The sequence below is a fragment of the Rhineura floridana genome, chromosome 11 (genome assembly GCF_030035675.1).
Source record: "Rhineura floridana isolate rRhiFlo1 chromosome 11, rRhiFlo1.hap2, whole genome shotgun sequence".
Classification (NCBI taxonomy): Eukaryota; Metazoa; Chordata; class Lepidosauria; order Squamata; family Rhineuridae; genus Rhineura; species Rhineura floridana.
The window spans coordinates 27461654-27570912 of NC_084490.1; the positions used below are offsets into that span (position 1 = coordinate 27461654).

A 109259-nucleotide genomic window follows, 5' to 3' on the forward strand; every position below is an offset into this window, starting at 1 on the left:
ATGGAAGATGGAACTAATAGGGATAATGGAATAATGGCTATTGAAATTATTGGACCTAACAGATTCTGATGAGATGGATTAATCGAAATGTTTATTTGGACTATGATTATGACAATAAGATTATTATAATTATTAACGAGATGGATTAATTGACATGTTTATTTGGAGAAAAATTGATAGATATATTTCTTAAAGAATTGAAACCTCTCTTTGACTTTTTGTGGAAAGAATAAAGTAATGTTTATGAGATTTGATGATTAATTAAGATAACTACTGGAGGAAAGTGATTTTATAATATGATTTAAGAGACAGGATTGTTATATATTGTAGACCTATAACTGATTTGATATGTGACAAATGGGAAGTCAACATTTTATTTTTTTTTTGTTTAATCATTTTTGTTTTGTTTTGTTTTTTGTCTTTGAATGTTTTATGATTTTGTTTTCTATGTTTTATGAAAATTTGAATAAAAATTATTGTAAAAAAAAAAAAAAAGAAGTTCCTTCTAATGTCCAATCTGAATCTACGCTCCTGCAACTTAAAACCATTAGACCTAGTCCTACCCTCTGGGGCAGCAGAGAACAAATCTGTACCCTCCTCTAGCGACAGCCCTTCAGGTACTTAAAGAGGGCAGTCATGTCACCCCTCAGCCTTCTCTTCACCAGACTGAACATACCAAGTTCCTTCAACCTTTCCTCATAAGATTTGTTCTCCATACCGGCTATCATCCTCGTCGCCCTCTTCTGGACCCGCTCTAACTTGTCTATATCTTTCTTAAAATGAGGAGCCCAGAACTGAATGCAGTATTCCAGATGAGGCCTGACCAATGCAGAATATAGTGGGACTATTACTTCCGTTGACCTGGAAACTATAGCTCTGTTTATGCAGCCCAAAACCGCATTTGCCTTTTTTGCCGCAGCATCACACTGCTGGGTCATGTTCAACTTGCGATCCACTACAATTCCAAGGTCCTTCTCACACGCACTACTGCTAAGCTGGGTATTTCCCATCCTGTACCCGTGCATTTTGTTTTTGTGGCCTAAATGCAGAATCCTGCATTTGTCTTTATTGAATGTCATTTTATTAATTTCAGCCCAATTTTCTAGTCTATCCAGGTCCCTTTGGATTTTATTCTTGTCTTCCATTGTGTTAGCTATCCCTCCCAGTTTCGTATCATCCGCAAACTTCATAAGGCTTCTCTCCACCCCATCGTCTAAGTCATTGATAAAAATGTTGAAGAGTATCGGCCCCAGGACAGAACCTTGTGGCACTCCACTCGAGACCTCCTTCCAGTCCGAAGCAGAGCCACCAACGACCACTCTTTGAGTATGGTTTTCCAACCAGTTGTGAATCTATGATTCTATGATTGTCCAGAATAACCACCCCCACCCCCATTTCCAGACCAAGTTATGCCAAACATGAGTGATCTGTTTATATGACCATGCAGCCTACAACTTTCTGCCTAAGTACCACTGACTGCTTGTTATCCCTAAAAGAAGAATATTATTGTAGAGTTGTGGGGTAGTAATTTTTAAATTTGTGATGCAACTTCAAGGAACATCATCACACTGGGGAAATTATAATCACATCTATTACTGTCAAAATTACTGGCGTTCAGCCTTTTGCACAGAATGGACATAAAGATGTCATTAGCAAGATCAACAATTAGAATCTGAGAAAAAAGATATAAAAGCTTTGTGTTGTTGAGCACTGGACTCAGACATACGCAGGGCTCTGTCAACCTCTTGTATGATTATTTTCCATATATGTTAAGGTATACTTTTAACAGCTGATCCTGGCATGCTTTTTAGACCCTTAAAGTATAGTGTGAGTATCCCTGTCCTCATTCCTTCTCTTTGCCCAGTTACTTTTCCACTTCCCAGATATTTACTGGATAAAAATGGGCCTCCTTGGCTAGGTATAAATTAACACATACATACATACACACCTGCTACACCATAATGCTGCCTCACTCTAATGATACTCATGTTCTTTTGGACAAAGTCATGGAGCCCTTTTAGAGTTACACTTTTGCTTTCTTTGCACACCAAGGAAAAATAATGGGTACTTGTAGCTGAAGAAGTATATATGAAGATTTTAATTAACTCACCCACAGCGGAAAAAGTGAGGAGATAAATAGAATATGCTGTTCAGCAACACTGTTGAACACAGAGCTATTACTGGATATACGACCAGAAGATAATGCTCAGATTTCCTAATATGCTAAGCTGTAAATCAGTGTAACAGCAGTACAATCTGCCACTGTTCAAAGGACCTTGTAGGAAAACAGATAATTGCCGTATATAGCGCTCTTGATGGAAATATGGGAATCAACATTCGGAGGCAAAGCTTTTTCAACAGAATCATGCTTGTGGTGTTGTTGTTGCTTCTATTGCTATGTCATACTGTGTGCATGACACCTTCCATTAACTGCAGCATACATGATGATCCCCTCCCTATTCCTTACGAATTTTACCAGCCAGGCGACTTCATCATTGGGGAGATTGTTTCTCAGGTCTTCTTAAACTACGATAGCCTCTCTTTCACGGAACAGCCTGCACAGATGTTGATTGATCTGCCTATGTAAGACATTAATTTTGTTATCTCATTCTGTAAAATGCCCATTCAAATTGACAATATGTCATAATGCAACCCTGTACATCAACAAGAATTTCTGCTATCTTTTCGATGCCTTTTGAAAAGACTTTCCTCTTTCAACAAGCCTTTTAAGTTGAGAACTATCCCAGTCTGTGTCTGTGTTAGAATTGCTTTTAATATGTTTTATTTAATAATATGTTTTAACCCCCCCTTTTTTAAAGCTTTTAAAAATGTTTTTAACATTGTTTTGTTTTAATGCATATTGGGGTAATAAATAAATAAATACATGTGAATTTGTGTACTATCTGGTATGGAAAAAAGTGGGATTTAATCAACCTTCCAGTTTGTTAGTTATTTTTGGCCTACCTTCTATATTTTATTGTTGGTCACAAGCCACTAATAAGTTTCCCTCCTCAAGGTCCATTGAATGAATGGATCCTGTGCATTTCTGCTAAATAATCGTTCCCTCTATTTCTGACCTCTCTCACGACTGCTTCAGACTTCTTATCTTTTTAACCATTCTTTCCATGTTGTTATATTTGAGAAATGCCAGCATGCCTCATTCTTCCTGTTGTCTTCACCCCTGCACTTTGCCTAGCCAAATTCTGGTTTATTGGTGAAACTTAAAATACACTAGAGAAGGGTTTTGTCCCAACTGGTCTTCATACTTTTAAACTTAAAAGTGCGCAAATAAAACTTTATAGGGATATGTGGATTTTAGAAAGTAGCTTGTGAATTGGCCTTCAGGCAACATGTATCTGGGTGATTGCTTTTAAATGTATGTGAGTTTCTGAAAGCTTGTAAGGCTCCCCTTGATACTTTCCATCTACAATAAGATCTTTCATTTTCTCTCTTTATTCTAATTGCCTTCAGTTGCATTAATGCATCTCAGATGGCAGATATTGTGAATGATATTTTCAATGCATGAACTGACTTCACGTTGTTCAGTATTTCTTCATTCATCAAAACAATTGGTCCTGGTAAATAAAATAGTTTCTCAGTGTATTGAATTAAATAATATCAATGGTACTTGGAACTATTAAAATGTTTCACATGTATGTTAGAGTAACTAACAGAATAAAGCTATGAAAGTTTCATAACAAAATGTTTCCATTTCTGTCTTTTTTAGCTGCTCTGATGTGAATCAAAGGGTACAGTAGCCAAGGTGAGAGTTAAAATTCACTAATAGGCAAAAATCCTTGCAGTTCAACAACATACCTATAGCCAACCAATATTTCTATCAAACTTCAAAAAGCAGGGAAATTGGGCAGCTGCAGTGAATGCACCAGTGGAGCAGGAAACTGAACCTTCTCTCTCAGATATTGTACTGCCCAACAAATCTGTAAAAATGCAAACACCATTTGGGTTGGTCTTTCACAGTCCAATCCACTTCCTGTGTAGCTTGGAAGCATTGGGTAACATACAATTCTGAGCATATGGTGAGTGGTAGCAACACCTGCCATCTCCAAAGATGGAGAATTACATTTTTGAATGTTTGTTGGTGTCCTTCTTACTTTGCGTCTTTCCTGTGTTACTACTGCTCCTACAGAGAATCTAACCTAGAAAATTATATTTCTCTTGCTATTCATCCTAGAAATCTGTCAAATTTATTTTTATTAATTTTATTAATTTATTGATATTATGTATTAATTTATTAATTTTTATTAATTTCAAAGCCTTTTTATTGATCAATGTCATATGATGGTGGAGATAACCTTTTGTGTTTCAAATGGGAGGTTATGTTCTGTTTCTATTTTGGGTGCATTAACAGTTGAATCTGAAACTGCAGTTTAATGTAAAATCAGACTGATTACAATATTGTTGTGAGTTTGGGGAGTTGAGATGGATAATTTCTATGAGTCCCATTCCAGCCTCTGATTTGGAATCCCGCACCTGGGGGTGAGAAATGCTCTGCTGGTCAGATGAGTTTCTTTTGTTAGTCTAATAGAGTGGCCAGGGGTTAATGGATCTCTCAGGTGCACATCAACTGGTAAATGGGCCAGAGAGATCTTCTGTCACTGAAACTCTTCAAGAGAGCCACTGCCCCCCTCCTGGGGCCGAGGACAGACTTGTGTTTTTAGTGTGTCAGAGAAAAGCTGTGAACTGGAGGCAGGCAGAGATGCCTCCTGTAACCCTGATGGAAAAGCTGGATTTATTTATACATTTATTTTAAAAAATTCTATCCCGCTCTCTTTCCAAAGTATTCAGAGCAGCATTTACAAAATAGTCATAAAACAATTGATATTAAACAACAAAGTAAAACAGTATCTCACAATTTAAAAGCAGAACAAAATAAAAAGGTTTTCAGCTGCCGACAAAAAATTAAAAGAGAGGAAGAAAGGCGTATTTCTTGAGGTAAATTATTCCATAAAGTAGGGGCAATCACAGAAAACGTCTTATTTCTGACATTGGACAGATGAATTTGGGAAAAAGGAGGAATGGTGAGGGTCGAGTCTAGGGCCGATCTCAAGAGCCGAGGGGGTTCATAAGAAGAGATCCGGTTAGCTAAATAAGAGGGGCCCAAACCATGTAGCGCTTTAAAAGTTAAAGTTAATATTTTAAATTGTATCCAGTAAGAAACAGGCAGCCAATGAAGTTGTTGAAGGAGTGGTGTAGTGTGGGCTTGCCAGTTAGTTCCTGTTATCATTAAAACTGATGCTCTTTGCACCATTCTAAGTTGTTGCAGTATTCTTTCGGGGAGCCCAATATAAAGAGAATTGCAATAATCTAGACGAGAAGTGATCAACACATGGGTCACTTTAGCTAGATCAGCAGTCTCCAGAAATGGGCGAAGTTGACGAACTAATTTTAATTGGGTAAAGGCACTTCTAGAGACTGCAGAGACCTGTGCCTCCAAAGTCAAGGCTGAGTCCAGGAGGACTGCTGATGCCCCTCCATCCTAAACTCAGGTTGGAATGTGTGTAAATAAACAAACCATATTTCATAAAAACACTACAGTCTCTGCTGACCACTGTTCGCATTTTGTAGGGCAGTACAATATATCAGAGAGGAGGTCAGGTCTCTTGCTCCCCTGGTGCATTCACTATAGCTGCAAAATTTCCCTACTTTTTAAAATTCGATAGAAATATCTGTTGGCTATAGGTACGTTCTCAAACTGCAAGGGGTTTTTTGTTTTTGTTTTTTGGGGGCCTATTAGTGGATTTCTCTGCTTTTTAATCCGGGAGGTAAGATATAGGATCCTGTGCAAGTTTGCTGAGAATGAATCGATCATGTGCATGCTTATTGAGTTCAATGGGATTTACTACCCTGCAATGCTTAGGATAGGTGAATATGACCATGGGGGATGGGGAGGGGAGGAGGAGGAAGGGGAAGAGGGCAAAGAGGAGGAGAGGGATGGGAGCAGGTAGGATGGGGAGCTGAGGAATTGGGCAGGTTTGATTTACATGCTGAGTGAGTTCAGTGGGATTTATTGCCATGCAACCATGCATAGGATAGGTAAAACTGGGGGAGAAGGGGAAGAGGAGGGGAGGGAGGGAGGGCTGGAGTGGCCAGGGCAGGAGGAAGAAGGAAGAGGGGAGGGGGGAGGAAGGGAGGAGGAAGGGAGAGGAGAGGGGAATGAGGGGAAAGGCAGGTCTGATCATTTGCATGGTTATTGGGTTCAATAGGTTTTACTCCCATGCAATCATGGTTAGGAGAGGTAAAACTGACCATGGGGGGGAGGAGGAGGGAGAGGGGAAAGGAGAGGGAAGGAGGAAGTGAGTTGAGAGGGGAGGGGGAGGGGAGGGGAAGGAGGGAATTGGAAGGGGAGGGGAAGGCCAAAGGAAGGTGGGAAAGAAAGTGGGAGGGAAGGACAAGAGGAAGGGGATAGGATGGAAGAGGAGGAGGGGAGGGCAGGTTTGATCATTTGCATGCTTTCTGAGTTCAGTGAGATTTACTCCTGTGCAATCATGCTTAGAACAGGTGAAACTGACCAGGTGAAGGGCAAGGAGGAGAGGAGAAAGGCAGGAGGGGGGGAAGGGAGGAGATTGGGTGGGTGGGTACTGAGCAGAGGAAAAGCCCCTTTCCTTTCCAAAAGGAAAACACTGTAAACAGTATCATTCTTTTTCAGCTTTCCCCCCACCTTTTTATTCTACAGCAGGCACATGTAGTCTCCCATCCAAATTTAAACTAAAACTGTCCCTGGCCACATCCACACCAGACGTTTATTGCACTTTAGACAGTCATGGGTACAACACCCTTTCATTCTAACCAGAACAGCTAAGAAAGATGGAGGCCAAAATACTTTGCTTTAAAACATTAGTATTTCTATTTTTTCAGTAATACATGAATTTAATGATTAACTGCATCCTTCTGGGATCAATAACAAATGGTGATATATCTATACCTATGTTTCTTTTAATGACAATTGAATGAAATTTGCAGTGAAAGTAGCTCCTTTTTAGTATATGAAACTGGACAACCTCTAGAGCAGCCTTTCCCAACCAGTGCCAATGGCTGAGGCTGATGGGAGTTGTGGTCCAACAACATCTGGAGGCACACTGGTTGGGGAAAGGCTGCGAGAAATAGGGATTTTTGTGCAGGGAGCCTTTACAATTTGCTCTTTAAAAAACATCATTATTTAGGATGAGCAGAATCAGATGGAATTTGAAGACATGGTAGCCCTTTTGAGAGGATTAAACGTACTAAAATTCAGAAGGATAGCTGCAAGGATGTCCTTTACAATTTGGAGTTATTAAAACAAATTTCTCTTAATCTTCCCTATTGTTTCGTGGTTTGTTTGCATGACAGTGGAAAATGTTATAGAGATGCCTCTAGGTAAGAACCTGACAAATTTCTGAAGGACATGTGCAGAGTGTTGGTGTAGTTTTTTGACAGGCACCATTAAAATTAATTTTGAGGATGATGAAAAACAGCTTCTGCTGCTAAAGTTTTTTGGTTAGTTTAGCATCTCTCTTAGAAATGCTCGTAAGTCAGGGTGTCTCCAGACAGTCACTAATTTTTCAGGAGGAACTCATGCACATACTGGTACTTTAGGTTTGTACAATAAAAGTGGATTAAAGGGCTCTTAGTTGTCTTGGTATAACAAATCCACTTTAAAAAAGAATTGAATGTTTTGCAGTTTGGAAAGTGATAGGGAAATTCACTGAAAAGTGTGGGATGAATGAGTGACAAATGAAAAGATATATAAAAACCCTGCAAGCAAATTAGAATGAATACCCAATAAAGACCAGATATAATCTAACCTCTGTGTAAGCTTTGTGCAAGCAAATCAGGATGAATGCTTAATGAAGTGGTTCTCTGGATAAGCCCTAAGCATCTTGCAGGATTTCAAAGCAATGGCTGGAGGAACTGGGAAGTTATGATGAATTAAAAACTATTTTAAATGAGAGAGGATGTGTTTTGTGTATGTGTGTGTGTGTGTGTGTTTTCTCCACCAAAGTTATAAAAAGAAACTATAAGTAGTTCATCCTTTATGGAGTAGATGGATGATGCATTGGGAAAATACATGAAAGTGAACACTATAGAGCTTGTTCACATTGCGTAGTGCAAGGAGATCCTTTAATGTCTGAGGTGCTTTTAAAAAGAGATTCCCTTCCCCCCTTTTATAAGATGTTTTCTGTGATCTTTGTTGCGACTGTGTTACAGACACACACAGGGTAAGATTATTGCTTCATCCAGTGATAAAACTCCCAGTTAGTCCTCACACTCAAATATTCTTGGAAGCCCTGTTGTCTGTACTGCCACCGACACACAATCACAAATTGCAGTGAAAATACAGAATCGACATCTAGCATCTTCTGTATCCTTCCTAAAAGCACTGTGAGTAGAAGTGAAAAGGAGAGCCCTGATAAAGTTATTCTCTGGTTGAATGCTAGGCCCGTGAGTCACAACATTTCCCCTCCACATCTTTTCCTCCCCCTCTCCTAGCACTTGTGTTTTCATTATATGGGATGCTTGGGGTGAAATGTTCCATTTTTTTCAGGAGGCAATGGCTGTCTTTGCTTCCAAATTGATCACAAGGCTTTCAGAGGACCTAGACTTGATTTAGAGCAAGCCTGATTCATCTTAGACATCTCCTGAATCTCTCCAAACAAGCATAATTTGGCCTGGGATACAGGATTAATCTAAATCTGATCCATATCCAGAATTTACAGACACAAACGGTTGTATCCATGGTTATACTCAGAGTAGACTCACTGAAAAGAATAAGACTAAGTTAATCATGTTCATTAATTGCCATGGGTCTTTTCTGTGAGTATGACTAAGATATAACCCTGACACATGTATACAACCATACTTTGGGCGGATTGCTGTTCTTGGTATATAAGGGAATTGACAAATACAGTTTATTAAGCCCGAAAATGATCCCAAGGCATTTAAACCATTTAGTTCTTGATGGGAGGAATATCTATTTCAGATAATTCTTCAGTATATTATCTTCTATGGTTCTAAGGTTCACCTCAGGGTTGACATAAGAACATAAGAACATAAGAAGAGCCTGCTGGATCAGGCCAGTGGCCCATCTAGTCCAGCATCCTGTTCTCACAGTGGCCAACCAGGTGCCTGGGGGAAGCCCGCAAGCAGGACCCGAGTGCAAGAACACTCTCCCCTCCTGAGGCTTCCAGCAACTGGTTTTCAGAAGCATGCTGCCTCTGACTAGGGTGGCACAGCACAGCCATCATGGCTAGTAGCCATTGATAGCCCTGTCCTCCTAAACTTCTTTTAAAGCCATCCAAGCTGGTGGCCATTACTGCATCTTGTGGGAGCAAATGCCATAGTTTAACTATGCGCTGAGTAAAGAAGTACTTCCTTTTGTCTGTCCTGAATCTTCCAACATTCAGCTTCTTTGAATGTCCACGAGTTCTAGTATTATGAGAGAGAGAGAACTTTTCTCTATCCACTTTCTCAATGCCATGCATAATTTTATACACTTCTATCATGTCTCCTCTGACCCGCCTTTTCTCTAAACTAAAAAGCCCCAAATGCTGCAACCTTTCCTCATAAGGGAGTCGCTCCATCCCCTTGATCATTCTGGTTGCCCTCTTCTGAACCTTTTCCAACTCTATAATATCCTTTCTGAAATGAGGTGACCAGAACTGTACACAGTATTCCAAATGCGGACGCACCATAGATTTATACAACGGCATTATGATATCGGCTGTTTTATTTTCAATACCTTTCCTAATTATCGCTAGCATGGAATTTGCCTTTTTCACAGCTGCCGCACACTGGGTCGACATTTTCATCGTGCTGTCCACTACAACTCCGAGGTCTCTCTCCTGGTCGGTCACCACCAGTTCAGACCCCATGAGCGTATATGTGAAATTAAGATTTTTTGCTCCAATATGCATAATTTTACACTTGTTTATATTGAATTGCATTTGCCATTATTCCGCCCATTCACACAGTTTGGAGAGGTCTTTTTGGAGCTCTTCACAATCCCTTTTTGTTTTAACAACCCTGAACAATTTAGTGTCGTCAGCAAACTTTGCCACTTCACTGCTCACTCCTAATTCTAGGTCATTAATGAACAAGTTGAAAAGTACAGGTCCCAATACCGATCCTTGAGGGACTCCACTTTCTACAGCCCTCCATTGGGAGAACTGTCCGTTTATTCCTACTCTCTGCTTTCTGCTTCTTAACCAATTCCTTATCCACAAGAGGACCTCTCCTCTTATTCCATGACTGCTAAGCTTCCTCAGAAGTCTTTGGTGAGGTACCTTGTCAAACGCTTTTTGAAAGTCTAAGTACACTATGTCCACTGGATCACCTCTATCTATATGCTTGTTGACACTCTCCAAGAATTCTAATAGGTTACTGAGACAGGACTTCCCTTGCAGAAGCCATGCTGGCTCTGCTTCAGCAAGGCTTGTTCTTCTATGTGCTTAGTTAATCTAGCTTTAATTATACTTTCTACCAGTTTTCCAGGGACAGAAGTTAAGCTAACTGGCCTGTAATTTCCGGGATCCCCTCTGGATCCCTTTTTGAAGATTGGCGTTACATTTGCCACTTTCCAGTCCTCAGGCACGGAGGAGGACCGAAGGGACAAGTTACATATTTTAGTTAGCAGATCAGCAATTTCACCTTTGAGTTCTTTGAGAACTCTCGGGTGGATGCCATCCGGGCCCGGTGATTTGTCAGTTTTTATATTGTCCATTAAGCCTAGAACTTCCTCTCTCGTTACCACTATTTGTCTCAGTTCCTCAGAATCCCTTCCTGCAAATGTTAGTTCAGGTTCAGGGATCTGCCCTATATCTTCCACTGCGAAGACAGATGCAAAGAATTCATTTAGCTTCTCTGCAATCTCCTTATCGTTCTTTAGTACACCTTTGACTCCCTTATCATCCAAGGGTCCAATTGTCTCCCTAGATGGTCTCCTGCTTTGAATGTATTTATAGAATTTGTTGTTGTTGGTTTTTATGTTCTTAGCAATGTGCTCCTCAAATTCTTTTTTAGCATCCCTTATTGTCTTCTTGCATTTCTTTTGCCAGAGTTTGTGTTCTTTTTTATTTTCTTCATTCGGACAACACTTCCATTTTCTGAAGGAAGACTTTTTGCCTCTAAGTGCTTCCTTGACTTTGCTCGTTAACCATGCTGGCATCTTCTTGGCCCTGGCGGTACCTTTTCTGATCTGCGGTATGCACTCCAGTTGAGCTTCTAATATAGAGTTTTTAAACAACTTCCAAGCATTTTTGAGTGATGTGAGCCTCTGGACTTTGTTTTTCAGCTTTCTTTTTACCAATCCCCTCATTTTTGTGAAGTTTCCTCTTTTGAAGTCAAATGTGACCGTGTTGGATTTTCTTGGCAATTGGCCAGTTACATGTATGTTTAATTTAATAGCACTGTGGTCACTGCTCCCAATCAGTTCAACAACACTTACATCTCGCACCAGGTCCCGGTCCCCATTGAGGATTAAGTCCAGGGTTGCCATCCCTCTGGTCAGTTCCATGACCAACTGGTCTAGGGAATAGTCATTTAGAATATCTAGAAACTTTGCTTCTTTGTCATGACTGGAACACATATGCAGCCAGTCTATGACCGGGTAGTTGAAGTCACCCATTACTACCACATTTCCTAGTTTGGATGCTTCCTCAATTTCATATCTCATCTCAAGGTCTCCCTGAGCATTTTGATCAGGGGGACGATAGATCGTTCCCAGTATTAAATCCCTCCTGGGGCATGGTATCACCACCCACAACGATTCTGTGGAGGAGACTGCCTCTTTTGGGGTTTCGAGCTTGCTGGATTCAATGCCTTCTTTCACGTATAGAGCGACTCCACCACCAATACGTCCTTCCCTGTCCTTCCGATATAGTTTATATCCAGGGATAACCGTATCCCACTGGTTTTCTCCATTCCACCAGGTCTCCGTTATGCTCACTATATCAATGCTCTCCTCTAAGACCAAGCACTCCAGTTCTCCCATCTTGGTTCGGAGGCTCCTAGCATTAGCGTACAGGCACTTGTAAGCAGTGTCTCTCTTCAAGTGTCTTTGGCACTTGTGGTTTGGCCTGTGGTAATTTTGCTCTTCTGAATTTATATCCTGTGCCCCTGCTCTCACAATGCCTACTTCTAGGCCTACCCCTTTTAAAATTTCATCATTTCTTTGGTTTTTATCCCAGGGGGTAGGTTTATTCCGAACCGGACCTTTCTCAGCTCCTGTCGGGAGCATTTGAATTAATGATGATGACATGTACAAATGCATTTCTGTTATTGTGGCTGTTTTATTAAACACCTGTAATCCTTATTACAGTTCAGTGCCTAAGAACTACCAGCATATAATGGCCTTAACATTTGCTGTGAAAGAGATCAATGAGAATCCCACAATCTTGTCAAATATATCTCTGGGATTCCACATCCTCAATAGCTACTTGACTGCAAGAATGGCCTGTAAAGCCACTCTGAGCATCCTTTCATCAAAACAGAGGTTTGTCCCCAACTTCAGGTGTCACAAGCAGAACAATCTGATAGCAATCATTGGAGGATGTTTCTCTGAGATCTCTGTCAATGTGGCTGTCATTTCAGCGATCTACAAGACTCCACAGGTAAGCTTTGTGCATGAGCGTATGGAGCTTTCACAGTTGTGCCATACCACTTGATTTTAGGAAACTATTTGACAAAGTTCCTCATGATGCTTTGATAATCAAATTGATTAAATGCAGGCTTCATGATGATAGCAGATTGTGGACTCACAGCACATTGGAAAATTTTATGCAAGGATTGCCCATCAGTTACTAGGAATATGCCCTCCAATCTGATTTGGGCCCCAATTTGGTGATTCAAATTGGCCCCAACCCACCCTGGGATAGTATAGCCTCATCCTTCATCCTGCTCCTACCAAATACTTCACATCACATGGATGGAGGTTTTGAGTGGGTCGGTAAATGTGCCTATCTTGGGACATTTTCAACTTTTTCTCAGTGACTTACATGAAGGGGTAGAGAATATCTTTATCAAATTTTCAGATATGGTAAAATTAGAAGGGATTGCTAACATCCCAGGAGACAGGAATACTATTTAAGATGACCTTGATTTAAATTTACATAAATAATTTCAACAAAGGCAAATGTTTATTCAAAAATTGCATTCAGTAATACATGTGCAAATGATCTCAGAATCACAATTGATCAAAAGCTAATCTTAAATCAGTAGTGAAATGAAGCATAGTGAGACTCTATAACAGAAAGGAGCTGGAGAAGGCCACAAAGAAACCAAGAAGCTGAACTGGAGAGTTTGGATTCCTAAGTATTAGCTTAGTAAAGTGGAACAGTCCAGAATAAGTCTGCCTATTGGTCTTTTAACTCTCTAAATCAAACTTTTTTTAAAAAAAAATGTGGAGTAGGGGTCCCTAAGATTTTTTCCCCTGAATCTGTTAAATGTTTACCTCTGAGCAAAAGCACACATTATTTTGGAAATAATTGGTCTAAGGCCTTGTTAGTCACTCCATACCAGAAAGCCATAACATTCTAACCCAAAATAGGGATATAATTGGGCCAATTCAAGCCCAAATAGCATAAAAGCTGTTAGTGGAAACAGACCAGGATGGGGGCGGGCAGAAGCTCTTGTTGATAGTTATGAAGTTAAGCAGGGACTGCTTTGGACAGTTTGCTTGCTTCCTTTCCCAGGGCAAGAAAGGTTGTCAGGATTATAGAATAGAGGTTCTATGGAGAAAAGTTGAAGGAACAGGGAGTCTTAATCCTGGAAAAGAGCAAATTAAGAAAGGGACATTATAGCATTTCTCAAATTCCAAAATGCCTGTAACACAGAAGAAGATGAAAGCTTTTTCTATGGAACCCCAAAGGACAGGACTAGATTTTGTGATGTGTAGGCTACCTCTAGAGGTCTTAAACAGAGGTTAGGGAAAAATCTGTTGGGAATGGTCTAATTCTGGATTTCCAGCATCACACAGAGTGTGGGTCTAGATGAGCTACAGAACCCACTGCACCTCTCTACTTCTAAGATATAACATTCCATCCAAAAATATCCAAATACATTTTATTTCGGCTTACCTATGGATCATTTTTGCCACTACAAGGTTCCAAAATGCTATTCCCATTTTTGTACCAAATGGTACCCACTGAAGCCCACCAGCAAGTGGGAGTTGTACGATTACTTCAGTATTTTGGATGGACATGGGTTGGGGTTGGGGCTGTGGATGATGACAAAGGGGACCGGTTCTTACAGACAATGGTCCCTATGCTTTCCCAGAATGGAATCTGTTATGCCTTCATAAAGAGACTGCCAAAGTGGAATTATGTAGATAATATGATAGATGTGCTTTTACAGCACTGGAAAACCTATGAAGTTATCATTCAGATGAAAGCCAGTGTATTCTTTATCGATGGAGAACCTCCGTCCTTTCAGATTGTGAGGATATTTCTGTTTTTAGCATCCCATTTGGATTTGCCTCCTCTCAGTAAAGTGTGGATTATTACATCCCACTGGGAGTTCACATCAGTGTCCTTTCAAAAGACTTAGGATATGCAAATATTCCATGGTTCCATATCCTTCACTGCTCACTCAAATCAGGTTATTACACATTTTATTTCAGCTCACTTATGGTTCATTTTTGCCACTACAAAATTCCAAACTACTATTCCCGTTTTTGTACCAAATGGTTCCCACCGAAGCCCACCAGCAAATGGGACTTGTGCGGTTACTTCAGCATTTCGGATGGAAGTGGGTTGGGGTTGGGGCTGTGGATGATGACAGAGGGGACCGGTTCTTACAGACAATGGTCCCTATGCTTTCCCAGAATGGAATCTGTTATTCCTTCATAGTAAGAATGCCAAAATGGAATTATGTGGATAAGTTAATAGATTTGTTTATACATCACTGGCAAACCTATGAAGTTATCTTTGAGAAAAAAGCCAATGTATTCTTTATATATGGAGAACCTCCATCCTTTCAGATTGTGAGGATATTTCTGTTTTTAGCATCCCATATGGATTTGCCTCCTCTCAGTAAAGTGTGGATTGTTACATCCCACTGGGATTTCACATCAGTGTCCTTTCAAAAGACTTGGGATATGCAAATGTTCCATGGTTCCATATCCTTCACTGCTCACTCAAATCAACCATTAGGATTCCAAAAGTTTATTAAGAGGATAAGACCTTCCTGGTCCAAAAGAGATGGTTTTATCCAGGACTTCTGGAAGCAGGCATTCAGCTGTTCAATAAAAATCTCAAAGGAGCCGGAGGAAGATGAAGAGAAGACTTGCACTGGGGAGGAGAAACTGGAGAGCATTCCTGGTGTTTTGTTTGAAATTAAGATGACTGGCCACAGCTACAGTATCTACAATGCTGTCTATGCTGTGGCACATGCTTTGCAGGCCATATACGAAAACATCTTTAAACACAGAAGGCTGTTTAAAGATTGGAGATTAGTATTTCAGAATTTGCAACCATGGCAGGTAATTGCAATTCAATACATGATCCAGAAGTAAATGGAAACTTTGACCTCTCTAAAAAAGTTCCATCAAAATCGTTTTGTTTTTATTTTTGTTTTGTTGCTGGCATTTATAAATCCAATTGGATAATCAATGGACAATATAAAATAGTGCCTTTGAAATTCAGACAAATGAAGGAAATTGCCAGCTAGAAATATAGAGTCAGCACATGTACTGTACAAAAATAAATTAAAAGAGTATGGCAAGCCATTGTGAAGCTCATTGAAATAGTTTGAAGACGTAGGTATCCCTTTCTTGATATTCTCTTTGAATTTAGGTCCATCCCTTTCTAAGGCACATCATATTCAACAACAGTGCTGGAGACACAGTGAGCTTTGATGACAATGGAGAATTCGTTGCAGGTTTTGATGTTACAAATTGGCTGATGTTTCCCAATGGCTCTGTGGTCAGAGTAAAGGTTGGAAGACTGGAACCTCAGGCTCCTCCAGGCAAAGAGCTAACCATCCATGATGATCATATTGTGTGGCATCAAAGCTTTAATCAGGTGAGGTACTGAACATGATCATACACAGAAACAGTGAACATGAGGACAGCTGTACACGTAATCTATACTGACATTTTTGAAGAGTTAATCCATCTATTTACTTTTACATTCACCACATGTACAATCATTCACACAAACGTCTGTGCATGTGTATAGGCTCCTTGTGCCTGTATACAGAATAACATGTGAACAGCCCTATAGCAACAAAATATTGAGCATAGAAGGGAGAAAATGTCAATTAGGCTAGTTCATCATTCTGTCTGTTCTTCAGATACTGAATTATGCTGGCTAGCATTCTTGAAAAATACCCCCAAAGTCTATAGATTCTGCCTTTCTTTCTAAAGATAGAAAGACTGATGATACCCAATTTGAGGCTTCACATGCATTATCTCATATTCCTGAGATGGTCTAGGTTTATTTCTGGCTTCATTATTTCATCTTTATTTTTTAAAAAGGTCACAGAAGGAAACCATGCCCCCAACAATTGCTCTTTTGTAACCATTTTATGTCAAAAGAGACAGTTTTGGTGGTTTCTTATAACATGGTATTTCAATCCCTCTTTAATCCTGCTAAAAAGTCAGACTCTCTTCATGCTTCCTAAACTAGGTGTCTTCTGCAAAGGTCCTTTATCATCTTGCTACTTATTTCTGTGTTCCAGGCATAAGGGCAATGGTCATCCCCACTGTCCGTCATCGAACCAATTCAACGGATTAATGAAGCTGAATTCTTATTAGGTGTGGAGTGAGCGCTCTGCAGAGGTTTTGACTTTATACATTTCTTTTCTTTTGTAAATCATCTCTGTAGAGAAGAACATTTGCTCAGACAGTATCCCACACCATCACCAATTATGGTTTTCCTTTTGAAGCGAACTTCAGCGGAGAGACAGTACTATCACACTGTGTAATCTGAAACTCACCCCAGTATTTGCTGACCTGCACTCTGGGGGGGGGGGAGAAACCTCTCTTGTTGGTAATCATCTTTCATGTTTCTGTGCAGGTGCTGCCAGTTTCTACGTGCAATGACAACTGCTATCCTGGCTCCAGCAGGAAAAAGAAGGAAGGAGAGAAATTTTGCTGCTATGACTGTGCTCCATGTCCGGAAGGGAGGATCTCACACCAAAAGGGTGGGAGGCATAATGCAAAGAAACATAAAGCAATTTCTATAACAAAATATATTATTTATTTATGTATTTATCTATTCAGAGTATGTTTGGGAATTAGGTGTGTGACCTGTTCTGGGGGGGATTGCACTCCCCCTGAAGGAACAGGTTCATTGTCTGGGCATATTCCTGGATTCCAACTTGTCACCGGAGTCTCAAGTGGCCTCTGTGGCTACAGTATTTATGCACAGCTTAGGCTGATGCATCAGATATGGTTGTGACTGGCCTAGAATAGCCTGGTCTCAGTTGTCCATGTTCTGGTAACCTCCCATCTGGACTACTACAATGTTCTGTATGGGGGGGCTGCCATTGAAGATGATCTAGAAGCTGCAAGATATGGTCTGAAGATGGTCTGGAGGCTGCAGAATTCTGCTAGTGGAGAATGTGGCTGCTAGGCTGATAAGTGGGGCTTCCCATGGGTTCATGTGAATGGTATCCATCGCAGCCTCTTCCCCATTATCAACCATCTTCAACCCTAGAATTGGCAGGTGAGGCCTTGGTGGTGGTGACATCATTGGGCGTAAACCAGTTGGCACTGACCTGTGGCAGGACCTTTTCAGTGGATATGTCTGCCTTGGTGAAGTGTGTGTATCTTCCTCATTAATGATTTCCAGAATGATACTGTTCCTGGCAACCATAAGTGAATGTTCCTAATTGTTTTATATTATTGATATGTTTGCCACCGTGGGCTTCTTCAGAAGAACAGGCAGGATATAAATTGAATAAATAGCAATAACTATCTGTTGCACAAATACAATGGTAGTTTATTTTTTTAAAGTATATACATAAATAAAGATTTTTAATCAATGTTTAAAGAAAGACTCTGGCTAATGTTTGGCTGCCAGGTAAAATAACTGCAAGAGTACAAAAGGATGCATTCTCACTAGTTTTTATAACAGTCTTCCTTAGAGAGATGTTGTTCAACATTAAGAAATACTTAAAATGCTGTTCCTCTTCTGTGTTCTTCTTTTAAAGATATGGACGCCTGCATCAATTGTCCAGAAGAAGAGTATCCAAATGAGGATCAAACTCAGTGCATTCCAAGAGTTCTAATTTACCTTTCATACAAAGAAGATTTAGGGATCATCTTAGTTATCATGGTTATTTTTTTATCATTCCTCACCACTTTAGTCCTTCGAACTTTTGTGAAGCACAAGGACACTCCCATTGTCAAAGCCAACAACCGGACCCTCACCTACATCCTCCTCATTTCCCTCCTCCTTTGCTTCCTCTGCTCATTGTTGTTCATTGGACAGCCTGGAAATATGACCTGTCTTCTGCGACAAACAGCCTTTGGCATTATCTTCTCTTTGGCCCTTTCCTCTGTGTTGGCAAAGACCATCACTGTGATTCTGGCATTCATGGCAACCAAACCACGATCCAGGATGAGGAAATGGGTGGGGAAAGGACTGGCAAATTATATTGTCCTTTCCTGCACCTTTATTCAAGCAGGGATTTGTGTTATTTGGTTGAGTACTTCACCTCCATTCCCAGATAAGGACATGCACTCATTGCATGGTAAAATCATTCTGGAATGTAATGAGAGTTCAGCCACCATGTTTTATTGTGTCTTGGGTTACATGGGCTCCCTGGCCTTAATCAGCTTCCTTGTGGCTTTCCTCGCAAGGAAGTTACCTGACAGTTTCAATGAGGCCAAATTCATCACTTTCAGCATGCTGGTGTTTTGCAGTGTCTGGTTGTCTTTTGTTCCAACCTACCTGAGCACCAAAGGAAAATACATGGTGGCTGTGGAGATCTTCTCTATCTTGGCCTCCAGTGCTGGATTACTGGGCTGCATCTTTTGCCCTAAATGTTACATCATTGTACTGAGGCCAGAGCTGAACAACAGGGAGCAGCTGAGGAGGAGAGAAAAGGAATGAAAGAATATAAGTCTGTCTCTTAATTTTATTCTTATATACATATATATTACATTGGAAATGCTAATTATAGGGATGTCATCAGAATTGCAGCATGGGTGCTTGCTTCAGCAAACATATTGGCTCAAATTCTTGTGAGCAGACTTGAACCAGGCACAACCCACCTCAAGTTGTCTGCCTGCCTTGAATCTTCTGCATTATGTACTCTCCAATTCCAAACGTGGAAAAAAAAAAAACCTTAACTTTTGGGTCTGTGATAGGATTGCATCTATCAGCTCCTTCTAAAATGCTAGAAGTCAACTGTGTTTGCTAATAAATAGGAAGTCACACAGTGGTGCTGTGTGTGTTTTTTCCACCAGAGATCTTGGGGGGGGGGTTCATTATCCTTACAGAAAAGACTCTGCCAATTTCATTGTACTTTACATCTCCTTCACTTTAAAAAACAGTTGCAAGGGAAAGAGAGGCCATGCAAGCCTATTCTATCTTTAAAGGAGCAACTGGTGTAATCTGATACTCCAGTGTGAGGTTTTTCCTTTGGTGTTTAGGATTCCATAGAGATTTGGACCTCTTTGGTATTCAAATGGAGTCCAGATCTTGCTTAAGAGTTAAGACACTGGTGTTTATGTGATGATGAGTGAACATGGCATGGTGGAAGAATTACAAAATTAAGACTTCTTGTGGACACAGAAAACAATTACCTTTCTTTCAACTAGTTTATGCCTGTTTTGCTTCTGTATGAACTGTATATTTTAGGTTAACAGTTCAAGGACAGTTGTTACACCTGAGGCCAGCTTCAGAACAGGTCAACTCCGGAAACTTTTTTCAGTGCTCAGAGTGAACTATGGCAAGGTGAAGAGATAGCCAAGTTCCAGAATGAGGAAATGGATGAGGAAAAGTTTGGAAACTTTACTAACCTTTTCTGCTCTTTTATTGAAACAGGAATTTGCAAGGTTTGGCTCAATAGTTCACCTCCATTCCAAAATATAGACAGGTACTCTTTCAATGAAAACACCATATATTTGTGTGATAGTTGATATTAAAATATAATTCCAAAGCTTAATAAATAAAACTTTTTTCAAGAAATTTTAATTGAATTTTTTTAAATTTTCACTAATAACCATTCAGTGCCATCCTTGGGTTCAGTCAGGTCAAGACAACTCCAGATTGTCCTCAGTTGTGTCAGGCCACCTGGAGGAATCCGGAGATGTCTGAGAGCATCGGGTAGGAATGCTGCAGATCCCACCAAAATGCAACTTTGCAAGTGCTTTCTCCCTAGGTGGTGAGTGGAGGATTCAAACCTGCAGGGGGCATGACACTCCTTCACAAGCCCCTTCCATGCAGGGAACACACTTGTGAACCATCACTCCACCAAAATGAATGCTCTGCACCCCAATTAATTAAAATCAATCAATAAATATTATCCCCAGTCTCTGAACTGATTCAAGTCTCCTTGGGTGTTCTCTGGGTTAACCCAGGCAGCAGCAGAAGCCTTCTTTTTCTATGAGAGCTCAGGCTCACAGGGGAGGCCCAGAAGTGTTCTGTCAAGAGGCCAAGTCCCTGTTGCAGTAGCTTTGTGAGCTGTTAACTCTGCAGGTACCTAGTTCCAACTGAAGGGTTGTAGATATCAGTCTAAAATAAACAGCAAACATAATACTTTCTCATCAGAATGCATGGAGGGGCTCATGAGTCCCAGCAGTATGTCTCTGCCAGTCATTGCTGCCATGCAGTCTACCATGCTGCCACTGCCATGATTCCCTATTGTCTGCATTGCCAATGGACATTAGAAGAAGACATTAGTTTTATACAGCTGAAGGTCCTCCATTCAAGGAATCATCCTTGCATGGAGGTTATATAGACACATACTTATGGAGGCACAAAAAACTCCTCCAATGCTTGTTGAACATGCACAAATCCAGGCAGCAGATGTTGGGGGAGTATGACACTGATGGTGGGTGAGGCTAGCCTGTTGGATGGTGACCATGGTCAGGGTTGGCCCATGTAGCATTCTTGTGCATTCCTCCACTGGCTAAGATCTGAGACTTACAGCTATATCCTAACCCAGGATTGTCTAGCCAGAGAGAAATGTTTAAGAAAATAATCAAGGAGGTAGGTGGACCAGGCGAAAATCAACTTAAGGAGTATACAAGGATTTTGTCATTTTCCATAGAATTACTTTGTTACTTTTTATTTTAAGTAAACCATGATAAAATCAGTGTTTTAACTCTTGACATTGACAGTCAATCCTTTCATCATCATCATCATTATAGACTTATAAATAAACCCTGATACTTGTTTTATCCAAGTGATGTTTATAAAGTTGGAACATCAGAAATATCTGTAAGCAGTATACAATTGTTCAGCTGGACATTCTAAAACTAAAGGCGTTATAACTGCCCATAAAAGAAGTTTAGTTCTCCTAATAAACATGACCTCCTCTAGGATGCACATCTTAACGTGGTGAGGGGGTTTGACAGTGTTGAAGAAGCTAAGACCAATGCAGTCAGGAGTCTAGACCAAGAGGGTAGACTCCTAGCAGGGGCACCCAAGGCGGAATGGTCAAACCTGAGCATCCAGATGCATCCAGATTCAGAGGAAGGTAATGGTAAACCACCTCTGAATACCTCTTACCACAAAAAAACCATGAACATAGTATCAAAAATGCAACATGAGATAGTGCTGGAAGATGAGACCCCCCAGGTCAGAAGGCACTCAGCAAGCTACCAGGGAAGAACAACAGACAAGTACAAGTAGCACTGTGACTAATGCCGCCACTGGGACAAAGCCAAATGGAAGCCCAGAGGTTGATGTGCACAGATGAAAAAAGAGAGTCTGGAAGTGTATGATGTACACAATAGGAACCTAGAATGTGGGAAGCATGAACCAGGGAAAGCTAGAAATTGTCAGGAAAGAAATGGAACATATCAACATTACAATACTTGGCATGAGTGAATTAAAATGGATGAGACTGGGACATTTTCAATCAGGCAACTACAAAATATTTTATGCAGGAAATGAGAAATTAAGAAGAAACGGGGTTGCTTTAATAGTGAGGTGATATAGCAAAAGCAATCAGGAGCTATAATTCAAGGTCTGAGTGAGTGATATTAATGAGATTAAATGGGAAACCTATTAACATAACCATCATCCAAGTCTATGCTCCAATGGCAAACAGAAGAAGAGGAACTGGAGAGATTTTATGCAGAAGTACAGCAAGAAATTGATTGCACGCCAAAAGAAGATTTGCTGGTAATCATAGGGGACTAGAATGCAAAAGTAGGGAACAGAGAAGAACTAGAATCATGGTGAAATGGGGCTTAGGAGATAGAAATGAAGTAGGAGAAAGACTTATTGAATTCTGTGAAGCCAACAATTTTTTTCTTGCAATTTTTTGAGCAACCAAAAAAATGACTGAACACATGGACATCACCAAATGGTCAATATAGGAATCAAATTGATTACATAATTGGTGGCAGAAGATGGAGAAGTTCCATACTTTCTGCAAAAACAAGACCAGGAACAGACTGCAGTTCAGTTCATGAACAGGTAATATCAAAAATCAGAATAAAGCTAAAGAAGAACAATGATCATAATGCCAAAATTCAATTTTAAAAACATCCCAGAAGAATATAAAGATCAAATAAGGAACAGATTTAAGGCTTTAAACTTAGTTGACAGAGAACCAGAAGAACTATGGATTGAAGTCAGAGACATTATCAGGGAAAAATGCAAAAAGACAATACCTCTAATTAAAAAGAGACAAGGACCTTAATGGATGACTGAATAAACTCTTAAAATGGTTAAAGACAGAAGGAAAGCAAATGGAGACAGAAACATGGTCAGAACCCTAAATGGAATAATACAGTGACTAGTACATAGGGACAAAGAGAACTATTACGATAGGTATAGTATAGAAATAGAAGAGGACAACTAAAAAGGTAGAACAAAAACCCTATTCCAAAAGATTAGAGAAATTAAAGGGGAATTTAAATGAAGAGTAGGGATGTTGAATAATCAACAGGGAAGCTCTATAAAAGAGATGCAAGGATTCATTCAAGGAGGAACCATATGATGAACCACCAGAAATTTTAGAATGTGAGGTGAAAGCTGCTCTTAAAATACTTGGAAGAAACAAATCACCAGGAACAGATGCCATGCCAATAGAGCTGCTGCTAGAAGTTACTGAGACTGAATCGGTCGCAATTTGGCAAAAACAAGTCAACAAATATGGAAAACTAAACAATGGCCCACAGACTGGAAGCATTTTGTATACATCCCAATACCAAAGGCCCTCAAGGCGGCTTACAAAGAAAAATAAACACAGGTATAAAAATACAATAAAAATACAATAAAAACAATACAATTTACAAAAATTAAATTAAATAACAACATTATCATAATATTGTTAATTAAAAACACGAGAGAGACCAGGGTTCCAGTCTGAAGTTATTAGTTAAATCGAAAGTACTGGGGAGCCCCAGGTTCAAGCACCCCTCAGCTCCCTAGGTGACCTTGGGACCATCATCTTCCCTCCAGCTGACCGACATGCGAGTATGTGTATGCCACATATATTTGCAGAGTCTTATTCCCAATTGATGTTCAATTTTCTTTTACATTTAAAAGTGTACAAGCAAAATATCATAGGAATATATATATATTTTTTTAAAGAGATTTTTGTATTGGCCTTTAGGCACCCAGGGCCAATGAGAGGGGGGGAAAGCCGGTACAAATTACCGAGGCCCGGCAGTCCGGAAAAGAGCCTGGGCCCCCTGCTATGTTGCATATGTTTTTATCTTTCTTAGCAGTATCATATTTGGGTTTTTTGCACATCAATACAAATCCTGTGTAAAGATTTTTAGCCAGTCTGCCCTTGCTGGGGGGCCTGAAAATTTTTTTTCACTGGGGCCAATCACACTCTCAGCATCCCTGTAGGTACCACCCACAGTGCTAACATATCTGGGTATTGCTATCAAATGTAATGCTCTAGTTGTGCTTTTCACTTCCAAAATCATCTCACCTCTGGATTTTAAGTACCCTTAGTAGCATTCTTGCATCTGGGGTATCAGATAATATAAATGATCCATTATCAGTTGCTTGAACTGAACTTGATGGTATTCTATATTTCTTTCCTTTAAACTGTTGTACTTGGTTTAGAGATTTGCAATGTATTGAGTGAAATAACAAGAATGTCACTGGAGATACAAAAAATGTCTCACAGACAGTGATTAACAAAACAGAGATATGGGTGCTTTATAGAAACTGTTTTTGTTGTTTCTGCCTTCTTCAGCTGCTTTGATTTAAAACAAATGGTTTTAAATTGTGGGAGTTACAGAAGACTGAGAATAAATGGCAGGTGTCAAGTTGACACCTGTCTTGTGTTAAGGTGTCAAGTCCATATATCCAGAAGTTTCTGTTATTTCTGATATTCCTGAATTGAATGACATTTCTGTTGCAACAACTGAAAAATCTGGGAGATTGCAACACCGTTTGATTCACCTCAGAACAGCTGAATAAAGCTGAAGTTGAAATGTTTTGCTTTAAAATGTAGTTTGTGAAGGATGCTGAGAGTTGTTAGGAGACTCCTATTCCCCTGACAGAGCTCCAATGACCAGAGTGGTTTAACAGTCAGTCCCTCTTCTTGGGATTCTAACTCTGTGAGGGGAATAGGGGGTCTTTCCTTGACTCACTTTTTTGTCTCTTCCAAAGACTGTATAGAAGGGATTGCACCGGAACATAAGGTTTTCCCTGACCATCAAAAAGATCTTAGACAGCTTGTCTGGGAAATGATGCTACTTGGAAGTCTAGTAGAACCACTGCCAATCTCTGTAAATAGGCCATAAAGACAACTTTTCAGTTAGCCCAGAACCTCCTGTTGCTCAACCTGCGTCTGCTCCCAGATACAGATACACTCAAAATTTAGACTGTAAACTCCATGGACTGGAGATCTATCTATATTTCTCCCCCCCTTCCTTTTTGCCTAGGTTATGTCATGCACACTGATAGTCATGCATAAATAAATACTTTGAATTATAACATCATCATCACAATATGATGATGATTTTGGGCAAAGAGGAGTTGGATATGATCTGTTAATGTTCTCATGAAGATAAAATTTTCAAGTTTCCCAGCTTTTAAGTCCAAACTTTTAAGTGGTTTGATGACAAATACAGCTTACAGCTTAGACCTTCCTGCCTAAATGCCACTGACTACTTATCCCTCAAAGAAGAAAATAATAGTTGTAAGATTGGGGGTGGGGAGATTCATATCACTCATGATGTGACTTCAGAGGACACCAGCACACAATGATAGGTGTGATTATGAACCACAATTATAGGTGTGGTTCATACTCATACCTATCATTCTCAAAATTATTAGTTTCCCTCCTCTTAACACAACGGACACACAGATGTCATTAGCAAGATCAACAATCAGAATCTGAACAAAGGATATAAAACTCTTGTTTTGTTGAGAATGGGATCTCGGCATAGGTCGGGCTCTGTCATTCTTGTAGGTGATTGTTTACCCTTTATATGTTAGAGTATGTTTCCCACCAACTGATTCTGCCATAATTTTTACCCCAAAAAAGTATCCCATTAGTATCTCTATCCTCATCCTTTCTTCCTGCCCAGTTAATAATCTTCCACTTTATTGGGAAAAACTGAAAATGGAGAAGAATGTTTGGAATGAGTTAACACACACATTCTTATAAGCTGTTGCAACATAAGAATGCCTCACTATAATGAACCTCATATTCTTTTGGAGAAACTGTGGATAAACAGAATACAGTGTTCAGGAATTCTGATGCACAGAGCCATTACCCAATATGAGAGCAGAAGATGGTGCACAATTTTCCTAAGATGCCAAGCTGTAAATCTGTGTAACACCACAATCTACCACCATTCAAGGGAGACTGTACCAAAACAGATAACAGTCAAGTATTATGTTGTAACATGGGAATCAACATTTGGAGTAGTTTCTACAGGGTCATGCTGGTGATGGTGTTGCTGCTTGTAAAGTTGCCTCATACTATATCCAAGACACATTCCATTAACTGCAGCATATTTGAAGATCCCCTCCCTATTCCTCATAACTTTTACCAGCCGGGTGACCTCATCATTGGGGGAATTGTTTCTCAGGTGTTTTTAAACTATGATAACATCTCTTTCATAGAACAGCCTACAAAGAACTTGATTGACGAACCTATGTAAGGTTCTTTCTGTGTTTAAAATTCTCAGACCGTTCTTTCTGTGTTTAAAATTCTCAGACCATTCTTTCTGTGTTTAAAATTCTCAGACCACTAAAACCGAGAGCACATCATATCGCAAAGCTATGCTTCATTAAGCATTTTTAAATATCTGGTATGCTAAAAATGGAATTTGAGCAACCCTCCAACTTGTTACTCAATTTCCCCCTACCTCTGTGAATTTATATTAGGCTTTTGCAGAATAATTGCATGTTAAATTATACTTTTTGATAGGATTTTATTTATTTATGTCACATTGTTGTTGTTATGTGCCTTCAAGTCGATTACGACTTGTGACCCTATGAATCAGTGACCTCCAAGAGCTTCTGTCATGAACCACCCTGTCCAGACTTGTAAGTTCAGGTCTGTGGCTTCCTTTATGGAATCAATCCATCTCTTGTTTGGCCTTCTTTTTCTACTCTCTTCTGTTTCTGTATGTCACATAATTATTATTTATTAATACCAGAAAAATCTTAAGCACTTTACAAAATGATAAGAAATATAATGTGCACAAATACATGTTCTGTTTTTTTCCCTTTAAGGTTATTCTTATTCTTTGCCTCCATCTCTGCCCTCTCTCATGCATTGCTGAAATTTAAGGGACACTAGTGAGGGATTGGCAGCTGAGTCTGATTCTTTAAGTAGAGTTTGTATGCTACATTCATTGGCAAACATAGTCTTGTACCCAGTTACTCATACTCATTTGCTTGAAAATACACAAAAATGAAAATATCATATGGAAATATGTACTTTAGAAAATAATTTGTGAATTTGTCTTCATTCACCATGCATGGCCTTAACATATCTGGGGTACTGTATTGCTTTCCAATGTAGGTGACTTTGTGAAAGATTCCCCTTTGTACCTTCCACGTCCTATATCATCTCTCAAAGTTCAAGGTTCTGGTTTTGGCATACAAAGCCCTACACAGCTTGGTACCAGGATACCTGAAATATCATCTTATCCCTTATATACCCAGTTAATCACAATGCTCCTTTTATTAGGAGATCCTTTCCACACTACATAGGAAGCAGTCCCTTAGTGTAATGGCACCTACCCTTTGGAATTCCCTCTGCTTAAATATTAGACAGGCACCATCTCTGTTATCTTTCTGGTGCCTACTGAAGACCTTCCTCTTTCAACAAGCCTTTTAAGTAGAGATATTATCCCAGTCTGTATCTGTGCTGAAATTGCTTTTTAAGGTGTTTTAAAGGCTTTTTTTTTAAAAAAAGAGGTTTTTAAAGCTGTTTTGTTTAATATGTTTTTTAAAGCTGTCTTGTTTTAATATATTTTAAAGTCTGTTTTTAAGATGTTTTAGAGAGTTTTTAGCATTTTTCTTTGCTGCCCTGGGCTCCTACTGGGAGCAAGGGCAGGATATAAATTTAATAAAAGAATTTCATTTCCCCATTCTAAGTGTCCTTCAATTGCATTAATGTATCTTGGACAGCACATAATAGAAGTGATCCATTATCAGTTTCCTTGAACTCACTTCTTGCCATTGTACAATTCTTTTATTGAAGCTGTTGGACCTGAGATCCTCAGTGTAATGAGTGAAGGAAGAGAATATCACTGGAGAGATGAAAAAAGTGTCCCATACAATACAATACAAGTGTATTATACTGACTAACAAAACAGAGACATGGAAAAGTGATAGCATAATGTTTCAGTTGTTGCCTCCTTCACCTCTGATGTGAATTAAATAATGTGATACTTGCAGAACACTGAGGAAGGAATGCTCTGTATTTGCTGTAACAGAGGGATATCACATTGAAACCATGGGGTGTTAAAATTGCATGTCTATATATCTAGAAATATTTACATTTCCATTATTCTTAGATCAGATGACATTTCTATGGCAACAACTGAAACAAAATCACAGAGGCTGTGACACTCTGTGATACACATCAGGGCAGTTGAAGAAGGTGGAAGCCAAAACATTTTGCATTAAATTTAAATATATGTTTTAAGCGATTATCTACATCTTTCTGGGATCCAGAGCAAGTGCCTGGATGCTTTCAACAGAATCTAATGAAACATGGAAGGCGTGTAACTTTCAGCAAGTTCCAGACAAATAAGTATATTTTTGTGTGTGCTGGGAATCCTTAAAATTCATTTTTTCAAAACAAAAACACAACTGTCTTGTTACTTTTTGGGGGGAGGAGGACAGAATTAAACAAAATTTGCAGGCATAATAGTGCTTCTGAGGGGTGAATACTGCCCAATTTCAGCTTGGTAACAGCAAGGATAGACTTTACAGTTTGGAGGTTATTTTTTAAAAAGCATCCACTTAAATTGCTGTACTATTTTGTGGACAGTGTGTATGAAAATAGCAAACATCATAGCAATGACCCCTCGATAACATACCTGCCAAATTTCAGAAAGGTATGTGTACAATGGGGTGCTAAGTACCATTAAAGTTTGTTTGGGTAGGATTAAAAGGGGTCTTGCTTCTTACACATTGTTTTTGTGGGCAATTTGTGACCACACATCTTAGACACACTACTAAATATGTAATTCACAGGATTTCAGCAAGATGGCTGCAAGGATTAAGGAGATGTAATTAAACATACTCTTATTGGCTCCCTCTCTCTTTGCCTCCAAATTGATCACAAAGCTTTTTTGGGGGGGGATATAGTGATTTGGAGGGAGCCTGATTGATCCTGGATACCTTCTGTATCTCTCCAGATGATTTGGCTTTGGATACAGGATTAATTGAAATTCTATGCATACCCGTAATACACACTCACAGAGAGAGAGAATGAGTTCTATTCAGTAAGTTGTATCTAAGGTAGTTGAATTTAAATTAATAAAGTTAAGCTAGTATATCCATTTATTTCAATGGGTCTACTCTGAGTGTGACTAATGTTGAATAAGTACACATATACACAATGCTTTCATCCGATTGGTAGTGATGCTATTGCAATGAAATGACATGACAAATACATTCGCTGAACATTTTATTATCAAGTTCTAGAATAATGATCCCAAAAGGAATATTTCTTATATCATTTTTTTCTTCAGTTGTCTTCTGTAATTCTAAGGTTCATCTCAAACTTGAAAGTATTCAGATAAATGATGATGAAACATATGCCATAGGCTAACTAATAAAGACTTTGGTGAAACATAAAAAATGCATTTTTCTTCTTGTTGTTGTAATTCTTTTATTAAGGAGCTGTAACTCTTTTTTTACAGTTCAGTACCTAAGAACTACCAGCACATCTTGGCCTTAGCATTTGCTGTCAAAGAGATAAATGAAAATCCAAACATCTTACCAAATATATCTCTGGGGTTTCATATCTTCAATAGCTACTTCACTGCAAGGATGACCTATAAGGCCACTCTGAGCCTCCTTTCCACAAAACATAAGTTTGTCCCCAACTTCAGGTGTCACAAGAAGAACAATCTGATAGTCATCATTGGAGGATGTTTCTCTGCAATTTCTGCCAATATTGCTGTTATTTCAGCCAGAAAGAAGACTCCACAGGTAAGCCATGAGGATATGGATATATTACAGCTGTGATATACTATCTTAGTTTCAGGACAGCATTTGACAAAGTTTGTCCCAATAATTTGGTATGGAAATGCAGGCTTGATGATTATACCAGCAGATGGGCTCACTAATAGATCATAAGATTGAAATTTGCAGGTGAGGTAGTGGATGTGGATAATCATTGCCTTGTTGAAATAATGGCCTGGTTTAAGGCCAATAAACTAAAGCTTAATCCAGACAAGGCTAGGATGCTGCTAGTGGGTGGTTTTTCTGCATACAGCCTATTCTTGAGGGATGTCACACTCCCTCTAAAAGATCAGCTATGTAGTTTGACTGTCCAACTGCTTTCACTGTTGTTAATTGATGCTCAAGTGGCCTCAGTGGCATTGAGCGCCTTCCACCAACTTTGGCTGGTGGCCCAAATACAACCCTATCTGGACATGGATAGCCTGGCTGAAGCAATCTATGCTCTGGTAAACTCAAGCCTGGATTACTGCAATGCACGTTCTGTTGGACTGCCTTTGAAGATTGTTCAGAGACTGCATCTAGTGCAAAATGTTTTTATTAGTTACTAGACAACCTCTGTTCTCACAGAGCTATAGTTCCCAGATTTCTCTGTTAAATCACTCTGAGAATTGTAACTCTCTGAGGGGGGAAATGGAGTCTCCTAACAACTATCAGTGCTCTTCACACACTACACTTCCCAGGATTCTTTGAGGGAAGCCATGACTGTTTAAAGTGGAATAATAGTGGAATTAATGTATGGTGTGAATGTGGCCTGGGTGTTCATTTAGACACTCAACTATTACTTAGAAAATGTATTTGGGGTAAAGGTAATCAGAGTGCAAAACAATAGGTCTAGTGAGAGGCAAGGTCAGGACAGTCCAAGGTAGTGTTCCAGTTGGTCCATGGGCAAATAAGGGCCTAGACAAAAGACAGGTCCAGGGTAGTCCATGGCCAGAATCAGAATTGGCAGGCGATCAGCTGGTACACAAACTACAGTGCTGATACAGATGCATTGTTCCAGAAGCTCTTCCACCCTTGCACTAGGGTTTTTGATATGGAGCTGCTGGAACTAGACCCTAGCTGACTCCCATCATTAGAGGTCTCCTCAAGAGAAGGGCCTTACTCCAGAGAGGGCTTTCATTCCCAAGAAGCCCTTGCCTGCAGCTGGATACTTCTCCAAATGGGCTGGGTTTCTGTGGTTGCCAGGTTCAAGGCCTGAGACTGATCCTGTATCTTTAGGAGAAGAGAAAGTCAGCCAAGTGCATGTGTTCTTGCAACCCTGTAATGGGAAAAACCACAAGGTGAAATTCTCCCTTCTCCCTGCACAACTTTTAAATATACAGAAGATCTCTTGGTTTCCAGACCCAGCCTCCAAGAGGTCTGTTGTATCTTTAAAAGTTGTGCAGGGAGAATTCCACCTTGTGGTTTTTCCCATTACAGGGTTGCAAGAACACCTGCACTTGGCTGACTTTCTCTTCTCCTAAAGATACAGGATCAGTTTCAGGCCTTGAACCTGGCAACCCTATTTCTGTCTGTTATTTGAGGTGCTGTCTCTCCTTCAGGCTAGGGATGTTCAGCCTTAACAGCAGAGACTGAATTTCCAATTGGTGTGGACAGCCCCTCCTTGGCCTCATCTAAGGCTCCTGGTTCCTTGCCCCCAAATTGAGCCTGATCCAGGGTTTAGTGTAATGCCAAGGCCTCTGATGAGGAATCCTCCCAGCTGAGGCATAACAACTTGCAAACGAGAAAGGGTCTTTTCAGTTGTGGGTCTCCACTTGTACAATACTCTCCCCAGTAACATTTCCTGGTGCCATAATTAACTTTCTTATGGTGACAGGCAAAAAGTCTCTTACAAATGTCTCTTCCGTATTTGACGGACGATGTGTTTTGCTGCTGATGTTTTTGCTGTTGTTTTATATATTATTGTATAGCTTTTATTGTAATGCACTGCTCTTTATGCTATGCTTTATGTTTTTAAATTTTGCAAGCTTCTTGAAGGCTCCTTGTGTGTCAAGCAACTCCTACATTAATTGGGGAAAATGCAAAGTTCTGCATATAAACCACAATGTCATCCTATGCCCATTCAAAAACTGAATGCAGTAGTAAACATGACAAACATTTGAAGGAATAGGATATTTTAAACCTTGAAAAGAATAAATTAAAATGGGGACATTTTACTTCTTGTCAAAACAAGAATGGCTGAAACATAGAAGAAGGCAACAGACTTGTTCTTTATTATTATAGAGGAAAGGATTGTATTTCGATTGATCATTCGGAGAATCTTCTTCATAGTAGATGCAATTCAACAACAGAGTCACTTGCAAAAGGGTTTATAGGCACTCCTTTGCTAGAGGACTTCATTTAGAGGTTAGGCAGCCATCTGTTGTGGATGCTGTAATTTTGGGTTTCTTGCATCACACAGACTTCCTTATGAGGAAACGTTGCAGCATTTGGGGCTTTTTAGTTTAGAGAAAAGGCGGGTCAGAGGAGACATGATAGAAGTGTATAAAATTATGCATGGCATTGAGAAAGTGGATAGAGAAAAGTTCTTCTCCCTCTCTCATAATACTAGAACTCGTGGACATTCAAAGAAGCTGAATGTTGGAAGATTCAGGACAGACAAAAGGAAGTACTTCTTTACTCAGCGCATAGTTAAACTATGGAATTTGCTCCCACAAGAGGCAGTAATGGCCACCAGCTTGGATGGCTTTAAAAGAAGATTAGACAAATTCATGGAGGACAGGGCTATCAATGGCTACTAGCCATGATGGCTGTTCTTTGCCACCCTAGTCAGAGGCAGCATGCTTCTGAAAACCAGTTGCCGGAAGCCTCAGGAGGGGAGAGTGTTCTTGCACTCGGGTCCTGCTTGCGGGCTTCCCCCAGGCACCTGGCTGGCCACTGTGAGAACAGGATGCTGGACTAGATGGGCCACTGGCCTGATCCAGCAGGCTCTTCTTATGTTCTTATAGTCAGGAGCCCAACATCTTCAGGTCACCTTTCTCAATATAGAATTAACTGACCATTTTGATGGTCATCTGAGACCTGTCCCCAGATGATGTCATCTGAGGGAGGTTCAAAGGCTGGCAACAAGGGAGAGGGCCTTTTCAGTTGTGGCTTCCCACTTATAGAATGCTCTCCCAGGCAAGATGTCCTCTCACCCAAATTAATATTCTTAATGTGCCAAGTAAATATCTCCTAGCTGTTTCATGGATACTGTGATTTGCAGCTGAAATTTTTGTTGTTTGTTTTAGAGCTTATCACATGACTTTTCTTATAATGCATTCTTTTTTTCTGAGTTTATGCTATACTTTACATTTTCAAATTTTATAAGCTGCTTGGAGATACCTTGTCTGTCAAAGGACTCATAAACTGAATAGGGTTGGGAGAAAGAAAAAATACATGATAGACATTAATTGGGGTTTATATGGACATTGTGCCCATTCAAAAACTGAATGTAGTAATACATGTAAAAACCATTTGAAAGAATAGGGTACTTTAAGGATCGAAAAGTGGAAATTAAGAAGACATTATAGCTCTTGTCAAAGCAACAATGATTGTAACATAGAAGGCAAAAAAATATGTTTTGCTCTACTATCTTAGAAGACAGAGGAACCTTCTTCATGGTAAATGCAGTTAAACAATAAAATCAGTTGCAAAGGGGTTTATAGGCTCTCCTTTGCTAGAGGACTTCAGCAAGAGGTTAGGCAGCCATCTGTTGTGGATGCTATAATTTTGGGTTTCTTGCATCACACAGAGTGTTGGACATGATGGGCTACAGAACCCACTACAATGCTATGAACCAGAGATAAAACATACTCTTCTTCTGAAAAATCCTTTTAATGTTTATTTCAGCTCACTTATGGGACATTTTTGCCATCACAGGATGACAGAATAAATTTCCCTTTTTTGTACCATATGGTGCCGAATGAAGCCCATCAGCACATGGGAGCTGTGCGGTTATTTCAGCATTTTGGATGGACATGGATTGGGCTGTGTACTGTCGATAATGAAAAAGGGGACAGATTTTTACAGGCAATGATGCCAACGCTTTTCCAGAATGGCATTTGTTATGCCTTTATAGTAAGACTGCCACAATGGACTTACGTAGATGAACTGATTCATTTGCTTCTACAGCACTGGGAAACATATGTGATTATCATTCAGAGGAAAGCAAATGTATTATTTATATATGGAGAAAACCCATCATTTCGCATTTTAAGACTATTGCTATTTCTAGCATCCTTTATGGCATTGCCTCCTCTGGGTAAAGTATGGATTATTACATCCCACTGGGATTTCGCATCGATGTCCATTCAAAAGAATTGGGAATTGCAAACTTTCCATGGTTCCTTATCCTTCACTGCTCACTCAAATCAGCCATTGGAATTCCAAAGCTTTATTCAAAAGATAAAACCTTCCTGGGCTAAAGGAGATGGCTTTATCCAGGACTTCTGGCAACAGGCATTTAGCTGTTCATTAAAAAGGTATGGACATGAGGAGGAGGAGGAGAAAACCTGCACTGGGAAGGAAAAGCTGGAGGACATTACTGGGATTTTATTTGAAATGAACATGACTGGCCACAGCTACAGTGTCTATAATGCTGTCTATGCTGTGGCACATGCTTTGGATGCCATAACAAAATACATATCCAAACATAAAAATTTGGCAGGACATGGGAGACTGATGGCCCAGAATGTGCAGCCATGGCAGGTATTTACAACTCCATTTAAAATTACAACTTGATTTTGTTGGGGTTTATAAATCCATTTAAATAAGTAGTGGCAACCTTATAAAAGTTAAAATTATTCTCAATCACAGACCCACGTGGAGAGAAATGAAGGGAAATGACAGCTTAATGGATTAAGTCTCCACATTTACTAACTAAAAACATAAAACTTGTTTTTTTAAAAAAAATAAGAGACTCCTTGGTGAAGCTTATTGAAATAAATTCAAGATGTAGTTGTCTATTCATGTACCCTTTCACCTTAGGTCCATCACTTTCTGAGGCGCATCACATTCAACAATAGTGTTGGAGACATTGTGCGCTTTGACAACAATGGAGAATTAGTTGAAGGTTTTGATGTCACAAACTGGATGATGTTTCCCAATGGCTCCATGGTTAGAGTCAAAGTTGGAAGATTGGAAACTCAGGCTCCTCCAGGAAAAGAGTTAATAATTCATGATCATCAAATTGTGTGGCATCAAAGCTTTAATCAGGTGAGACATAGCTTAGCGACAAATGATTGAGAAAATGTCCTTTAGGCCAGTTCATCTTTTTGTTTGCTCTTCAGGTGCTGAATTATGCTTGGTAGCATTCTTTTTCTTCTTTTTTAAACCCTAACATTCCTTCCCACCTTTCTAAAGCTATAAAAAATTCCTGCCATCATCAGACCCGACGGCTCTGGCGATGGTGGGCCTTTGCAGACATGCCAGGGAAGGGTAGAAGGGTGGGATAGAAATGTTTTAAATAAATAAATATGAAAGGATGTTGTGATTATAAGAGACAGCCCTAAACAGTCCCATGTTGGCAGAGGACCTGTTTACTGCTGCCTTGATCATCTGCCACTCTCTGGGCAGATTCTGTAATCTAAATCTACCTCACCGTTGAGACTGGCTTGAACAAGTTCTGAAATTTCCTTCCAAACTGAACTTGAGAGAAATTTGCTGACATCTCTAATGACTTTGTTCAATGTCAGCAGCCCAGTATTTGCAGATTGATCGTTATCCAAAAACATTCTCTTATTGGTAATCTGTTTTTAATAATACCATGCAGGTGCTGCCCATTTCTGTGTGTAATGACAACTGCTATCCTGGCTACAGCAGAAAAAAGAAGGAGGGAGAGAAATTTTGCTGTTATGATTGTGTTCCATGTCCAGAAGGGATGATCTCTGGCAAGAAGGGTAGGCGGCATAATGTACAGTGATGTTAAACAATTTCCATAACATATTTATTCAGAGGACAGACAGACAGACAGACAGACAGACAGACAGATAGACAGACAGACAGACAGACAGACAGACAGACAGACAGACAGATAGATAGATAGATAGATAGATAGATAGATAGATAGATAGATAGATAGATAGATAGATAGATAGATAGATAGATAGATAGATAGATAGATAGATAGATAGATAGATAAAATGGTTCACATTTCAAGCACATTCAGTATTGGTTTTTGTTTTATTAATGTAATCAGGTTTGTAATATCTGTTAGTAAAAATGTAAACTGTCATAACAAAAATCAATAAATAAAATCTAAAAAAAATAATATACTGTATTTTTGAATAACAGATAGATGCATCGACTAATTAGATACAGTTTGCCTGCCTGGTTAAAAAAACTGTAAAAACACAAAAGGATACATTCTCACTAGCTTTCATAACTAATTCCTTTAGACACATCTTGGCCAACATCTGGAAATACATAGTACTGCTGTTGCTCTCTCTTTTGGTAAAAAAAACCCTTCTTGCTATATTTAATTACCTCTTCAATTTTTCAGACATGGATTCCTGTGTCAAATGTCCAGAAGACCAATATCCAAACAAGGACAAAAATCAGTGCATTCCAAGAGTTTCAAGTTACCTCTCTTACAAAGAAGATTTAGGGATAATATTAACCATCATGGCTGTTTTTTTCTCTTTTGTCACAGCTTCAGTACTTGCAATTTTTATGAAACACAAGGACAGTCCCATAGTCAAAGCCAACAACCAAATCCTCACCTACATCCTCCTCATCTCCCTTCTCCTTTGCTTCCTCTGCTCTTTCCTCTTCATTGGACAACCAGGAAAGGTGACCTGCCTTCTCCAACAAATGGCTTTTGGCATCATCTTCTCTGTAGCCCTTTCCTCTGTGCTGGCAAAGACGATGACTGTTGTTCTGGCTTTCGTGGCAACTAAGCCAGGGGCCAAGATGAGGAAATGGGTGGGGAAAAGGCTGGCATATTGTATCATTCTTTCCTGCTCCTTCATTCAGGCTGGTGTTTGTACTCTTTGGTTATGTACTTCTCCCCCCTTCCCACATGCAGACATGCACTCATTAGATGGGGAAATCATACTGGAATGTGATGAGGGTTCAGCAGCAATGTTTTACTGTGTCTTCGGATATATGGGTTTATTGGCCATAATCAGTTTCATTGTGGCTTTTCTAGCCAGGAAGTTACCTGACAGTTTTAATGAAGCCAAGTTCATCACTTTCAGCATGTTGGTGTTTTGTAGTGTTTGGCTGTCCTTTATTCCAGCCTACTTGAGCACCAAAGGAAAATACATGGTGGCTGTGGAAATCTTCTCCATCTTGTTCTCTAGTGCTGGGTTACTGGGTTGCATCTTTTCCCCTAAATGCTACATCATTGTCCTGAGGCCTGATTTGAACAGTAGGGAGCAACTAATAAGAAAAATTAAATGAAAGAATATAAGTTGATCTCTTCAATGTGCTGCTATATTAATGCCTTTGGAAATGATGATGGTATGGGATCTGATGAGAATTTGAGCATGGTGCTTGCTTACGCAAATGTCTCCCACCACAAGTGAGCTGCCTAAATTGATTTTGCTTACCCATACTTGCGTTATGTGCTACCCCATCCTGAAGATGAAAGATACCTCACCTTCTGGGTCCAGGATAAAGTTGCATCTATCAGGTCCTTCCAAAATGAGAATAGTCCACTGCAAAAGTCCTGTGTCCTTAGTAGCTGTTAGTAAATGTGAAGACACTGCTAGGATACCAGTGCTAGTGCCTTTCCCACCAGGAATTATGGGGTCCTTATGATGCCTGAAAGAAAAGACGCTGCCAGCTTTTCTATATTGTATGCATCTTTCACCAGTAGCAATCCAAATGCTTCACCTGCACTGTGACTTCCCTACTGCCTTGCCCCTTTACCCCTTTCAGTAACCGGAGTGTCACTAGGCATTGGGTTCCCCCATCACCTCTACTGTCCATCATGTTTTGTAGTGTTTGGTTATGCTCTGTTCCAACCTCACCAAAGCATCAAAAGAAAATGCATAGTAGGATTAGAACTTTCGAAGAAAATGAAGTCCATGTTTTACTTGAAGATCGAGATCCATTCATCACGGATATGGTTGCGAAATTCTGTGTTGCGGCCATGGCTCGCAGAAAGAGCTTGGTCCAATCATCTTAAATTTTATTTCAATTATTTTATCACCTGGTATCAGGCTTGGGTAAAATGTATTTTATATGTCTGTATTTATATTTGTGTCAAAACTGCTGGTCTTGGACCGAATTAAATAAATTCAATTCAATTCTTGTAGTTGTGGATTACTTTTTCCCTAAATGCTGCATCATTGTGGTGGTGGGAGAAAAAATGTGCTAAGAATCAGTGCTAAGAAGGGAGTAACTACTAAAAAAACCAAATGAAATAATATGTGCATTTCTTCATAGGTCTTTGTATTTTGAAAAACCTATGCTAGCAAGTTCATGATAATTTGAGCAGCTTTAATATAATTTGCATCCTCTTCATTTGATAAGGAGAGCCAGTGTGGCATAATGGGTAGAGTGTTCGAATTCCCACACAGCCACAAAGCGCACTGAGTGACCTTGGGCCAATCACTACCTCTCAGCCTCAGAGAAAGGCAATGGTAAACCCCTTCTGAATACAGCTCACCATGAAAACCCTATTCATAGGGTTGCCATAAGTCAGAATGGACTTGAAGGCAGCATTTCCATTTCAGGCATCAGATAAATTAGATGGTCAGAAGAATAATCTACTAATGAGAAATGAGGCCCACTGGATTTTGAGTTCAGGCTTGTGACAAAAGGATGCAGTAAGAACCTAGAGGTTTTACCACTTGTAAAAGGAACCACATGAGAGTTCTGCAGCCTTGTTATTGCTAGAATAGATTGACTTACAAAGCTCAGTTGACATTACAACTGATGAAAGGAATGAGAAATGTTATTGCGGGGTGTGTGTGAATAAAGAATATTTATTTATACAGTATTTCAACTTATATCCCATCTTTCTCCATATAGTGTCCAAAGTGTCCAACAGTGATAATAAAAATGCCAACAACAACAAAAACCACACACATGATGACTTTGAGTTTAAAACCCTAAAAGTAAAAAAGGAAGAACAGCCGCACCAGCCTGTGTCCAGCATAGAATTTGTTGAGGCTCCCTGGCCGGGGGCAGGGATCAGCTGGAACTGCTTCTGAGTCCTGCTCATAAGGGCTTACTTTCAGTTCAGCTCAGCTATAAAGAGGGAGAGGTTAGGGGGAAAGATTGACAAGCTGTGCAGACTCTTTGAGGTAGGGAAATAATTCCATGTGATTGCTTTCTGAGTGTGCTGTTCTGTACAGCCTCTTCAAACTTTCACTCTTCTTATTTTTCATTGAGCAAAATTGAGCCCCGATTGCATCTTGGATCCTCTAGTTATGGTAGAGAGCCACTGCATCTGGATCAAAAATCCCTCTTAGCTGCTTCTCTCCCACACACCTTGGCCCCCTCGGAATAAGCAGCAAATTCCCCCCACCTATTTCCCCACTGCAATATGTATTCCATCATCTCTTAACTCTTAGTGATCCTTTTTTTGCCTAATTGTACCTTAGAACTGAGTGTGGTGTAGTGGTTAAGGTGTTGAACTATGACATGGGAGGCTAGGATTCAAATCCCCAAACAGCCATGAAGCTCACTGGGTGACCTTGGGCCAGTCACTGCCTCTCAGTCTCAGAGGAAGGCAATGGTAAACCCACTCTGAATACCGCTTACCATTAAAACCCTATTCATAGGCAGAGCTTGGAAGATTACTTTTAAAAAGTAATAAATTACAGTTACAGTTACATGGCCCAAAAAAGTAGTAATTACCGTTACAATTGCAATTGCTCTGAAAGTAACTGATTACTTTGCTTTTTCTCAAAAGTAATCACTACAGTTACACTTCAGTTACTTTAAAAAAATGCCTAAAAGGTGCTGGCCTTGGCTGCTGCACATCTAAGTAGCCTAAAACAACATTAAAAATAAACACACACATACAGAGGTAGTAGAATAATTCTTTTTATCCATGGTAGCAATGGTGGTCTCTCCGCTGGTAAGGGAGGTGGGGAGGGAGGCAGAGGCCACTTCTCAGATCTTTGCACATCAAACCAAGTGCAATCCCCCCCCCACTCAGCCAGCAAGCATAACCTCTCTCACTTAACCACCTTCCGGACCCTGCCCTGCCACCAACTAAGGGACACTCACCCAAGAAAACATTTTCCCCTGACATGCAAAAAAGTTAAGATACTGCAAATGCAGCACAGTAGCCAGAAAGGGTGGTAGAGGCCACTTTGTGTGCCAAGTGCAAACACAGTATTCACTCACTCACTCACTCACTCACTCACTCACTCACTCACTCACTCACTCACTCACTCACACACACACACACACACACACACACACACACATGTCATCTTTCAACTGCACAGTTTTTTACTTCCATTCTGCTGCTGCCTCCTTCTCCTCCTTTATCTATGTTCTGTAGCGGTCTGGCTCTCCGCTTCCTCCCTCATGCCTCCTAGCACAGCATGAGGGAAGAGTGCCGCTGCACAGAAGTCCAGTGTGAGGCACATGTCTTTCTTGCACCAGTCAGAGGAGCAGAAGTCTACCCCTGCTTCTCCCTCCCAAGTAATATCCTAAAGTAACACCAGAAATGTTTCTGTTGCTGCTAAAAAGTAAGGAAATTACTAGTCATTCTATTACTAGCGAAATGTAATGAAGTTACCCACTCGTTACTTTAAAAAGTAATAAATTACAAGTAACTTGTTATTTCTCACAAGTTACTTCCAAGCTCTGTTCATAGGGTCACCATAAGTCAGAATTGACTCGAAGGCAATCCATTTCCATTTTTTATTTTCATTTGATAAACAGTTGCAGGAGAAGGAAGAGATGCCAAGCAAATGTATTTCATCTTTAAAGGAGCTGATGCTGTAATTTGCCACTTTGATTTTCCCTCCAAGGTGAGGTCTTTCCTTTTGGACTTGGAAACTGCATAAAGATTTGGACTTCTTTGGTTTCCAAATGGAGCTCAGTTCCTGTTCTGATTTAGCAGTGTAATGTTTGTGGGAAGATGAGTGAGCAGTGAGAAGACTCAAGAGACTCTCAGCCATTTAAGCTATAATTCCTAGAACTCCTTGCGGTCAAAGAAAATAACTGCCTTTCCTTGGAACTATTTTAAATGTCTTATAGTGGTTTCCTTTCATGATGAACTATGTACTTTTACATGGCCTGACAATTCAAGGATGGTGGCTATATTTGAGCTCCACTTCACAACCCCTGAGCCTCAGAAACTTCTTTCTGTGCCTCAGGTGAGCTATGGTCAGGTGAAAATATTGCCAAGTTCTAAAATGGTGGAATGGGTAAGGAAAAGAGTGGAAAATTCCACTCCTTGTTTATAACAGGAATTTGCAAAGTTTGGCTCAATAGGTCACCTCCATTCAAAAACATGGATATGCATTTCCTAAATGGGAACATCAAATACTGTGTATGGATAAAAGTTGCTATTAAAGTGGACCACTTCCTGACACCATGTGCTTCACCTTGATGCCTGAGATCTTCTGACGGGGCACTTTTGGTGGTCCACCATTCCCCTGAGATTTGGTCTTCTAGTAGTAGCTTTACAGCCAAAGGAGTTTCAAAAGGAAATTCATATAAACTCCTGTAAACATTGAGGGAACACAGCAATATAGATTGGACGCATCTTCCTATTTCTATCAGATATCAGTTTCATATTCACACAGTCATAGTTCTATTGCAAGCCATTTGTGTGTGTGTGTTTAAGGGAAGAACATACTGAAAATTGCATGCTTTTATCAAAAGACTAACGAAACACGGTATTTACAAGGTAGCAGGTAAATGGGGAAATCCATCTTCTTTTTCTGTAGAATCCCCCAGGATGGGACCGCATGTTATGACACACAGTTGCTTCCTGCATGACCAAACTGAACTTACTATAAAATGCTTCTGAAAAGGAAAAGGGCAGTTCTCTGACTACCACATAACTAAGTACACTAGGCAGATTGGTTCATACATTTTGGACTACTCTGTGTATCGACATTCCAATGCACGCACAGGTCTGGAATAGTCAAATCTGTCAAGTTTGCTCAAAAAGAAAAAGAAAAGAAAATCCTTCCCCATCCTTATGTATGGAGGATGTCATGGGGCCAAGCAACCTATTCCTGCCAATCACTGTAGCCATGCAGTCTACCCACCTGCCACTGCAATGATCTCCCCATTGTCTGCACAGTCAGTGGACATTGGAAGGAGTTCTATGCATATATAGTATTACACAGCCAAAGGTCCTCTACACAAGGGATTCTCTTTGCATGGGGTATCTCTAAATATATACACTTATGGACACATATATCAACTTCTAATGTCTGTTGAACATATGGAAACTAGGGCAGCAGATGTTGCAGGAGTGTGTTATTGAAGGTTGGTGGGGCTAGACTGATTGATGGTTGCCATGGTCAGGATTGGCCTATGCATCCACTTGCGCATGCTTTCACTGTATGGAAGGGTTTATTATACACACACACACACACACACACACACAAACCCTGAGACCAACAGTTACATTGTACAGTTACTGGATTGTCCAGCCAGAAATGGGTTTAAGAAACTAATGGGGGGTGATTGTTGGGGCTTCCAAAGCACCTTGCCTTTGCCCACACCATTTGAAACAGGTCGTATAATGCCATTGTGATGTCATATGATGGGCAGGTGGGCAGCCTCACCCACATTTCAGACTTGGCCCACATGGGATGCAAGAAATATGGAATGGCCCACCAGCTGGATCCAGTTCCCCACCCCCGCACTAAATGCAGAGCAAGTACAGTTTTATAAGGAGTTATTAGATTGATGGACAGAAGGGGACATTACACCTTCAGGAGACTTCATGGTGTATTTATCAAGATAGAGACAACCATAATGCCAAGGAACAACCAAAGTACCAAGCATTTTTAGCAAGTGCTTACATCAGTGGTCCCCATTTTTTTCCCATGGACCACTTGAAAATTGCTGTGAGTCTTAGTGGACCACTTCATTATTTTTCTGCCTATTGTGGCAATTGTAATGTTCTGTACTAGATGCTGTACACCATGGACCACCTGAATGAAGCTCATGAACTACTGGTGGTTCATGGACCACAGTTTGGGTACCCCTGGGTTAGATTGTTATTCATGTTTAGATGTCTGAAGACATTATTACCCACAAGAAAGAAAATATTCTATTCCTACAGACATAAAATATATTCTGGAATAGACCACTTATTTATTTATTATAAAAAATTAACAGGCAAGTAATGAAATGTAATCTTAAAGGAAATAAAAATATGAATAGGAACACAAAAAAGTACTGAAACAGAAGATACAGTGTGCAAAGAATAGAAATGCAAAGAGAAATTGAGGCTGATGTGATGTTTATTCTGTAACATGACATTATGCTCGAGGTAGAAAATGATTGCCAAACCTTTTTAAAAACATGGATGAATAGTGAATATATATTGCAGAAAAAAGCATATGGTGGCAAAGTCTATAACAGAGTTAAATTGCCAAGGCATTTTTGAGTTTTGGGGGGCAGCTCCATACATCTAGAGAATCTTTGGTTAGAGATACACTAAATATGATACAATATTACTTTGCCTAAGCTCATAGAGATACTTCAGCAGTGATAACCCCCAAGGGCGGGTTCTATCACCATTTTCTGTGATGTTTAGATATCCTTGCTCCCTTGATTTTTCTTGACTCAATTTTTCTTGACTTATTGATACATATACACAGTCAAAATTTAGACTGTAAGCTCTTTGAGCTGGAGATCTTCCTTCCTGTCTTATGCAGTCATGCACTGCATATCTAAATACTTTTAGGGGAGAAATGTTTTAATAAGAACAAAATAATAACAGTTAGGAATTGAAAGGAGATGGACTCATCATCATGATAACGCTGAGCCTCAAATTTCCCAGCCTTTAAGCAAGGACTTTCAAGTTCTGCTAAATGTGGGTGTTCAAATGTCTAGCCCAGAACAAAACCAGCCTACAACTTCCTGGCTATGTGCCACTGACTACTTGTTAGCCCCCAAAGAAGAAAATAACAATTCTAGAGTTCAGGCCAAAAAAGCAATCTCCTAGTACTTTTGTTATACATGATGCAATTTCAAGGAACATCAACACACTGGGGAGACTATAATCACACCTATAATTGTCAAAATTACTGGCTTCCATTGCTCTTACGCAATGAATATACAGATGTCATTAGCAAGATCAACAAAATTCTGAAAAAAAGGTATAAAACTCTTGTGTTGTTGAGCACTAGGTTTAGGCATAGACAGGGCTGTGCCATTCGCTTGTATGATTATTTCCCTATATATGTTAGGATTTGGTTTCAGCTGGCCGATTTTAACATGATTTTTAACCCTCAAAAAGCATGAGTATCCCTGTCCTCATTCTTTCTCTTTGCCCACTGAATCTTCCATTTCCCAGACATTTACTGGGTAAAACTGGACTTCATTGACTAGATACAAATTAACACACACATACCCACCCATGCACACCAACAGGTAAAAGTGAGGAGATAGAAGAATACGCTGTTCAGGAACACTGATGAACATAGAGCCATTACTGAATATAAGATTAGGAGATGGAGCAAAGATTCCCTGAGATGCTAAGCTGTAGATTAGTGTAGCATCACAAACTATCACAATTCAAGGGAGCCTGTAGGCAAACAGGTAACCATATATAGTGTTGTAGATGGAAGCATGGGAATCAACATTTGGAGAGGAAGCTTTTTCAACAGGATCATGCTTGTGGTGGTGTTGCTGCTTGTACTGCTGTGTCATACTGTGTGCAAGACACATTCCATTAACTGCAGCACACATGATGATCCCCTCCCTATTCCTCATGAATTTTACCAACCAGGTGACCTTATCATTGGTGAGATTGTTTCTCAAGTTTTCTTAAACTACGATAGCCTCTCTTTCATGGAACAGCCTGCACAGATGTTGATCAATGATCCTATGTAAGGCATTAATTTTGTTATTTCTCTCATATTCTGTAAAATGTTCAGATCATTAAAATTGACAACATCATAATGCAGCCCTTTGCATCAATAAGAATTTATGTACTACCTGGTGTGGAAGTGGGATTTAATCAACCTTCCAGCTTGTTAGTTATTTTTTGCCCTACTGTCTACATTTTATTGTTGGTCGCAAACCACTAGTAAGTTTTCCTCCCCAAGGGCCTTTGAATGAATGAATCCTGTGCATTTCTGTTGGGCTTCTGCTGAATAATTTACATGGTGGGTTATGCTAGTGTTTTATTCGTTTATTGATGTCATATATTTATATATGGATTAATATCAGAATAATCTCTTGAGGGGTACAAAGAGAACAAGTACAGTGAGTTTTGCCACTTATGTTTTTCCTCAGTTTTTTCTCATACTTCGCCTCCATCAATGCCCTCCCTCATGCACTTCCAGACTTCAAGTCATTTTAACCATTCATTACTATTATTATATTTGAGAAATACCAATATGCCCAATTCTTCCTATTAGTTTCACCCCTGGAATTTGACTGACCTACTTCCTGTTTATTGCTGAACCTTAAAGCACACTGGAGAGGGAACTTGCCCCCAATAGGTGTTAAACTTAAAAGTGCAGAAATACAACATCAGAGGGATATATGGCTTTTAGACAGTAGTTTGTGAATTGCCCTTCACCACCATGCACTGCACTAACATATCTGGGCTATTGCTTTTAAATGTATATGAGTTTCTAGAAACTTGTAAGACTCCCTTTTGTACTTTCCACCTGCAAAATCATCTCTCATGTCCTCTTCTTATTCAAACTTCCCTTCAGCTGCATTAATGTACCTCACATGTCAAATAATATAAATTGTCCGTATCCATTCTTGGAACTGACTTCATGTCAGTTCTACATTTCTTCTTCCATTGAAGATGTGGGACATGGTTAATTGATTCTCGATGTACTGAATTAAACAATAACAATGTCACCTGAAGCTATTTTTAAAAGTATCAAAGGTATATTAGAGTGACTAAAAAACAGAGATATGAAAGTTTCATAGTGAAATGTTTCAGCTTCTGCTTCCTTCAGCTGCTCTGATGTGAATCAAAGGGTGCAATAGCCAAGGTGGTACACTAAGGGTAAAATACCCAGAAGTGTTGCATTTGCTGTAACTGAGGGCTGACAAGATGAGGCAATGTGGAGTTAAGGTGCCAAGTCTATATATCCAGAAGTATTCTCTTGTTACCTCTATTGTTGGATCAGGAGGCACTGCTATTGGAAGAACTGAAAAATCCTAGAAACTGCAAAACCCTTTCATTCTGAGTGTATAAAATAGAACAACCTCTAGCAAAATAGGTGTAGATTTGTTTTGTGCTGGGAGCTATTACAATTTGCTTTTTTTAAAAGAGTTTATTTACATATAGTTAACAAAATAAACATAATTTTCCATAACATAAGTACTAAGAAGATAAAATCAATAAAAGGAGGAAAAATTGTGCACATTGTGTGTGATATACAAAGGTTTATTATACATATATTACTTCCCTTTTCATATAGTTTTCCTGTTCCTTTATAGTAATGTATATAAACAATATGGGTAAATATTGTCTTGAATCTTGTTCCAAAACATGATAAAGACCAACATTCTACAAATCTTTACTTGTCCATTTTTTTCATCTTGTAAGCTATGTCAGTTTTAGCATTAATATTGTCTCCCAGCCCTTATTAAACCAGCTCAAAAGTTATGGAACTTCTTTCTTTTTCCATACCTTAGCAAGAGTTACTTTTGTTACTGTCAAGAGATTTGAGATAATTTCTAAATCAGATACCAGAATTATACCATCAAGTAAATTTAACAATAATACTTTAGGGTCATTTGGTAGAGAATATCAAGTTATATCTATGCTACACACATTGGTCCAAAATACATGCAGACAAACTAGTTGATTATTAGCACATCTCCAGCATAGACTCTTTGCTGCAGCATATACCTGTATTTTTTAAGCCTGTACAGTGTCATTGGTACTGTTCTTTATACAAATGTTCTTTTAAATCAGTTGATATTAATCAAGAAGGTATTTTTGACTGAATCCATGACCATTCCATCAGATTTATTTCTTGCTGAATATCTTTTTCCCATTTCTTCATAAATGCTTCTTTCTTATTATTAAGATTCATAATTATGGGGGGAAATCCAACTACACCTTTGTTTTTCCCTGAGTTTAACAGATTTTCAAATTCATGCTCTTCCTTTAGTGGGCTGTATTTCCTGAATAAATATGTTAACACCTCTCTTACCTGGAAATATTGATATTAATGGGGTCTGTGAGGGACCATTGAATGAACAATTTCTATGTATGACTTGATTCAGTGTTCCATGACTATATCTTTTATGCAGTTTAAATTTGTTTGACACCACTTTTTATGTCTCCTAACATTCTGTTAACATAAGTTATAAATTCATTAGAAAATAATGATGTATACGGTGATAATCTTGGGCATATTCTGTCTTTCAATTTATACCAAGTTAACAGTACAACATAAACAGATGAAACCTCCATAAAAACTTGAGTCCAATTATTTTCTTTAAAGCGTAGAATTTCTGTTGATTTTCTTTTTAATATATAATTTCCTGTTTGGGTAACAGAATCTATTTCATACCAATGTTTTCCACATGTGGATAGTTTTCCACGTGTGGAAATCCCATTCCTTCTTATTCAATTTTTTCATCTAATACCTTTGCTGCTACTCGAGGGGGTTTATTTTCCCAGATAATATCCAAGATAAATCTATGTGAAGTCTAAAAGATATATAGTGGGACCTGTAATGGGATATTCATAAATAACAATATTAATCTTAGTAATATATTCATTATTTATTACAAATATTTGTCCCATCCAAGACACTGGCAGTGTTCTCCAGTAGTGGGATTCTAACTTCAGTTCTTGATATATCTTATCATAATTGACTTTAACCATTTGTGTCAAATCCTGAGTGATCCAAATTCCTACATATTTTATAGGTTTATCCAACCAAGGAATGTTCATTATCTTTCTTAACTCTTTTAATTTCCTCATGTATATCAAGTCCTATCCATTCAAATTAACTTTATATCCTGATATATTACTGAATTTCTTTAAAGTCTTTTTCAGATTTTTACAAGAGAGAGCCAGTTGAGTTAAGGTAAATACAATATCATCTTCATAAAGTAATATTTTACATTGTCCTAATCCATACAGTATACCAAAAATATCAGGATGTTCTTTAACTGCTATTGCTAATGGTTCGAGAGCTAAGATGCATAAGGGAGGTGATAAAGGACATCCCTGCTAGTACCTCTAAAAAGAGAAAATTGTTCTGATAAACATCTGTTCACATGTATCTATGCTGTAGGCTATTGGTATAATAAATGAGTCCACTTCTGAAATTGTAAGTCAAAATTAAAACATTTCATCACCTCCACTAAATAAACCCATTCCATTCTGTCATATGACTTTTCAGCACCTTGAAGTAACAGGATTATTTTTCTGTTGTCATCCTCAACCCTTTTCATCATATTAACTACAGTAGGGCCCCGCTTTACAGCATTCCGCTTTAAGGCGTTCCGCTGATGCAGCGGCTTTTATTTTTTAAAGGTTTTTTTCCCTTTTGCACGTTTTGCGCCATTTTTGCGTCATTTTCACGTGACACGGCCCATTAAAGTCAATGGGGTTCCACTTTAAGGCATTTTCCGCTTTACAGCGGGGGTCCGGAACAGAACCCGCCGTATAAGCGGGGCCCTACTGTAGTTTTTTATATATTATTTGTTGCCTTTCTGTTTTTTAAAAACTTGTGTCTTTGATTCCTATATATTTCACAAGGACACAGTTCAATCTTTCCACCAAAACTTTGAAGACCAAATGTTTGTGTCTTGATTTAATAATGACATTGGTCAGTAAGATTCTTTGTTTGTAAGATCCTTATTTGGTTTGGGTATTGCTACTATCTTTGATCTGTTCCAAGAACCTGGAAGAATATTTAATTTTACCATTTCATTAATAATACTTAACAGAGGTACATCTAATTCTTCTATAAATACTTTATAATGTTGTTGTTGTTGTGTGCCTTCAAGTTGATTACAACTTATGGAGACCCTATGAATCAGTGACCTCCAAGAGCATCTGTCATGAACCACCCTGTTCAGATCTTGTAAGTTCAGGTCTGTGACTTCCTTTATGGAATCAATCCATCTCTTGTTTGGCCTTCCTCTTTTTCTACTCCCTTCTGTTTTTCCCAGCATTATTGTCTTTTCTAGGGAATCATGTCTTCTCATGATGTGTCCAAAGTATGATAACCTCAATTTCATTATTTTAGCTTCTAGTGACAGTTCTGGTTTAATTTGTTCTAACACCCAATTATTGGTCTTTTTCAGTCCATGGTATCCGCAAAGCTCTCCTCCAACACCACATACTCTGCTAGTAATTTGTCTGGATCAGGGGCTCTACCATTTTTTAACCTCTTAATTGTTCTTATTTCAGTTAGTGTGAAAGATGTTTGTAACTTCTCCTGGTCTTCTATATATATATTTAGAATTCTTATATTCCTTAAAAAAAATTCTGAATATCTTGAATCTTAGGGTTTTCAGACTTATATAGCTTCCCATAAAACTTCCTGAAAATGCTGGAGATATCCTTTGAGTTTCCAGCTTCTTTATTATCATCCTTTACAACTGATATTGCTTTTTCCCTTTGTTCTTTAAGATATAATCTAGACAATAATTTTAAAGGTTTATTGCCTAGTTCAAATTTCTGTTGCCTTAGAAAAGTCAGTGATTCTTCTACCTTTTGTACATTTTATGCATCTAGTTTTGTTCTCTTACCTAATAATTTCTCATAAGTCTGTCTTGCTTTTGTCAGTTTGTGTTCATTTTCCAATCTCACAATTTCCTTTATTATGGGCATTTCCAGCTGATTTGTCTTCTTTTTGATTTCTGATTTTTAAAAAATGAATATTCCCCTTATAAATGCTTTAATATCCCAAATTATGGGTCCTATTATATCTGCTGTGAGATTGTGAACAAAGAATTCTCTAAATTCCTGTTTAACTATATTTACCAGCTCATTGTTCTTCAGAAATGCACTATTCAGTTTCCATTGTCTGGGCATCCTTCTTTATCTGTTTACCCATGCAAAGGATATTGGTGCATGATGAGCGTATGTGTGAGGTTCAATTTTCACTGAATCATTTTTTGTCAAAAAGGAAGGATCAAAAAGAGATCTATTCTAGAAAATGGATTGTGAACTGTGGGGGGAAAGTATAGTCTTTCACTTGTTGATTTAAACATCTCCATGGATCTGTCAATTGGTATTTATATTTAAGTTCAAAGAAACTCTTAGGCAAATTTCCCATATTTGTATTTCCTGAGGATCTAACTAATTTAGAATTGGTAATTCCATTAAAGTCTCCAGCTATCAGTATTTGATATTTTTTTAAAACTTTGAAATTTTTCTATGCATTCATTGAGTTTTTTGTAGAATTTTCTCTGAGATGTATGTGCTCCATAGACACATATTAGAGTTAATTCTTTCCCTCATATAGTATCATTAACCATACTAAACCTTCCTTCATCATCCTGCAATATGTCATGATTAATAAAAGAAGCATTTCTAGCTATTATTGCTACCCCTTTCTTTTTCAACACACTTTCCCTAACTTAAGATAATTCAGATATTTTTCCTCGCCTTTTTTATGTGTGTCTGCTGCAAAATAAATAAAATCAGCTTTTCTGCATGTGGTTGTCTTGAAATATTTCATTGTTTAAATGGAGAATTCAGACCTTTAATATTCAGAGAAAAAATATTGTGCTCATTTTGTGTTCCAGTGTTACTCAAAAACAAATATGAAAAGGGGGGGAAAGGAAGAAGAGGAACACAACAGTAGTGTATATAGGCTTAGTCTGTGCTGTTCTTAATGAGCTATATATGGAGTATTTAGAGTTCACCCAAATCTTTTTGATTATTCTTCTCCTTCTCACTTGTCCTTGAATCATTAGTTTGTCTACTAGTATTTCTTATATCATTTGACTCTTATTTCACCATTAATTATTTACCTGTTGTATTTGTATCTGATTTTCTTTGTTTCACTTCCTTGGTCAGAATTCCCTTATACGTGTGTGTGTGTGTGTGTGTGTGTGTGTGTGGAGAGAGAGAGAGAGAGAGAGAGAGTTTTGAAAGCAACAAACAGAACTTCACTCAAGCTTGCTCTGGATCCCTATAAGGTTTCCATTAATCACCTAAAATATATATGAAAGTAATTGTGATTAATAAAACAGAGGTTTTTATTATATTAACAAAACGTTTCAGCTTCCGCCTTCATCAGCTGCCAACATACAAATGCTGGTACCAAGGTTGCAGTTATAGAGCTTTGAGGATGGAATGCTCAGAGGGGCTTCACTTGCAGAAGCTAAGTAGTGGTGGTACTGTCCTCCAGGTTCAGGCCACGTGATGCCAATGTGTCCAGAGAGTATATCCAAAAGTTCTCCCTTTTAGTCAATGCTGCTGGATCTGTTGGCATCTCTATCACTGTCCAACAGGCTGTGACCCTCAATGTTGAAATGTTTTGCAACTGGTTGCTCCACTTTTTTTGTTAAGATTGCCAGTTTGTGGTTTCTGAAGCGTGTGCGTAGGTCAGTTGTGGTTTTTCCTACTTATTGGATATGACATCCTGGTCTTCTGCATTCGATAACATAAATTATAATGCAGGACCTGCAGTTGATGTTCTGTTTGACGTAATGTCCTGCCTGTCCTAGTGCTTGTAAAAGTAGCTGTCTCCCTGAGGTACACACAGGTGATACAGCATTTGGAGTGACAAGGATGAGACCCAGGATTGGTGATAGGTGGCTTAAGCACAGCTCTCACAAACAGTCTGCACAAATTAGGAGGCTGGTGAAATGCTACAACAGGAGACCTGTTGCTGGCAAACTCTGAACATCTTGCTAGAGCAATCAGCAGGTCTCCTGTTGTAGCATTTCGCCAGCCTCCTAATTTGTGCAGACTGTTCATGAGAGCTGTGCTTAAGCCACCTATCACCAATCCTGGGTCTCATCCTTGTCACTCCAAACGCTGTATCACCTGTGTGATTCTATGTATTTTAATTGTATTTCATGTATTTTAATTTATTTTAATGTTTTTGTGATTTTACTGTTTACAATTTTATTATGTACATGTTTGATTTTATTTTTGTAAGCCATCCTGAGTGCCCTATTATAGGGTAGAAGGGCGGGATAGAAATATTTTAAATAAATAAATAATATTTGCTATTCTAATATCATTGCTTGTTCAACTGTTTTAACCATTATCCATTCATGATATTTGTCATGACCAACAATTTAAATGGAATTCCCCACTTATATTTCTTTTCCCTGAATAGTAATGTAAGAAATCTTAAATCATGTCTTTCATTTAAAACTTTTGGGTGAACATCCACCAATATCTATCTGGTTTTCCTTTATAAAGAATGTCTCTCCTGATCAGTATCTGTAAATTATTGCCTCTTTAACTCTCAAACTGATAAATTTTACTAGACCTTGTATTGGATAAGCTACTCTTCTTGAAAAGGATGGACTAGATCTGTTTTTAATCCCTATTCAAAAAGCTGATTCAATGCCTACTAAGCATAACCTATTAAGCTGTATATATAGTTAGATAAGTGTTCTTCAAAAAAAAAAACCTACTAGATTTCCTCTTTCTGTGACTTCTGGAAGGCCTCCAAATTTTAAATTCTTTCCCCTTAATTCCTGTGATTTTTTTCCAGTCTTGAGTTATGTACCTCTAGTTCAACTTTTAATTTTCTGTTTTTTGCTTTCATTTCTCTCAATAATTTTTTTAATTGTTTGCAATCCCTTGTTATCAGTTCTTTCAATATTATTTGCTATTCCTTTCTCTAGTTCAGCCACTCCTTTTTTAATATTGTTGATTTTTTTCACAACTGTTGTCAGTTTTTCCTGGGTATTCAAATCTCTTTGTTCTAATCTTTTTCTCCAGGTTGCTTAGTTATTCCTATATCTTCTTTTCCTGCTCTGCAGTACGTGCTTCATTTTTTTGTCATTATCCAGTTGAGTTATTTTTTCCCTTACTGCTTCTATCTCCTTTAACAATGTTTGTTGTATTTTATCCAATGATGATACACACTGTTCCTCCATCTCCTCTCTTATCTCTTGCTTCTGTTTATTTTCTCTTGACCCCATTTCCCTCCAAGATTCTATTATTTTCACTTGACCTTCTTGTAACTCCATTCAATTAAAGATTTTTCTTGTTAGATTTATAAATAAACATAAAAAATGTAAATGTACTGTCTTCGAGTACATCCAGAGCTTGGAAAAGTTACTTTTTTGAACTACAACTCCCATCAGCCCCAGCTAGCATGGCCACTGGATTGGGCTGATGGGAGTTGTAGTTCAAAAAAGTAACTTTTCCAAGCTCTGACTTATGGCGACCCTATGAATAGGGTTTTCATGAGGCTGAGAGTGACTGGCCCAAGGTCACCCAGTGAGTTTCATGGCTGTGTGGGGATTCGAACCTTGGTCTCCCAGGTCGTACCTCAATATAAAACAGTTATCTGACAATTGCAAATAATAATGACAGTACTTAAGAGGACAAAAGAAAGAAAAATATATTAGTTATAATTCATTCTAGGGTTCTTTCACTTCTATGAAATGTATGCATGCTGGATTCACTAAGCTGACTTCTTTAGTTTTCCTCCTTTCTCCTTTATCTTCTTTTTTTCACTTTGTTTAATCAATCTCCCCTCACAGCCTGACTTCTTGAAGAAGCAGCTTGCCAAAGCAGCAAGCCCCTCTAACTGTGCCCCTCCAGCGACACCATGCTAGAGGTACTGCACCCCAGTGTTTGCCAGGTGTTTTGTAGGCAGACACTGTCCTCGATATGCTTAGGTGATGCTCTGGTGCTGCAATGGAAAGGCCTCCCCTCTCATTCCAAGCGGAAGGTGTCATTTGTGGCAGCAATGGAAAGCAGTATCTGTGGGAAGGGCAAGGGTTGGGGTCAGTGACCTCTTTTTCCTCTTGGTAGCTCTGCCCTTCTATCATCTAGAAGAAATCTGGAATCTAGAACAAATAGCTCAACATATTTTTCTTTTTAAGAGAATTGCATGAAATTTGCAGTGAAAGTAGCTCATTCTGCATGTATAAAATGGAAAAATAGGTGTAGAGATTTTTGTGCTGGGAACCATTGCTCTTTTTAAAACAACCATCTGTTATTATTTGGGATGGGCAGATACGTTAGCCATTCTGAGGGGATGAAAAGTGCCAAAAGGATAGCTGCAATGACAACTTTTTACAATTTTGTTTTGTTTGTTTTTTTAAAAAAGCATTCACTTACTTTCCCATAACATTTTGTGGTCAGCTTCTATGAGGATAGCAAATATCTTAGAGATGTCTCTAATAAACCTGACAAATTTCAGGGAAGATGCTTTTGTGGTAGGTGCCATTAAATTTAATTTTGGGAGTGTTTAAAAGTGGCTTGTGTATAATTTGTAAGCCTACATCTTAGGCACACTCTTAAGTAAGGGTGCCCCAGACAGTCACTGTTTTTTCATGAGGAATTCAAACATACACCGGAACTTTAGGTTTGTGCAGTGAAAGTGTAAAGGTTTCTATCACTCTAGCTCCTCCCTTTTCTCTCTCTCACACACAAAAACACCGCAGTCTTTTAAAAAAGAATTGGATTTTTTGCAGTTTGGAAAGGGACAGTCAAATGCACTGAAATGTGTGAAATGAATGATTAACTCATGGGAAGATACTGTATATGAACGCCCATTAAGCAAATCAGGATGCACACAGGACAGATTATCATTGTTGTATGATTGCCCCATGAGCAAATCAGAATGTATGCTCAATAAAGATAAGAGATAATATAACTCTGTGTAAGCATTGTGCAAGCAAATCATGATAAATGCTCAAAATGTCTGGAGGAATCAAGCAGTCATGATTAATTAAAAACTATTTTATTGCTGGGGGAGGGTTATTTTTTTAACTGCACCAAAGTCATAGAAAGAAAGTAAATACTTCATCCTTGGTGGAGTAGATGGGTGATGTATTGAGAAAATATATGTGCCCACTGTATAGTGCAAGGAGGGCCTTTAATGATATGATGCTTTTAAAAGGGATTGCCTTCCCTCCTTTTATTTCCTGTTTCCTGCTCTCTTTGTTGTGTGATGTGTCATATGCACACAGGGTTAGGATTAGGGCTTCACTCAGTGATAAAACTCCTGGTGAGCTTCTTCTACCTCATTCCCAAAAGCATGGTGATTGGAAGTGCAAAGGACAGCCCTGATAAAGTTATTCCATGGTTGGATGCTAGAGCTGTCAGCCACAACATTACAGTTCCACATCTCTCCTTCCCCCCTCTCCCAACCCTTGTGAGGAGAAATGTTCATTTTTTTCCAGATGCAGTGGCTGCATGTCTCTCCCTTTACCTACAAATCAATCACAAGGCTTTCAGAGAACCTAGACATGATTTAAAGGGAGCCTGATTCATCTTTTATATCTCCTGAATCTCTCTGAATGAGCATGATTTGGCAAGGGATACAGGGTTCATCCAGATCTGATGCATACCCCAAATATAGAAGACACATAGTTGTATCCACTGTTATACTCAGAGAAGACTTGTTGAAATTACATAAGCTTAATTAAGCCATGTCCATTAATTGCAAGGGCCTTTTATCTGAGTATGACTAGCATTGGATGCAAACCTAACACATTTATACAGCCATACTTCGGGCTGACTGCTGTTCTTGGTATGTACAGGAATTGACAAAAATAAGTTCCAGGAATAGTTTATTAAGCTCTGGAATGATCCCAGAGCATTTAGACCATTTAGCTCTTCATGGGAGGAATATCTATTTCAGATCATTTTTCTCCAGAGTATTATCTTTTATGGTTCTAAGGTTCACTTCCCTGTTGAAAACATTTGGATGGATGCTGATGATTAGTAAAAATGATTTTTTGTTATTGTTGTGGTCATTTTATTAAATAGCTATAACGCTTATTTCAGTTCAGTGCCAAAGAACTACCAGCATATCATGGCCTTAACATTTGCTGTGAAAGAGATCAACGAGAATGTAACAATCTTGTCAAATATCTCACTGGGATTCCGCATCCTCAATAGCTACTTGACTGCAAGAATGACCTATAAAGCAACTCTCAGCCTCCTTTCCACACAACAGAGGTTTGTCCCCAACTTCAAATGTCAGAACCAGAACAATCTGATAACTATTGTTGGAGGATGTTTCTCTGAGATCTCTGTCAATATGGCCATCATTTCAACACTTTACAACACTCCACAGGTATGCTGTGTGCATGAGGATATGGACCTTTCACAATTGTGCCATACTATCTTCCTCATGAAACTTGAGCAGATTGGTTAATTGCAGGTTTGATGATGATACCAGCAGGTTGACTCACACCTCATTAGATAACTTTACACAAGGATTTCTCATCAATTACTAGGGTTGTACATGAGCCCTCTGAATCAAATTTGGGGTCCAATTAGGTGATCTGGATCAAGTCTGACGCTCTGTGTGATGATCCACTTCTGCCCCACCCCTATCAGGCCCAACCCTCAGATGTCTTTTGTAATCCAGACACACAAATCTCTGGAAATCCCATTGAATTCAATTGGGGAACCAAAATGGCCATAACCTTTTTTTTCCACACAGCTGTATGAAATTCAGAGACATGGTAGATCCTGCAGAGGGGATTAATCCTGTCAAATCGCACACAGGAAGCTCAAGGTGTTTTTGCGGTAGCCACCTTTAAAACTTAAAATACAAAAGTAAAATGACCATAGCTATTCTTTGTTTTTTCACCTTAATGTTAGTGCTATACCCGTTACCCCTGTTCATTGTATACTTATGGTGCCAGCAGAGAGAAGTGCTGGGATCTACTTCCATCTCAAAGTGGTTGCAAACAATGCTGTGCCACTACAGTAGTGAATTATCAGACTTCCAGCTCATTTTAGTTTGGGAGGTCACTACAGGAGCACTGGGGGCATTGGATGGCACTGTGCAGGGTGTGCCTGCTGCTGCAAATGTTCCCCTTTACCATGCTGACTTGTGCTGTTGCCTAGCAGAGAACAGCCTGAGAGATCACCCTCCTCGACTAATCTCATGGCATTAGACAACTCTTTCTCTTCCATCAAAGGGATTGCTGAAAACATGCTGGTGCTGATGTCGGTGCCTATTGTCTCCTTTGAAAATAGCATCCTGGCGGTTGTTTTGTTCAGGAAGGTTAAAAGTACCCAGCAGGGTCAAAGGTTCAGCCTTCAGATAGGAAGAACTGAAGAGCTGCATATGAAAGAAAGAGCTGAAATATTTTAAAAGAGCCAGAATGCCAGGAAATGTTACAGGCAAAGTTGAGGGGCTATAGCAGAAAGGAGCTAAGAGAAGGCCACAAAGAGACCCAGAAGCTGAACTGAATGGTTCAGAGTGACGCACACCTACTCAAACACACATACACACACACATAATTGGGAAGGGGCCAGGGGTTCCTAACAGGGGTTCCTAAAAACATTTTTATGAATGTGTTTAATATTTAAATCTAAGTAAAACACACATTGTTGTGGATATAATTGGTCTAAGGTTTTGTTGCTTGTTGCACAGCAGATTGCAATTACATTCTATGCAATAAAGGGAGCAGATTGGGTGTTTAGTGACGACAGGATATGATCTTAGTGACAGTGATGAAGTTAATAAGAATCAGACATTGGCTTCACCAGCTTGCATGCCTCCCTTCCACCTGACAATGCAGCTTATGGCCCCCGCCATCACAGTATTATAGTTTAACAATTAGGAATGAATACGTGGGGGTGGGGAATATTGACAGGGTTATAGAAAACAGATTCTATGAATAAAAATTGAAGGAATTTGGTATTTTAGATCTAGAAAAGAGGAAATTAAAGAGGGGACGTTGGATATCTTCTCAAACACCAGAAAGACCTTTAAACAGAAGAGGGCAAAAACATATTATACTATCCCAAAGGACAGGACTTGATTGGTTGATCATTAGGAAAACTTTACATGCAGTTCACCAGCAGAACCAATTGCCAAGGGGTGTGTGGGCTCTCTCTCACCAGAGGTCTTAAATAGAAGCTAAGGAGCTGTTTGTTGGGAGTAGCCTAATTGTGAATTTCTGGCATAACACAGGGGTGTTGGACTAGATGAGCTACAGAAATCACTACAATTCTTGGAATCTAAGATATAACATTTCCTTCATCCCAAAAGTTATTACACATTTTATTTCAGCTCACTTATGGTTCATTTTTGCCACTACAAAATTCCAAACTACTATTCCCATTTTTGTACCAAATGGTTCCCACCGAAGCCCACCAGCGATTGGGAGTTGTGCGGTTACTTCAGCATTTCGGATGGAAGTGGGTTGGGGTCGGGGCTGTGGATGATGACAGAGGGGACCAGTTTTTACAGACAATGGTGCCAATGCTTTCTGAGAATGGCATCTGTTATGCCTTCATAGTAAGAATGCCAAAATGGAATTATGTGGATAAGTTAATAGATTTGTTTATACATCACTGGCAAACCTATGACGTTATCTTTGAGGAAAAAGCCAATGTATTCTTTATCTATGGAGAACCTCCATCCTTTCAGATTGTGAGGATATTTCTGTTTCTAGCATCCCATTTGGATTTGCCTCCTCTCAGTAAAGTGTGGATTATTACATCCCACTGGGACTTCACATCAGTGTCCTTTCAAAAGACTTGGAATATGCAGACATTCCATGGCTCCATATCCTTCACTGCTCACTCAAATCAGCCATTCGGATTCCAAAAGTTTACTGAGGGAATAAGACCTTCCTGGGCCAAAGGAGATGGTTTTATCCAAGACTTCTGGGAACAGGCCTTCAGCTGTTCAATAAAAATGTCTAAAGAGCAGGAGAAAGCTGAGAAGAAAACGTGCACTGGGGAGGAGAAGCTGGAAAGCATTCCTGGTATTCTGTTTGAAATGAAGATGAGTGGCCACAGCTACAGTGTCTACAATGCTGTCTATGCTGTGGCGCATGCTTTGCATGCCATGTATAAATCCAGCTTCAAACACAGAAGGTCCCTACGCAGACTCATAGGTCAGGATGTGCAGCCATGGCAGGTAATTACAACTCAACAGATGATCCAGTGGTAAAAGGAACTCTATGTCCTCATTTTAAAAAATCCATCAAAATTGTTTGGGTTTGCTTTGGTACTGTTGTTCTTTACAGATCCATTTGGATAATCAATGCCAACCTCATTATAAATAGTGAATTTTGAAGCTGGGACAAATGAGGGAAATTGCCACCTAGAAATGTAGAGTCAGCTCATATACAGTACAAAAATAAATAAAGAGTATGAAACGCCTTATGAAGCTCACTGAAACAATTTCAAGATTGAGCTATCCTTTTCTTGATATTTGAATCTAGGTACATCATTTTTTAAGGCACATCACATTCAACAACAACGTTGGAGATATTGTGCGCTTTGACGACAATGGAGAATTAGTTGCAGGTTTTGATGTTACAAACTGGCTGATGTTCCCCAATGGCTCGGTGGTTAGAGTAAAAGTTGGAAGACTGGAACCTCAGGCTCCTCCAGGCAAAGAGCTAACCATTCATGATGACCAAATTGTCTGGCACCAAAGGTTTAATCAGGTGAGACTTAGTGACAAATAACTGAATATATATGAGAGAAAATGTCTATTAGGCCAGTTCATTATTCCGCTTGAATTATTCTTATTTATTTATAAAAATATTTGTATACCATTACTCAGTATAAAAAATCAAAGCAGTTTGCAACTATCATAGAAATATGAAATAAAACCGTGTAATATTTTAAAATCAGAAATCTTTCACTATTACAGAAAGATATCTTCTCAATTGCTTGCATAAGCCTGAAGGGTGGCTTTAAAAGAATGCAAAAGCCTATACAGTAGGGTCCCGCTTTTCGGCATTCCACTTCTCAGCATTCTGCGAATATGGCATCCGAGAAGGGCTTTGGGCACCATTCTGATTCAGTCTGAGTTGTGAGACAGCATGTTTGGGGTTGGGGGCTGTTGTTGTTTTTTCCTCCCCATGCCTTGCGCTTCTGGTTGGCAGTGCCCGCTACTGCAGCCTACCTGCAGCGCACGGTGGTTTTGATCAGCGACACTTGCTACTGCGGCCCGCTTGGAGCTCGTGGTGGCAGCAGTTTCTCTCCCTCTCGCCCCCATAGGTGTCTGTCAGTGCAGCCTGACAGGAGCTTGTGGTGGCGGTGGTTTCTCTCCCACTCACCCCCGGCAGTGTCTGCCAGTGCGGCCCGCCGGGAGCTTGCAAAGCAGCTTATCTCCTTTCCCCCTTTTTGGAGTTTGCAGCTGCAGCTCCGGGTGTTAGCGCAGCCTATCCAGAGTGTGTGGCAGAGGATCTTCAGATAGGCAGCAGCACCATTACGGCAGCCATCAGTGTTAAGGTAAGCAATGTGTGTACAGGTTCCACTTTTCAGTTATTTTCGCTTTTCGGCAGGGCTCTGGAACCTAACCCACCATATGAATGGGTCCCTACTGTAGATCTTTCCTTTCTTTCTAAAGATGTTTACTATTTATTTATTTGAATGACATATAAAAACATTTTATATGAAACTGTGTATTTTTACTATTTATTCATTCAAATAAATAATTATTTAAAATTTTTAATGTCAAGTAGATATATACTGTAAACTAAACAATGTAAAAGAAGAGTGGTGATATGTAATTAACTAATTTGATGCTTTACCTGCATTATCCCATATTCCTGAGAAGTTCCCAGTTTATTTGTCTTCATGATTTCATCTTTATTTAAAAAACAAATAGGAAACCCTGAGCCCCAACAATTATTGTTGAAATTGCTGTTATGTAACCAGCTTATATCATATGAGCTAAGTGCAATTCAATTCAATAAAGTCCAATTCAAAGTGCTGGCTTTGACCTTTAAAGACCTAAATGGCCTTGGGCTAGTGTACTTAAAGGATCGCTTATGTCCATATGTTCCTACCCTGGATTTAAGATCATCTGCCTCTGGTCTCCTCTGTGTGCCTGGAATGAAAGAAGTTAGATTGACAGGCACGCAGAAGACAGCTTTTCCAATTGTGGCTCCCAGACTTTGGAATGCCCTGCCCCAAGAAGCCCACTTTGCTCCCTCCCTGATGATTTTCTGGAAACTTGTAAAACCTCTTTTGTTCCGGAGAGCCTTTGGGAGGAACTGACGGGTCAGCCTGATTCTGTTTTCAGTTTTTTATCTTTTATTTTTATATTTTAAGTTATTTTATTCTCACTCCCTCATATGTGTATGCACATATATACATGTATGTATGTTTGTAAGTGTGTGTATGTGTATGCATAATGCATTGTAAGTATTTTAATTGTATTTTATGCATTTTAATTTACTGTAATGTTTGTGTTTTTATTTTGTATTTTGTTACAAATGTGTGCAAATTTATTGTAGCCGCCCTGAGTGCCCTATTGTAGGGTAGAAGGGTGGGATAGAAATATTTTAAATAAATAAATAAAGCCATCAAATTCACCCCCTGCTCAATGCAGGGATCCAACTGAAAGCATACCCAACAGGTGGCTGTCCAGCTGTTTCTTGAATGCCTCCAATGTTGGACCAGCAATGGGAGTATTCAAGAGGCAGCTGGACAGCTACATGTTGGGTATGCTTTAAGTCAGATTCCTGAATTGAGCATTCAAGCATTAGTTTTTGAAATAAAACAGATTAAACTGATTAATCAAGTTTAATTCTTATTAGGTGTTGAGAGAGCAGCTCTGCAGAGGTTTAGACTATAACAGCCTTTCCCAACCTTTGGGTCCCCAGATGTTGTTGGACTACAACTTCCATCAGCCCTAGCAAGCATGGCCAATGGTCAGGAATGATGGGAAATGTAGTCCAGCAGCATCTGGGGACTCAAAGGTTGAGAAAAGCTGGACAATAAATTTCTTTTATTTTCTTTTGGGCAAATCATCTCTGTAGAGAAGAAAATTGGCTCAAACATAGGAACACGCACCACCATCTCTCAAGCATATACCGACAGCTTCAGCAAAGGGACAGTACTATCAGACTGTATGATCTAAAGCTCACCTCATTATTTGCAGACCTGCCAAAAAACCCTCAGTAAAAGTCTAATTTCAACCTTATGGACGACTCTGTGAATCACAGAGGAGGTCTTCTCTGATGGGATAGTTTAGGAATATTTCTGTTGAGTTCTGGGTTCTCCTGTGGTGCACTACAAAAGGTTAGATCTGTGGTATCCTTTTTTTCCCTTTTTTTTAGGGAGGGAAATTGTGTGTCATAGATGCCTTGCCTTACTGCTAATGATCGTTCATGTTTCTGTGCAGGTGCTGCCCCTTTCTGTGTGCAACGACTACTGCTATCCTGGCTACAGCAGGAAAAAGAAGGAAGGAGAAAGATTTTGCTGCTATGATTGTGCTCCATGTCCAGAAGGGATGTTTTCTGGCAAGAAAGGTAAGAGGCATAAAGTAAAATTATATAAAGCAATTTCCAGAACATAATATGGTACATAACTTTTTATTCCTTTTATATCCTGCCCTTCCTCCCAATGGAGCCCACTGCAGGAAACACATCAATATTTTACAGCATTCTAAAAACAGTTACTAAAAGGACTTAAAACATTTTCTCAGCCAGTGTTCTCAAACTTTCCAAGAACTGTGTATTTCAGCCATCAAATTCCTGGGTAAACAGGAATGAATTTTAAATTCCTCCTCCAAGTCAATAATGGAGGAGACGGATACTCCTCACCAGGAAGGGCATTCCACAATCACGGAACTGTCACTGAAAACACCCTTTGGCAAAGAATGTGCATCCATTGCATTAGGATAATGGTGGTCCAAATTACAAACTTAAAAAAAATAAAAGAACATATACAAATTAACATTATTTTTATCAGTTTAAAAGACAAGCTGGATAAAAGAACTGCAGGAGCACAAAAGGATGCATTCCCACAAACCTTTATAACTGTCTTCTTTAGACAGATATGTTCAACATTTAGAATTACTTAAACAGCTCTTCTCTTTCTTCTTTTTAAAGACATGGATGCCTGCATCAATTGTCCGGAAGATCATTATCCCAACAAAGACCAAAGTCAGTGCATTCCAAGAGTTGTAAGCTATCTCTCCTACAAAGAAGATTTAGGAACTATCTTAGTTATCATTGCTATTTCTTTCTCTTTCATCACCACTTTAGTACTTGGAATTTTTATGAAGCACAAGGACACTCCCATAGTCAAAGCCAACAACCGGACCCTCACCTACATCCTTCTCATCTCCCTCCTCCTTTGCTTCCTCTGCTCTTTCCTCTTCATTGGAGAACCTGGAAAGGTCACCTGTCTTCTCCGACAAGCTGCTTTCGGCACAATCTTCTCTTTGGCCCTCTCTTCTGTGCTGGCAAAGACCATCACTGTGGTTGTGGCATTCTTGGCAACCAAACCAGGTGCCAGGATGAGAAAATGGGTGGGCAAAAGAATGGCACATTCTGTTGTTCTTTGCTGCACCTTTATTCAAGTTGGCGTTTGCATTTTTTGGTTAAGTACTTCCCCTCCATTCCCAGATAAGGACATGCACTCATTGCATGGAAAAACCATACTGGAATGTAATGAAGGTTCAGCTACCATGTTTTACTGTGTCTTGGGCTATATGGGCTTCCTGGCCATTGTGAGTTTCATTGTGGCTTTTCTAGCCAGGAAGTTACCTGACAGTTTTAATGAGGCCAAATTCATCACTTTCAGCATGTTGGTGTTTTGCAGTGTTTGGCTGTCCTTTGTTCCAACCTACCTGAGCTCTAAAGGGAAATATATGGTGGCTGTGGAGATCTTCTCCATCCTGTCCTCTAGTGCTGGATTGCTGGGTTGCATCTTTTCACCTAAATGCTACATTATTGTGCTGAGGCCTGAACTGAATAGCAGGGAGCAAGTAATAAGGAAAACAAAATGAAAGAATATGTCCATCTTTTCATTGTGCTGCTTAAGAAAACATCTCTATTCATATTCTTGTTAATTGACGTGAACCATGCACAACCCTGTTTTAATTTTGGGTGCATTAACAGTTGAATCTGAAACTGCAGTTTGATCTAAAATTAGATTGATTACACTATGTTGCTATTTAAGCAATAAATGTAGCTGTTGAAAAAACAAACTTGGCCTGCCCAAGATGTTTTCACCCTGCTATGCTTAAACCACTTCACTTAATGAAAAGTGGGCATGGTCAATTAAAAACATAGAGCACACCTAGACTTTTCTAGTATATATTTCACCTTCCACTGTTTTATCTTGTGCAAACTGAGACACTCCTCATGTCCATTGGAAATTATTCTGCAGAATAGTCAGTGCCATTATTCCACAATTGCTTTTGTTGCAAAGTGTTGCTGTAGTTCACATATTCACAGAAACAGAAATAAAAGAAAATGATTTCCTATAGGAAACTTCACTAAAATTGCAAAGTAAATCAAACATATTTAAAATGACTATCTGAATTATATAAACTGTCTTAATATTGTTGCTTCCTCCCTGCTAAAACAAAATCAGTACAGCACATGTCTTGTTTCTGTTATTTGGGCTGATTGCTGGTGTTGTCACCATTCACCATATGTTCAGGGGCACATGTTACCAAATTCTTCCAAGCTACACAGGAAGTGGATTGGACTGTGAAAGACCAACCCAAATTGTGTTTGCATTTTGACAAATTAGTAGGGCAGTACAATATCTCAGATAGGTCAGGTCTCCTGCTCCCTGGTGCATTCACTATAGCTGCCCAATTTCCCTGCTTTTTAAAGTTTGATAGAAATATCTGTTGGCTGTAAGTAGGTTCTTAAACCACAAGGTTTTTTGCCTATTAGTGAATTTCTCTGCTTTTTAATCCAGGAGATAAGGAATAGGATCCTGTGCAAGTTTGCTGAGAATGGATTAATCATTTGCATGCTTATTTAATTCAATGGGATTTACTCTGCTTAGGATAGGTGAAACTGCCCACAGGGAATGGGGAGGGGAGGAAGAGAAACGGCAGGGCTAGGGAAGGAGGGGAGGAAGGGCAGAGGGAAGGACAGGGAGGGAAGCAGGCATCAGGGGAGGGGAGGAGGAGGGAAGGTTTGATCATTTGCATGCTTACTGAGTTCAGTGGGTTTTACTCCCATGCAATCATGCTCAGGATAAGTAAATTGCCAATGGTCAGGAAAGATGGGGATTGTGGTCCAACAACATCTGGAGGCACACTGGTTGGGAAAGGCTGGTCTAAAGTGACATAAAGATCTGGAGTGGGTGTGGCCCCTTGATTAGCCAAGCCAAGTAGTTGTGAGTCTGGCTTTTAGAACACTGACAGGTGGTTCTCACTGAGCAAGCCCTGGCTTATCGTTGACTTTAATGTTAAATTTCTTAAATTAATTAAAAATTAGCTAGGCATTTTTTAAACTGCAGAAGATGAAGGTCAGAGTATGGGGCAAAGTCAGTAATAGCATTACAGGTACTCTGTGAACATGGCTGAGTTTTAATTAATTTCAACACATTATGAGAACACTGTCAAAAAACAGTCCAACAAGGGTCTAATTAAATCCTAGATTAGGGTAATTGTATTGCACAGTGACCTGGCATTGGATTAAAGCACCACCATGCTAAGAGTCTCAGAGGCCAAGTCACCAGTTTCCTGCAACCTAGTATCAGCAGATGGAATGGTCTGAAGCCATCGTCCCCTGCTACTGTTCTGATATTTCTGATCCCTATCATTGACAATACCATAAAGCTCCTCCAAGAGATAACTTGAAATGTAATGTCATACTTTTCCCACCTCCACCAAGTATGAAAATAATGGAAATAGAAATAGAAACTGAGGCTGATGGGATGCTTATTCTGAAATATGTCAGTATACCCCAGGCCAAGATTATTGACAAACTCCAATATACCTTGTATAGAAATAGCAAATAGGGACAAAGTCTATGCACAGAGTGAAATTGCCAAGGAATTTGAGAGTCTTTGGTTGCAGCTACATTAATTTAACAATCCTCGGATAGATATACATCAAGTTATATAATGGAATATCAGTTTTTCTAAGCAAGGATAGGATAGGATAGGATAGGATAGGATAAGGCTGCAGTTATCAATGTGCTGAAGGCAAATTAACTACCTCATCCAATGCTGTGTTGGGATCATGCCAACAAAGTGAAACTGTGGGTGAAATGGCAAACTTACTTTCATCATGTCATGTTACCTAGTTGGCTGAAAGATTGGCTGTCCCTATATTGGTCTGGTAAATCACTGAGATAATATGCAAAGCCCTTATTAGTGACACTGCATGTTAAAGACCATAATATAGCAGTGACCGCTGAAAGGGCACTTTCTGCTGTTGATCCTGTTCTTTGGAATGTTCTTCCCCCTACCATACTGGAAGCACTATCTAACCTGCTTTAGACATCTTTTGAAGAAAAATCTCTCTCCCCCCACCCACAGGCCATGCTTTCCCTGATCACTAAGCTGGATCTTCCCTTTTTGGCATACTACAAAGTTTTAGTGCATTAATAAAGCGTAGTTTCTACTGACAGTTTTAATGTCTAATGTTTACAGCTTGGGACCACAACACCTGATGGCATGCCTCTCCCTACACAAACCCACCCGTACACTACACTCGACATCAAAGGCCCTCCTCCGGGTGCCTACTCTGAGGGAAGCTTGGACGATGGCAACAAGGGAGAGGGCCTTCTCAGTGGTGGTCCCCAAATTATGGAACAATCTCTCTGATGAGGTGCGCCTGGTGCCAACACTGTTATCTTTTTGGTGCCAGGTCAAGACTTTCCTCTTCTCCCAGGCATTTTAGCATGTGCTTTTCAATTGCTTTTTTTAAAAAGTGTTTTTAAATTTGTGTATGTGTGTATTTGTTTTTAATTTTTTTTTAATTGTTGTAAACCATCCAGAGAGCTTTGGCTATGGGGTGGTATACAAATGTAAATAATAATAATAATAATAATAATAATAATAATAATAATAATGTTTAGTATCTATATCACATAAATATTTCTATATATATATTAAGCAGCAAAGAAATAAAATAATACTAAACTTTACCCATTTGTCCCTTGTTACAATTTTCCCTGCCACCAGCCTCCTCTCTGATGCTTTGATATCCCTGTCACCTTAACATTCCTTGACTAATTTTGTTGTCTCCCCCAAGACTGCATAGAAGGGATTCCACAGGGAACTCGCAGGTGATGGGGACTCTGCACGTAGGGTTGCCATATTCCAGTTCCACAAATCCGGGCAGGTTAATTTGCATATTATGTAAAGTATTTGCATATTGTGCAAATTATTTGCATATTATTTGCATATTGTGCAAATATTTCCATATTAATACTTGGATTGTCCAGTTGTTTTGTTTTTGTGCCTAGGAATTACCACCAAAAACTGGGGAAAGATGTGAGAAATCTTTTTTTTAAAAGCAACATTTTTAGCCTTAAATGCCTAGACTCTAGTTTCCAACACTATGGAGTATTTATTGATTGATTAAGAGAATTTATATCCTGCCCTTTTGCTGTTAAAAACAGAGCTCAGCACAGCTTACAAATATAATAAAAACAATAAAAATACACAATCAATATAAAAACATAATAAAAACACAAAATAGCAACAAACATAAAGTAAGTCAGGGCAACAGTACGGTTAACCATATACGATATATTTCAAAGATGTGGTGGGTGGAGAAAAACAAGAAGCCAAAATGTTAGGAAAAGGAGTCTTTCACACCACATGCTGAGTTCTAAATACTGTTGCAGCAAGCTTTACAAGTTCCTCCAGTATTCCACTGGTGCAGGCACTCAGACATTCAAAGTATCTGTATTTTTCTTAGGTTTTATAAAAGCAGAGCTTTGCTTAACTCAAAATTTCTTCTCCCTTTGATCAACCACATCTACACAGGTTCCACCTCCATACTCAAAATGAAACTGGGCCTGGAAGTGTGCAACAACCCCACACATACCTTGCTAATTAGATTACCAATGCCAGGATGTCTGTCTTATGGACTACTCTCCTGCTCCCCCCCCCGGGCATCATGAAAGACCCAGTCCTGGGCTCAGAAAGAAAATAAATATCGGGTCCTCTTCAAAGTATTGATAAGCCTCTTGTTTTAATTGAAATAATAATTATAAATTCTTGTTCTTATCACTAATGGGAGTTAATTATCTTGCATATGCTGCTGTTGCTTCTATGGCTGTAACGGAGTGAGGTTAAAGATAAGTGAAATGCAAATAGGAAAAAAACAACACAAAAGGCAGTAACACTTTCCTAAATGTAATACCATACCAACCACAACAAGATTCCTATGAGTAAGGCAGAAAACTAAGCATCTCACAACCAAAAATATGATAAATGAAGAAATATTTATATAAAAGCATGACTATCAAATATATTTATTATTTACACAAACTGTAAAGATATTTATAGTGCAATCCTAAGTTTATTTATTCAGAAGCAAGTCCCAGCATATTCAGTGGGGCTTACTCAAACAGGGACAGAAATGCAACTTCAAGTGATAAGCAACTTCATTCACACAACCCAAAATTCCAAATCATGCCACTTTACGCTGTTTTGCAACTGTTTATACTTGTTTTATGGTTATTGGATTTTAAATGGCTTTATTTCTTGTTGTGAGTTGCCTTGGTTTCCAACCCTACCTCACAGGGGTGTCGGAAAGATTCCATACATGCACACGCACACGCAGACACTGCAGATGTACAAATACATACAGCCCATATAATAGTTTATTGTCAAACCAGTTGGTCATTGCAGAAAAATCAGTATTCATTTTTTTAAAAATCAGTATTACTTTCCTACAGAATAAAAACTGTAATACCTAAGTAAGCCATGCCTACTTGCTTTAAAATAGGACTGGAGGGCACAAACACAATTCTTTTTTACATTCACTCCAAAGTCCCATTGATTTTCAGCACATTCATAACCATGTCTACTCAAAAGTAAGTCCTATTGAATTCAATGGGATTTACTCTGGGCGTATGGGATTAGCATTGCTTTTACAAAAAGCAAGCATTGGGAAAGTTTTCAAAACACTGCCCAAGATCTGACTCCTGCACACAAGAGGGGAAAAAACTGAAATGTATATACTTACCCAATTTATGAGATTTTCAGATAAACAGGGGGTGAAACCACCATTTTGTTTTCTAGACACTGCCTAAGGTCAATGAAACTGAAACACAATCCCTGATTGGCTGCAATCCTGAACGGGCGGGGTTAAAGCTACGAAGTGCTATACAGTACTGTTTAAAGAAAGATTTAACAGTCGGGGGGGCGGCTGACGTTTTTATGTATATCTCGAGAACCGGACCACCTAGAAACTTAATTTTTTTTTTAATTAAAGCTGAGAATCCGGGCCACCTAAAGGGCTAGCCGGGCGCCAGGTGGCATGCATAGAATCCAGGTAAACCCGGCTAACCGGGCAATATGGCAACCCTATCTGCACGGCCCACCAAGGTCCAGTCAACATTATCTTAGGCAGCCTGACTGGGAAAGGATACTGTTTGGAAGTCTAGGAACACATTCATGGCTTCCCCAAAGCATCCTGGGAAGCATAGTTTGTGAATGGTGCTGAGAATTGTTAGGAGACCCCTATTCCCCTCGCACGGCTTCAATTTCCTGAGTTCTCTGGGAAGAGGACCTGACTATTGAACCACTCTGAAAATTATAGGGCTCTGATGAGGAGTCTTATCACCTTTCACAAACTACACTTCCCAGGATTCTTTGGGGGAAGCCATGTCTGCTTGAAGTAGAATAAACGTATGGTGTGAGTGTGGCCTATTAGAGCCACTGTACAAAAAGCCACCCTTGGAACAGACCAGTTGTGAGTCTGTGCCTTCTTTGACCCCTTAGTCAGCTGTGGGACCCTGGGAAATATGGGATATCCCTCTTTTCATTTGCCCTTTCCCTTGGGGCAAAGCACAGTGCCACAGATTATCCATTGAAGAAGAAAATAATAGTCATATAATTCAGGAGAAACAAATCCTATTAGTTTTGTTATTCATGATGCATCTTCAATGGATAATAACATACAGGTGCAATTAGAATCACCTATGATTGTCAAAATTACTGTCTTCCATCCTCTTGCACACAGTGAGGATCCAGGTATCATTAGCAAGATCAACAATTAGAATCTGAAAAAAGATATAGAACCCTTCCTTTGCTGAAAGCTGGATCTGGGCATAAGCACAGTTCCTCTGTATGACCATTTTTCCTTTATATTTTAGATAATTTTTCCATCAGTTATTCTGCCAAGGTTTTTAACCCTCAAAATATATTATGAGTATTCCTGTTCTTCATCCTTTCTCCTTGCCCAGTTAATCTTCCACTTCCCAAATATTTTCTTTTCTTTGCACACCAAGGGAAAAAATATTTGTACTTCTGGTTGAACAGGTAATATAATATAAATATTAGTAATCACTCACCCTTAGAGGGAAAAGTGATGGGAGAAATATAATATGCTGTTCAGGAACACTGATAAAGACAGAACCTATATTAAATATAAGACCAGGATGGGATGCAGAGAGTCCCTAAGATGCTAAACGGCAAATCAGTGCAGCAGCATAATCTTCCACCGTTCAAGGGAACTTGGAGGCGAACAGATAAGAACCACATACAGCGCTGTTGATGGAAACATGAGAATTGACATTTGGAGAGGAAGATTTTTCAACAGGATCATGTTTGTGTTGTTGTTGTTGCTTGTATTACTGTGTCATGCTGTGTGCAAGACACATTCCATTAACTGCAGCACACATGATGATCCCCTCCCTATTCCTCATGAATTTTACCAACCGGGCGACCTCATCATTGGGGAGATTGTTTCCCAGGTCTTCCTAAACTATGATAGCCTCTCTTTCATGGAACAGCCTGCACAGATGTTGATTGATGAGCCTATGTAAGACATTAATTTTGTTATCTCTTTCATTCTATAAAATGTTCAGATCATCAGAACTGATAAAACATCATAATGCAACAAAGTGCTTCGATAAGAATTTATATACTAACGTTTGAGATCAAAGTGGGATTTAATTAATCTTCCAGCTTTAGTTATTTTTGCCCTACCTTATACATGTTATTGTTGATCACAAACCACTAGTAAGTTTTCCTCCTCAAGGCCCTTTGAATGAATGATTCCTGTGCATTTCTATTGGGCTTCTGCTGTATAACCAGATGGTGGGTTATGCTCATATTTTATTAATTTATTTATGTCTTATCTCTATATATGGCTTAATATCAGAACAATCTCTAAGGAGGGTACAAAAAGATAACATATACAACATATCAAAACAGAGAGTTTTGCCACTTCTGTTTTGCCCTCACTTTGCTTTCCTATTTTGCCTCCATCAGTGCCCTCTCTCATGCACTTCTAGACTTCTGGTCATTTTTACTCTTCATTGCAATAATTATATTTCAGAAAAACCAGCATACTCAGTTTTCCTATTAGTTTCACCCCTGGAGTTTAACTGGTCAAATTCCTGTTTATTGCTGAAAGTTAAAGCATACTGGAGAGGCATCTTCTCCCCAATTGGTGTTCATACTTTTAAATTTAAAAGTGCACAAATGCAACATAATAGTGGTATACAGAGTTTAGAAAGTAGTTTGTGAATTTGCATTCAGGCACCACACACTACACTATCTGGGCTATGGCTTTTAAATGTAGGTCACTTTCTGGAAACTTGTAAGGCTCTCCTTCATACTTCCTGCCTGCAATATCATCTCTCATTTCCTCTCCTTATTCAAACTGCTCTTCAGTTGCATTTATGTCAGAAAATATAATGTTTTGTTATCCATTCTTTGAGTTGACTTACGTTGTTCTATATTTCTTCTTTCATAGAAACTGTGAGACTTGGTAAAGAAATAATCAGTATATTGTATTAAGTAATGACACTGTCACTTGGATCTGTTTTGGAAAAGTATCACATACATACAGTATTAGAGTGACTAACAAAACAGAGATATGAAAATTTCATAGTGAAATTATTGAGTTTCTGCTTTCTTCAGCTGCTCTGATGGGAATCAAAGGGTGCAGTAGCCAAAGTGACAGTTATAGTATATTAAGGGTGCAATACCTAGATGTGTTGCATTTGCAATAACTGAGGGACGTCAAGCTGAGGCGAAGTAGTCCTAAACCTGATATATCTGGAAGTGATCTCTTGTTTCCACTATTACTGGATCAAGAGACATTCCTGAAGAAACTGAAGAAACTTAGAGACTGCAACCTGAGACTGTTCTCATCAGAACAGCTGAAGAAGATGAAAACTTTTCAGTAATAAATATATTATTTCAGCACTTAACCACTCCTCTCTGGGAGGAGGGAGGGGGAGGGAGGGGGAGGGAGGGGGAGGGAGGGGGAGGGAGGGGGAGGGCTGGAGCAGACAGGGGAGGAGGAAGAAGGAAGAGGGGTGGGGAGGAAGAAGGGAGGAGGGAGGGGAGGAAAGGGGAAGGAGGGGAAAGACAGGTATGATCATTGGGTTCAATGGGATTATTGAGTTCAATAGTATTTACTCCCATGCAATCATGGTTAGGTTAGGTAAAACTGACCATGGAGGAGGGAGGGGGAAGGAGGGGATTGGAAGGGCAGAGGGAGAGGTGAAGGAAGGGGCAAGGAAGGGGCAAAAGGGAGATGATGGGAGGAAGGGGGAGGGGAGGTTTGAACATTTGCATGCTTATTGAGTTCAATGGGATTTATTCATGGGATTTGCCAATGCAGTCATGCTTAAGATATGTGAAACTAACCCTGGGGGAGGAGAATGGGGAGGGGAGAGGGGAGAGGGGAGGAGAAGGAGGAAGAGGGGGAAGGGTGGGATTGGAAGGGGAGGGGAGGGGAGGGGAGGGGGAATGAGGGGCAAAGAAAGGGGGACAAAGGGGCAAGAGGAAAGGGATAGGAGGAAGGAGGAGGGGAGGACAGGTTTGATCATTTGCATGCTTTTTGAGTTCACTGGTATTTACTACTATGCAATCATGCTTAGGATAGGTGAAACTGACTTGGGGAGGGGCAGGGAGAGGAGGAGGAGGCAGGAAGGGAAGGAGGAGGGGAGGAGATTGGGTGGGTGGGCACTGGGCAGAGGGGAAGCCACTTTCCTTTCCAAAAGGAAAACATTCTCAACAGTATCATTGTTTTTCAGCATTTCCCCCACATTTTTATTCTACAGCACGCACATGTAGTCTTCCACCCAAATTACCCCAAAGCTGTCACTGGCCACATCCACACCACCTTTATTTCACTTTAGACAGTCATGACTTCCCCCAAAGAATCCTGAGAAATGTAGTTAGTGAAGGGTGTCGAGAGTTGCTAGGACATGCCCTGTTGCCCTCACAGAGCTTCAATCAGAGCAGCTGACTGTTAAACCGCTCTGGCCACTGGAGCTCTGTCAGGGGAATAGGAGTCTCCTCTCAGCACCCTTCACAAACTACACTTCCCAGGATTCTTTGCAGGAAGCCATGACTGTCGAAAGTGAAATAAAGGTCTGGTGTGGCTGTGGCCCCTTGATTAGCCAAGCCCAGCAACTGTGAGTCTGGCTGTTAGAACACTGACTTGTGGCTCTTACTGAGCATGCCCTGGCTTATCTTTGACTTAAATGCTAAATTTCTTAAACTAATTAAAAATTGGCAGGCATTTTTTTTTACTTTTAAACTGCAGAAGATGAAGGTCAGCATATCGGCCAAGGTCGGTAATAGGATTACAGATACTCTGTGAACATGACTAATTAATTTCAACAAATTATGAGAACTCCCAACAGGTGTCTGGAGTTTTCCACTTTGAACTCTCAGTTCTCTATGACTGTTGTGTGTATCGTAGTGAAAATTTAGAGGATTGTTAAGCAAGCATTTCTGAGTTCAGGACTATAAATTTTGTACAGTTTTGTTTTAAAGTGAGCTTATGGGAAGCATCAGAATGACATAGGGGTATTTTCAATTTAACACTGTAGAATGCGAAAAATCCATGCTTGCTATACTATGCAGCCACTCTCATGGCTGTGTAATAAGAAAGAAAGAAGCAATAAAAATACATATGAAAATCAATATTTAATGTGGATGTGCCACAGACCACGTGAATGAAGCTCACGGACCACTGGTGGTCCATGGGCCATAGTATGAGAACCCTTGGTCTAGTAGAGGAAAGCCATTAATGCTTATGGTATTTTTAAAATGAATTGCCTTCCCTCCTTTTATTTAATGTTTCCTTCCATCTTTTTTGTGTGGTTGTGTCACACACACACAGAGGGTAAAATTAGTGTTTCACCCAGGGATAAAACCTAGATAGAATCAGCATCTGTTAAGTTCCTTCTACATTGCTCCCAAAATACTGTAATTGGAAATGCAAAGGAGAATTCAAATTAAAAAAATCCTAGTTGGATGCTCGATCTCACAACATTGTACCTCCACATATCTCCCTCCACCACCCTTGTGTTTTCATTATACGGGTTTCTTGGTGAGAAATGTTCCATTTTTTTCCAGAGGCAGTGACTATCTGTCTCTCCCTTTCCCTCGAGATCAGTCACAAGGCTTTTGAAGGGCCTAGATTTGATTTAGAGGGAGCCTGATTCATTTTGGATATCTCCTGAATTTCTCCAAATGATCATGATTTGGCCTGGGATACAAGATTCATCCAGACCTGATATATACCATGAATACTACATGCACAGTGGGGTGTATTCATGGTTCTATTCCGAGTAGCTGATTGAAATGAATAAGCCAAAGTTGACCATGTCCATTTGCCACCATACCCAGAAGGAAGACAAGTGAGACTTAACATTGGAATAATGCTATATTTACTGTACACCCATACTTTGGGCTGATAGTTGCTCTCTGTATGTAAGAGAATTTACAAAAATAAGTTCCAGGAATAGTTCATTAAGCTCTAGAATGATACCATAGCATTTAGATTGTTTAGTTCATCATGGGAGGAATATCTATTTCAGATTTCTTCTTCAGTATATTATCTTCTATGGTCCACTTCACTTTGAAAGCATTTGTAGAAATGAGGATGATGAGTACAAATGCATTTTTGTTATTGTTGTAGTCATTTTATTGAACGGCTGTAACCATTATTTCAGTTCAGTGCCAAAGAACTATCAGCACATCATGGCCTTAGCATTTGCTGTGAAAGAGATAAATGAGAATCCCACCATCTTACCAAATATCTCTCTGGGGTTCCGCATCCTCAATAGCTACTTGACTGCAAAAATGACTTACAAGGCCACACTAAGCCTCCTTTCCACACAACAGAGGTTTGTCCCCAACTTCAGGTGTCACAACCAGAACAATCTGATAGCAATCATTGGAGGATGTTTCTCTGAGATCTCTGTCAATGTGGCCATCATTTCAGCAATCCACAAGACTCCACAGGTAAGATGTGAGCATGGATGTATAGTGAATTCACAACTGTGGCATATTATCTTGATTTTAGGAAAGTATTTGACAAAGTTCCTGATGATATTATGTTAAGCAAGTTGGTTAAATGCAGACTTGATTATGATTCCAGTAGGTGTGCTCACAGCTCATTGGAAAACTTTGCTCAAGGATTGCTCGTCAATGACTAGGATTGTGCACAGCCCTCCCCCCATCCAATTCAGGGCCCAGTTTGGTGATCAGGCCTGACCCTTCTGTCATGGCCCCTTCGGAGGACTCATCAGATGAGGATGACTCAGGAGTAACAGCAGCAGACCCAGAAGGAGAAACGGAGGAAACTCCTGAGAACCCAGCTCCTTCTCCCCCTCAGCTGCAGAGCACCCCAGACACAGCTGAAGCCCTTCAGCCAGACGCAGCCAGTGAACAGGATACTCCCCCCTCACCTGCAGAACGTAGACAACAGAAGGTCAGGCAGAAGAGGGGCAGGCCTGTCCACTTAAGACCAAAACGCTGATGGCTCACACCTGCTGACAAACATGCTCATTAAAAGACAAACCTTGGCTTCAGCTTGTTGCTGACTACAACATCAGGTGTGGCTTCGTGTGTTTCCAGATTCCCTGAACCTTATCTTGGACTGATCACTTGGCAATTGAACCCGGACCTCTACTGACCTCGCTTCTGGACTTCTGGCTTGGCACGTAAGCTTGGAAAGGGCCTTGCCCTTATCACGCTTCATCCTTGTTAGCCTGGCAGATTTACGACCAGACTGCCAGCTAAGGACTTTCCCGCCCTGGTAAATACCCAGGAATTTCCAGCCCCCGCCTGCACTGCTGTCTCAGTGCAGAGCTGACACCTTCCTGGGATGATCTATTTCTGTCTCACCCCAACCTGACCCAACCCCAGGATCTATATTGCAATTCAAATATACAAATGTCTAGAGATTCCATTGAATTCAACTGGGAAAACAAAATGGTCATAACTTTTTTTCATATAACTGCATGACATTTGGAGACATGGTAGCTCCTGCAGAGGATATTAATCCTGTCAAATTACAGGCAGGTAGCACAAGGTGTTTTCATGCTAGCCACCTTTAAAAACATTTTTAATGGCCGTAACTGTTTTGTTTGATTTCTTCGCATAGGTGCATAAAATCTGGAGATATAGTAGCCCCTCAGGAGGGGATTAACTCAGCAAAATTTCAGACAGATAACTCCAGGAGTTTCTTGCTAGCCACCCTTTAAATGTTCCATTTTTCCCCAAAACATTAAAAAGTCTATACAATAACTTTCATGCTTAATTCTGCTATCTTTTATGCTCCTGTATTTGGTGTCATCCATAAAGATTAAAACAAAATTGCTTGCAGAGTGTGTTGAGCTCCACCTCCCAGGCAGCTAAGCCAAAGAAATACATACTTGCCAGGCAGGCAGTAGTAGCCATCTGCTATGTGCAGAGTTGAATTGAAAGGTAGTGGGGTGGGCATGCAGAGCAACAGCAGCAGACAGGCATGGACTAGGAATGGAATACTCCTTTTTTACATTTTGTTTTAAGTGTGCCCCCCTGGTGTTCATTAACGATCCAATTCCTTTTCCCTCTGATATCTTTTCATTTTTCCGATCTCTTCTGATTGTTTTTTCAGAGAATTATCAATATTATAATCACTGTTTATTCACAAGTCTCCACTGATATTAGTCTATATTTCTGAACTCTGTGATGATTGCCTATTTACTTTCCTTTTCAAGTGCACTGCAGATTAAGGCAGATAATCAAGTCAATGTCTTCCCCCTGCTGCTTACAATCAACACCTCATTCCCCCTGTTGTTTTCTGTTTGTCAGTTATAATCAACACTTCATTGACATCAGTGAAAGGGAATACACATTTGAAGAGCTCACATAGAAAGTAGATTGATAAAAGTATCACTCACTATCGATTTTGAAGCATTTTTTAAAAAAAAATGAATTCGGGGTGGAGAATGAATTGGAAACCACATAGAGAAATGTTACTTCAATATTCTCTCTGCAAAGAGAGAGAATATCAGAAATAATAATCTGATGGAAATTCCAATTACTGCTGTAACAGAGCCCGTTGCTAGCATGGACAGGCAGAAGAGGGAGGCAGTAGATAGTCAGTGGCAGGCAGCAGCATTTGAAGAGGTCATTTTAGCTTAGCCAGGCAGCAGCAGCTACTGAGGTGGTAGTAGCTTAAACAGGCAGAAGCAACTGTGAGGTGGTAGTTTTGCTTAGGCAGATGTTGAGGTAGTTTAATAGCTATTTTATGAACAGTTAGTGGCTAACAGTCCAGACAGCATTAGCAGTCAGAGGTTAAGATATAGCATTGGCAGGTTGGACTATCCCAGCAGCAGAAGGTTAACCTTAAGAAAGACTACATGCTCCACCAACTCAGCTTCCAAACTGTTGTGGTGCAGTGTTTACTATGATGCCTGCCATAGAAAACACCATCTTGCTTGGGATGCCAGTTGATGAGAATGAAAAAATATAAGAAGAGTCTTTTGGTTCAGGCTAATGGCCCATCTAGTTCAGCATCCTGTTCTCACAGTGGCCAACCAGATGCCTATCGGAAGCCCACAAGCAGGCCAGGAGGTTAGTGGCAGGCAATGTCTGGTGGGTTCTGCCAGGTAATGTGACATCACCATTCCAGAATTATCCTGGTGGGGGGGTTGACTGCTATCTCTTGATACTGGTACTTCCTGAAAATCCATGGCCCAGAAGCTCTCCCCCCCCCGATTTACTGCTGCTGGGAGAGATGCTGCTAGGAGTGTTGCTGATCCCTCCTCCACCACCATTGATCCCTGCCTCTTGGTCTGTGCCTCCTTCAGTTCATGAACCAGAAGCTCCTGCCATTTCCTCCTGGTGCTGTTGCCACAAAGTTCATCCTTCACCCACAGGTCACTCTTGGTCACCCCCTCTGTTATGCCACCCCTAAGCCTATTTACAACTTCCTACACTTCTTACAGGAAAGACCTGCTTCTGTTGGGATCCCTATCATCCAGAAATTTGTGCATCTGGCTCTTGAGATGCCTGACCACAGGGATCACCTGGCTAAGCAGGGCACTGCTGGCCCTCAATGTCTCTGTAAAGTCCAGGAAGAGTTGGAGGACTACAATGAGCTGCAAAATGGTATCCTATTGCTGCCTTCTCTGTGGGCTCGCACCCCAATTTCCCTGTCAGTGAAGATTTTTGTGGACAGCATTCAATTGCTCCACTATGCTCTCAAGCATGAAGTAGGTGGTAGTCCAGCGGGTGCCCACATCATGCACCAGCTGGTGCTGTGGGAGCCCCAACTTTGCCTGCTTCTCCCACAGCAGTCTACTGGCCTTTACACCCAGCAATCCTCCTGTAGCTCTTGAGAAGATCAAGGGTGGTAGAGGTGGAGGGGAGAGCAATAGTCTTGTGGCTCAAACCAAGGGCATCCTTGATGTTCAGGTGCAATTTGTAAGTGATTCAATGGATGCCCACAAATCCACCTTCATGAACTGCCTTGACCATATTCACTTCCCCATCCATCAACATGTAACCACAGGTGAGTTGATGCCAGGCCATCCTCCACTCTGCCTTGTATTTCATGACTGTCATGAACTCCACTGTCATGTGGGACTGATTCATTACTTCAGCATGAAAGATGTCCCACCAATATCCTTCTTTCCCAGTCCCTGAAATGCTGCCTGCTCCAGTTCCTGTGGCCACCCATCAGTGAGCCATCAGAGGCAAGTAAACATGAATTCCACCCCAGTTGCTCCATATATCTGCAGTGAAGTGCACCATCTGCACCTCTGCCTTCCACAGATTGTTCAGCACTTACTCTCTCTATGCCTGGTACAGGAAGGATACACACCACTGTTGTGCGACACATCACTGTGTAGAAAGGGATCATAAGAACCATCAGCCTCTTGAAGCCTGAATTCACCATGAGACTGAAGGACTGGTTCCTCAATGCCACCATTGCACCAAAGTATGTGGTGATCTGCTCTGGAAACTGCCATCTTATGGCCCAACCCATCTCCTCCATTGTGGCCTGCCTAAGCCCTTTAGGGTAGGAGACTGAGAGGGACTCTGTCTTTGCTCCTGCATGCACCAGATTTGGTAGCTTCTGTTCTGGGGGGATTGGTGCTGCCTCTTCGGATGCAGGAGCAGGCTGTAGTACTATAATGGGAAGAAGCATTACCCCTGCTCATTGCACACTTACATGCCAGTAGATAGCAATGCTAGGACCTACTCCCACTTCAAGTGCTCCAAGACAATGCTCTGCCACTTTGATGGTGAATTATGAGACTTGCTGTTGCCTTTAGTCTGGGAGGTCACCACAGGAGTATTGGGGGCATCACAGGAGATATCAGATGGCACTGGTGGAGGCTGCACCTGCAGCTTCTGATCCTCAACAGCACCATGCTGGCACGCTGCTGTATAGGGGAGAGCATCATGAGAGATCCTCATCTTCCACCAAGCTCATGCTTCAAATGCCTCCTCCTCAGAGATGATGTCCAGCAGTGGGATGGGCTTCCTATTCCCCTGTCCCATCAAAGGGGCTGCCCAAGACAGGCTGCTGCTAATGTCAGCAACTATTGCCTCCTCTGAAAATAGCTACCTGGTAGTTGGAGCAAGACAGGCTGATGGCGGGCAAATGAGTCTGGCAAGTGGTGCTTCTGCCAACAACCAGCAACACCTCTGCCACCTGTGCCTCTGTTGACACCATGACTGCTACTACACAGATGCCTCATTTTATACAGTGTTGCATGTGATGCTGTACTGACTGTAGGTACAGTAATGGATGTACATAAATAAGGATAGGTTAAGGAATGACTGGGGAAAATGTGCTGAGTAGATAGGGTAAACTGCTGGTAGGGTAAGGATTGGAAAATCTGATAAAAATAAATAAATTAACCACCAGTAATAGAAAGAAAAACTACTGTGAAGACTTAAAATACACAGAGACACACACAGGACAATGCCTACAAAATAGGGCTAAAAGGGACATGCTTGTGACACTACCTAATACTAATAAGACATACATATAACAATTTTATTATTATTATTATTATTTATTGCCTCCTTTCAGGAGGAAGGGTGAAATATAAACACAATCAATCAATCAGTGATGTAGTAGTAGTAGTAATATTTATAATAAGAGATCTAAAGTGTGTTCTATGCTATCCTGAAGGGTAGGACTAAATTTTGCTTGATCATTAGGAAACGCTTTAACTGCAGTTCAACAGTAGATCTAGTTGGCAAGGGGTGTGTGGGCTCTCTCTCAACAGAGGTTCAAAGTAGAGGCTAGGAAACGTTTGTTGGGAATGGTCTAATTCTGGAATTCTGCCAACCCAGGATTTTGGAGTACATGAGCTACAGAAACCACTACAAGTCTATGTTTCTAAGATATAACATTTCCTTAATCCAAAATGTTAATACACATTTTATTTCAGCTCACTTATGGTTCATTTTTGCAACTACAAAATTCCAAACTACTATTCCCATTGTTGTACCAAATGGTTCCCACTGAAGCCCACCAGCAAACAGGAGTTGTGCGGTTACTTCAGCATTTCAGATGGAAATGGGTTGGGGTTGGAGCTGTGGATGATGACAAAGGGGACCAGTTTTTACAGACGATGGTGCCAATGCTTTCCCAGAATGGCATCTGTTATGCTTTCATAGTAAGAATGCCAAAATGGGATTATGTGGATAAATTAATAGATTTGGTTATACACCAGTGGAAAACCTATGAAGTTATCTTTGAGGAAAAAGCCAATGTATTCTTTATCTATGGAGAACCTCCATCCTTTCAGATTGTGAGGATATTTCTGTTTATAGCATCTTATATGGAATTGCCCCGTCTCTGCAAAGTGTGGATTATTACATCCCACTGGGATTTCACATCAATATCCATTCAAAAGACTTGGGATATGCAAACATTCCATGGCTCCATATCCTTCACTGCTCACTCAAATCAGCCATTCGGATTCCAAAAGTTTACTGAGGGAATAAGACCTTCCTGGGCCAAAGGAGATGGTTTTATCCAAGACTTCTGGGAACAGGCCTTCCATTGTTCAGTAAAAATGTCTAAAGAGCAGGAGAAAGCTGAGAAGAAAACGTGCACTGGGGAGGAGAAGCTGGAGAGCATTCCTGGTATTCTGTTTGAAATGAAGATGAGTGGCCACAGCTACAGTGTCTACAATGCTGTCTATGCTGTGGCACATGCTTTGCATGCCATATATGAATCCAGCTTCAAACATAGAAGGTCCCTACAGAGACTCATAGTTCAGAATATGCAGCCATGGCAGGTAATTATAACTCAACAGATGATCCAGGGACAAAAAGAAGTCTAGGTCCTCATAAAAGAGCTCCATAAAAAAAATTGTTTTCTTTTTGCTTTGTTGCTGTTCACAAACGCATTTAAGTAATCAATGACAGCCTCATTATAAAATAGTGACTTTTGAAATTGGGACAAATGAAGGACATTGCCACCTAGAAATATAGTCAGCCCATAAACTGTACAAAAATGAAAGCTCACTGAAACAGTTTCAAGACTGAGTTATCCTTTTCTTTATATTTGAATCTAGGTCCATCACTTTTTAAGGCACATCATGTTCAATAACAATGTTGGAGACAATGTAAACTTTGATGACAATGCAGAACTCATTGCAGGTTTTGATGTTACAAACTGGCTGATGTTCCCCAATGGCTCGGTAGTTAGAGTAAAAGTTGGAAGACTGGAACCTCAGGCTTCTCCAGGCAAAGAGCTAACCATTCATGATGACCAAATTGTCTGGCACCAAAGGTTTAATCAGGTGAGCCATAGTGACAAGTGGTTGAATATATATATAAAAGAGAAAATGTCCATTAGGCCAGTTCATTATTCCACCTTCTCTGCAAGTACTGAATTTGGTTTGTTTATTTATTTATAAAATATTTCTATACTTCTATCCTTATTAAAGATAAAAGCAGTTTACAACATTCACAAGTATACAATAAAACCATGTATTTTAAAATCAGAAATATTGACAGATATCTTCACAATTGCCTATATACAGTAAGTCTGTATGGTAGCTTTAAAAAAATGCAAAAGCCTATATATCCTTCCTTCCTTTATTAAATAATTTATTTATTTATGTAAATATTTATACACCACAGCATAGTCTAAAATATCACAAGTCAATATACAGACTAAATGATGTAAATAGAGAGTAGTGATACCTAATTTATCTAATTTGATGTTTCACCTGCATTATCCCATATTCCTGAGAAATTCCCAGTTTATTTCTGGCCTCATAATTCCATCTTTATTTAAAATAACAAACAGGAAACCATGAACCCCAACAGTTATTGTTAAAATTGCTGTTACGTAACCTTCTTATGTCGTATGTTCTAGTTTCAATGGTTTTTATAACACAGTATTGCAATTTATCTTCAGCCCTGCTAAAAAGTCACATAATCTCTTCATGCTTCCTAAACTAGGTTATCTGCCTTTGTCATCCTCCTACTAATTATTTCTTTGGCATAAGGATAACAATGTATTTTCAATGGTCATCCTCAGGATTCAAGCATTAGTCTTTGCAATCAAATGAAACTGATTAATCAAGTTTAATTCTTATTAGGTGTGGAGAGTGCAGCTCTGCCTAGGTTTGGACTGTAACAGGCTTTACTAATCTTTGGGTCTCCAGATGTTGTTAGATTACAACTTCCATCAGCCTTAGCAAGCATGGCCAGTGATCAGGAATGATGGGAAATGTAGTCCAGCAACATCTGGGGACTCCAAGGTTAGGAAAGGCTGGACTATACAGTAAGTTCCTTTTTTTTCTTTTTGGTAAATCATCTCTGTAGAGAAGAAAATTGCCTCATGCATAGGAACACACACCACCACCACTCAAGTGTATATTGACAGCTTCAGCAAAGGGATAGCATTATCAGATTGTGTGATCTAAAGCTCACCCCACTATTGCAGACCTGCCATTCTAAAAAAGCAAATAAAAACCTCTGTGAAAGTCTAATTTCAACCTTCTGGAGGTCTATGAATCACTGAAGAGATCTTGTTTGTAGCAGTGCTTTATACAGAAATGTGCTGAGAAGATTATCATTAGGTGCTGGTGCACTGATTTTTTGCCTTGGGTTGTAAAAGGAGGAAGAAAGTCCCTTGGTTAGAAGATAACTGTATCTTGCGTGTGTATCTAGTGGAGCCCATAAAACAACAGATTTTCTGCCTGGCTCAGTATGTGACTGGATAGGTCATAATATTATTGGGTGAGTTCAGTGTGCTCCTGTTGTGGCCTATAATAGGTTATATGCATGACATCATGGGGGGGTTGCATATCATAGATGATTTGCCTTACTGCTAATGATCTTTCATGTTTCTGTGCAGATGCTGCCCCTTTCTGTGTGCAATGACAACTGCTATCCTGGCTACAGCAGGAAAAAGAAGGAAGGAGAGATATTTTGCTGCTATGACTGTGCTCCATGTCCGGAAGGGATGTTCTCTGGCCAGAAGGGTAGGAGGCATAAAGAGATATCAAGCAATTTCCATAAGATATTATTCATTAATTCATTCCATTTATATCCTGCCTTCCTCTGAAGGAGCCCAGGGGGGCACAAACATAACTATTTTTAAAGCATTCTAATATCAGTTACTAAATACAGTTCAAAACATTATTTCAGCCAGTAATCTCAGAGTTGTCAGGAACAGTGTATTTCAGCCATCAAATGCCTGGGTAAACAGAAATGTTTTTTAAATTCCTCCTGCAGGTCCATAATGAGGGAAACAGATACACTTCACAGGGGCAGGGGCATGCCACCAGAGCTTGGAAAAGTTACTTTTTTGAACTACAACTCCCATCAGCCCCAGACAGCATGGCCACTGGATTGGGCTGACGGGAGTTGTAGTTCAAAAAAGTAACTTTTCCAAGCTCTGCATGCCACAAATAATGAATTGCCACTGAAAAGGCCCTTTAGAAAAAAATGTGAATCGGTTGCATTGATAAAAAGGTCATTCAAATTACGAACTTAAAAAATATTTTTAAAATAACATACGAATAAACATATTTTTTATCAGTTTAAAAGACAGGCTGGGTAATCTTTGGCTGCTTAGTACAGAGCTGCAAGAGCACAAAAGGATTCATTCTCTATAGTTTCTATAACTGACTTCTTTAGACAGATCTGTTCAACACTTGGAAATACTTAAAGTAGCTCTTCTCTTTCTTCTTTTTAAAGACATGGATGCCTGCATCAATTGTCCGGAAGATCATTATCCCAACAAAGACCAAAGTCAGTGCATTCCAAGAGTTTTAAGCTATCTCTCCTACAAAGAAGATTTAGGAACTATCTTAGTTATCATTGCTATTTCTTTCTCTTTCATCACCACTTTAGTACTTGGAATTTTTATGAAGCACAAGGACACTCCCATAGTCAAAGCCAACAACCGGACCCTCACCTACATCCTTCTCATCTCCCTCCTCCTTTGCTTCCTCTGCTCTTTCCTCTTCATTGGAGAACCTGGAAAGGTCACCTGTCTTCTCCGACAAGCTGCTTTCGGCACAATCTTCTCTTTGGCCCTCTCTTCTGTGCTGGCAAAGACCATCACTGTGGTTGTGGCATTCTTGGCAACCAAACCAGGTGCCAGGATGAGAAAATGGGTGGGCAAAAGAATGGCACATTCTGTTGTTCTTTGCTGCACCTTTATTCAAGTTGGCGTTTGCATTTTTTGGTTAAGTACTTCCCCTCCATTCCCAGATAAGGACATGCACTCATTGCATGGAAAAACCATACTGGAATGTAATGAAGGTTCAGCTACCATGTTTTACTGTGTCTTGGGCTATATGGGCTTCCTGGCCATTGTGAGTTTCATTGTGGCTTTTCTAGCCAGGAAGTTACCTGACAGTTTTAATGAGGCCAAATTCATCACTTTCAGCATGTTGGTGTTTTGCAGTGTTTGGCTGTCCTTTGTTCCAACCTACCTGAGCACCAAAGGAAAATACATGGTGGCTGTAGAGATCTTCTCTATCTTGGCCTCTAGTGCTGGGTTACTGGGTTGCATTTTTTACCCTAAATGCTACATTATTGTGCTGAGGCCTGAGCTGAACAGTAAGGAGCAACTAACAAGGAAAACAAAATGAAATAATATGTCTAGGTCTTCATCGTACTCTCTATATATTTCATTTAAAAGGCTGATGCTCAGAATTTAATGACAACTTTGTCATCGGTGCTTGCTTCAGTCAACTGATCAACTCAGATTCTCATGAGTAGACTTGAACCAGGCATATGATTGCAGATATCAGCTCCTTTTAAAATGCTAGAAGTCCATTGCATTTGGTATCAAACAGGAAGATCCTACTAGGAGAGCGATTCTGATGTCTTTTTCCACAAGAGATCTTGGGTTTTTTTCACTGAACATGGTAGGATTGCAGATATCAGCTCCTTTTAAAATGCTAGCAGTCCACTGTGTTTGCTAGTTCTTGCTAGGATATTGGTTCTGGTGTCTTTTTCCACTAGAGATCTTGGGGTTGTTTTTTTTCATGATCTCTGACATAAAATACTCTTCCGTTTTCACTATACTTTATGTCTCCTTCACTTTAAGAAAGGAAGAAAGAGAGGCCATGCAAGCTATCTTTCAAGGAGCAGTTGCTGCTACCACCTACCCTGTCTTGGATTCCAGTGTGAGATTTTCCCTTTGAAGTTGAGGATTCCATCGAGTTTTGGATCTCTTTGATATTCAAATGGATCTCTTACGGAGTCCAGTTTCAGCTCAGAATTAACACTGTGATGTTTATGTAATGATGAATGAATATGAAATGGCGGACAGAATTACAAATTTAAGACTCCTCGTGGGCTCAGAAAACAATTATCTTTCATTCAAGCTAGTTTATAGCTGTTTCTTTTCTGTATGAACAGTATATTTTTACATGGGCCGATAGTTCAAGGAGAGTGGCGATACTTGAGCTCAGCTTCAGAACAGGTCAGTTCCAGAAATGATTTTCAGTGCTCAGAGTGAACTATGGGCAGGTAAAGAGAATAAGGAAATGGGTGAGTAAAAGATGGACTCCTGCCCTCTCCTGTTACTTTATTGAAACAGGAATTTGCAAGGTTTGGTTGAACAATTTGGCTCCATTTCAAAATGCAGTGCCTAAATGGAAACATCATGTATTAAAGTAAAAGATATTAACATATAATTAAATAAAAAACAAAACTCTTATTTCAAGTAATTATAATTAAAATTATGGTTTTAATTAATAAACTTTCAACCCTATCCTACATTTACTTAGAAGTAAGTCCCACTGAATTAGGCTGCAATAAGAATGCATAGTTTTTGAACCTTAGCCAAGTTAGTGTCCAAATTGCAATTCACAATCTAACATGATAGGAGCTGTTGGAAATCTTTAACATGATTCTGTGAATTCCAGCCACAATCAATTGACAAGAAATTATGTCTGAGCCTTCCTTCAAAATTAAAAAAAAATCCCAGAAAAATATTATGGTATTGATTTGAGACCTGGTATCAGTGTGAAATAGCTAACAGATCTGGTGAGGAATGTTGCTCACAGAGGGCAAATCTGTACTCAGATTACCTCTTATTCTGATCCAGATAGCTAAAATGCTAATTCTTGATACTGCAAGATATGTTTCCATTTTCGTTATGCTATCTGAAAACCGTAATAAACTAGTTGAGGACAATTGTATTCTGCTCTGTTCTCCTTGACTTATCTGATCCAGAAAAAAAATATCAGCCATAGCAACAGACTTTGAAACATGCTGTCATACTAATTTGACTTTTGTAGCCATTTGTAGGATGCTTGGAGCATCGACCTTTTGGGCCTTTGGGAACTGGTGAAGTTGACAGAATGGCTTTTCTGAGAGATACTGAGAAGATTATTTGAACAGACTGAGAGAGGACAGAGACTGAGGAGGCTACAGGGAGAGGTGGGAGTAAAAACAGTCTGCAACAGCAGCAGTAACTGTTTTACTAGGCTGAGGAAACAAGGGTATTGGATGATGATGATTATACCACTTATTTGCCAAAATGGCTTCTAAGCAGTTCTAAGCAGTGTAAAACCAATTATAAAAAATATATTCGCACATAATTAAAATACACAATTTCAGCAAAACTTTTAAACATCCATAATTAAAATGCAGAATATAAAAACCCCATTGAAACAGCATAACAATTAAACCACATTTTAACAGCAATCAAAGCAATTAGATCAGGAGGTTTAGGACAGGAGATCAGAGGAATGCAGGTGCATCTTCAAGAGCCAGCAGAATGCCAGTTCTGATGGAACCTTCACATTTCAGCCGAGAGTGCATTCCACAACACTGGTGCTACCAGTGAAAAAGGCTATGTTACTCCATGTTACTACAAGCCAATGATCATCAGGTCATGGCAAAACTAACTGGGTTCCATTTGCTGATCTTAATGCCCTTACCAGGCAGTGGATGGTATTTCAGGAAACCTTGTCTACAATTGTTGAGGGTTTTATATGTAAGCAGCAAACCTCTTGATGTCTGCTCCAAAGAGTTTCATATACATGTTAAATAGCACTGAGGACAAAATAGTGCCTTACAGTTCCTGGCTAAGTCACCAGGAAGTAGACGCATAGTCCTCCAAAGCTGTTCTCCGAGACTGGCCATGTACGTAGGAATGGAACCACTGTAAAATAGTCCCAACCCATGGAGACAATCTAGGAGGACATTATGGTCGGTATCAAAAGCTGCTGAGAGATCCAACAGCAGTAACGGTGTTCTACTCCCCCTGTTTCTCCCTTAAAGGAGGTCATCTGTCATGGTGGCCAGGGCAATTCTGTGCCAAAGCCAATCCTGAACTCAGACTGGAATGGGTCCAGGTAATCTGTTTCCACCAACTACCTCCATCTTCCAAGCAACTTGACCACAAAGGGGATATTAGTGACTGGGTGGTAGTTTTCAAATATGTCAGGATCCAGAGAGGGCTTCTTCAAGATTGGGAATACTACCTCTTCCTTCAAGGTGGTAGGGACCACCACTTCACATTCAGATATGTTAACCATCCCCTGGAGCCACCCTGTCAGTCCCCTTCACTTGTATGAATAAACCAGAATGGGCAAGAGTCAAGAGGGCAACTGGTTGGACAGACAGACAGAATCACCTTGTCCACATTCTCAGGCCTCAATAACTGGAACAGATCCTACAAAGTTTTATAAGATATACTGGACACCTCACTAGACTGTATCAACAGAGGCATCAAGATCAGCATGAAGTTGAATAATTTTTTCCTCAATGTGTCTACCAAACTTATCACAGCAGCCTTTGATTATTCCTCCACCCCATTAACTGGCAGAGACCCCTGAGGGGCCTCTCAATAAGATGGGGGAGGAGTAGCACTCCTTTTCTATGATCCGCGGCAGAGAGTAGCTGCTGCGGATAGCAGAGAGGGAGTTTCTTCTGCTCGCCCATCTCTCCTATCTGTTGAGGCTATGCAGGCTGCGTGCACAGGACTGCCATTAACCAAGGTGGCGGCTGAGGTTTCCCTAAGGGGCTGAAGCCTCCGGCACCATCTTGATTGATGGCAGTGATGCACGCATGTAGCAGCCCATGCAGCAGCAAAAGACAGAGAGATGGAGCCAGCAAACGGGTGGGCAGAAGAAGCTCCCTCCCTGTGAGAGACAGGTAGATGTGTGTGCACATGTGTGCATGCCGTAGCCCAGGGCAAGGTAGTGCCCAAGGGCCCTGGTATGTCTGGAACTGGCCTTGTTGACGATACCCTGCCCCAGTGAGCAGTCTCGCTACTGTGTTTTGCACCAGCTGCAACTTCCAGAACAACCTCAAGGGCAGCCCCACATAGAGTGCATTACAGTAATCCAGCCTGGAGGTTACCAGTGCATGGACAACAGTGGTCAGGTTATCTGGTCCAGAAACGGCCAAAGCTGGTAAAAGGCACTCCTAGCCACTGAGGTCACCTGGGCTTCTAGCAACAAAGATGGATCCAGGAGCATCCTCAAGACTATGAACCTGCTCTTTCAGAGGGCATATGATCCCATCCAAAGCAGGCAACTGACCAAGTATCTGAACTCAGGAACCACCAACCCACAGTGCCTCCATCTTGCTAGGATTCAGACTCAGTTTACTGGCCCTCATCCAGACCACCACTGAGTCCAGGCAGCGGTCCAGGGCTTGCACAGCCTCTCCCGATTCAGATGTTATGGAGAAATAGAGCTGGGTATCATCAGCATACTGCTGACATCTCACCCCAAGTCTCCTAATGACCACTCCCAAGGGCTTCATATAGATGTTAAACAGCATGGGGGACAAGATAGTATCCTGCGGCACTCGACAGCACAACTGCCAGGGGCTGAAACACAGTCACTCAATGCTATTCTCTAAGAACGACCTTGGAGATAGGATCGGAATCATTGTAAAACAGTGCCTCCAATACCCATCTCACCAAGTCGGCCCGTGGTCAATGGTATCAAAAGCTGCTGAGAGATCAAGTAAGAATAACAGGGTTGCACTCCCCTTGTCCTTCTCCCAATAAAGGTCAACCATCAGGGCGACCAAGGCTAATTCAGTCCCATAACCAGGCCTGAACCCAGACTGGAATGGGTCAATGGTTATTATGTAGCAATCTGGCATTAAACAACAGCACACACAGGCCAGTGGGCACAGCAGATGAGTACACAAGGAACCCATCCATGAGAGGAGTGGCAGCAAGGAACAAGGTGCAGATAGGCTTGCCCTTCTCTTCTATGATAATTCACCACCTCCCCATGGCTATATTTTCCCCCACCCATGATCACTGAAATTGGGGTGGCATCACCCATGTTCCTCCATACTAAGACTCCTCCTAAACACCTGATATGGACCCAACTAGAGCCCGCCAACAAAACCTGCCTGAGCCAATTATCTCAGTAGGCCTCTGCAAGAATTGGGAACAGTCATACCCATTCAAAAAATTTCACACAGGGCACATCTACTCCCCCTCTTGTCACACACTCAGGGAGGGCCAGCCTTCTGCCAGTTACAGACTCTCACTCTGAAGGAGACCCTCTTCTATCATTCAGTTCACTGCACAGGCTCTCACCCTGCGCAGAGACTACACGCCCTCCCCACCACCAATCTCCTCTAGATTGGTTTAACAGAAAAACAATAAAACAATTTCTTTTTAAAGAAAGGTAATAGAAGGGGGTAGTACCCTCGCCTTGGGACTTCCCAAGGGGTGACCCCCTTCAGTGTCAACCCCGCCAGCAGCAGACCTGCCACCCAAGTGCAGCTGTGCTTTTATGCCTCCTGACCCAGCCAGCAGCTGATGCAAGAGGCTGCATGATTAACTACAGCCTCTCTTTGGAGCACGGGTCAGGCAGGGGGTCTCAGTCCTTACAGCACTTATCAGGGACTTCAGTTGTCTTGAGGGATAGCAACCCAAAGGAGCGAGCAGCAAGCACCCAGATGCTCAGATACTCACTCCCAGGGCAGGTCTTCTTCAGTCCCCTAGTGCTGCAGCTGTTCCCTTAGAAAGTATAATACATTATAATGGCATCATAAGCTGCATGTACACTTTTTATTTCTGTTCAAAAATTATTTGAAAGATAAAATGTAAAATATATTTTTGCAAGTAATTAAGACAACCCTGCATGTACACATTTATTATAATAACTAAAATTGTTTACTGTGCATACCTATCAAGATCCTGCTGTGATTCTAGATTTCCTGCCACATTATTGCTGCTGAAAGCTATAAACTTACTTGTGATGTGCAGACAAGCAGGAAAAAGAAACTGTTTTCAGCGTTTGAAATGGATTCTAGCTGTTGCCCAGAGGTCAGCAAATCCCTTGTCAATCGCAACCCTGACTGCACTTATTGGCTAAAAACTGAAAGGGCAGGGATCAGAGCAGCAGGCTAGTAACACGTTGTGTGTGGGGGGGTGACATTTTGCTGTATATCTCTTGAACCAGACAACCTAGGAACTTGATTTAAAAAAAAAAATGAAAGCCAAGGGACCAGAGATTGGGAAGTGTTACCCAGCGACCCAGAAAGGGCCCCCAAAACCTGGAGTGTCTTGGCAAAAACTGGAGACTTGGCAACCCTATACGGAACACTTCTGCACCTTCATCACTTTCCATCATTTTCTCTTTCCAGGTTGGCTGAAGGACTGCCTGGCCCTATATTGATCACTGAGATAATATGCAGAGGCCTTATTAACGATAATTCATGTTACATATTATCATTAGGTAATGACCCCTGAAAGGGCACTTTCTTCTGTTGCTCCTGTTCTTTCAAATGTTCTCCTTGTCATAAAGAAGCACCATCTAACCTGCTCTAGACATCTTTTGAAGAAAAATATCTCTCCCCGCTCCCAGACTTTCCCTGATCTCTAAGCTGGATCTTCTCCTTTGGCATATTACAAAATTTTAGTACAGTTTTTAAAAATGTGGTTTGTACTGATAGTTTTACTGTGTATCTGTAATACAGTATTTTTGGTTATTCATACCACATAAATATTATACAGTCACAGGAGTGGATGTATACTGTAGCCAGCATGGTGTTCTCACATTCCGCAATGTTAAATTGAAAATACTCCCCATGCCATTCTGTGCTTCCCATAAGCTCATTCCAAAACAAAACCTTACAAAACGTATAGTCCTGAACTCAGAAATGCTTGCTTAACAACCCTCTTAGTTTTCATAGTGATACACAAAACACAGTAAGAATCGATAGTTCAAAGTGTAAAACAGCCATATTCACAGAGTACCTGTAATCCTATTACTGAACTTGCCCCATACTCTGACCTTCATCTTCTGCAGTTTAAAAGTTAAAAAATGCCTGGTTGATTTTTAATTAATTTAAGAAATTTAACATTTATGTCAATGATAAGCATGCTCACTAACAACCAACTGTCAGTGTTCTAAAAGCCAGACTCACAGCTGTTTGGCTTGGCTAATCAGGTGGCCACACACAATCAAGGCTGTTATTTCCCTTTAGACAGTCATGGCTTCCCCCAAAGAATCCTGGGAAGTGTAATTTGTGAAGGGTGCTGAGAATTGTTGGGAGAATCCTGTTGAATCCTATTGGCCTGACAGGGCTCCAGTGGCCAGAGTCAGCCCTCTTCTGGGGATTGTAGTTCTGTGAGAGGAATAGGGTGTCTCCTAGCAACTCTCAGCACCCTTCACAAACTGTACTTCCCAGGATTCTTTGGGGGAAGCCATGACTGTCTAAAGTGAAATAAAAGTCTGGTGTGATGTGGTCAGGGACAGTTTTGGTTTAAATTTGAGTGGGAGACAATTCTACACACTGTAGAATAAAAAGGTGGTGGAAACCCCCCAAATAATGATACTATTAACAATGTTTTTCTTTTAGAAAGGAAAGGGACTGTCCCTCTGCCCAGTGCCCTCCCACCCAATCTCCTCCTCTCTCCTATTCCTCCCCCTCTCCCCCTTCTTACCTACATCTGCTCTTCCTCCACTCCTCTCCCCCTCCCTGACCCTCCCCCAGGTCAGTTTCACCTATCCTAAGCATGATTGTACAGGAGTAAATCCCACTGAACTCAAAAAGCATACAAATTATCAAACCTGCCCTGCCCTCCTCCTCCCTCCTATCCCTTCCTCTTGCCCCTTCTCTCCCCTTTTTTTTGCCCCTCCTGCCCCTCCCCTCCCTTCCCTATGATTCCCTTACCCCCTCTTCCTCCTCCCCATGGTCAGTTTTACCTATCCTAAGCATCAAAGAGTACCTACCTCTCCCATTCCTGTGAATGATATGCCCACTGTGCATGTATGCCTACCTTCAACCAAGATGGCGGCAGAGGCTTTCCTAATGGCTGATGCCTCCATCACTATCTTGGCTGATGGCAGGTATGCATGTGCAGAGTGTATACCATTTACAGGGATGGGAGATATAGTTAGTATGTGCAGATGGGTTTATTAGCCATGTGCCACTTGTATGGAAGGTTGGGCTATGGCAACGCAGACCCAGGGCGGGTGCCCAAGGGCCCAGGCATGCCTGGTGCCAGCCCTGCTTCTTGTGCCCTGTAGATTTTTGGGGGGAGATATTTATTAAGAACTTTCATGGGCTTCACAGAGGTACTGCTGAGCACATGGGTGTCTGCAGGTGCCATGTTGCTATCTCCTGCTTTAGGCCCAGGTCTTTAAGTTACACCAAATGTGAGTAAGCTCTGTATGTGAACTTTACCCATGTAGTCAAGAACAAAAACAGCCTACAGCATTCTGGCTAGGGGCCTGTGATGGGACCACAAGGCTTGACAGTCCTTTTTCAGCACTTGGACCTTTAAGTAGGCCCCAGCCCATGCTGTCAGGCCATGGCTCCTGAGGAGACCATAGGTAGACATGGCCTGAAGGCTCCACCTGTGTTAGAAGGAGCTGGGCAGGGTTCTCTCAGTCATCTGGCTGAAAGAAGGGAAGGAGGATAGCTGCAGGGTCCCAGCCATAATGAAGAGTGAGGATATCTGGAGGATATAAAAGCCTCAAAGAGGGGAAAGGAAGGCAATGGAAGTCCAGAGGAGAGGCTGAAGTATCTAGAATTCTAAAAGATGGTCCTCTATCAAAAGAGGTTTACTTTTGCTATAGACCCTTGGGAGATATGGGACACTCCTCTTTTGATTGGCCCTTTCCCTTGGGGTACAGCACAGTGCCACAGACTATCCATAAGAAAATAATTGGTGTAAGGTTCAGGAGGGGAAAAAATCCTATTAGTTTTGTCATTCATGATGCACCTTCAAAGGACATTAACACACAGGGACAATTATAATCACACCTATCATTGTCAAAATTACTGGATTCCATAGTCCTACACACAATGGAGATCCAGATGTCATTAACAAGATCAAGAGAATCTGAAAGAAAATATAGAACCCTTGTTTTGTTGAAAACTAGATCTAAACATAGGTAGGGCTCTGTTACTCTGTGTATGGTATTTTTTGCTTTTTATTTTAGGATATTTTTCCATCAGTTGATTCTGCCATGATTTTAAACCCCCCAATAAGACTCCTTGCCCAGTTAATTTTCCAAGATATTTTGTTTTCTTTGCACACCAGAGAGAGAGAGAGAGAAAATTTACCCTTAGAGGGGAAGGTGAGGGGAGAAATATAATAAGCTGTTTAGGAACACTGATAAACACAGAACCATTATTAAATATAAGACTAGGATGTGACACACGGAGTCCCTAAGATGCTAAGCTGTAAATCAGTGTAGCACCACAATCTGCTACCATTCAAAGGAAGCTGTAGCAAAACAGAGAATAGCTATGTACAGTATGGAGAATAGCTACATACAATTGTGAAACATGCAAATCTATGTTGAGAAGCAAAGATTTTTCAACAAGATCATGCTTGTGGTGGTATTGCTACTTGTACTACTGTGTCATACTGTATGCAAGACACATTCTATTAACTGTAGCATATATGATGATCCCCTCCCTATTCCTCATAACTTTTTTCAGCCAGGCGACCTCATCATTGGAGGGATTGTTTCCCAGGTCTTCTTCCTCTACAACAACCTCTCGTTCATGGAACAGCCTACACAGATCATGATTGACGAACCTATGTAATGCATTATTTCTTTTCTTTTACTCTCATTCTGTAATACGTACGGTCATAGTAATTGAGAACACAGAGTAATGCAATGCTGTACTTCGATAAGAATTAACTTGCTATCTGGTGTGAGAAAAGTGACATTTCAGCAACCTACCAGCTTGCTAAACATTTTTGCCCTACCTTCTAAATTTCATTGTTGGGTACAAACCACTAGTATGTTTTCCACCACAAGTCCTTTGAATGAATGGATCCTGTGCATTTCTGCTAAATAATCACATGGTAGTTGGGCTTCTGCAGAATAACTGTGTGAAAAGTTATGCTTTATATTTGTTATATATGTGCTTTCCTCAACCTTTGCCTCCACTTCTGTCCTCTCTCATGCACTTCCAGACTTCTGTTCTTTTTAACTCCATATTACTTTTAATTCTATATTATTTTATTTTAGAAATACCACCAGGTTTCATTTTCCTATTATTTTTACCTCTGCAGTGTGCCTGTCTGAATTTTGATTTATTCCTGAAACTTAAGCCACACTAAAAGGGATTCTCAATCAAATCTGATTTTTATTATAAACTTATTTTAATGTCTTTGTGTATGCTACATATTTTTGCAAAAATAGATATTTGTCCAATGTTAGTTCTGCTCAGAGTAGGCCCACTGAAATCAATAGACCTTTGTTAATTATATCAGTCTATTTATTATTATTATTATTATTATGAGATTTATATCCCACCCCTCCCCCCAGCAGGAGCCCAGGCCAGCAAACAAAAGCACATCATAAAACATCATGAAAACAGACTTTAAAATATATATTCATCATTAAAAACATATTTTAAAAAATCTTTTAAAACATTTTTTTAAAAAGCTTTAAAAACATCTTTTAAAAAAATGCATTAAAATGCATTAAAAAGCAATTCCAACACAGACGCAAACTGGGATAAGAGCTCTAGTTAAAAGGCTTGTTGAAAGAGGAAGGTCTTCAGTAAGCACTGAAAAGATAACAGATGCCACCTTTAAGAAATACTATTTAACAAATACTATTTAAGAAATATATTTCTCTACTCTGAGCAGAATTAACACTGGATAAAATCCAGTCTTGTCCCCAGTTGATGTTTAATGCGTTTAAATTTTTAAAGAGTGATAGCAAAGTATTGTTTTATAAAGTAATTTCTGAATTGGCCTTGAGGCACCATGTGCTGCACACACTTTTTGAATCTGCTGGAATATATTATTGTCTCCATATGTAAACTATTCCAGTTTATATTGATGTTTAAGCATCTATATTATCAATTTGTTATCAAATTACTGTACAATATGGAAGTTTTACTATAGTTTTTGAATTTGACTTTTATTTGTGATATTTTCAGGAAGTTGTAAACTGCTTTGAGGTTGTCTTTGAAATGTGAGGTGGTATCTCCTTTGTTATTTCCAATTGCAATATCATCTCTCATCCCACCTCCTAATTCAAAGCGCCGCACTAAAGTATCTTGGATGTCAGATAATATAAATGATTCATTCTCACTTGCTGAAACTGACTTGATGTTATTCTACATTCCTTCTTTCATTGAAGCTGTTGGACTTGCGAAAGAGATCTCCAGTATATAGAGCAAAATAACAAGAAAGTCGTAGGAGAGATGGGGGAATGTCTCATATATAACAAATCAGAGATGTGAATATTTTTCATCTTCTGCCTTCTTCAGTTGCTCTGGTGTGTTGTAGTTAGGGATGGCCAAACCTGTCAATTTCAGTTTCTTCTAGTTTTTTTTTTCATTTTTCAAATCTTAATTTAGTTCTCCATATTAATACATTGGTTTGCATTATTTATGTACATATAAAAAGTCCTCATGAACATTTAGCAGAATTGTGATGCAGATGTCTCCAAATATATGCATTTTTGTGTGTAATTTCCCCTAATATACATATTTTTGCAAAGCATTTGTACCTGATATACTAGATTTTTATATATGTTTATTTTCACTTATATATTCATTTTTATGCACAGTTTACTCTGGTATATGCATTTTTGTACATATTACTTATCTAGAGAACTGCATTGCAACATTCAGAAAATTGTTAATTTCCAAGACTGGCTTTGCATATTGTTTTAGAAAGTGCTAATTAAGTAGATTCAACTTTACTACATGCAAAGTACATTGAATTTCTCTTCCATCTCTAGTTGGAGCCAAGGTGGTTGTTATAGAAAACTGAAGATACAATACTAAGAAATTTTGCATTTGCTGTAACTGAGAGATACCAGGTTGAAGATATGTGATGTTAAGGTGTTGTCGATATATCCCCCAGATTTACTCTTCTTCCCAATATTATTGGATCAGATGGCATTTCTGCTGCAACAACTGAAAAATCAGAGAGGGTGAGACACACTTTGGTTCACATCAGAGCAGCTGTAAGAGGCATACACCAAAACATTTTCCTTTAAATCATTAACATTTCTATTTTGTAGCAACTATATTAAATATATCATTTTAGTGACTATCTGCATCCTTCTGGGATACAGAGCAATTCTGTATTCTGAATCTCTGAATCAGCATGATTTGGCCTGGGATGCAGGATTCATCCAAATCTGATTACTACTACAAACAGAGACAGACAGACAGACAGACAGAGACAGAGAGAGACAGACACACAGATACACTGGGTTTTCACACAACTATACTCAATGTAGACTCATTGAAATGAACGATCCTAAAATAGTCATGCCCATTTGTTGCACAGTATCTACTCTGAGTATGTCTAATGTTGGATTCAACCCTAACATACGCATACTTTGGGCTGATGGCTGTGGGTGGAATTGACAAAAATAAGTTCAGGGCATCATCTTTAAGCAGTAGAGTGATCCCAAAACATTTAGACCATTTTGTTCTTCATGGAAGGAATATCTATTTCTGATGTCATTTTTCCCCACTCTATTATCATCTTCTATTATTTTAAGGTAAATCTCAGTGTTGAACATGTTCAGATGAATGATGATGGTGAGTACAAATGCATTTTTGTTATTGTTATTGCTGTTGATGCTTAATTAAACAACCTATAACTCTTATCACAGTTCAGTGCCTAAGAACTACCAGCATATCCTGGCCTTAGCATTTGCTGTCAACGAGATCAATGAGAACCCCACAATCTTGTCAAATATCACTCTGGGTTTCCATATTCTCAATAGCTACTACACTGCACGGACAACCTATAAGGCCACACTGAGCCTCCTTTCCACACAACAGATGTTTGTCCCAAACTTCAGGTGTCACAACCAGAACAACCTGATAGCTCTCATTGGAGGATGCATTTCCGATATTTCTGCCAATATGGCTGTCATTTCAGAAAGTAAGAAGACTCCACAGGTAAGCTGTGTACATGAGGGCATCAAGATTTCACAATGCAGCATACCAACTTGATTTTAAGAAAGCACTTGAAAATGTTCCTCCTGCTATTTTGCTAAACAAATTAGTAAAATATAGGTCTAATGATAATATCAACATGTGGATTGGAATCTGTTAGGAATGCTTTAATTTTGGATTTTGTACATTACATAGGGTGTTGGACTAGATAATCTTCAGAATGCACTACAGCTCTATAATTCTAAGATATAATATTCTCTTCATCTTAGAAAATGGTAATTTTTATTTCAGCTCACTTATGGATCATTTTTGCCATCAGAGGGTGTCGGAATACATTTTCCTTTTTTGTACCATATGGTCCCAAATGAAGCCAAACAGCACATGGGAGCTGTCTGGTTGCTTCAGCATTTTGGATGGACATGGGTTGGGCTCTTTGCTGTGGATAATGACAAAGGAGACCAGTTTTTACAAACAATGGTGCCAGTGTTTTCCCAGAATGGCATCTGTTATGCCTTCATCATAAGAATACCGATATGGAATTATGTAGATGAACTGATACACTTGCTTGTACAGCACTGGGAAACCTATGTAATTATCATCCAGAAAAATGCCAATGTATTGTTTGTATATGGAGAACCTCCATCCTTTCAAGTTTTGAGAATATTGCTGTTTCTAGCACCCTTTATGGCATTGCCTCCTCTGGGTAAAGTGTGGATTGTCACATCCCACTGGGATTTTGAATCACTGTCTGTTCAAAAGATTTGGGAAATGCAAACCTTCCATGGTTCCATATCCTTCACTGTTCACTCAAATCAGCCATTAGGATTCCAAAAGTTCATTCAAAAGATAAGACCTGCCTGGGCCAAAGGAGATGGTTTTATCCAGGACTTCTGGCAGCAGTCATTCAGCTGTTCATTAAAAATGTCTATGGGACTGAAGGGAGAGGAGGAGAAAACCTGCACTGGGGAGGAGAAGCTGGAGAACATTCCTGGAATCTTATTTGAAATGAAGATGACTGGTCACAGCTACAGTGTCTACAATGCCGTCTATGCTGTGGCACATGCTTTGCATGCCATATATGAATACAGCTCTAAACATAGAAGAGTGGCAGAAGGTGGAAGATTGATATTTCAGAATGTGCAGCCATGGCAGGTAATTACAACTCAACATCTTTAATTTTTTTGAAAAGCAGATTATGTTTTCATCCAAAGGTTAAAAGGATCCCTTAGACTCCATAAAACAATTGCACCAAAATTATTTCAGATTTGTTTTTCTTTTGCTGTTGTTTTTAAATTAGCTTAGATAATATAGTGAATTTTAAAGCCCACTTGAAGACAAATGAAAAGAAGACAGCTGGAGAAAAGAAAGTCACCACATACACTGTCCAAAAAAGTGTTTGAAAATCCTTTGTGAAACTCATGGAAATGATTTCAATATCTACTTGTCCTTTTGTTACTATTATCTTTGTATCTGTATCTAGGTCCATCATTTTCTAAGACGTATCCTATTCAATAACAGTGTTGGAGATACTGTGAGCTTTGACGACAATGCAGAACTCATTGTAGGTTTTGATGTAACAAATTGGCTGATGTTTCCCAATGGCTCGGTGGTTAGAGTAAAAGTTGGAAGACTGGAACCTCAAGCTCCTCCGGGCAAACAGTTAACCATTAACGATGGCCAAATTGTCTGGCATCAAAGATTTAATCAGGTGAGACATCACTTTGGATTCTTGCCTAAATTCAAATTTAAATCAAAGTATAAGAACATTTCCCTCCCGAACAATGTCAATTGTTTTTTTTCTGATCAAAAGTTGTCATATAATTCAATTTTAATGTGATATCTTACTGCATTCCAACTTTATTATTGCTAAAAAGCCGCAGAATCTTGTTATTTCATTAACTGATTTCTAGAAAATAAAATAAATCCTCAAACATAGACTTGAGTGTCTGGGGTGGGTTAGGGTGGGTGCACTTGCTGTGGTCTATAGGAATCAGTGGTCAGTCCACTGCAGTATTTATTTATTTATTCTATTTATGAAGAGCTTCCCATAAAATATCTCAAAGTGGTTTCACAATAAAGATATTAGCAATAAAAAGAATTACATAATTCCATATATAAAACAGTTATAACTATTTAAAAAAAATAAAAACACTTTCATATATAAGAACATATATAAGAATAAGCTAGAGTCCGATTCCTATATCATATGGAATGACCTTTGGATGAAATAGTATCTGCTTGAGGCCCTGTCCTGCAGAGAACAGTGATCAGTTAGGTTTATAAGTGGTGAGACAATCTCAAGGCTTTGTACCCCAATACCTGCACCTTGAACTGTAGGAGTGCTGGGGAGGGCAGCCCTGTAGCCATGGGGGACAAATGGGAGTGCTACTCCCTGAGAGTTGTGCTTCACCCCCTCCCTAGGATTTTTTTGGAAATTGATTTCTTTTCCATTTGTGACATGACAAACAATGACAGTCTCCATTTAAAGGATGATAACTTTTTTTAAGAACAGGAGCAATTTAAGAATAGGACCCTATGAAAAATTCAGTGAATAAGTGACCCTTGAAGAATTAAATATTAGAACTTTGTATTACGGGTAGAGTTAGACTCGATCCCTTTCCTTTGCTCTTATTTCAGTTTCAGTTGTGTTCTCTATCCAGCCAGCAATAAAGATGCATGTTTGTTTGCCTGCAGTAACAAGTAAGAGTTTGTTTATTCTGATGTTATTATAATGAGTAGAGCAGGACTGGCTGTTTATTGCAAAAGGGATAATTTAAAGTAATCTGAAAAAATGGCTATCCTAAGTTATCCTGTACTCTTTTAAAGTTCCCAGTAAACTCACAATCATAGTGGCTATTTTTTCTTCTTTTTCTTAAGGAATTCCCTAGACAATACAAATATTGCTGTGTACACCACAGTTAGCTAGCTGGGTGGGTGGGTAGGTGGCTACCTATACTGTAACTCAGGCCTAATTTCTGATTTTCCCAATATGTGAACCTCAGTGTGAAGCCTTTTCAAAGTTTCTGAACAGAAAAACCAGGAAAAAAATCCAATTGCTTTCCATATTTAGCTTCCAATTGCTTAGTTATAGCAGCCAGAAGTTTTCCCTTCATTGTCCAACAGGAAGGAAAATCTGAAGGTCAAGAACAAGACTAGAAGGAGGGATTCTTAAAGGAGGTGTTAACAAACATACACTAAAGTAATTATTTTCTCTCTGCCCTTCCCTAAACTTGTAGTATGGACAAGTTTGTTTTTTGGGTAGAACCTAAAACTGAGATTCCTAATGCAGAATCTAAGCCAAGCTCAGGAGCTCACTGTTATTACCAAAATGGATCAGTTCATGAAAAGTCATAACATAGGGACAGACCACAGGTGAAAAAGAACTGTAGCTATAGTCAAAGACAAGATTTTGAGTCTGGTATTCCTGGGGATCTCTCAAAAAAGGGTGAGACAATTCAACAGATTAAACTTCATGTAAGTTAACACACTCTCTTGTTGGAGGAGGAGTGAAGGGGAAGGTCACTGCCTTTTCCTTCCCGTGGCATGGCCCTCACATCCTCTCCACCAGTGCCGGGGGGGGGGGATTGGCTGGCACTATGCACCTCACACCAATGCCCCACCTAGAAATGTGGCTGCCGCACCTAACAAGAAAGGTTGGCTATAGGGCTGGGTGGGGGGTTGTTTGCCCCTTGACATTAACACTATGGGGTTCCCCTGAGCTCTATTTTGTCCTCTTTGCTATTCATGGGAGACCAATCAGATGAAATGAAACTTTATCCAGAGAAGATGGAAGTACTGTGTAGGCTGTCTACCCAGTTAGGTGGGACTGAGAGGGTTGCACTCCTCCTAAAAGAGCAGATTCATAGTTTGAAGATGTTGTTTGATCCAGCCTTGTCACTTGAGGCACAGGTGACCTCAGTGGTTCAGAATATCTTTTTCTACACTAATAAAAGTGTAATTATTACACTAACTACAATCCTTTCTGGATAGAGATAGGCTTGCAACAGTTGTTGACACACAGATAACTTCCTCGTACTGATAACCTCATATGAATCTCAAGACTGGATTGCTGCAACGTCATCTGTGTGGGACTGCCCTTGGGCCTAGCGTGGAAGCCCTAGCTGGTGCGGAATGACAGTATAAGATGGGCAGTATCAACATGGCATAATAAAGAAACAGTAAATAATTGTAATGATCCCTCAAGCTCCCATGAAATTTGCTGTCATCTCTATTGTCAACTCTCCAACTCTCGTACTGCTAATTTGTCTTTTATGATCCTTTGTAGGTGCTGCCTCTTTCTGTTTGCAATGACAACTGCCATCCTGGCTATAGCAGGAAAAAGAAAGAGGGAGAGAAATTTTGCTGCTATGATTGTGCTCCTTGTCCAGAAGGGATGATCTCTGACAAGAAGGGTAGGAGGCATAATGTACAGAGAGATGTTTTTAAATCTGCAATGTATTTATTATTTATTCATTTGGAGGATGAGAATTCCTTAAATGGTTCATAATACACATTTTAAAATTAATCAAACAATTTTTTTAAAAAAATAACAGTTTGAGAGAGAGAAAGACAGAAGGCAGCTAAATATTCATTAAAGGCTGCCATCCTACACGGAAGAGTGAATAATGAAGGTAGTTGAGCTGTTACATATAATAGCCTGTTGGTAGGAAATATTTATTTAGGTAATCTGCCCCTGAGGTGTTCAGGGCTTCAACAGGCATCACCTGGAAATTTGAATTGGGTTTCAAAATGGCTTACAAAGTGGAAATAATAAAACTGACTTACTTTACAGGTTCATTTTAAACCAAATCTCCAGATGTTCTAACATCTGCCTCTGTGTTTGACAGCAAAACTCTAACTATTTCCTGTTATCCAAAAATATATACTTCAGCCAATAACTTTTAGGTCAGTTGGATCTAGTCTCATAGTTGCAATTTATTCCCATTGAAATCACTAAGACTTCAAATTGTGACTAAATTTTCATGCTGATTTCAATGGGACTGACAAATTTATTGTACCGCCACAAAAGTGGCTGTATATTATAGCCAGCATGGATTTTTTGCATTCCACCATGTTAAATTGAAAATACCCCCATGCCATTCTGCTGCTTCCCAATAAGCTCATTTCAAAACAAAATCTTACAAAACTTACAGTCCTGAACTCAAAAACACTTGCTTAATGACCGTCTAGGTTTTCATGGTGATACACAAAACAGAGAGAATCCTGAGTTCAAAGTCTAAAACAACAGTAAAAATATCCAGATTTCTGTCAGATTTCTCATATTCTGTTGAAATTAATTAAAAATCAACCATGTTCACAGAGTACCTGTAATCCTATTACTGACTTTGCCTCATGTCTGACCTTCATCTTCTGCAGTTAAAAGGTTAAAAATAATGCATGGCTGATTTTTAATTAATTTAAGAAAATTAACACTGGAGGTTGTGATAACTCAGTATGCTCAGTAAGAATCAACTGTCAGTGTTCTAAAAGCCAGACTAATAGCTGTTTGGTTTGGCTAATCAGGGTCAGCTTTGATTTAAATTTGGGTGGAAGACTACACATGTCTGTGGTAGAATAAAAAAGGTGGGGAAATCTCAATTTCTGATGCCCAGAAAAGCATAGTCACTATTGTTCACCAGCTCAAGTTAAAGAACCTCAAGAACATAACAAAGAGACACTCTCATTGGCAACTACAACTGATTCCATTATATGGATGTTTGTCAATGACTTGAAATATTTAAAAAGCTCTTCCTCTTTTTCAGATGTAGATGCTTGTGTCAATTGTCCAGAAGACCAGTATTCCAATGAGGACAAAACTCAGTGCATTTCCAGAGTTCCAAGTTACCTCTCTTACAAAGAAACTTTCGGGATGATCTTAACTATCTTTGCTATTTCTCTCTCTTTCATTACAATTCTAGTACTTGGGACTTTTGTGAAGCACAAAGACACTCCCATAGTCAAAGCCAACAATCAAACCCTCACATACACCCTCCTCATCTCCCTCCTCCTTTGCTTCCTCTGCTCCTTACTCTTCATTGGACAGCCTGGAAAGGTCACCTGTCTTCTCCGACAAACGACTTTTGGTATCATCTTTTCTGTAGCTCTTTCCAGCATTTTGGCAAAAACCATCACTGTAGTTCTAGCATTCATGGCAACCAAACCAGGATCTAGGATGAGAAAATGGGTGGGAAAGGGACTGGCAAATTCTATTGTCCTTTGTTGTTCTGCCTTTCAAGTTGGCATTTGTACTCTTTGGTTAAGTACTTCCCCTCCATTCCCAGATAGGGACACACACTCTTTAAATGGGAAAATCATATTGGAATGCAATGAGGGTTCAGTTATCATGTTTTACTATGTGTTGGGCTATATGGGCTTCCTGGCCACTATCAGCTTCTTTGTGGCTTTTCTTGCCAGAAAATTACCAGACAGTTTCAATGAAGCTAAGTTCATTACTTTCAGCATGTTGGTGTTTTGCAGTGTTTGGTTATCATTTGTTCCAACCTACCTGAGCACCAAAGGAAAATACATGGTGGCTGTGGAAATCTTCTCCATCTTGACCTCTAGTGCTGGATTACTGGGTTGCATTTTTTCCCCTAAATGCTACATCATTGTGCTTAGACCTCAGCTTAACAACAGGGAGCAACTAAGAAGAAAACCAAAATGAAAGAATATGCCCATCTCTTCATTAACCTCCTATATACTGTATATATGGAAATGCTGATGCTAGGGACCTCATGAGAATTCAAGCATGGATAATTACTTAGGCAAACATTTCTGTTCAAATTCTTGCAAGAGGACTTCAACCATGCACAGCCTACCTTAGTGGGCTGACTTCTTTGATTCTGCTTGTATTGTTGTAATTGTTATTTTAATGCCTGTTCACTCATTATGGAGAGACCACTAAGCAGCTAAGGTTACTGTGTTGTCTTTGGTGAGAGACTTTATCAAAAGGGTTTAAAAAAAAAAGTCCAAGTACACAGTGTCTACTCGATCATTCCTATGCACATATTTATTAACACACTCAAAGAACTCTAAAAGATTTGTTAGAAAAGAGAAGGCCGTTCTTCAACATGATTTGTTCTTCTATATGATTGGGAAATGTAAATGTATATTTAATAATGTTTTCTACCAGTTTCAGTTTTGCAGAATCCTCCTAGAACCCTTTTTAATGCCTGGTGTTAAACTGGCCACTTTCCAGTATTCAGGCACAGATGCTAATCTTAGTATAAGTTACATATTTTTATTAGAAAAACAATTTCACATTTGAGTTCTTTAAGAATTTTTAGGTAGATGCCATCTGGACCCAATGATTTGTTAATTTTTAATTTGTCAATAAGGCATAGAGTTTCATTCCTCAGACTCCCTTCCTGAAAAAGTCTGTTCAGGCAGAAAGATTTGCACTACAACTGTATTGTCTGTAGTGAGGGCAGGTGCAAATAATTATTTCAGCTTCTCTGCAATCTCCTTTTTCTCCTTTAGCACGCTTTTGACTTCCTTGTCATCCAAAACCCCAACTACCTCCCTAGCTGATTTCCTGGTTTTAACATATTTAAAGAATTTGTTACTGTTGATTTTAATGTTTTAGCAATATTCTCCTTTAACACCCCCCCTTCCCATCTTATTATCTGATCATACTTCCTCTGCCAAAGTTTGTGTTCTTTTTTGTTCTCCACATTTGGACAAAATTTCCATTTTCTGAAAGATGCCTTCTTGCCTCTAATACTTGTCTTTTTCACCTTTCTCCTTAACCATGCTAGCGTACTTTTGGTCTTGCTGGTGTATTTCCTGATCTGAGATATACTAAGAATGGAATGCGTGAATTCTCAATGTTGCTATGGCATATAAATTTGAGATGGATGAACAGAGTTGGTACTTTTTTAAAAAAACTGCCCCAAGCTTTCTTTGCCACTGATGAAGCTTACAAGAATATCACCAAAGTATTGTCACCATATGAGTGCTGTGTGTGCTTAAGGATGGCTCGTGCTGATTTGTCCATGAATAGATTAAACCCATAGCTGGGCCTTGTATTGTTGGTTGTGTTTCTGGTTAAATATAAAGTTGTTGCAAATAAAAACCAGTGCAACTAAGGTGATGATAACTTCTGTAGGAAGTTCCTTGGTGTTTCTGCTGTCCAAAAATCCATTTGAAGGCTGAATACCATTCATTATGTGGTAAATCATTATAAAGTGAAGTGACATCAGGAATTACAGGTATAGGATTGGTTTTAAGTTGGTGTTGCTTATCCAGGTTCTCTGTTTTCAGCAGAAAATTCTGTTATTGCCTCCCCTCAGTTACATATACACATGTACATAACTGACAAGTTTTCGGGCACACCATGAGGAAATTGTTGTTTACACTAATATGAAGGGGAATTAACAAAGAGACAACAAACCACAGATTGGAATATACGAATGTACAGCTTTATTTTAAAGAAGTTGGTTAATGTGCAGGTAATTACAGAATAAAATGATTGATTCAGCAAGCAGAATTCAGAGTGGACTGGTTGTGTTCTAGTTACACCAGAGATGTTTCAGATAAGAGGTACCTATTACCAAATACTGAGAAGGGGTTATACATAGGAATATAGAAAGCTGCCTTGTATTGAATCAGACCATTGATCTGTCTAACTCAATATTGTTTATACTGACAAGCAGTGGCTCTCCAAGTCTCCAGACAGGGAACATTCTCAGCCCTACCTGGAGATGCAGATGACTGAACCTGGGACCTTCTGCTTGCAAAGCAGATGCTATACCACAGAACAATGGTCCTCGAGACAAACAGACACATAAGTATGCCAATTGGGATAAAGCTAGAGAAAATGTGCAGCACTGATGGTAGCATGACTAACTTGCTTAGAGGGGGCAGAAGAAGGACTGGAGCACAGATACCACCTCTTCTAGAGGAAGAACAGAAACCTTCATGAGGTTGGTCAAGGCACCAAGGCAACAACTTAAGTTGTCTGTGATAGGGAATTTGGGACAAGAGGAGCACTGCATGTTCCTGAAACCTGATGTGTTTGCAAGGCTTCTTTAGACAGAGGCTTAGAAAGTAAGCACATGCTATGTTTCTCCAGCTGAACCAAATAAGAAACACACAGAGGGGACAGTAATATTGGGGTTAAAAGAAATGAAGGAGATTGAATCTAACTAGGGGGAAAGGTTCAAGCTCTCTCGCGTTGCCCTCAAAGTTGTTTATCTCTGAGCTGAGCCCAAAACTGAATACTGAATTCTAGTTAGTGGTACCTCTTTTTGGCTTAAATGCAAAAGGGACATGGTTTTCCAAGACGGGAATGAGTTTCTAGGCCATATAATGGGTGCTGCATGCAAAGACAAGGTAGTGAGCAAAAGAAATATCCATGTGTATATCCATGTGTAGATAAATCAGCAATAAGAAAGCCAGTGTGGTGTAGTGGTTAAGGTGTTGGACCACGACCTGGGAGAGCAGGGTTCAAATCCCCACACAGCCATGAAGCTCACTGGGTGACCTTGGACCAGTCACTGCCTCTCAGCCTCAGAGGAAGACAATGGTAAACCCCCTCTGAATACCGCTTACCCTGAAAACCCTATTCATAGGGCCTCCATAAGTCGGAATTGACTTGAAGAAAGTACATTTATATTTGTATACCTCTGGTAGAGGGTTCTGACCTTATTCTATACTAACAAGTGCATATGGTTGTGACAGGCAATGCCTAGGGCATAGTATTTTTGTTCACAGGCTAATAAAGACAAATTCAGGATGAGTCTGGAGCTGGCTAAATCAGGCTATGGCTCATGTTGTGAGAAAGGTATTTGCATGATCTGGAGTTCTCAGACTTTTTGCATAGGTAGCGAGAGTCACTCTGATTGATCAATGTAAATAAAGATCAGCAAGTATAAAGACAACGTTCCTGCCCTATATGCAAGAGCTCTTGTTTTCATACTGTTTCTTGATCAAATTGAGATTTAGAGTCAAGGTGCCTCAGGCACACTTAAAAGGGTAATGGGCTAAATTCCTCATCAATAATTCTTTTCTTGTTACAATTTTAATTCCCATCATTCTCCTTTCTGTCATTTTGTTACCCTTGTTTCCTCCTTTCCCCCACCCCCTTTGTAGTCTTCCCGATGAATGCAGAGAAGGGATTGCATAGTGTGGCCCCACCACTTACAGACCCTTTGCCTACCCACTGAGGGCATTCTACTCAAAAGGATTTTAGATAGTAGAGCAGGAAACAGACTAGATCTGAGAATGTAACAGAGCTGCTGCCAGTCACTGTGCTGAGCTACATGATCTTTGAATATACTTTTTAAGTATGCCCAGAGAAACTCCTTTTCTTAATTGTTCCCCTTCTCACAGACACAGTTAAAATTTAGAATTTAGAAATTTACATGGGCCAGATAACTTTTTTTCTTTTAGCATACACATTGGTAGTACTGGTTAAATAAATGTTTTAATAATTTTAAATATAAATGGGACAAACAATAACTGGAAGTAATGTGTTAAAGGAGATATTCCCATCAACATGGGGCTCATCCTTGAATGCTCCAGGCCTTTCACTTTGCATTTAAACTCAGACCTTCTAGTTATGTCAAGTATGTGTTCTGTGAATGAACATAACTCTGATTCTTAGTACAAGCAGACTGGATGTGTCATGTACTTCTAATTATCCCTTTAAGAAGAAAATAACAGTTGTAAGTTTAAGGGGGGGGGAGATCTTAGCAGCTTGAAATGCTTGATTCAACTTCAAAGTGAAACAGCACACTGGGGAAGTGATAATCATCCCTAACATTGTTAAAATTACTAGTTTCTATCTTTGGACACAATGGACATCTAGATCCTGCTAGCAAGATCAACAATCAGCATCTTTAAAAGCTATAAAACCCTTCCTATGTTCAGAATTGGATCTGGACAAGTGCAAGGCTTTTTTCCTCATTTGTAGGGTCATTTCCCTAAGGGTATGCTTCCACCAGCTGATTCTCCACTGATGTTGAACCCCCCAAAATTATACTCATTAATATTTCTGTTTCTAATCACTTTGTCACCAGTTTATCTTCCACTTTCCAGTTATTTTTTGTAACAATTGGACCTCATTAACAATGTTTTAATTAACATGAACACTCGTGCATGCTTCCTTACCATAATGTATCTTACATCCTTTTGGACAACTATCTTGTTGCACCTTCATATTAGTCATTACTTTTTTTATCATCACTGCTTTTTGACTTCTC

At 39.8% G+C, this 109259-nt stretch overlaps 5 protein-coding genes across 5 annotated transcripts; all 5 read left to right on the plus strand.

Moving 5' to 3' along the window:
* Nucleotides 1-12341: 12341 nt before the first annotated feature.
* LOC133367652 (vomeronasal type-2 receptor 26-like) lies at nt 12342-19052 on the plus strand. Its single transcript, XM_061591748.1, has 4 exons — nt 12342-12605; nt 15786-16013; nt 17010-17136; nt 18148-19052. Exons 1-4 carry the CDS (start codon nt 12342-12344, stop codon nt 19050-19052), a joined length of 1524 nt encoding a protein of 507 aa, XP_061447732.1.
* A 16513-nt stretch (nt 19053-35565) lies between these two features.
* Nucleotides 35566-44275, plus strand: LOC133367653 (vomeronasal type-2 receptor 26-like). The gene is made up of 3 exons (XM_061591749.1): nt 35566-35683; nt 36286-37162; nt 44245-44275. The coding sequence occupies exons 1-3, from the start codon at nt 35665-35667 to the stop codon at nt 44273-44275; spliced, it is 927 nt and encodes a 308-aa protein (XP_061447733.1). The 5' UTR covers nt 35566-35664.
* Nucleotides 44276-55858: 11583 nt separating this feature from the next.
* On the plus strand, nt 55859-63772 carry LOC133367654 (vomeronasal type-2 receptor 26-like). The gene is made up of 6 exons (XM_061591750.1): nt 55859-56122; nt 58079-58933; nt 59241-59468; nt 60160-60261; nt 62162-62288; nt 62871-63772. Exons 1-6 carry the CDS (start codon nt 55859-55861, stop codon nt 63770-63772), a joined length of 2478 nt encoding a protein of 825 aa, XP_061447734.1.
* An 11156-nt stretch (nt 63773-74928) lies between these two features.
* On the plus strand, nt 74929-85307 carry LOC133367655 (vomeronasal type-2 receptor 26-like). The gene is made up of 5 exons (XM_061591751.1): nt 74929-75192; nt 80631-81485; nt 81765-81992; nt 83561-83687; nt 84406-85307. The coding sequence occupies exons 1-5, from the start codon at nt 74929-74931 to the stop codon at nt 85305-85307; spliced, it is 2376 nt and encodes a 791-aa protein (XP_061447735.1).
* A 7639-nt stretch (nt 85308-92946) lies between these two features.
* LOC133367656 (vomeronasal type-2 receptor 26-like) lies at nt 92947-104719 on the plus strand. Its single transcript, XM_061591752.1, has 6 exons — nt 92947-93005; nt 97767-98058; nt 98347-99207; nt 99536-99763; nt 102341-102467; nt 103818-104719. Exons 1-6 carry the CDS (start codon nt 92947-92949, stop codon nt 104717-104719), a joined length of 2469 nt encoding a protein of 822 aa, XP_061447736.1.
* The last annotated feature ends 4540 nt before the right edge of the window (nt 104720-109259 follow it).

Bases quoted from the DNA above. Each gene is read 5' to 3' on its own strand.
- LOC133367652 (XM_061591748.1), top strand. From the start codon at position 12,342: ATGGCCTTAACATTTGCTGTGAAAGAGATCAATGAGAATCCCACAATC. The intron at 16,014-17,009 runs GTGAGGTACTGA...GTTTCTGTGCAG, and splicing joins GGCATCAAAGCTTTAATCAG to GTGCTGCCAGTTTCTACGTG. The intron at 17,137-18,147 runs GTGGGAGGCATA...CTTCTTTTAAAG, and splicing joins GAGGATCTCACACCAAAAGG to ATATGGACGCCTGCATCAAT.
- LOC133367653 (XM_061591749.1), top strand. The intron at 37,163-44,244 runs GCAACTAATAAG...TCCATTTCCCAG, and splicing joins CCTGATTTGAACAGTAGGGA to ACATTTACTGGGTAAAACTG.
- LOC133367654 (XM_061591750.1), top strand. From the start codon at position 55,859: ATGGCCTTAACATTTGCTGTGAAAGAGATCAACGAGAATGTAACAATC. The intron at 59,469-60,159 runs GTGAGACTTAGT...CCCTTTTTGGAG, and splicing joins GGCACCAAAGGTTTAATCAG to TTTGCAGCTGCAGCTCCGGG. The intron at 62,289-62,870 runs GTAAGAGGCATA...TTCTTTTTAAAG, and splicing joins GATGTTTTCTGGCAAGAAAG to ACATGGATGCCTGCATCAAT.
- LOC133367655 (XM_061591751.1), top strand. From the start codon at position 74,929: ATGGCCTTAGCATTTGCTGTGAAAGAGATAAATGAGAATCCCACCATC. The intron at 81,486-81,764 runs GTAATTATAACT...ATTTGAATCTAG, and splicing joins AGAATATGCAGCCATGGCAG to GTCCATCACTTTTTAAGGCA. The intron at 81,993-83,560 runs GTGAGCCATAGT...GTTTCTGTGCAG, and splicing joins GGCACCAAAGGTTTAATCAG to ATGCTGCCCCTTTCTGTGTG.
- LOC133367656 (XM_061591752.1), top strand. From the start codon at position 92,947: ATGGCGGCAGAGGCTTTCCTAATGGCTGATGCCTCCATCACTATCTTG. The intron at 93,006-97,766 runs GTATGCATGTGC...CTCTTATCACAG, and splicing joins ACTATCTTGGCTGATGGCAG to TTCAGTGCCTAAGAACTACC. The intron at 102,468-103,817 runs GTAGGAGGCATA...CCTCTTTTTCAG, and splicing joins GATGATCTCTGACAAGAAGG to ATGTAGATGCTTGTGTCAAT.